At 34.0% G+C, this 144,179-nt stretch overlaps 4 protein-coding genes and 3 long non-coding RNA genes across 16 annotated transcripts; 2 read left to right on the forward strand and 5 right to left on the reverse strand.

Moving 5' to 3' along the window:
- Positions 1–11,726: 11,726 nt before the first annotated feature.
- On the reverse strand, positions 11,727–16,624 carry LOC128224794 (uncharacterized). Its single transcript, XR_008259546.1, has 3 exons — positions 16,487–16,624; positions 13,182–13,284; positions 11,727–12,651 (listed from the first exon to the last, which is right to left on the reverse strand). It is a non-coding gene; the product is annotated as an uncharacterized LOC128224794 (long non-coding RNA).
- Positions 16,625–25,995: 9,371 nt separating this feature from the next.
- LOC128223244 (spectrin alpha chain, non-erythrocytic 1-like) lies at positions 25,996–31,456 on the forward strand. Its single transcript, XM_052932535.1, has 6 exons — positions 25,996–26,096; positions 29,509–29,603; positions 29,827–29,982; positions 30,330–30,476; positions 30,727–30,874; positions 31,331–31,456. Exons 1-6 carry the CDS (start codon positions 26,049–26,051, stop codon positions 31,454–31,456), a joined length of 720 nt encoding a protein of 239 aa, XP_052788495.1. The 5' UTR covers positions 25,996–26,048.
- A 2,412-nt stretch (positions 31,457–33,868) lies between these two features.
- Positions 33,869–93,832, reverse strand: LOC128224789 (uncharacterized). 6 transcript variants are annotated; one of them, XR_008259540.1, is made up of 6 exons: positions 64,080–64,133; positions 63,777–63,838; positions 52,169–52,255; positions 51,153–51,297; positions 50,797–50,906; positions 45,324–46,095 (listed from the first exon to the last, which is right to left on the reverse strand). XR_008259540.1 is itself a non-coding variant. In XM_052934840.1 (4 exons), the coding sequence occupies exons 3-4, from the start codon at positions 43,622–43,624 to the stop codon at positions 35,504–35,506; spliced, it is 795 nt and encodes a 264-aa protein (XP_052790800.1). In that variant the 5' UTR covers positions 43,625–43,664; positions 63,777–63,838; positions 64,080–64,133; the 3' UTR covers positions 33,869–35,503. The 6 variants fall into 6 exon arrangements, 3 of the variants coding, with proteins under 3 accessions (XP_052790800.1, XP_052790801.1, XP_052790799.1); XR_008259541.1 differs by having other exon boundaries at positions 50,700–50,906; XR_008259542.1 differs by lacking the exon at positions 52,169–52,255.
- On the reverse strand, positions 65,474–88,518 carry LOC128223245 (uncharacterized). Its single transcript, XM_052932536.1, has 12 exons — positions 88,169–88,518; positions 87,151–87,968; positions 86,809–86,886; positions 86,497–86,616; positions 74,286–74,360; positions 73,159–73,383; positions 70,068–70,325; positions 68,996–69,059; positions 68,614–68,675; positions 67,437–67,506; positions 66,672–66,727; positions 65,474–65,496 (listed from the first exon to the last, which is right to left on the reverse strand). The coding sequence occupies exons 2-12, from the start codon at positions 87,749–87,751 to the stop codon at positions 65,474–65,476; spliced, it is 1,632 nt and encodes a 543-aa protein (XP_052788496.1). The 5' UTR covers positions 87,752–87,968; positions 88,169–88,518.
- A 13,127-nt stretch (positions 93,833–106,959) lies between the features above and the next one.
- Positions 106,960–124,188, reverse strand: LOC128224792 (uncharacterized). Of its 2 annotated transcripts, none has more exons than XR_008259544.1 (7): positions 124,132–124,188; positions 118,906–118,992; positions 118,027–118,170; positions 114,223–114,333; positions 110,806–110,882; positions 109,686–109,788; positions 106,960–108,795 (listed from the first exon to the last, which is right to left on the reverse strand). It is a non-coding gene; the product is annotated as an uncharacterized LOC128224792 (long non-coding RNA). The 2 variants fall into 2 exon arrangements; XR_008259543.1 differs by lacking the exon at positions 124,132–124,188 and adding an exon at positions 123,897–124,046 and having other exon boundaries at positions 106,961–108,795.
- A 664-nt stretch (positions 124,189–124,852) lies between these two features.
- On the forward strand, positions 124,853–130,778 carry LOC128224790 (uncharacterized). 4 transcript variants are annotated; one of them, XM_052934843.1, is made up of 4 exons: positions 124,853–124,942; positions 125,362–125,471; positions 128,238–128,421; positions 129,008–130,778. In XM_052934843.1, exons 2-4 carry the CDS (start codon positions 125,406–125,408, stop codon positions 129,013–129,015), a joined length of 258 nt encoding a protein of 85 aa, XP_052790803.1. In that variant the 5' UTR covers positions 124,853–124,942; positions 125,362–125,405; the 3' UTR covers positions 129,016–130,778. The 4 variants fall into 4 exon arrangements, with proteins under 4 accessions (XP_052790803.1, XP_052790804.1, XP_052790805.1 ...); XM_052934844.1 differs by having other exon boundaries at positions 124,887–124,987; XM_052934845.1 differs by lacking the exon at positions 124,853–124,942 and adding an exon at positions 125,063–125,155.
- A 3,200-nt stretch (positions 130,779–133,978) lies between these two features.
- Positions 133,979–137,730, reverse strand: LOC128224793 (uncharacterized). Its single transcript, XR_008259545.1, has 3 exons — positions 137,479–137,730; positions 135,303–135,517; positions 133,979–134,707 (listed from the first exon to the last, which is right to left on the reverse strand). It is a non-coding gene; the product is annotated as an uncharacterized LOC128224793 (long non-coding RNA).
- Positions 137,731–144,179: the final 6,449 nt, after the last annotated feature.

The raw sequence follows: 144,179 nt of genomic DNA on the forward strand, positions 1-144,179 counted from the left end.
CAAATAATATGCGTGTTGGGTAAAAACAATAAATTTAAATAAAAGTAGATACTGTCAAATCATAAATATTCGTGGTACATTAATTTTTGTGGTTTGGCTCCTCGAATTCAATATCCCAATAAAAAATTGTAGCGTGTGATTCGCATAAACATGAACGCGGTTTACAACTTGTAAGTTCCTAAATCATTTTACTGTTAAAATGGTTTATATTATATATTAGGGAGTAGAGAGGCTGCATTTAAGACTTTGTAAACGACTACTAAACGTTAAACTTTCCACAAGTAACTGTAGCGTTTACGGAGAACTGGGTCGCTACCCATTGCATATAAATCGATATATACGGCTAATTAAATACTGGCTTAAGGTCGTCAATACAGACAATTGTATTATTAAATCTTTGTACGATCTATCATATATCGACTTTGTTAATGGAATACATAATTGGTGTAGCAATATTAAGAATATTCTCGACAAATTTGGTTTCACTTATGTATGGAATAATCCAGACATTGTTATTACTAAGTAGTTTATACCTATGTTTAAGCAGACAATTATAGACAATTACATGCAAGAATGGCGAGAGAGTCTACAAAATAATGGTGTGTTGACAGTGTACAAACATTTAAAACATAACCTTGAATATGAACACTATCTGGACATTGTTACAAACAAATCACTGCGTAGCTGTTTAACGAGGATGCGTGTATCTGGTCAAAAATTACGTGTGGAAACTGGACGATATGGACCGCAACGTGTCAATAGAGAAGATAGACAATGCGTATTATGTGTTAATGCTTTAAGAGACATTGAAGATGAGTTTAATTTTATTTTGAAATGTGACTGTTACAAAGACATAAGGAAACGTTATATAAGCCAGTATTACATTAGAAACCCGAGTATGTGGAAATTGATTGAGTTGTTTTCATCAAATAAAAGATCGGTGTTAAATCGATTGTTTACATATATAAGCAAAGCTAATGAAATAAGAAATTCGCTTATAAATACTATCCTTTAATTACACTTTGTGTGTATTAATATGTTTTGTTTCTGTATTATTGGTATTTATTTACCATCCTTTTGTGTTATATGTATTTGTATGGATGAGAAACAATATGTTTTAATCCAAATAAATCATCTTTCTGTTTCTGTTTTCTGTATATTATTTTACCTCAATGATAATGAATTAAAGTCAATTATCAGTACTTGTATTCAGTTTTATTGTTTGATATTACTGACTATGTTTTCACAGTTCGCAAAACACTTCCAAAGGCTCCACTATTTTAAATCCTTGATGTGGCTGTGTTGGGTGTGTAAGCTTATTTATACTCGCACTCGGGCCTTGTCCATTCGGCGAGTGCTCCGATAAGATTGTTGGTCATTTTAGGTTTTTGGAGCATAGTGCACAGACAGAATGTAACCCTGGTTAGAGCTATCCTGGTTCTTTAACGTGCACCAGTGTATAGCACTGTCACACGGGACTTCCATTTAACGTCCCTCCCGGAAGACGATTAGGTTTTTTTAGTGAAGCGACGGGGGATCGAACCTGCGACCCCTGGATTGATAGTCAAGTGTGTAACCTCAAGACCACAGATCCGCCACCGATGATGTGGGTGCATCTTTATTTATGACCTTTAAACTAAATGACATGCGTATCTGCGCTAATTGACAGAGTGTCCTATTGTGGGGTCATAAACTGCGTGTCGTAGATGATAAACAGAACGATATCGCCGAATGGTGAATTTGCAGACAATTTAGGACCGCAGTTTTTAATTTTTATTTCAAACATAATGAAAATCTTCGAATTTAAGTACCCACGAAATAGTCATTTTTCGAAAAGCAGCGAAATATAAAGCTCACGAATGTAAGTGATTTTACGGTATGCCTTTATTCGTGATTGTTTCCCTAAATTTGTTAATTTCTAAAAGTAGATTGTATACACTGAAAGACAATTTACTGTGAGTCTCATAATTGTTTGTTTTCAGAAGGTTATAAAAAAAAACATTTAAATTAAATACCAATTAAATTAATAGTGTCTTCTGATCGTGTGCCGTTATTTCGACAAACAAAGAATGCATGACAATCACAATCTAAGACAGATATATTTCAGTATTATAACAAAACATACGATTACGATCAGTGTGGTGTATTTTGAAATTTGTGGTTCGAACATCGATATTTGGAAGTGTTAATTTAAATTTAAGTAGTAGAGCTACTTTTTAAGATTTTATAATGACACCAACGACCACAATTACCAGCTTTCATAACTCCTTAATAGTCAAAGATTTCTATACCGGAAAGGGAACAACATTCATCTATTATACTCAGTTGTTTCTGTAATTTAAGTGCTTAGCAATTGTACTTCAAAACTAAATAAAATTAAACAGAACATGAAATTTGAATCTTTATGTTTCTTAATTCAAAAAGTCGTGGCGGGAAGTTTTATGTTTCAAGTTTATGTATCACATGAGCATCTTTTAACTGCCTTTATGCAGCTTAGATGTGGTATTTAAACATATTCATAATTACCATAGTCTGCATTCATTCAACATTCGTTAGAAATGGATACTTTTAAAAGTAAGGTGCAGAAAAAATTGTAATAATTATAGAACTTTGTTCCATCACATTGATTGATTTGCTTAATTCAAAACGTACCTTTTCATTGATTTACCTTACACAACACTCTTCCCCCTGTTTCCCTATTTACTCAAAACTGACTCTATCACTTTACGAACTAGCATGGTTCAACATTTCAATATTTATACTGAGTCTCTAGATAAACATTGATATACATTGTTGACAAACAAGTTATTTTAGACAAAAAACTGTACTTGAGTACACTAAAAACATATTTTTGGCATATTCACTGGCCTTATTAAAGAGGATAACGTACACAATTCGGATGAGACATACAAAGTAATCAAAATGTAAAAGAACCAAACATAATTTATTTTCATTTATAATATTTGTACACACTTTTAAATAATATATCAGTTGAGTAAAAATTAGAACATGTTTGAAAAATTTGGGCTAGTACTTTCTGTAGCAAATAATTGCTAATGCACACCTGCATTGCATTCATATCAGTACATAATTTGAATGTTATTATGTTTCATAGTAGAATTCAATAAACTACCATACGATGCTTAAAGGGTATTGAACAAGCATTCTTAAGTGAAAAAATGTTTGAAAAGTTGAAGCGGTAAACTATTGGAGTAAACAGTTTAGCCTCTGATTGTAACATACATACTTGTGACATTTAAACAACCTATATGCCGGAAATTACGAAAATAATGTGTCATTTATATATTAAGCTATTCTTATAATACCTCACACTGACAATAGCGAATTCATCCGACAAGTCGCCTTCAAATGTTTTCTGTTTACTTTGTAAAGCTTCCTGTGTTGGCGGCGCCATTTTTGTCAACCTGGTGAATCATACAATTTCGATACAATATCAAAGCAATAAGGAGAAAATGACATTACGCGACTTGTTCTTTCAAATTCATAAGAATACGGTTTTGACTTCGAAATGTAATAACTGTTCTACAAAATATTATTCTGTTTTACAAATTTATTCTTCAAGTATATGTTGTCAAAAATCAACACTTTTGGGAGTCAAGCTAAACAGGAACGTCCTTTAAATAAGTGGAAAATGCATTCTTACGTTAAGACCTTTCGTTCTACAGACAACATTTCATCAACTGATATAACAGCTCTTTTTGGAAAACTGGTACCTGTAAAGAAAAGACGGAAAGCATTAAATTGTCGCATTTTAATTACCAAATAAAGAAACTTACTCATGCTTAATATAATGTTAAGCGCGCGTCGTATAACCCGTTTGTTTTACCCGAAGCAAGTGAGAAAGTCGCTTTATGCACTTTATCTTATAAAACACTATTCAGAGGCCATATTTGATATAAAACATATCGCTATCCTTCGATAAACCTGAGTGATTCAATTAATTTTATTGGTCAATGAAAAACACAGCATGTTCACGTGCCCAATACAGAGACATTCGGTTAGAAAAAAACAACATATATATCAATAAATCATTTTACCCTCTATTGAAACTCCATCTAATCTCCAGTTTGGGAATTTCCAGTACTCGACGAATCTCGTCCACAGTTGTTTGATATAATTCGCTCTTTTCTTTGGACATCAGATCATTCATTACTTGTTCCCTTTCAATGTAACTGGAAGGATAATATATACACCTGACCGCATCAGTACATTCGTCATTTTGTTTCACGGACAGAGTCATTTTCTGACTCAAACTTCTTGAACTCGTAATCTGTGAAACTGCAAAGGGATCGGGAATATTATCATAAATAGATTCATTTAAATTGACAAATGAATACAACTTTGTACAACAAGCGGGAAGATGCAATTTCCCCACATTTAATTTCATTTCCCAAGTGTCTTCTTTCGCAAAAAATATTAAGTCAAATATAGCGGACTAAATAAGAGCTGTTTATCAACAGGATTCTTAACGTTACTGTTTATCGCACAACCTTACATTTATAAGTGAAACATTTTTATAGCTGTTATCATTCTATGAATATTTTCAAATTTGAAAGAATCTCGTCCTGTGCCTTTATGGCAGTAGAATGAACGAAGCTATTAAAGTATACGTCTTGTTTATGAATTTCAATGTGTATAAATAATACTTGAGCATAGCGGGGAATAGTACTTGTTATGTTTAAGCAAATGTATGTACATGGAAAACACGGACAGGCCGCTGGTATGAATGTAAGATACCCAGCTCAAGGAAATCTGGTCACATCTTTGTTTCCTATTTAATGTTGAATTTCGTCAATATAATAATCTTACCAATCTCATTCAGAAAAGTATAGCAAGTTTTCCTTCCCATTGTCACATCAATATCGAATAACTCGTGTCCTTTCAATGCCCTCATCATTTCCTCCAGGGGTGCAAATAATGAATACATCTTTCCAGATATGAAGTCTTCAATAAGAGTAATGGCAGATCCAATATCAGGTACTTGAATTCCAAGAGTGACACAACTTTGCTTATAATAATCCACTCTTCTTTTTTCAAAAGTGATATCATTTTTTAAACATCAGAACTAATTGCAAAGTAAATGAACATGTGCGTAATTCTAATACAAAGTATTTTTAAATATTTAAATATAAAACTGTCATAAAGTATATATGTTTGTGAAGTTTCCTTCAGCAACGTTACTACCCAAAACGTAAATCCTCTGAGAAAATATCCTCGGTCATCTGAATACCTCTGAACAGTTCTTGAACTAAGTGTCTGACAATATCGGCAACATCTCTATCTCTGTCTCTTTGCTCACCTCGCTCTTCGCGGTCTGGATCTGCAACAGCTTTTGACAAGTAACCCACTCAGTTCTATTACTTGCTTTGTAAAACATAACAATAAACTTATCGTGACAAGCGTTCGAAGGATAATGTATTTTATTTCTGGACCGTTTTAGTCAGTAAACGTTTGCAATAATAGAGTTGTGTAAATATATAATTTTAAACATCAGAGATGTCAATGACTTGTAAAATGTGACTCTCTTCGAAGAATTGAAATATGAATTGAAATATAACTCATGTGCAGTCAGTTTAAGTATGGGTGAAAGGCCGAAAACTGTCCATTATATCAGACAAAGAACAGTCCGAAGAACCATTGCCGTTGTTTTTTTTCACTGACATAATGGACAGTTGGAGGCGTTTCACAAACTTAAAACATGTAAGCAACGAGGTCCTAATCATGAAATTCATGGCGCTATTGTCAGCTGATTGGACACTGTCACACCATTTGAAAAGATACTAATCATGCAAATCAATTAGGTAAAGCAAAATACTTTTGCACTCATTTACTTGTAAATATTATTTTGGTTAATATTTAATTATTTTTAAAATACAACCTATATATACAGCCAACGAAATTGCAGATGGACAATCATTTAGTACTAGGTTTATGAGGCTTAATCATTAGGAATTTCAACTTTCACGGGTGTTTAAATATCCGCCCACTGCCACGTATCCGATACACAATCTTTGCATCAGATTTGTCAATGTGTCAGCCATTGTGGTTGCATTGTAAGTCAGATAGATGACGCTACGCTCTCTGCGGCCATTCTTAATAATTAAGATTTTAATTCATGTCAACTATCTTTTACTTTAAATTCAACTTCTAAGGATATTTAATACGTGTAAACTTTGTTTTCATTGTGCCCTTTTTACTAAAAATGGCAGTTTTTTAAGTTTAATATTTTATTTTGTTTTCTACCCTTTAAGGGATATACAACTAATAAACATTTTTTTTTCCTAACGGTTCACAGACATCAGACACATCTTGATTTGGCATTGAGTTGTTAAAATCTAAAAAACCGGATTTTCATTAAAATCAACATTTCATCATAACATGTATTTATTAAACCTAAATAAAAAGGGGGATTATTCCAAAAGGAGCATGTGTTAACTCAATAAATGAAAAACAAGTTTGACAAAAAGGGTCTCTATTCTACTAGAAATCTTTTTTTCTCCTGACTGTCCATTATTAGAACAATGAACGTCCATTATTTAAACAACGACTGTCCATTATGTGTATGTCAATTCTTAAGATATTGGACAGTTAATAGAAATAAGGTACAGAACGCAGTCCAATAACCCATATATAGTACAAAAAGATGACGTCACAAACACATTTTAACTGTATGTAAATACATTGCTGAGTGAATTATTTAAATTATCAATGATCCTATTTATGCTTACGCTAAAATGCGATAATCGATACGTCTTTAATCAGATCATTTCAAGTCATTTCGATCATTCATTAATCTCGATATTGAACAATGTTCTTATCTCTGGTAAGTTTAACTGGTAGGTAAACATAGAGCTGGGTAAATCATTCAAATTATTAAAGCTGCTATTTCTGCTTATGACATAGTTATCGATACGTCTATAACCAGAGAGGTCGTTTTGATCATTCATTGATTGCGTGTTCGAAACAGAAATATGTATATCAAAATAAATCGTGCAATATAATGTTTCGTTTCAACGTTGGTTAATAATCCTTTATAAAAGACGAACATTCTCAATCGCCATAGGAGCCGCCGTTGCTTGCATTGTTACGGTTAAAAAGGGTTAATGTCCTATGAAAGGTTTTTCATTTGAATACTATTGTAAGTTAAGAGTTTATTTCAAATACATCAGACAATATTCACATGAGTACACAAGTCGTCAAACATACACGGGATATTTCATTACAAATTGTCATCCAAATATCAAATTAAATAAGTACATTTTTCAATCATAAGTTACTATACAATGCAGAACGTGAAATAAAACGTCATGAGAGTATAATTAAAGAGTAAAAAAAATCCGTCAAATTTATATTTTCTTAATAAATTTAGGGCATTAAATACATACATTGCATTGGTATTTGAGAGGTGAGTAGTTCTATAAAATGGAAATGAATGTTTTAAATCAGTATATTATCAGCGATAATCGATATATAAAAAAAAAAAAAAAAAAAAAAAAAAAAAAAAAAAAAAAAAAAAAAAAAAAAAACAGAATCCAATTTCGCCGATTTTGGAGGCAAAGGACCAACGTTTTTTACCTGATGCCTCATATAAAATTCACACTAGACGCAAAAACATTTATTGTCTCTTTAACACGAATAACAAACGTTTTCTACATCCCAACATTCCATACCATTAAAATTGCATTTATAAAGTACTTTTTAACAAGTGTTTTTCATATTCCAAGATCAAAACAGTCAGAGAAGAGACGAGAAAAGAGGAATACAAGCTACCGTGTTATATATAATTATAGTTACCTTGCGAAGCTTCTTCTTGCAAAATTCCCTGTTGAATTGCATTTTCAAATAATTGTCTTAAATAATTCGAAACTCTTTCCTCATCCTCACGGTTGTAATGTCTAAATAACAGCAACATCTCAATCGCTGGTAAAGCAAAACATTTATAGTCATGTTTATTTATCTTTTAAAATAAAGTTCATTATATCATTACTTTGCTTTGGAACAAATCTTCCAAACTATTGAGTTATAGATTAAGATAAGTGTTACCGTTGAACGGTTTACCACTTTACGACATCGATAATTTTTATCTTTACGATTATACACGTTCATGGTAAGAGAAAATCAAGAAAAAAGATTTTGAAATAATATATTTAGTTCACCATTTTGCCAAGACTACAATGTCCTCCACATTCCTCTTTTTTGGTTATGTAGGCACACTTAGGTAGACGTTTAATTGAGATGGTTCTGTACATTTTCACATAACGTTTGCATTTTTCCTTTAGAACAAATTTGCGGCTATGCTTTTCAGGAGTAATTTTGTTGCGACTTGTTATCGCAAGCGTCGAAATGATCAAAATACTTTGAAAATATATTATGAAATAATATTTGATTCGGAGCGTGTTTTAAGATTCTCTTGTAAGTCAGGATGATGAGACAATTACGGGCGGCATTGAAGTATCGTGCTCAAATATGTTGTTGAACGCAAGTGTAAATTAGGACAGAGTTTTCGTCTACTTGTTGAATGATACAGTATGGAAGTTTGTAATTTAATTGCCATTATCAAAACTATCATTTATCGCGTTGATTAGCTATGCACCTAAATCGTATCTTGAAGCCAAAACATCATTGTAATAGCAAATAAATTGGCATTCAAAGTACAACCCATACCAAAAGCAACATTATCAGTCAGGTGTCAGTATTATAGAATATCAACACTACAGGGAAACGCCAATGATTCGTAAGCCTTTACTATAATATTCTTTAGTGGTAAAAATGTTGGGGCGGTAAGCTAGAACAGGCATGATATCCTTACCGGTATCCATGTACACAAACTAATACTTATCTTTAAGCGTTAGCTATTATTCCTTATCGTTAATAGTTTTGTTGTACACGACACAATTTACTAAGGTTAGGTAAGGTTTAGTCTCATGATATCCCTGAGTCGTCCTTTGATCCTCGTTGTAGCCGGCTTAGCCACACAAATAAACATTCAAATTTAAAAAGAGGGCAAATCACGTACCAGTCGACTTCTTGATTGTGCCAAAATAAATATTATTCGTTAAACAGGTATCTTTAATGGGATAATATTAATCGAATAAGACAAGTAAAGGAACATAGTATGTATTCCAAAACGATGAACATTACTGCATAACACTATCATAGATTTCACAATTTTTTATTACCTCATATGAAAGGGGCCGTAAAACGGCCCCTTCCCCTCGAAAAATAAGCATAGTTTTTTCCCTAAAAATGAAAAATCCCCTCCGAAAAAATTCAATTTTTTTTTTTTGTAGAATTTTTTTTTACCTGTACAGGTTCATTTTCAAAATCCTAATAAATAAATAATAAATAATGTGAGGTAAAGTTTCTTTGATAATTGAACTCAGAAATCATTGATTTTCATCACATTCAGAGATCAGTATATGAAATATTTTCTGTCATGAATTATTGCAATAGATATTTCCACCCAAAGGATTGATATTTTTTGTGAAAATAAACTCTTCTATTAAATCATTTCCTAATTCGCAGGAGACTAGACAGTCTTTTCTTTTAGCTGTAAAATTTTGGCATTTTCACGACGTAATAGCAAGCCTGATTACGTGTATGTAATCTACCCACCAAATAAAAAAAAACTAAAAGTAGTGCTGAAGCTAATTTAATGGAGGAGTTTAAGAACAGGAAAAAAGAGATCTGTGGACTTGTAATCAAACAAACAAATATTATAAGAGGTATGATAGTAAAATAAAAAAATGAACATGCACATTTTTCCCCTTTTGTACTAAAACGCCGCAAATTTTTCCCCTTCTCAAAGGCCCCAGGCCCCGTCCCCTCTTTTAGAAAAAAACCCCCTGTTTCAAAGAATTGAGAAGTAACCGAACGTGGTTATTATAACATTACCTAATGTAGCATCAATGCATTAGTAGTAATACCAACAATCATACCTGGCATTTGAATTTCAGTATCAGTGATAAGTTGTTCTAATAGTTCCAAAGGTCCTATTACTGCTAGGTCGTCTGGTAAAAAGAAGTAAGAGGAGAACATTTAGTTAATAGTCAAACTAGAATTCAACAAATTGGAGTTTTCGCCTTTCAGGGATGCAAAGGTCAATAAACCTTGACATTAGTTCCCCAAGTAAATATCGGAAATATACTGAAAAAAAACAAAGACCAGTGAGCAGTCCATAATTTGAAGACTCTGCAACATGTTATTCAAAAGTTGTCGCTCTGAAACGCAACGCAACGACACCACCGAGGATTGCACCGCCGTGAAAACAAAATCTGACTCAAAAAATTGACATCACATTTATCGAGCCTTCTTATGATGGCTATAAATGTTTTATCTTTTAAAACAGTTCTGTGTGAGCATGATGCTTTGGAGCTGAAAAATAAATTCAGGTGTGTCAACAGTATATCGTTAAGCGTTTAAAACCCAAATTGGCAACCCAAAATCAATCATGTTTTATAAACCCACTAGGTTTTCTTCGTTGATATTTATTACAAATAGCATTGCCGATTTTAGCAACAATGACGGTCAAACAAAATGCAACCAATCAATGTAGATCGTCACAAGTGTTTGCTTGAGTGTACTATCTTATCAAATTATCGTGTAAATTATTCGTTACTCAAATTATTAATATAGATAGCAATCTCAGTTTTTAGTTTTATACGAAGTGTTTTTAAAAATTAAATGTCAAAGTTAATAAATTATTTCCATTACAGATTGAGTGGAGTTATGGAAATTTCTTGCACACTGGATACGCATTAACAATGATGTTGCCAAATTCCATCTGGCAACCGGTATGCCGTATGTGTCACGCACAAGAACGCGCCACTTTTTTATTGTATGGTTAATGAAATGTACATTATGTCATTTCAATAAAGCGAAATTCTATTAATATACGTATGCAAGACTTTAATTAAAAAGTACACAAATCGCGATTTTAAGAGGATTTTTTTTAAGTTAACAGTGATCTATAATTACTACACCTCAAGACGGCAGTAAATAGCGTTGCATGCGCTTTATGATGAAACGTACACGAAAGACGTTTTCTTCGTCAATTTTCCACAAATTAATAATTTGGTAACGCAAGAAAAATCATCAATCATGTTTTACAAGGCCGGATATAAAAAAATACTCGTCATCGGACTACGCGTGTGCCCTCGAGTCTGATCTCTTCTATCCAGATCGGAAACACGTGATAGCTATTATCAATCTGTCTCGGAGCGGACGGTAATTTTAAATGAGTATGCGTCATAACCTCTTTAATAAATATTCATAAGTATCATTACTCGTTAAGTCTACGTATCAACATTTTTTTAACAATTTTAAACTTTAAAAAGAGCTTTCTCTATCTTAACCAGGGTACATTTTCAAGTTTCATCCAAACATTATTTTCTGAAGGTTTTTACTAAAACTTCTACTTGTATTATAGATGATCTTTACCTTGGCCACACTGGACCCTTATATAACCCAAAAGTACTTATACACATAAACTTGCAATATTCTTAGTCCCACCAACCTCTTTGTCCAAGTTGAACTGTGATTTACAATAGTTAAGACGGATTGAAAACACAAAGAAGACACCCAAACCATTTTAGATAAATATAAAAAAAATTCTTTCAAACTCCATTTAAAATGTCAACAATACATGTATCGGTTTGGGATGCGACCCAAGTTACTGCCCCCTCGCCGCTTACGCCAATCCTGAATCCGTCCGTGCAAGTTTTATTTCTCTAACTTACTGCAACAATGGCCATTTACTTAATGCAAAAAGTAATTTCAAGACTTACTCTCTCGTACAATTATTTAACAGAAACCATCCCAACCATATATGTAAATAGCCATTGAATAATAATGCATTCTGTGAACAGGAAAATGCTCAACGTGTTTGGTTATATTCGTTAATGTCAAACAGCAGGTCATGTCCTATACGCAGTAACAATCACTTTTGAATACCTTAATGACTTAGATGAACACACATTATCCAAACGAATACTTTATTATTCATTGAACTGCATTCATAAGCTTACCATCAGAAACGATGTCGATGTTTTTCAAATGTTCTTTCAACATGCCATTTGGATACGCATGTGTTAAACTCTCATACTTATCTAATGTTTCGTTCACGAATTGTGTTAATGTTCAAAAAAACACATATACGGTTGATTGAACCACGAACACGTCCAAGGTAGCCATTATAAATCCCTGCCGATAATTTGGGATGTATATAGGACATCTTATTACTAAGGTTGCATAAGTTTGTTATATCATGGCGAAGTGTACCACCTACTGTTGAGATACCACATGACTCAAGAAGAACAAGGGCAAAGAGTCGAATATCCCATTTGTCTAAGTCTGTCTTTTGTCCGAAAGGGTACAATATGCTCTTCTTGTGTTTGTCATTTCCAATAGAACGCATAATTATGTTCATATTTTCATTCAAAAACCCATCAACTGTCCAACATCCATTTGGTTGGTTTCGAGGTGAGAGATCACGAACTCTCTGCAAGAACAGCTCCTTAAGCACAGCAATACCACAGTCCGACAGCGCTCTTTGTATTCGTGTGAAGTTTTGTTCTTCTTCTTCTATAGATGGTCCTCCTCCTGTCGCCATTTTGAGTTTCACTTAATCTTCTGAAATGAATACGCAGGTTATAAATAAGCTATTTATGTGTATTCAAAGTCAATGGATGTTTGCTCACCCTTTTTGAGCTACAAAAAGTGAATTACGATTGCATAACGTCAGACATTCTGTCGTAAAGATTGGATAGACAATTTGCATAAAATCACATTCTTTATCTTAGTCTGGTATCAATCACCAGGCTTGACTCAATTTATAACCTGAGCATTTAAATCATATTTTAATAATTTCTTTTTTAGTTATAGTGCTAAAATGGAACGTCTCATATTAGATCATTTTATCAGATTAAACATGGGTTGCAGAATGTATTACTTCTACTAATAATACATTCGACCTTAATCCTGAAATGCTATAAACAGTTTATGACTCTTACTCAAACAATTTAGACCAGAACTTAACTAAGATTCATACTCTATATACTAAAGTCTTAATTCCACGCCCCACAGACAAACAGTGTCATCAATCAAATTCCTGACCTACGAGCGACTGAAGGAAAATTTGCGTGAATATATTATGTGCATACCAAATGAACTATCCAGCACATATGTCTTCAGGTAGCAGAAGCTGAACTATCCAGCACATATGTCTTCTGGTCGTTTAAGATCAAACAGGACCATGTCGGACATCTGCAATATGAGCATAGCTAACATTGAGTAGAAGGCAACATGACTTTGACTTTCAGGCACTTCAAGGTAATTTGTATTGTAAGCGCGTTGATATATTGTACCATTCAGCCTGTTCATATTTGTAAATTATTAATTGTATCTAAAAGTATTGACATCAGTTTGAATGTCAGAAACAAAAATGTGGATCAAAATGTGTAAATATATGGTTTACACTCATGTTTAGAATATTCTAAACATGAACAATTTGAAAATTTGGATATCAAGGACTTCTACAAGGTAGGCTACCTTAGCATGGACATTGCAAGGTTTGAGAAAGCGGTGAGTCAACTATTTCAAAACTTGACGCAAACGGATGCTGTCGTAATTTGAAAGACGTTTCCAAATAGTTTTATCTAATTTTTGCATGGTGGTATACTGCAAATTGTATTTTTTTTTTATAAATAAATATGGCTTGAAGACAAAGAGAACTGTCGCGTCGAAGTAAGTAGTTAAAAAAGCACGTCGAATTTCGTATAGATGTGGAGAGACGGGACGGATAATTCGAATAAGACGAATCAAACATTTAAACCGTCATGGCAGCTTTCATGTTTTAATATAATTGTGTGTGAATTCACTCAATGGTGTCTGCCAAGTTTTCTTCCAAGATTTCAGAAACCGGCAAAAGTCGTCAGTAAAGAAAATAGGTTAACTCTTGGATATGCTGCTGGACATATATAATTAAATCATTTCTGTATATGCAAACACCGGGGTATCTATAGTGTTGGTGACATTGTCGTCGAGTACAAAAACAACTATTCTATTTAACAAGCTTCACTCTCTGTCCACCTGAACCAGCTCTCCCTTGCCCATTTGCAGAGTACCGAACGTAACACCATCACCAAACCGCAGCCAAAGAAAATTTTAACAGTCCGCTGCCGCTTTACTAGAGAAACCCTTTCACCCGCAGCTGCTCTGTTAAAATCATTCTGACCAACTAGCAACCGCTTTTCTAGTGGCACTATTGGCGGCCCGCATCAGATCTTCGACTTCAAACAAGATGTGTGACAAATGATCCCCTGTTATTCAACTGTTATTATTCTGATAGTAGAACTCAAACTGAGTTTATAACATAACCATGCTGAATAAATATCTATAATGAAACCATTGTAGTATTCAGACTAATATTTCAAACCGTATTTTTATTATGATATTTTAATAGCCCATATTGTTCAAAACATCGTTGTACAGCGGAACCATAATATGATTAAGGATAATTGTTTTATAATTAATATGATCATCATGGAATGAAACGTAAAACGTGTGTTTTCCACAGTAACGCTAGCCGGTGCAGTCGATATGGTAGTATGCTTGAAGAAAACATCAACAATGAAAATGCTGAAGATCTGAACAAATGTTTGAATACAAAACATACCCTGATTAGAGTGTGGTAAAATATAGGATAATCTGATAAACATTATTGCAAGTATATTATCAGTGTTCATAAAAATAACTCAGGACATATTGATGGTAATAGTATCATCACTTACAAAATAATGACACATAATCACTGTTTAATTATATAAACCAATCACTCAACAATGTACATACTGACTGTATTAGCATATCTGAGTAAGTTTTCCGTTATTGTGATGCATTATTAGATAATAAACATTGGAATATTTCATGATATGTATATTCACTATATTTAAAGCACTTAACGAAATAATAATTTGAATACACTTCATCTATGTTATATAAACATATAAGGGGTCATCCGACTGTGCTGATGATTAAATTATGAACATCGACAATTTGCGTTCTTTTTTAAAACATATCAAACACAACATTTAACAACAAGAAAATAATACACGGCTTAATAATATTTCAGGATGATCGTATACGATTACAGCATACTTCTTGCATACGAACATGCTACTTCGTTTTCAGAACCTTAAAGTGACACTCTTATTTAAAATCATTACAAACAGTTGTATAAAAACATCATTTTTGACTGATAAACCTTTAACTTCTTACTAAATCATGTATGTATGGAAAATAATGATACTAATTTTAATTATAAAGAGTATTACCATGTATTTAAAAGTAGAAAGCACAAAAATATTAAATGATTGAATGCTTAAAGATTTACTACTGTCTACTTTAGTCTTGTACGGTAGAAATACCATGTTTTATGCGCATTATTTTAAAATTAAACTCGGTTTCCCTCATAAGAACCATTGTTTTCGACATTTATTCATCCTGTTGGGAATATTAAAACAATAGCATTAATTGTGGTAAATCTATTTTGGGAGTAAGAGTGCATGTTTAAAACAAACATGTTATTCACACTGATCGTTTAGAAACGCATTTGTTTGCATTATGCACAGATAGAAAGATTGGATGTTCGAAACATGATATAAGTATAGAGTTTTCTGAGCTTAAAACAACATAGGTACACGTTCTTGTGTTTGTTCCTATTTTGGATTAAACTTTTTTGTTTTTGAAATAATTTTGTCTGAAAGGTATGATAATAGTTTTTGTTTAAATTAAAATGTTTCCAAAACTTTGATTTATTTCATAGTCTACCAAAATCAAGGTTAAAGAACACCTCTAACATTATGCGGGCAATCAAATGAACATTTAATGCTAACTATCAATGTACATTTCGAACTCATTCTTATTACATCGCAAGCGAGCTTACACAGCATGCATCATTTGAGGACCAATATATAAGACTGTAGCCGGAGAAACACTCGATATCACACTAAATGTCTCCGAAAGCGCTCTTGCATATCGAGTGCGATGGACGGGAAAACAAATTGTCTCAGAAAGGAGTAGTCGAAAACTCTTTGAGATTGGCAGTGGAATGCTCCAAGCCAGTTTACGTTGATGCCGTCAGCATAATTTATTGCAAGCGTTGCTATATAAACGCTGACAGAAGTTGTTATCAGTGCTGCTATAAATGCTGAGCCGGTAAGTTGAGATATTCTCAATATTCAATAGCTTCATTTGACTGCGTTTTATATTTATAATTATTCTGCGCGAATAACCATGCAGAACTATGAATGTGTAACGAACGATATTAACTCATGTCAACATTTTGTGGATACGCATAGGAAAGATTTTCCATTAGCAGGGTTTTCATAAAGCACATGTTAACTAAAGAATTAAGCGAGAAGGAGAACATCGTATATTATAGGATTACAATGAAACATAAACATACCGTGGTAGTAATTGCAGGATGACAATATCCACGCTATTTTCATTAAACATCTAGTTTGCTAACACATGTTTTAGGCATTTCTAAAGGTATGTGAACTCATTCTCAAATTTACGTTCTGAAAATTTTACTTGATAAACCTACAATACTTCAAATCCCAGGAGAAAGTTTATGTAGTATTGTGCAATACTTAACCACTCAAAACATTCACTCTGTGAAATATGATAGTATGCTATTCAACTAAGATTAAAACGTTTCTTTCCTCATGTGCAACCATAGCTAGTTTAACTTTATTTCGCAAAGGTTCTTTGGTTTACTTTAAGCATATTTATTATATACATTTTCAAGATATACAAAGTTAAAGATATGATTTACATTCGTAATAAGACAAGTTATGAAAAAGTAAAATGTAATATGCGTTGGACGTAAGGAAGAAAAACAACATGGGTGGAGGGGCAGGAGTGGGCGAGGACAGGCTTAGCCAGTGGTAGAATCATGTTTACTCGAATTTTATTAAACATTATATATGATATGTTTTGTTTGACAAGGGAATCCTGAAAGCTAAATATAGTTGTGATGGTCTGGTACGTGGCTTCTTTTCATCCAAACAGTAGAATGTTTAAGTGACAAAAACCTGATAGCGGATAACTACTGGTCGAATCGGTGATGTTTCTGAGTAAAATATAGAGGACAGGTAAAGTAAAAAATGGCGGGGGGGGGGAGTGTCCTCAATATCTCAACATCTTAAGTTGGGGTAATGGACAATATTTTTAATAAACACATTATCCTTAAGATTACTACAGTGAAACTGCAGTTTTGCGTCTCGACAAAGTCCAGTGATATCTTTCTACTACTATGATTTTATAGTCCGTGATTTTGTCCTGCCATTTCGTGTTAATGCTTGTTCTTCCTGATATAGTGCAGAGTATTATTTAGACCATCGTCATCTAGTGTCTGTCCGGTTTAGGTAGTCCTAGTCCTAGGTAGTAAAACAATAAAACATTTAAAATCTAATTCGGGTATTCAAATGACCGCATTAGTTGTTCATTATCTAGAATTGTCAAATCAATCAATGCAAAAATAAACCTGACACCGATCACCGCTGATATTATAGGTATACCTGAAATTGCACCGAGTTAATACTTACGATTAAAATCTAAGTTATTGAATAGTTTATAATTATCTAGTTAAACCTGTCGGTGTTTAACAATATTACGAAAATGATTTGAGTAAACATTAAAACCACAAAAACGATGACTAAGTCATCCGACTTTTGAAAATGGTTTGAATGGCAAAAGAGCCTAAGCGGCTGTTCAAGAGGCAAACGTACAAACAAAACCTCAGTCTCTCTCTTACATAAAAAAACTACTAGTATTCCTGAAGTCATTTACAGTGACGCAGCAGCCCTTCAAGAGGAAATTTCAACGAAACCACTAAAGTGTCCAGTCCAGTCACGCGCCCACAAATTCTGCCTTTAAGGCGTACTAAATCTACTGCAGCAGCTCTTCCAGAAGCATATGAACTTCTCTATATCTTTAAAAAATATGTTTAAAAACGAAAATGACACTTTTGAGGGAAAAACAGCAAACGTTTCAGACAAGGGTGCGTTTTATATGGTCATCTTGAAATTCGAGTACCATGAACACGCATTTTATAGACGCATGCGGGCAGTGGTACTTCGATCAATGGCCATTGCGAACTCATACCTATTACATCACAAGCGGGATAGTACAGCTTGCAGCATTCAAAGACCCGCATAGAAGACTCCGATGAAGCCAGAGGTGCACAAGACATCACAAAGTATGACACCGAAAACGCTTGGCCATTCCGGATGTGATGCCCGGACACACGAAATTTCTCAGAAAAGAGTAGTCAAAAACCTTTCAAGATTGGACGTAAAGAGCTCTAAATCAGCTAATTTCGGTTACGTGAGGATCACTTTTTGCAAGACTCGCTATATAAGCACAGACGATAGTGATACTAAGAGCAATACATGCCGGGCCGGTATGTTGCGATGCACAGTCAATGTTCGATATTTACATTTGACTATTTTTCTTATATCTATTCTGCGTGAATTATTTTGCTATAACTATAAATGTGAAAAGAGCGATATTAACTTATATTAACATTTCAATGTCTTATTATTGTGAATACCAGAAGTGAAGGCCTTTCTATCAGCTGGGTTTTCATAAAACACAGTGTGACTAATGAACTGAGCGAAAAGAATAACACTGTATATTTAAGGATAACATAGTAATATATACATACCGTAATATTGCTTACAGGGTTAAAATATCCATTTATTAACGGCTACACCATTCTAAATTGTACCTTTTTAAAATTTGATAAACCTTCAAATGACAGGAGGACGTTTATGTTATATTTAACATTACTCAATTAGTCAAGTTATTGGGTCGCCTCGAGAACAAAAGGTCTGTAAAATATGATATCAGGCTATCCAACTGACATTGAATCGTTTCGTGCCTCATATGAAGCCAACCATAGCTTGTGTACTATGTCTCTCGTCTTTCACTCTTGCGAAATGTTTGAAGATTTACGACGGATGTATGAAGTAGTAATATGCGTTGGAAGTACGGAAGAAAAAGAAACATGGGTGGAGGGTGTGGGGAGGAGGGGTCGTGGACAGGCTGAGTCAGTAGAAGAATCATGTTTGCTATAATGTATATGAAATTATATCTGATTTGTTTAGTTTTAAGAAGTAAGTGCTGAATCTTGCTGAATATAGTTCTGGTGGACCGGTACGTCGCTTTTTATAATCCAAACAGAAGTTTGTTGAAGTGACAAAGACTTTATATCAGTAACTACTGGTCTAATCGGTGATGTTTCCAAGTAAAAGCGGACAAGTAAAAAAAATGGATGGGGGCGTCCTCAAAGTCTCAACATTGAAAACCGGCGTAATTGGCAATAGCTGTAATGGACAAATGTTTCTCAGAATTACTAACGTGCAATCGCAGCCTTGCATGAGTTTCAATTAGCTTTCAATTTTGTAGGAAAATTGTTGAACTGATGTTGTACTCTTTACTTGAAGGGAGGAAAGGTTGTTGAAGATTAAACTGTTGTCGGTAGTGCATTCCATCAGAATGTTGTAGATGGATGAAAGGAAATCGACAACTGATAGATTAAGGATGAAAAATTACAAATGATAACAAGATAAACGAGGTCTTAAGTAAAGTAAAATAACATTTTGTAGAAAAGCGTAAGTATATAATTCCGCCTTCCTTTCTTTAGAGATTCGGGTCCTGTTTCGAAATGCAGATTGGAAATGGAATCAAGTCGTGTTGTTCCGGATATAATTCGCATTGCCCAAAATTCTGCTTGCTTAACATTATCATTGATACATTTTGAACATTTTAACCAATGACCGATCTGGAGAAGGAAAATACGTTGCCAGGCCTTGGTTTAGACGGACAGAATTTGTTTATTCATGGGGCGAGCACTAGAAAATGTGCCGCCAAGATGCTTGTGAGTTGTAACTCCCACTTTGTAAACCTTATCCATATGGATAGATGGATATGACTGGCTGTTTGTCGTTTAAGAGATGAAAAGTTATTTGAATTTCGCTTGGTTGATTGATACAAGCCACCTTTCATCACACATTTGGATCTTTTCCATGTCACAATTTAGTTGCTGAGCAGCAATTACAGGGTCATTGGCAATGCTGTTAAGGGTAGTTTCATTTGCAAAAAAAAAAAGGATCAGTGATTTATTTCACAAACAATATCATTGATATTGATATGGAAGAGAATAAGCCCAAAAATTAAACCTTTAGTGTTTCCAGTAGATATTGAAACCGTGTACATAGAGCAATATAAGACGACGCACTGTTTTTTTTCCGAAATATTGTTGAAGTGAGCCTAAGTTTCGAAACACGTAAATTATGATGCTTTTGTTAAGCAGTTGTAACAAGATAGTTGCGTATCTTCCTATAACTTCGCCAATTGTGGACATTTCCATGCGTCTGAACCTTTTGTATGCATTTCTTTTTTGACCGACTGACTTACAAGTTTCATTATTGAACACGTTTTTTTTCTTGGTGGGGGGGGGGGGGGTTGTCCTGAGTGCAAATTGTGACAATCTTAGGTTATATCGAGCTTCGTGGGAAAAACAATCCCAGTCAAAAAGTCAAATAGTTTGGCATAGTGGCCTCATAAAAGTTTCCTAATTTACCGCTTGAATATTGATCTAACCTTCTTGTTGAATGCAATAAGATGAGCAATGATTACGAACGGGCTTGAGACCACAGTTGTTTTTATTATATAATTCATATAAACATTCACCCCGCCTTTTTACTACAAAACAGCCCCAATTGAAAAACAAGCAAACGGCTGCTGAAACAATCCAAGACACAAAATTAATCACAAGAAAACTTTACGTTGACCAATTCAGTGTCTCATAAACATAACCCTAATGTCAAGACGGAATAAAAATACAAACAATTCAATTTCACAATACGGCAGAGTTGAAGAGTTTTTTTCATTTTCTTGTTTTACAATCATTCATATTCAACCTTGAAGACAAATCTTAAAGCTGCACTCTCACAGAATGTTTTGACAACTTTTTATTTTTCTGTCTTGGAAAGAGCAATTCTCTGCGTAAATAACTGCAAACCATTAAAGATTGCTGACAAAAGATCACATAGCAGATTTTCATATTTCCGTTCGAAAATTAATGTTTTATGGCTTAAACCGTTACCAACGGTTTAAGAAGAATGCATAAAACATCAAATTTTGAACTTATAACTTTAAAATATAAAAATCTGCGATCTATTTTTATGTGAGCAGTCTAAAGTAACTGGTGTCCATGCATTTTCGCAAAACGTTCAATCTGTGAGAGTGCAGCTTTAAGCCAAACAGTGTTGTGTAGATAAATAGTACTGGAAACAACATAACCACCTTCATAGGCGTAAAAAGTAGTTTGTGAAGCTGGTAGTCTAGAGATGAAAATTTACACCACTTACTTAACGTCTTGAAGATGAACAAAATGTCAAGAACTAGATTTTTCGTCACCCGTAAACACACATTCACTGAACCTGAGAACTGTCCTGCAGCTTGTGTATTAACATCAGATAAGACATCTTTAAACAATTTATGTAAACAACAAACTCATACAGTAGTATTTAACACAAAATCATATGACATTCTGAAAAGTGTGAAAACCTTAAAACAAATGTACACACTTATTGTATCTCAACATACTATGAGATTGAAAAAAAAACCACAGCAACATTCAAATCCTATTTTCAGTTGCAATTATCCCCATATTGCACAACTAGTTCTCTCTTTACGTAAAACAGTTTCATCACTTTCGAATCTTAGGGAAAAACAACATTGTTTAAACATCTACTCTGTAAGAAGTAATACGTCCTGTATGAAAGATAAAAAAGTGAATTATCAGAGAGAACAAAAGAAACAACGGATTTTAAGATTCAACTAAATTACCAATTCCTCTCCAAAATGAAAATTCAATGTTTTGTAAATGAGGTAAACTGGTGGAACAAATGAATTACCTTCCTTATTCCAATGAACCGATAAAAGCATCAACCACTTCTTTATCCGGTGTTCAAACACGGGAATTTAAACGAGGCAATTTCCTATTTGAATCGTAAGTAGAACGATTGACAACATGAGGTCTATGTAACTCGTTAATGTATTCAAGTGATCAAATAGTCATCATAATCCACTATCTTACTCAATTTGTCAGCAACTATATTATTTGCTTGCTTTACCAAACGCAGCTCTTAAGAAATGCAATGGGAAGCACAAACATCGAATATATCCAATCCCGATTTCAAACTACCTTATTCAATAATTTGAACACAGTTTTTGCTTTCAGACTTATTTTCCCCAAAAACATTATTCTTAATGATTCAAATGTGTGAGCAGTTGCACAATCACAATCAATGCACCGTTTCCCAGACGAACTATATATTTGTAGCTACAGTCAATGGATTGACATTGTGTGGTATAAACGCATAACGACGAAATGGCAGTTTCTACAGAATAATTAATTCTTAGGGCGGAACTATTTTAAGACGGTGGAACGTTAATAAATGGTATTTATTTTAACAAAGCTGTTTTCAATAACGGACATCACATCCTCAATAGCTCGATAGTTTGTTTTCAGAAATAAAAACAAGCATTCGCCAGTTTTGAAAGTCATGCGTCGATAAATATCCATGTTTTTTTATCTTACGCAAAAAATCATACACGTAAATAGTTCTCTGTATGATTCAATTCGGACAGTTTTTGCTATAACCTGCATTTTTTTATTTCGCTGTTCACAATATCAGGTTTTATCACTGTAGCTGCAAGACATACACCTCATTTTACTGATCACGTTGAATGCTTTTAAAATATCCATCAGTTTACTGGCAAAGCTTGTAATGTGTTTTGCTATATGCAGTTATCAAATGCATCCAATATTTCATGAGATTCTACTATTATTCATTAATTTGATACGAAAGTTGCTGAACTTTGTTAATGTCGAAATACATACTTGTATGGTTAAAGGATTGATCTTAACAATTCAAATCTATATTCATCACTAACATGTTTTAAAGCTTTATTAACATTGTTAACAAAAGGTTATTGACCATAGACGTTTGTTTAAAATAGTTGATGATGCTTATCTAATCAGAGCTCAAAATATTGAAATAAACAATATCGCTATAACCCCTTACGTGTTATACAATATGAACATTAAGTTTTGTTACAAATACTAGGCTAATGTTAAGATATAAAGTATGGAACATCTTTAAATATATATCAAATCATACTATTTCAATATGGACATTTAACCTTTAAGCCGTATTATTTCATCATCCTGCAGTAAATTATACAGGCACCAAATATAAAGTATTTTAACCCATTCTAGGACACGTTCGATGCTGACCTTCAAGCCTTAGAGAGGAAGGCATACAGACCATGTTAAATTATAGAAAAAAGTACTCCTTGTTCGAAAACGCTGAGTAGGTCCTGGCCGACCATGTAACATGCAACTTGGTAGAGGAAATCAGGGTAAGTGGAGCTTTGACTTCGTTAAAGAGTGCGGTTTGATGCATTACTGAACAAATTGGAAAGTCCAGTAACACCTTTTTATTGAATATATAATATAATATAGAAATAGTCTTGTTTACTTAATTTTATGAACAATCCTTTTTAAATATTGGGGAAATATCCTGGTTTTTATCTTATGACAAAGAGTTTTTAAACATTTAACACCTGTAGTCAGAAATTAGAGTTTTAAAACCCTTAAACTGATTTTTTTATGTTTATGATATTTGGTATATTATTATATGTAATTAAAGGACATGTAAACACTTATCACAATGAACAATTCAAGGCATTCCTGAAAGCAGCCCAAGACTTCAAACCAGTAAGCTGACATTGACAAAGAGATCAAGAGCTTCAATGTGGGACCCAACACCTACACCTGGTTCACGATGGAGGCCCTGCAGGACACATGAAATTATCTGCAAAAATCATCAAGGTAGGGCCTCACAAAACATTTAGAATTTAAATGAAAAAATAACACTCTGTTCACTTACGTGCAGAAAAGCATTTAGGTTTGGCCTCATAAAAAATAGAGTTTATGAAATATGGAATAGAAAACATGACTATTCATTTACATGACTATTCATTTTTTTATATTTTAAATTTTAAGTATATGTACTTGAAGATTTAAATAAAAAAATGTAAAAATGTACCCCGCAAATTGAAAGCAATTTACAGTTTTATTTTTGATATGTATCAGGAGAGAGACGTTGACCTTGCTAATGAACAACAGCGCCAGGAAGAAAATGACCAGCTCCGCAAGCAGTTTGCTGAGGCTGCCAATGCCTTCCATGCCTGGCTCACAGAAAACAAGGTACAGTTAGTGTAGATGATTTGTTTATCTTTATCGGGCTGAACTATAGGTCCCATTAAAAGGTGATGTTTTCACAAAAATGATGTAAGCAAGAAGTGTGACTTTAAGTTGTCCTTATGCTGAATATAATTACTATTGTGCTCATGTCAGGACATGTTTTGGAAAGTCAACGATACGTACAAGGTTTCTGTTAATATCCAATGAAAAAGTAGGAATTCAGGAATTTCAGATTGAAAGAACTCCTATTTCTTAGCTGTAAACAATAGTGTATCTTACCTAGTTTATTGTTTTCTCCATGGTGATTTCGCAACAGAAAGTCTTTTATAAGGTAGCAGGATTAATAAATAGTTATTCAAATAAATGATGTATACAATTTTTTGCATTCTTTTTTTTTCGATGGAAAACAAAATAACCGTTTCATATGTTGTTTTAGGATGTGGCTTTTGGATGGAGGAGGGTTAATATCCGAGATCTTCTATTTTCAGCATGATTGCATCCAGTTCTTTGAAACATTTGAAATATCTTGTCAGATATGAATTTTCTTAACTTATTTGGCACTTGTATTGTTTCTGGTGTTCTCAAGAATGGTTAAGTTATTCACATAGAACTTGGTACAATTGCTCATGAAAAAAACAACTTGTTCCATCACTCAGGCTATTTAAAATATATTTGAGCTCTGTACTGCGATTGACCGAGGAACTGGGCAGCAGCGACAAAAGCTTGCAGTGTCTTGTTTGACATATTAATTCTATCAGTCCAGAACGTTCTTGAAATCAAATATGAACATTATTCAAATCAAATTCGAATGTTACAAAATGTTGCCAATATTTGTTATTTTTTTTGATATTATGAAATGGATTTGTATTTGACAAGATCTTTCAAGAAGTCATGTGATGTAGATGATAGTTTTACTATTGAAAATGTTAAGTTCCATTAGCCTGTTTTTATCTCCCAAAACTGAATTAGAAAGTGTTAAAAACCTAAACATATTTACTATTGAATTCATCCAGAGATTAAAAACAAGAATATTGAAATACAAATGTTTACTTTGAAAGACAAGCTTTGTATGACTTTTTATGACATAGGTGAAATTGAATTGGATATTGCCTGTCAGCAGTACTATTACAAGATGTTTTCAACATGATGTTTCCCCAGATATCATGTAGTTCAAATTGCATAGCTGTGATTTGATAGCTGCAATTGTTCTTAGAAAATGGCATTGGACATGATAGTTTCCAGCAGATCCAGTATTACATGTGTATAAAGTTGCTCTTGTAGTACAAATTCCACTTTCTTTTTGATGATGGCCGTAACAATGCTATTGGCTTTGTTGAATTGTTGTAATTACTACTAATGACAAATTCATATGACCAAAATGATATTCATCAAAGAAATGCAAAACATTCATAGCACTAATAATTAACCAGTATAGTTAGTAAATTTTGTATGTTAATTGAAATATCTAAAATCTGAAGATTTGTCAATTTCAAATATCTGATCCTTGAAGTTTTTTGAAACTTTGATATCTGATGAATTGAAGAATTCAGTTTATTGAATCTGATGTTTCATGTATTTTTTAACACTGTCATAAGTTTTGTTTAATTTCATTTTTTTTTTCAATTTTGCTATCTGCTATTCACAGTTTACATTATTTAATTAATGTTTTAACAGGCCTGCAATGATGGAAGGTTCGGGAACGCTCGAAGATCAGTTGGAAGCCACAAAGGTATGGAGATGCTTTTCATCATCATTGTAAGTTTTCAAGAGCACCTAGAGGGTTTTAGTTGGAAAAGAGGTTTGGAGATTATTTTTTTATAAAGTAAGAGGTTTTTTTTAAAGACATCAGATAATCATTAGTTGAGTTTAGAAGTACATGAGGGTTAATTATTTATTCTAGAAGATTTAATGATTTATTCTAGAAGAGTTATTGATTTATTCTAGAAGAGTCAATGATTTATTCTAGAAGGGTCAATGATCTATTCTAGAAGTGTTATACCGTTACTAATTTATTCTAGAAGAATTGTTTATTTATTCTAGAAGGGCTAATGATTTATTCTAGAAGGGCTAAAAATTTATTCTAGAAGAGTCAATGACTTTTTCTAGAAGTGTTATACCGTTAATGATTTATTCTAGAAGGGTTAATCATTTATTCTAGAAGAGTCAATGATCTATTCTAGGAGTGTTAATTATTTTGAAATTCATGTTTAGTTGATAAGGTTTATGTTTTGTGTTTATTTTTTATTATTTTTATGCCCCCCTTTGAAGAAGAGGGGTATATTGCTTTGCACATGTCGGTCCGTCGGTCGGTCCGTCGGTCGACCAAAGCTTGTCCGAGTGATAAGTCAACAATTCCTGTACGTATGGTCATCAAACTTGACATGAAGGTTGGGCCTGACCAGTAGATGACCCCTATTGATTTAAAGCTAGTCCTAGCGATAACCCAACAACGCCCAGACTTATGGTCATCAAACTTGATATGGAGGCTGGGTCTGACCAGTAGATGATCCCTGTTGATTTTAGGGGTCACCGGGTTCAAGGTCAAGGTCACAGTGAGCTTTAATTATAAAAGGTTGTCTGAGTGATAACTCAACAATGCCTGAACCCATGGCCCTCAAACTTGACTTCGAGGTTGGGCTTGACCAGTAAATGACCCGTATTGATTTTGGGGGTCAAAGGTCAAGGTCAAATTGCCCTTGAATGATAAAAGGTTGTCCGAGTAAAAACTCGGCAATGACTGTACCAATGGCCCTCAATCTTGACTTGGAGGTTTGGCTTGACCAGTATATGACCCCACTTGAATTTAAGGGTCATCTGGTCAAACGTCAAGGACACTGACCTTTAATGGTTAAAGGATTTTAATGCTTTTAATGAGTGATAACTTAACAATGCCTCGACCTAAGGGTATTTTACTTGACATGGAGGCTGGGCCTGACTAGGAAATGACCCCTATTAATTTTAGGGGTCATCGGGTCAATTTCAGGGTCACAGTGACCTTGAATGATAAAAGGTTGTCCATGTGATAATTTGAAAATGCCCGCACCAATGGCCCTCAAACTTGGCTTAAAGGTTGGGCATGACCAGTAGATGATCCCTATTGATTTAAGGGGTCATCCTGTCAAAGGCAAGGTCACAGTGACCTTGAAGGCAAACTCAACAATTCCTGGACCTATAGTCATCAAACTTGACATTAAGGTTGGGCCTGACCAATAGATGAACTCTATAAATTTTGGGTGTCATCGTGCTAAATGTCAAGTTCACAGTACCTTTAATGCGAAAAAGTTAACAAAGCATTTCCCAGTCATATCTCAACAATGCCTGGACCTATGGTCATATACTTGTCATGGAAGCTGGGCCTGACCAGTAGATGACCCCTTTTGATTTTAGGGGTCAAAGGTCAAGGTCACAGTGACTATGAATGCGAAAATGTTGTTTGAGTGATAACTTGACAATGTCTGCACCCATGGCCCTCAAACTTGACTTGGAGGTTTGGCCTGATTACCCCTTTTGATTTTAGGGGTCAGATGGTCAAAGGTCAAGGTTCCAGTGACCTTGACCCCAAAAAACATGCCTGTGTGATAACTTGACAATGCCTATACCCATGGCCCTCACACTTGACATTTAGGTTTTGGGTAAACAAGTGATGACTCTTACGGATTTTGAGGTCGAAGGTCATGGTCATATCTCAAATTTATCATTAAAATGCTGTCATATTTACCTATTCCCTGCTGTAAAGAGGATACATTTTTATCTGCAAATATCAGTCATCATCTAAACATGATTCAAAACTGTACCTACTATCATCACACTTTAAATGGTGATAATCTTAAAACTGCCTCAAAGGCATCCAATGTCAATGACAAATTAGCTGTCATTTCGGTCCATGCTTATTTCATTTCAATTGTCAAAATAATCCTGACAATTTGGCGCTCAGGGGGGGGGGGGGGGGCATAATGTTTGACAATCATCTCTTGTTCTGTTTTAATTTAGATATAGAAAATAGCTTCTGTTTGAAAATGGTAAGCGGTTAGACGGTTTTTTGTTTCTGGTTTCTGTTTGTATTGCCCAAATGTTCATTCATGCTAACAATTATAAATGACATTCACCAGAGCACGGAGTGCTCAATGTGAGCTTTTGTAATCTTTCTTTGTTCGTCCGTCCAAACGTCAACATTTTCTTAAAAAAACATCTCGTTCGTCCGTCCACACGTCAACATTTGCTTAAAAAAACATCTCATCTCCTCTGAAACTACTTGGCCAAATTCAATGAAACTTTACAGGAAGCTTCCATGATTGATAAACAACAACAAATATTTTGTGTTCTTTTCAAAACCTATCCATTCTGCTTTAGACCGTAGTAATATACCTTTTATTTTTTCTTCATTAATTATATTGAGTTTTTCTTGATTAAGTTTATCCGATATTTTAACGTTGTTCGATTCCATAAGTTCTTGTTCAGTTTCAGTTATGTTTTTCAGAATTTCTTTTTCATGTTCTATTTTTGTTTTCTTTTTATTGCTTGAATACTTTATAGATTCATTACAGATGCAGCCTTAAATAATTCCCCATAGGATATTCGGATTTGATTTTCTATTAAAGTCTACAATCTCTGTAATTCATTGCTTGATTATTTTTTGAAAATTGTTATCTGCAAGGATTGAGCTATTCAATTTAAAAGATTTAAAACCAGGTTTTATTTTGCATGCGATAACTTTATTGAAGAGTTCATTTGATGCCAAAAAGTAATCAAGTCTCCGAAAAATTGTTTGTTTGCTATTAGAGTGCCAGGTGTACCTCTGTTTCTCTTTATTTTTGACAGGCCATAATCACACATATCATATCTTTCTAGTATCATGCTAAGCTGTCTCTTGCAATTTTTATGCATTGTTATGTTACCATTAAGTTTATCTATTTTAGGGTCTAAAACAGTATTGAAATCACCACCTATTAAAAGAGTTTTATCCTTGTAGAGGTCAATATGTTCTTCTAAAGTTTGTATAAATTCTAAATCATCTGAATTCGGACCATAAACATTAATAACTATTATACTCATATCATTTGTTTTGATATTTAGAAGCTGTTATCGGCCTGGTATTATTTCTTTATATTCCTCAACTGTGTAATTGATGTTTTTGATTGCAGAAAAAGGCTGTTGAGGTTTGCTCTCAGAAGGGACAACTGAAGCGTATTGAAGACCTAGGAGCTGCCATGGAAGAGAGACTTATCTTGGACAACAGGTGGGATTAGTTTTAGAAATATGCTTAGTACGTGGATACACAAATTGTCTTATCAGTATGCAGCAGCATGTTTCATCTTCCACTGACATAAGAATAAAGCATAATTAAACTCAACCTGTTATTATTGTTTTGGTGGAGTTTATGATTGTGTTTTGGTACACAAGTAGGTTTAACACCAATTTATATCTGTTAACTGAAATTTTACGACTTCTATATTATCCAGGTACACAGAACACAGTACAGTAGGTCTTGCCCAGCAGTGGGATCAGCTGGACCAACTGGGCATGAGGATGCAGCACAACCTTGACCAGCAGATCCAGGCCAGGAACAGGAGTGGAGTGTCAGAAGACGCACTCCGGGAGTTTAGCATGATGTTCAAGTAAGTTAAGGGTTAGATTAGCTGAGTTAGCCAAGAAAATTGATGATGTATTCTGAAGAATGTTCTAATCGGATGTTTCAAGTTGTTCTTAAGGCTTATGAACATTTTTTGGGATGAAATACTTATTTTTTCTGATAATTTGTGTAACTAAATTGGAAAGTTGTCTTTGGTGTTAATTAACTGCACCTAACATATTTATTTAACCTTGTCAAATGTTTGCATGGACTTAACTTCATCACTATTGAACTGACCGCTTTTACCTGACCTTATCACCATAGACCTGACCTCATTACCATTGACCTGATCATCTGAAGAAATATAATACTTATGTTTATGTGATTTTGCAGGCACTTTGACAAGGACAAGTCTGGCAAGCTGTATCACCAGGAGTTTAAATCTTGCCTCCGAGCTCTTGGTTATGATTTACCTGTTGTGGAAGAAGGACAAGTTGACCCAGAGTTCCAAGCCATCTTGGACATGGTTGATCCAAATAGGTATTTACTAGATTGTTTGTTTATGCATTTGAGTAAATAATGTGTTGGTATTACTATAGGTGTTCAGAAATACGAAAAATAAAAATGACCCACTTCTCAATTTCAATCTCATTTAACTTTGTAAATTACTTACTAAGCTGAATGAAGGTGGAATTGTCAATATTTATGAACCACAGTGTGGTTTATGGTGTGTTTGTATATTATTGGTGCTGATTGTCACTAAAAAACTAAAATATGTTGCCTTTTTCAGGGATGGTCACGTGTCGCTGCAAGAGTACATGGCGTTCATGATCAGTCGAGAGACAGAGAACGTGCAGTCGAGCTCGGAGGTTGAACAAGCTTTCCGGGCTCTAACATCAGGCGATAAACCCTTCATCACATCACAGGAGTTATATGCTGTATGCCAAACTTTTATAAATTTTAAACATTTTCTTTGGGGGAGTGGTGCAAATCTTTCTTTAATCCCTAGACCAAACAAAGTTTGCATAGAATTAAGACTACTTGTTGCTTTTGACAATATAAATGTTTAGAAATGTCCCTTTAAAGCTGCACTCTCACAGCTTGACTGTTTTAACAACTGTTTTGGATGGCGATTCGCCTTCTTTGCGTAAACCAGTGAAATAAGACTTATGACAAAATATCTTAAACATCAATTTATATAAAGTTTTATGAAACCTGGGATCTTATTTCTTATATATACCACTGGTTCTCAGACATTTATGAAGAAATGGGTTCATTTGAAGTCAAACACTTAAAAGTATTTCCAAAGGGTGTTATGAATTATTATATTTTTTAAGGGTGCTATCAATTATTTATTATTTGATAAGGGTGTTATAAATGCTATATCATTTCAGAACCTGACAAGAGAACAAGCGGACTACTGCATTGGAAGAATGAAACCGTTTGTGGACAGAACTGGCCGGGTGATACCTGATGCGTATGACTACGCTGATTTTACATCATCCATGTTTGTCAATTAAGCAAAAGAGACTTACATTCAAGACTTATATTGGACTTGTGTATTGTGCTGTGGTACTTTCATATTCTGGTTGTATGCTTACACTATACATTAGTTTGAATTTTTCTTCATTGCTTTGCTTGTTATGTAGAACTTATTCCAGAACTTTTAATAAAAGGAACGTATTCAATATAAAATAACATGAATTATTTCAATAAGATAAATTTGTATAATAATATTATTATTCTGCAATCGGGAGGGAGTATAAAAATAAGTTTTTATTGCTATTACAAGTAAATTGTTAATTAGAAGTATATGGATGTTTAAGATTTCAACCAACTCGTACAGGGTATCACTCTTTCACATTTATTTATCAACAATATCATCAATAGATTTGGACTAAATGTAGTTCTTAAGAAAAACACCAATTCAGACCTTGACATGCCATCCGTTATAGATGTCAGTTCAAACACCAGATAGGACTTGATTCGGTTACAACACCGTAACATCTTGATGTCTTAACCGTTCAAGTACTTCCGTATTGCCATAGTTACTCTTAATATGTGTAACTAGCATATATCATGTAACCTAATTATAAACAGTTCAATCTTTGCTTTTAAGATTAAATTAATAATGGAAACAAATAGAGACTCCCCAGTTTTTAAATTGAATTGAGAAGAAGAAAAAGTTTTTTTAAGAATCGTGTTAAATATTACTTAGTAATAAAGAACATCTTGAACATAAATTTGCTAGTGAAATCATAATCATGAAATAAAAGTAGCTACCGATGTTTGTTTGTTACATTTTTTCACGCCAAATTAATTCAACAGTTTTTAGCTCTTCTGGCTGTAGGCCAGAAGACCTTGAGCGATGGCGTTCGCCGCCCATCAGCCCTAAAGTCCGCGGGTCAGTAAACAATTGCCTGTGAACGCGATCAAGTATTCATTTATTGTCTGAAAACTTATACAGACTAGATATCCGTAAGATAAACGAGCCAGATCTGTCCATGCATGACGGGATTATGGCCTTTTAAAATTGGCAAAACTGCTATAATTTACCTTTTGCAGAAGATACATTGTAGTATTAATGTATATCCAATGTTTACCAGACTTATACATGAGCTAGATATACATGAGAGCTTCATTTATAATTCGAAGTTTGCTAAACTTGCGCAGTAGCACAATATCCATAAGAGCTGGATTTTATTTGGAAACCAGCCAGATACGTCTATGAATGACTGGATTATGGCCCTTTAAAATTTACAAAATTATCATAATTTTCCTCGTGAACACTGTAAAACTTAATTTGTTATCCGATGAAAGGACGGTTCCTTTCGAAAACCAGCCAGACTCGTCCATTCATGCCAGGATTATGGACCTAGGAATACTAGTAGTAAAAATGCAAAAAATGAGCTTATAAACACGATAAACTCTTCATTTATTATCCGATGTTGACCAAACTTGTACAGTAACTAGATATCCATAAGAGCTCGCTTCCTTTCGAGAACACAATTGCACCTTAGGTTATTATCCAATGTTTACCAAACTTTTACATTGATATCTATGAGATGTCGGTTCCTTTCTTTAATCAGCCATATCTGTCCGTATCTAGAGAACTCCGGTCAGGAATCATAAACCTTTGTGCGTAGGTTGAAATATGTTGATCATGTCTAGTAGATGACCCCTATTGATATTGAGGTCAAGTAGCCTTTTACACAAAATAGTTGATTCATCTGTTATTAACATATTTTGAGTGATAGCTAGTTGATAACACTCCAGAGACCGGGATAAGATTCCGGGATGCGCGAGGCGGACTTTTTATGTTTCACAAAATGATTTTAGTATTTGTATATTTAACTTCATTTGCTTACAAATGTCTTACGATCTTGATACATAAAGTGACCAAATTAGGCAAGCCAGTAGAGCACAGGCCCTCATGGGCCTCTTGTGTAAATTATTTCTTAACTGAAGTCTGTTATATATAGAGAATAATTGTTTGTTTCAGTGTAAGATCGTAGTATATTTCCTGGTTTGCATGGACACTTCCGACTCGCTAGTGCGTGCTTATTCGGTATGCAAGAATAATAACGGCAAATTCCAAATTTCCCTGTACGGTGCTGTAATCAATTCCGTTACGTATTTCGTGTGATTTTGACTAAAATTATGCGTTCAAACGTTCAGTTTTGGCTCGTCAAGGAGATCACACTATTGCAGAGCGAAGCTGACTGTTGACTGACCTGGCTATATAGGGGGGGGGGGTAGTTTTTCTGCACTGACTTAAATAGGAATATTCATTAGCACAAGTAAGTATTTTAATCATCACTGCCTCAACGTTTAATTTCATTGGAAAAAGTGGCGTCCGGACGCTCACATCATTGTTGCTGCAAACTCAAGACTCGATTAAACAACAATTTATGGAGCACACTTCATTCTTTATCATACACACATAGCATACATGCATACTCTTACATATACATATGTACGTAATTATGATACATGATTGTATACTAAATAACATTGTTATACAACATTATACATATCTTTATTATCATACAAAAGTATAAAGATGCACATTATCATACACTATTATACAAATGCACATTATCATACAAATGCACATTATGTGCATTATCATACAACAGTATGCAAATAAACATTATCAAACAACAGTATACATATATACATTATCATAAACAGTATACAGATGTACATTATCATACAACAGTATACAGATGTACATTATCATACAACAGTATACATATGTTTATTATCATACATCATTATAGATAAGTATATTATCGTTCAAATTATACAGATGTGTATTATCATTTATCACAATTTTAGAGCAGTATACAGAAGTATACTATCATTCAAAACTTTACAGAGGAACATATTCATTCCAAATAAACAGAGTACGTTATCATTCAAAATAATATAGAAGAATACAATCATTTAAAAATAATACAAAAGTATACAATCATACATCATTCAAAATATACAGATGTACATATTCATTATCAAAGTTTCATCCAAAAAATTTGAGAACCATTTTATGGCGCATATTATATGTATTATCGATATATAACATATATGTATTCGTTTACATATATACTTTTATACAGACGTGTAGTTAATTATGTTTATAAAATGAGCTGCTATCGAATACCAGCGCTCGTCTGTATATCTCATTTTACCAAGAAGGAAAACTTATAAACTAATGTACCCATGGGCGGTTCCAGGATTCGACGTTAGAGGGGGCGTAACTTAGGGGCGTAACCATTTGACATGCGCCTCTCCCTCAGAACCGAATTTTATTTGGTCTGAAGTGTTGGTAGGGGGGGGGGGTACTCCCCCAAGAAAATTTTAACAATCTCTAGTCCGAAGTGGTGCATTTCGGGCGTATTTCATTACTATTTTTCTCCAGTATTGAAATAAAAAGTACCCCCCGATCCCCGAGTGGTCCCCAGATTGAGCATGTATATATATGTGAATTTATATGAAGAACTAGTAAAAGTAGCTGATACTTAAATGGCTTCTGGGCAATTGTCTAAAAAACATAAGACCACGGTTATTTCGTCGTCCCTACCAAAGCTGTGACGATACTCCGACTTTTTTTACAGTCGAGCGGAACAATATATATGCAAAAAGAGAGCAGAATTTGAAGGATCTCATTTAAATTTGCAAAAAAATATTATTACACGAATAAAGCACTATATTGTAGAAACACACAAACGTTTGGCCCATACCTTGGTATGCAGATGCATAAGTCTTAAAGGAACAACACCGGTGTTCATAATACAAAGATATCAAATACAACATTCGTTTTGAGTTCAAAGACAGACACATACATTGCTATTAACATTTTTATATAAGTTGTATGGTTTATTCACATGGTGCTCCTTTCCCACGTCATTGCACTCGAATGTTTTTTTTTTAAAGTTAAATGATTTTTTACAAGTAAAAGTTTATTTGCATATGATGTAAAGGACAACAATCATTATAACTTGATTTATTCTTTGTATTTTTTTTAAATAGAAACACTTTTTGCAACGTCTAAGTCTCATATTACCTTATATTTTACGCCGTAGTGTGTTGTGCATTTCGAACACTTGAATTACATTGCTGTCCAGTGATGACACGTACAGACACTGTGTTTTATCACAGACCGCCACACATATTGGATGCCTTATACCGTCCGTAATCCCCAGCAGCGGCGTGACGGTGCCTGTCTCAATGGACACCAGAAAAACATTGTCGAAACCACACACGTAAACTCGACCTGCAGAGTCCACAGTTATACCTGATTCGAAAGGTAAAAGTACTTCTATATCTACAACACCGAGAACACAGCCATCCTGGGTGAGGGCAGTTACCGTGTAGTTTACCTTGTCAGTGATGTATATGGTGCTGTGGTCAGAGCTTACTGCCACGGAAGTAGGCCAATCGAACAGACTCTTACCGTCACCGTCCTTCTTAAACTCCTGTAATTATACATCCACACATAATATCATCTTCATTAGTAAATGTTTGTACCAAAGTTTTTGACCTCGTTTCACCGTGCATGCACTTCTTAAAGGGACTCGCTTATTTTATTTTGGCAACGCTCTTACAAATTTGTTTTTAAAATGCGTGTGTTGAAATCACAATCCAGCAACTGTCAGTTACGCATCCGAGCAGAAGTTCAACAATCCAGACCAATTTCTTTTGCAATAGCAAAAATACAATGAGAAAGACATTGACAAGCCCAGTAGGCAAACATTCAAAAATAACCCCAAAGCCCAAATGACACAGAACCAGATGCACAAACGTACAGACACACCATAGACGCATTCAAATGTCAATAAAAAATACTGACGCTTTTTGGCAAAATAATATTTGTTTGTATCATTTTAGAAAATATAACCTAAGGAGCATTTTGATGGCGTTTTATCATTCTAACGTAAAGTTTGCTTTTATTGATGTATTTTTTTACCGACTCTCTTTAGAGCACGCTCGTACACATAAATAAAGTGATATCAACATCATAAATTTACATTAGTGAAATGGTTCTTTAGTACAATACTACTTGACAATTGATCTTTATCAGACTGTTTAATTTAATGCAAATCACATTATTTTGAACACATGAAGGGAACAAAAGACCGTTCAAATAATTATCTTTGTCGATTTAAGTCGTCCATTGAACTTTATCAAGTATAAAAACACACAGTTGCGGAAAAATTTGCATACAAAAAAATGTGTTGCTATTTTTGACGTTTATACAAAAATGCAGAAGCTAGGAAATAAATGTTTGTGCTTATATGTATGTTATGATAAAATATGGGCATTATAAAAAGACAATTATATTCACAATTTGATTAATTTTACTAATCATGCTGCAAATACTTGATACAAAATTTGTTGACAATGTTAAAGCTGCACTCTTACAGATTCAACTTGTAACACAAAGCAAAACACTTCTAAAATTCATTCAAAATAACAAACGCCTTTACTTGGCGCAAAATAATGTAACGTACCCATTTAATCATGCATTATAAGAGATATATATTTTATTTAAAACGATGGCTTTTATTTTCTAAAGAATTTGCGTAAATCTACCCATTTGTAGTCAAAATATAAATTAAAATATTAAAAGATAAACTTTTATAAAGTTATTGACCGTCAGTGGAGGAACTTTTTTTAAAGTAACCGTTTCTGTTTCATATGTAATAATATTAAAATGTATTCTTTCAGCATCGAAAGGTAATATATTTAGTAATGTAAAATGAAACCTATATATCTATATATTTAAAAGTGTTCACCTCCTTACTTCCCCAAAACACGCTACCAAGAATGAATGCTTTACTTCAAAAACAGATCGGTCCTAAAAACTAAATAAAACATGAACTTTTGAACTTTTCTTAATTTTTGACCTTCCCCACCCACTTTTGCACAGAGTATGTATTTATTATATCTGCGGTATAGGATTATAACTCCTCGTGGATCATGTGTGACGGGATAAAATGAACATCGTACCCACAATTTTCAAATCTTCAGTTTAGCATTTGTGAAATTAATAATTATTCGAACGATTCATTTATTCATGTTTAAATGTGACTTGATTTTGTGTCAATTAATGACCATGAGAAGCTCGGGAACTTTTATCTTGTTCATTGGTCCTGTCTTTCCAGTTGAAGTAAAGTCGTGGCAGGATGCCGGAAGAACCACGCGGCAAGGACTCTGGGACACTGTCATATCATACAAAAGAGCCTGAATAAATCTTAAATGGCGATAAAGAGCGAAGAGTGGCACCTGCAGAAACATTCGTCTACACGCCACGTCCGTCCGGTGTTATAAGGTCCATGGTCCAATCGAGGCTCATGGCCACGGTCATGCGGAATCTTTTAGGCCCTACGGTTTCTACAAGTACACGTCTCAGCAGCAACAGTAGCCTAGAACGGCTGGCAAACCCACCTGGTTTTCATATTGAAAGAATGGACACTTCCGGTGCGAGTGTGAGGGGTTATCCAGGTTTTAGCTGTTCAGCAGTCAGTCAATCGAGATGATAAGTTCAGCGCAACAACCTCTGCCACTAAATGATGAGTATATTTTTCCTACTGAGGAATATTGACTTGGGATTGATTTTCAGAATAAATTCCGTGAAATAGTTAAGGTTGGGAGATTTAAAGGATTCATGACTGTTAAGTTTCTTGATGACGAATGAGGCACTAACAAGAGTCGTGATTTAGCTACTACGATGCATTTTTGTTTGATACTCTTAGTAAGGCTGGGCTTATCATAAAGAGGAAAAGACAGTATTGGTATAAATTCAAATCTAATCTTGAATGGAAGAATAATGCTCGTTCTTTCAGTATTCCTGCACGTAGGATATCTCAGTAATTTAAACAGGTCAATTTTATAATTTATAAGAAAATCTACTTTTACTGCTAGTAATCGAATGGAGTGTACTGTGAAAGTAATATTTGATGTCGGTTATTGGCAATAATGGGCGTTTAGTGGCGAGGTTTCTATGAAAAGAAATGTGTTTAAGGAACAGTTGGGAAATAGACTGTCATTGCATTTTTGAGATGAGATTCTGGCTTGATAGTAGAGTATTTAAATTAAATAATTTAAACCATGGGAACCTTGTAGACGATGATATGAGTAAGAACAGGAATGTTGATTAATGGGAGGAAATTGCTCATTTTTTCAACTTTTCAATAAGATAGGGGGACCGTTTACAATTGACTAATGTGCTAACTCTAGTAATAAGAAATGACGAGATCCAATTCAATCTTTTACGATTTTGAAACTAAATCAGTTTATTCATTTACACAAAACTAGGTTAATATTCTGTTTGTTACATCGATTTATTTAGTAAATATAGCTGTGTTCCATCAAAATTATGTTCTGCACATCTTGCTCGGAGGTGTAAGAGTTTGATAAGGGACCATCGATCTCGATAGCAGTGATAGCGTCTTCCATTAGAGACGTCTCTCTAGCAAAATGCTGGATAACCGTTTATAATTGTTATTATTTTAGACGAATATGTACATTTTAGCGTACTTGAACTACAAGATTGCATTTTCATCTAAATATTTAAGAAAAGATTTGTCGAAGGATGAAACGAATTTGAAAATTTAAATACGAATTGAATTTCTTTATAAAATATATATATATAATTTAAATACCAAGTGAATTTCTTTATAAAACATGAATTGGCCTTGATACAAATGACATGAGTTTGGAATGTGAAAAGATATAATACATTTATATATATATATTATATCTTCTCATATTCCAAACTCATGTCATTTGTATCAAAGGCCAATTCATATTTTATATATATATTATATCTTTTCATATTCCAAACTCATCGATCGAGGGGAATATACTGAGTTAATAAGCAAAATAATTTACCTTCCGGTTCGCCTGACTGGATTATACACAAAATTATATATATTTACTTTGCTATACATATATAATCCAGTCAGGCGAACCGGAAGGTAAATTATTTTGCGTATTTACTCAGTCCATTAAGGTATTTTAGCGGAAAGTTTATTGTAGCAGGTAGTGTAAATAGTTCATATAAACAGCCGCTCCAGAGTCTTTAATATTTTTTGTTTTGGCGACTCTAGGACAAAATGAATATCAAAATGTTAAAAAAAGTTCCCTAAACGCGCATTATTGTGGCTAGAAGTGTAATATACATGATTTTGTAGTATTGATATTATTTCAGAGGGGAATATAAAGAAAGATAATTTTGAAAATACGGTAGCATCACTGTATGGGTTGCCTCCCATTTGAAGCACTAAAATATGACGTCTACATTACGATATATGCATTTTCGTTGTGTGAAAATTCTCAAGTTTTTAGGAGTGATAGACAGGATTTTCACATGCTCATTACACTGTGAATCAAATATGTCATGATTCCTGAAACCTTTATACCCTGATAATCTATTCTTATGTGATTAATTATTAAAATAGAATTTAAAGCATGTACTGTTGCTTTAAAATGAAAGGTCATTTTAGAAGAACTGTCATGGCGTATTGTTCAATTATGTTGTTTCAAGTTTGGCAAGATTTTTCTTAGGAATAATTTTACCCTCCTTTTATTGACTTACAGTAAAGTGTAATTTAAAGCTTGTACTTTAGGAATATATACGGTTTTCATAGTCTGTTTTCGCTCGAAATGCTTTTATATGTTGTGTGCAATTATCTTTCGCAAAGAATTTTAGAGAAAATCACAATGGTGGTGTGTAATCTATATATAGCTTTGATTTGAAAACAGACAAAAACCAAACGTGAAATGTCATTTCGTCTATTATATAGTCTGATGTAGCGGAAATTGAAACGCTTTTTGGTCTTTTTTATACTCGGTCTATTGAACCGGAGTGTCCACTTACAAGTACCTAGTACAAATCAAGTCGTGTACTGCACACGAAGAGTACTAAAAGATGAAAAAAAACTTTTTGAATGCCAACTTATTCTAGCGTTATATTATACAAATTATTCGGGTTGGTGTACCGGAATTTAATTTGATTAAGTGTTTTACTCGGTCTGTTTTGATATTATGTTTTAGCCTGTCGCGTAATTTACACGATTTCGTATAAATAAGATTTTATCAGACATGGAATATACAAGAAACATAACTTTGACAATGTAGTACATTACTGTGTATGGGTTACTTAACTTTTGAAGCCCTAAAATGTGAGCTGTGATTGAAAACGTGTTTTTTATTTATTTCGTTTAAACGTTCTTTGTACTTTATACAACTGAAATCGTATATTCGACACGAACAGTATAAAAAAGACGTAATGGATATTAGAAGTTTTACATCTATTATATTGATAATGCCTTAATTTGTTCGAAATATTTCGGTCTGGTATACTGAATATAACTAGATTTTGCTATAAATAGCTGTGCTAGTCGTGTAATATATACGATTTTGTATTACAAAGATTATTCTATAGAAGGAAGAAAGATAACAGTCAAGAAAGGTTGGTGAACTCTTAAGATGGTAAAGAAGTCTTTGTCTGATTGTGCATTGTTTTTTTCATTTCTTTTAGTAAAACAGATCATTACAACGTTAAAGAAAAGATGGCTTTTTCCAGAATAGGTCAACGTTCTTGTTCAGTTTATTTTCTCGCTGATGCTTATTCATGCAATTATATTTTAGTGGAACAAATGTATTCATTTTTGGGCAAACACATTTTATATAATATACCTAATTCTAATCAGCAATCTTAAAGCTTTTGGCAATGATAGTAAACTATTTGGTCTTAATTCATTTTACTGGGACAGCACAGCAGTAGCTGTCATAAAAGACATGCCGTATAGAGATTGGTAAAGAAACACGAATGTTGGCAGACCGATCGTGCTAAGGACAGATATGGTAGAAGTAAAAATGAGTGTATCCAAGAATTAAAGCATATAAATTCTAACGATGTCTCTAAATAATTTATTTGTATTCTTTCATCAGTTTGAACATATGCATAAGAAGTATTGCTTCTCTTTACATTACGACTTTGTATTATATTTGCTTGGTATAGCATAACATAATTATCAAATATGATTGATAAGCGTGCTTCCCAGTTTGTTTGTATTTATGTTGAAACATAAACAGCTGTTTAAAATGTTTATTTAATATCATTCGATTAAAGTATCCCGTCTGTGGCACATCCGTACAAGTGTTCATTGTGTATTATTATCTTTAAGGTTAATCATAAATTATTCATGTTTGGCATGTAATGGAGTGAAATAGAAAACATAAACACTCCCATCATGCCACAATGCATGAGATTGGTTTAGTATTAAGGGTGATAACGTTAAGATATTTGAAATGTCCATGTACTTTACGGACACATGTCGTAAATGGTGAAATATGCATGAGACGTAAACTTGAATTGCAATCGAAGTTGTTGCAGTATTGTATGCTAGGACCTGCGTGTCCTGGATCTATATTTAGACGAGACGTGTTTCGTCAACCATGTGCGTATATTAAGAACATCGGTAAGGCGCACAATTCTGATTAATAGCTACGTGGCCACACATTCCCAAGTTAAAATCTCCAAAATATCGCTAATATTTTTTTTTCTGTACCTTAATCATATGTTGTTGTTGTTTTTGCTTTGAGTCAAATGACTTAACCATAATAATGAAAACAATAAACGTAATATTTTCATCAGCCTATATTGTGCGCCTTTAAATTGAACTGAAATTGATATTTTGGTTGATATTTAAGGTTATATCACTAAATGTTTATATAATTATGTTAAAGGCGCATATTTCTATTATATTTTTTTTCTGATGTCTGTAGCTCTACGAGTCTGGGTTATGTTTGGTTCTGAGAGGGCGTAGTGTTTTGTTTTTTACCGAACTATTTTTGGATTATTTTCTTTACAAAATACTGTACAAGTTTAGATAACATCGGTTATTGATTCATTTGTGAGAAAAGCGTTATAACTTAGATACACACTGGTCAGTGTGTTCAAGGCAGCGCCCAAAACACGACACTAAGAAAACGACAAAACTTAGCGTGATATGACGTGCTGTATATTCACTTTTGGATATGGACATGCATATAATATATACTTTTATTTCGCTGAATAATCTCTGAAAAAAAATCACAGTGAGGCCTTGTGAAAATGTCTGTTGAAATTTACCTGGTAAGAGATTTAGAATTTGAAAAACTTTAAATTTAAAATTTGCCAGTTTTTGTTTACAACAAACGAGTAATTCATTTAAATTAACCTATTGGTATATAAACGTACGCCATTTTTGTCTGTGCTCTTAAATAGATAATGCCATTCAAATCACCTATACGGGATTGTTAATTCCTCTCTTTTTATGCATCGTTTTATTTTAACTGTACAGTGAATGCTTTTCGTACTCGTAATAATTGTCTGTAGTTTTTCACATGAGTATTTATAGTTTAAAAATTAATATGAAAATTCTTTTCACATTCAAAAATAAAAAAATGGTATTTCTTAAAAGGATACTAGAAATGCCTTCCACGTTACCCCATATTCTTTGATCGTTTCACATTAGCAACAACTATTATGCTTCTTGGTACGTACAACCGTAAACATCTATTACATACTGACGCAAATCCATCCGATCAATGAATGTACGTTTATATTTCAGCGTAACCCTTAATGGTCTGGATAGATCAATTATATTGCACATTTGTATAACGTAATTTAATATATTTAATCTTAAAATAACTATCATTTGTGTCAATCAATCATAAAATATCTTGAAATTGAGTGGGTAATCGAAATTTAGAAATTTAACAGTAGAAAAGTCATGTAGAGAATCGTTTACCTTTATCACTTTTCCCTTCATATCCAGCATGTGTACTTCATGGTCGCGACCAACAATCAAGTTGTTACCACTGGATGCTATTCCATAGCAATCTTCTTTAACATTTATTTTATTTTCCAACAGCAAGTCACCATTTTCAGTCACACGTAGAAACCATACTTCCTGAGCTGAAGTCACTGCCACGCGATTACCAGGTATTGTCGTTATATCCCTAGGTAGAAATCCACTATCATGCCACTCTACTTGTTGTTTCCCACTATCCATATCAAAACATCGCATACACTTTTTCTTATAATCTGCGGCCACCAGAAACCTGTCACCTACAACATCCATTCCGGATATGTTACCGTCCTCCCAGTGCCCGTCTGTTCCTAGCAGTTCCATTTCATCTACGTACTTGAGGGTCAGAGCATCAGTGGTCTCGCTAATGATAATAATAATAATAATAATAATAATAATGATAAAATTAAGAGTAGATTTTTATATAAATTGAGTTTATAAGTTGACGTTACTTTCTCTTTTGGAAATTTTATTCAGATTATTTTCGAAATCTTATAACAATATAGATCTAATATTACTCTATCCATCACATGCTAGACCTTCTTGCCTGTATAGTATAATAATCAACTATTTTTCTGTACTGCACATGTGTAATAAAACAACATTACTCCGCATGTTTGTAAACAATTTAATAGGAAACAATACTTGCTTTATTGGTAATATTCTAGCAAGCCATACACTTATTTGTTTAATTATAAAGATTTATTTTGAATAAAGCGTTAACTTTTCATTCAATCATAAGAAGATAACGTAATATTTCTTCTTGATTTCATGAAAAACTGTATTTAATCAGAAAATGACGTCATGAACATATTTCATAATAAATTACGTCATCTTATCTGGTGTTACGTCACCATTTAAAGGAAAGCAAAATTCTCTAAAATAATAGAGTTTATGTTGTGTTTCCTTCTTAATTGTATATCCAATTTATAAACGCAGTTAAAACGATCATATATATAATTGATATATTATGGTTAAAAAGAACTTTCAGTTGAATTACATAGGAACTGTAAATGCTAAATATAAATTATGTGCTTGTAAAAAAATAAAAGTTTCCTCTGCACACGAGTTTGTAAACGCTTGAAACAGTAAGCTCATGATAAAAGAACATTGTTCATAGTGTTACATGTTTTAATTGTGACCCATGGATATAAATGATTTTAAAGTGGGGGTTAAATTTCGGCATTGTGATAAACATTAAATAGAGAAAAAAACTTCCTAAAGTACCATATTGGCATCAAAAACAATAGGGGTCATCTTCTTGTCAATATCAACAAACTAATAAGTTTGAGGACACTATGCCTAACCATTCATTACTTATCGATTGGACATGTTTTTGTATACGGACAGAAATGATTATTTGAAAGTAACAAAGGGCCATAACTCTACTATAAATAATTATATAGATTTTGACGGCATTTGACATGTATGCATCATTCCCATTCCTGTATATTACCTTATGAAAAGTGATATATGACCCACCAGTATTAAGATATGGCTCCTGGTGGAAATTTTCCTTAAAGAAATAGCTATTTTTAAGTTCCAAATGGCCATAATTTTGCTGTACATTAGTAGAATGTAAAATCTCAAAACACATCATATCCCTTATCATATATACATACATTCATGTAAAGTTTCAACAATCAAGTACCAATATATGGCGGACGAACAGGGAGAAGGAGGGGCGGACAGACAACACTGAAAGAATAACCATCTGCCTTTGATGGGGATAAAATAACTTATATAAACTTAATATGTATTGTTAAGATAATAAAGATTCAAACTTTCCAGACAGTAACTTTTTATTCTTATAGTGAAATTGTATTTGTACAGTTCACTCTTGTATTAAGTTCTAATGCTGTTTCCTGTTACATGTCACATTGTATAAAATTATGTTTATAAACATTAAGTAAAACTGAGTGTGATGGAAGATACTGGTGTCTCTGTTCATACTATGCTATCCTTTGCCTGTATATGACAGTCGAAAACCTATTTTGGTGTTAGAAAAGAATAAACACCGGAATATATTTAGAAATATTTACTGAACATCCAAAGAACAAACATTCACAAACTTTGACACAATGATATTATTATGCACTTATGTTACCAAATCTCTTAAAATTAATTATATTGAATAATGTTTGTGTACATATGACAAGGTTTTTGTAACATTATGGCCTTAGGCTCCAAAAATCTAGATTTTAAAGCTACATTAGCTTTTGATGAATACAACAAGAATGACATAATGTTGTGGTTACTGAGCAAATATCCAAAATTTCCTGTTAGTTTTATACTTGCATGTGTATTCACCTACAAAGTGACACAAAAATCCTGGAAAGACTTAAGTTGTGTTATCATTATATGATTATATAGATTCTGAATTAAAAAAAGGTCAAAACTGTCAATTTTTGAGAGTGCAGCTTTAATGGTCACTATTATACCCATGGCTATACATCACAGAGTGTGCACAGTTGTCAGTCGAACAAATGATAGTTCCAAGACAGTATCTTGAAAACTTTAGTCTTAGTAGTTTGGTTTGTGCCACAAACTTTTTGCACAGACCACCTGCAAGCCCGACCAACTTGATGACTTTATTTATGGTAATATATCGTGGTGAAACTCCAACCACTTCAGTTTATCATCATTGCTGCTTTTTTCTTCTGTGCTTTCGAACACAAGTGTTTTGTGTTTATTAAAAAGTTTTGTTCTTGTTTTTCAATACTGCTCTATTCTGCTTAATCCCTGCAGGGAGTGGGTCTTGTCCATATCCAGGAAATCATGGGTCCGTTCTTTACCTTAAAGTACAAAAATGATTTTAAACAAGAAAGGGATCACTATGTCATGATTTCTTGCAATGATTTCGTGCAATGATTTACAGTAACTGTTCTATCATATTAAGATGATATGTGAAGGGCTAATTATCAAGAATCATGTTATCTACTTACAGGATTATCATACTTCTTTTCAACCAAAATCCTAAGGATATTTCATGGATATAAATCGAAATTTAAAACAATAGTGAAATAGGCATAGCGGGAATAGTAGTTGGCATTAATAGTATAGGTGTCATTGCAGAATTTAGAATTGCAAGACATGAACTGGACAGTTATTTGTAATTTCATTCATTGTGACATTTATGGGAAAATAAGTGATATAGTGTCCCGAGGGAATGAAAACAAAAATGAAAAAAACTTTTGAGAAAAACTGCCTGATTTAAAGGGGAAAACTGCCTAATTTTAAAAATATTTTGAAAGAGGGAAGCACCTATTAACAACCCATGCTAAAGAAGGGAAAAAAAACTGTTTTCACATCATTGGGTTGCTAATTGCACTAGCACCGGATTTTCAAACTCAAACATTTCTTTAAAAAATCAAAAAAAATCTTATAATTCCTCACTAAAAATTATATTACCGAATATGTGAACAAATATTGAAAATTATATTTTTTTTAAATATGCACTTTGTACTGTATATTATACTAACATGGCATTGAACGTTTCTCTACCCGGGTCACGTAATCATTTTATTACTCAGTTCAAAAGAACTTCTGAAGATTAATAGTCATCGGAATTTAAGGATATGGTTTCTATCTTCCGAACACTCCACCTTAGCCCGCGAAGAAATTTGCCTATCATACGTTGTTATTTTACTTTATTCCCATTTTTCTGTTTTCCTATTTATTTTATTGATAAAAAAGAGCTGTTCACCAATACGCACACATATTTTGTGTGTATACATGCGTTTGGTTCATTTACACATGTATATTTATTAAGTAACATATTTTATTTTTATTTATAAATTATACTAATTTTCTTTCATGGAAAATTGTGGAATATATTTTTAAATGACATATATTCACTATTTTGACAAAAAAAAAATGATAATAAAAATAAAAAAAAGAAATGTATTACTGTATCCATGCAGGCAATGTGACGAACACTTCTGATTAATTCATTTTTTAGTTTAACTTAATGCTTTGTTTTTTTATGCATGCATACAGAAATGAGTGCCATCTCAATTTCCTTTGCAATTGCCAAAATGCTTTTAAAGGGACTTGGTCATGTTTTGTGGTAAATTCTTTTATTTCCTGAAACTGAAAATGATTAATATTATTATGCTTACATTTACCTGTATCACAATCACATGTATATATATTTCAATGTTTGATATCATAATTGTAGAAAAAATAGAAAATAAGTTACAAAAGAGACTGATCCCAAATTTGATTCGAGTCTTCTTGTGGAAACCAGTAAATTATTAGGAAAATGGATAAACCACTCAACTATACAGGCACATACCCCAGCTTTTGCTGAAAAGTTGAATATCAATAAATATTTTCAAAACATTTATTATAATGCAGATGCTACAAGTCCATGTGCACATTGTGCATTAATTAATAGATTTAAAATGAATGTACAGTTGTAGCTAGGTTAAAATAAACCTTTAAAATCAGTTTTTTTTATATCTTTGCAGGGAAGTGATGGATGGCATCTCCGGTATCCATGACGGTCATATGTATTGAAGTGTAAGCATGTGGGCTGCAGTTCCACAGAGTGAGACATACCGGCACTATCTCCTATCCCACCGCCTAGATCTGGACTCAGTGGAGATGTTATATTGCGCTGTTAACAGTTTTAACATGATATCGCTAAAACCTGGAAACAATGACTCATATAATGACAATCTGCTTTATCTTTGCAAGAGTTGGGATTTTGTCCAGCTTTGTGTACTTTCTCAGTAAAAGATACTTACAGTTGCTGAAATAGTATCTTTAGAAATGCATGAAATGTTATTTAAGAATAATGCTTTGTAGGTATATACATGTATGTATTTCACCTAAGCTCAATATAGGGAGAGTAAATGTTTAGTTTCTCAGACCATTTTGTAACATTTTAGTAGGGAGCACATAATGCTATTGTTTTTACAGGATAATTGCTTTTAATTTGTATTATCAGTTTGGCTTTAGAGCTGCACTCTCACAGTTTGACACTGATAAGAAATGTTTGGGGGTTTTGTCTCAGAATACGCTCATGTTGGCATTAAAGCCTTCAATTCAGTTATCAATATAAAGGTAACTTACAATAGAACAAATCTCAATTGTAAGAAAGAACGCCAAAATCTAAAAAAAAGCGTTAATAATGCTTTTTACTATAAAACATCAATTTTCTAACATAAATATGAAAAACTACATTCAAATATTACCATAAAATATCAATTTTCTGACAAAAACATGAAAAACTACATGCAAATCTTTTGTTAGCAGTCTTATATCACTGTTTACCAGACATTCACTCTGTAAGAGTGCAGCTTTAAATTACTATAGAGCAAAAGCAAAATCATTTGAAGATCCATGCTTTAAAAGAGGCACCCTTTAAAGTAGCAAGTGTTACCTATGCTTTTCAGCAATATAAAGCATTTTTTAAACTTCTTAAATGAATAAACTCCATTATAGAGCTCTATTGGAACTAATAGTGATGTATTGACTTTTAAATTAGCTATATTGGAACTTTAAGTGATTTGTTACCTTTTTAACTAGCTTTTATCAATAAGGAATTTAATTAATTATTTTGCTCTCTTAAATTGTGACCAAGTCAGAAGTCACTATAACCATTTCATGTTTGTTGTTGATGTAGTTGTGTTGTAATATTGCTTAAACTTATATTGCAAGATTTGTCTAATAAAACATATATATATAGAATAATTTGCTTGATTGTGATGAAAGTTGATAACTTAACAGCCAAGTCTGTTTGGTAGGTAGAAACCAGGCGCATAGCTGCCTATAAGCGAAATACACGGCTGAATCCACATGATTCTGACAAAAAATAAAACAGTTAAGCCAAAGCTACAAAATCACTATGTTTGTTTGAGTACATGATGTAACAGACACATGGACATTGTCATTGAGTATGTAATTATACAGTTCAATGTCAGAAAGGACAGACAATTTGACTTCTGTTAGACAATCTGAGTGTTTTTTACATTATCGAACCTTATTTGTTTGATATTTTGTAGAAAAGAACTGCCAAGAAAATAAATTTGTTGATTTATTATCCTTAAACTGTCAATTTACAAGTACTAAAGGACATAAGAACGCCCAGAATACACCAGATTGCTCCGTTTGTTTTCAAAATGTTCGTACCCCCCCCCCCCCCCCAGCGCAATTATGAATCCACATGAACAGAGGACTAGCTACGCCCCTGGAAAGCAGTACTGTGTATGTTCAAGAGGTCATCATAATGTTCCATTTGTCACCAGGTTGAATATAACCAAATAACTCTTGGATTGGAGGCAGACATCTTATTCCACCAAACCAGTCTCTCACCCTTCTTGACTAGTACATTGAAAACGTTATCAGAAGATGAATCTCTAGAATGTTTTTATCCAATTATAGGAATATGTATTTATTTTAATTTTATTTCTTATAGTTTAAAAAAATATATATATATTTTTCTTTTCTTTTTTTTCTTTGGGGGGGGGGGAGGGGGGATGCACCATGTGCGTTAGTGGTTAGTAACTCAAATACCAAGAACAACAAAGTTTCTTCATTATATTTATCGATTTTACTTCGTTTCGAACAGTAAGAATTTAGCAATACAGTGAACTCGTAAATAAGAAATGTATTGTTATGTTGAGTGCAGAGTGACCGTTGTTTTCTGTTATAAATATGCCTTAATCTGTATAACCATTGCATTGAATCATTGCAAATTCATATTTTATGTGGACTTTCATTCATGATTTGCTTGATAACGGAGATGAAGGGCCAAAATGTTAGAGTTTCAATTTGTTAACGATTTGAGATTTTAAATACGCCGCCTTTTCATTCGACCAATCAAATCACATGTTACAAACTGAGCAAAAAACAACAACAAACCGGAAGTCAAGGGTGGTAGAAAATCCAGGAAAACAGAAAAATGGGAATAATGTCAAAAAAATCGTATGACCGGCGAATTTCTTCGCGGGTTAAGGTTGAGTATTTTGAAGATGGATATCATGTCCTTAGATTGCGATGACTGTCAATCTGCAGAAGTTCTTTTGAACTGAGTAATAAGATGATTACGTGACCCAGGTAGAGAAACGTTCAATACCATGTTAGTATAATATACAGTACAAAGTGCATATTTAAAATATATATATTTTTCAATATTTTTTCACATATTCGGTAATATAATTTTAAGTGAGGAATTATAAGATTTTTTTTTTGATTTTTAAAAAAAATGTTTGAGTTTGAAAATCCGGTGCCAGTGGCTAATTGCTGTAAAATCTAACTTTAAATGTGAACATCCAGAATCTTAAGACAATTGATGGAATCATGAGCAAATATAGGTCAGTAAATAATTTAGGTTAGCATTCAGAGTGGAAGAATAAAAGATTAAAGAACCATAGTATTGCTATTTTTTTACCTGTCACAAAACAGTCAGTTAAAGTTGAAAAGGAAAGCTTAAACGCTGAAAGTCTGGTGGAGTATACCAGCCTGGAAATAAATACGCAAAAGCTGACCGTGCTGCTGAGGTGTCTGATATTATTCCTGGCCCCAGTTCAGCTGCAGATGTCAATTCTACACGGCTGAAAACCGGTCCGGTGCACCCGAGCTACGCTCTCGGCAGTATCTGCAAGAGGAAGGTGTAAATCTGGGAAAAGGCATTTGTAATCAATTTGAGAAAATTCTTATCGGTCGTAAGTAGTGAACATGTATGTGGCTTATATAACGTCTGAACTTAAGTTTTATGAAGGAGACAAGGTTCGGTCTGGGATCTAAACCTGGATTTTGATGCTGAATTTGTGAGTGTCGCTCAAATCAAGTATGAACTTAAAGGGAGTTAATAGATATCTTGAAGCCCAGATTGATCGCTTACCTGAGGTTTCGTAGGGCTACAATTGAGAGCTTTGCTGTTAACTGCAAGGACTGTCCCTATGAGCCTTTTGTCTGTTAGGGGAATGTTGGCTTAGGTGACTGGTGGTACCACTCTGCATTTCTTATCCGCACACAACACGGTGTATCTGAAAATGACAGAGAATGGCCATGCACTTATGTAAGCTATGCTGGAAATACGCCTCTCTACACAGGCAGTTTTGAGTGAATCAGATGACATTTCCACGACATTTCCACACGGATATTGTGAGGCCTCCAATACAGCAGTTCTGACAACAATGCCGAAACATGTATATTTGTCATGGAGCGGTGCTGGTTCTGTGGCGTCAAAACCACTGCAACTGGGCAATTCACTAGAAATATCTTTTCAGAAAAAAATAAACAACTATTACTGGGCAGCCATTGTCACCCAGTGGACACCCAGAGCATCTAGTTACTTAACATTAGCCTCATAAAGATAAAAACTAACAAAAAGTGTATCACAAAGCTGTCAAATACTGAACAAAGCGTAAACTTGAGGCGGGCTGCGAGCAAATATTTTCAAGGGAAGAAATCACGCAGAAGTTTGTAAAAGAATATGCCTAGCTCTAGCTTGATGATATAGGCCCAATTTCAAAGTGTTATTCAGTAACACGGCGGCGTAAATTTAATCAAACATAAATAAAGTAACACAGGAAAATTAGAAATGGCTTTAAACTCTCTCACATCCATGGCAGAATGTCTGATGACGGTCCTGTACGCCGTCCAGGACGGAGAATATGTAAATGCATGAACACACTCACACACCTTTGCAGCCCAAAAGTAATTGAGTTATGGTCTCACACTTATTAACTTACACAAACTCACATTTAATCAATCAATCAATCAATCAATCAATCAATCAATCAATCAATCAATCAATCAATCAATCAATCAATCAATCAATCAATCAATCAATCAATCAATCAATCAATCAACCAATCAATCAATCAATCAATCAATCAATCAATGCACACCCACCTGGAAAGCTATGACATCCTTTGGAAGAGATGAATTTTACAGTTCGGTAGACGGTTGCTGACTTAATTTTAATGTTCCAAACAGCAACTGCAATTATAAAAAAAACATGTTGTTTACAATCCAAAATGAAGATGTTCGCATTAAATCAAAGCCTAGTATTGAGTAAAAAAGTTTCAGCTTTCCATGACACTCTTCAATAAACCTAACCATGAATTAAAACGAATAAAAAAAACCTACCAGGCATTAAATGGAAATAATGTATTTTTTTTGCCTCAATTATTGGTAAATACAACTCATATTGCAGTCAAACTGCCTGAATATCGGAAAAATGTGTCCTGTTCCCTAAAGTCAGGTTTTGAAGTTCAGACAACAGTCCAAAGAACAAGAATTTAAGCATTTAGTCAGGGCAGTTATTTAAAAAAAAATGTCGAAATTTTAGAATTTAAATAAAATTCAAATTACACAAACCTTGATAAAATCCTTTTAGAAACCAGATGCATATACACTCAGGAACTGTTGTGTGAAATTTCATAACTGTACACTGCATATAAGCTGAGTTATTCAAAAATCTGGTTTTGACTAGCCACGACCCACAAAGAAATTGTCCTTGTTATATGTGAAATCACGTCAGTTCACCACTTAATTATGATTTTGCAGAATATATTTCAACTTTGACACTATTTTCTGACAAATTATATACACTTTGTCAGTTGATTTAATACCAATATATACATCTGATTAAGGCGACAAAAATTGGTCTCCTTAATATTTTCAGTCCAGATTTTATGTATCAAATGTCAATAAAAACGTCCAATGACTGTAAGTTGATAGTGCTTGAATGTTTATTTACGAAATCATTTCATTGTTTTAAATCTTATTCTCTTTTAATATGAAAAAAAAATATTCTTAAACTTTTCTGTGAGTATATTTGTGTATCCATAAAAATAGCTATTAAGGTGACCAGAAAAAAATCTTAATTTTGGCCGAAAATAGCTATATACTTAGCATGTTTTATTTTAATTAAAGCTTATTGTACACTATCCCGAAGTTTCATTCCATAAAAACCAGAAATAAGAAAGTCGATATATCGTCTGCCATCATCATCCAAGTTTTCCTGTATACAGAAATGTAACTTGCAGGAAGATTACATAAATTTTCGGGTATATCCGTGGAAATGCAATATGGCGCACATCTCCTACGGAAAAAAATGGTAAGTGTTTTAAATACATTTTCAACGTTTTAACGTTTATTATTATGACTTTTGTACAGTAGTATACATCGTCCACTCTTTGGATGAAAAGCAAATGTGTTATCCGGATTTTGTCCATCCAAAAACGTAATCACTAGTTTCAACATCTAGTATAATGTTTGGCTTGTATTTTGGAGAAACTCGATTGATTTCTAGCAAATTTGGTCTTCCATTATATCGTCGCTTCTTACAATTTGGTATGTTTCAATCTAAATAGGCATTTGCTACCTTAACATCTCAGATGTTAATAGATAAAAGACGAAAGGATACAAATGCCTTACATTTGGTTGTCAATGTCATGTCATCTCTTTAGCCATTCTCATCACCGATAAATTGCAGAACAGAACGAATACTATAAGCCATTTGTATTGTGGCACCAGTCAAGTGTAGCGACGCCCCCAAGGTCTGGGGTTTACCGGGGATAGCAGGGGAAATGGGCCGTGTTTTTACCTTCCAGATGAATCGGCAGAGCCAAGTGGATGCGGTGGTATTTGTTTGCGCCGAAAATAGAGGGGAATGGGCCTTACCTAGGATGTCCCCAGGGTGAGGGGTTTTTACCAGCAGTTTGTCTGTGCTGAGCGGGGATTTTACCTAGGATTGGCTTGACCGAAATTCAAAGTCCACGCTATTCACAGGACATGTGAGCCTGTGCTGCAATTGACTTTTGCATTACTTGGATGTTTTTTCACTTTTACGACACGACCCCTCTACAGTAAAATATTGTCAAGTACAGTAATATTTATTTACAGAAATTGGACAACATAACAAGTAAAGTAAACTGTACTGCAGTACTGAGCTTTTGAAATCGACCTACATACTTATAAATAAAAATTGATATTTTAGGGTCTACACTGAATAGACCCAAAATGTTAGTTTTGATTTGATAAATTCGAACCGTATTTAGCCTATCCACACAGAATTTACAGTACCATCAAATAGCAAATTTTCTAAAAATTCTCTATTTGCAAAAATACGGCAGACAAGTAAAAAAGTTGCTGTCTGTGACCAAAAAAATACTGTTCAAAATTCATTTATCGTTTGTTCAGTAAAGAGGATGCAATGGCATAGTGGTTAAATAATCTGACAGCGGTGCTGGACGTCATGAGTTCAATGTACAAAAAGAAAACCTTTGGAATACACAATTATGTATGAAAAATGGTAGAGCAAATTGCTCATATTGAAGTTATAATGCATTAGATCGAGCAGTGGATAACTTCAACAGTGACGAGGAAGCCAATGGCATGTAGTAAACGGTTCTCACCCAGGGAACTTCTCAGATAGAACAGCGCTTATGAACTTGTTCATTACATTTTTCATTTGTATTGAAACTGAGACAATTAAAAGGAAAAAACATCATTGCTTATCTTCTAAAACCAAATCTTATACCATTCAACTATTTAATCTGTTAGTTGAACTAAGATTAATATTGATTAGAGATTGCTTCAGTACGATTTGAACCAACCACCAACGAAAATATATGTGGGGATGCATTTAAATCACACAACGTAAACGACTGCGCCACAGAGCTTATATGTATGTTTTTGGGTTATTTAAAATTTAGCAGTTAAATAAAGATTAGCATATTGGTAGGTATGTTGCTTTAGTTGCTAAGTAAACATAATGTCAGTGATTTCATAACTATTACTATTAAAATCTCAGTTTTCTTATGCAAAGCTTCTCACATTTGCACCATTTTTTTACCATTTATCATAACATTGGGAAACAATTTAAATCAAAACTGAATCACAAATATGATTACAAACAACATTTATGATTAAATATATATATATAAATTTAAAAAAATAAATAATATATTATTATTATATTTTTAAATTCAACTGCATAAATAAAACGTCTTTTTCTTAACTAAGGGAAATCGAAAGTTTGAAGAGTGCAGACAAAGACATGAATAAATTACTTGTACAATATTTACCAATGGCAATATTTTGGAAGTATGTAATTTTTGCTGTCTTGTTGTATTGTGTGTTTTTTGTTTAAAATTTAGGCTACTGGGGACGTATCACTGTCGTTTACATTGTTATATTGCGGTTAAAACAAAACTAACAATTAACTTTGTAACTTTAAACGACATGAAAAACAAGTTAACAGTTACGACTTTTCATTCACATTAAACACCTTTCGTCCATCAACTAAACAGAATTCGTCCATCACCAATTGTAGTTACTGTACAATCTACTCGAGTTATTGAAATTAAACACGAGCGCGTAGCCCGAGTTGTATAAAAGCAATCACGAGACAAGTGATTGTAGTAACTGTTTGTTATTAAATTGTCAGAGACATTGTTCATTAACTCGCATTCCATCAAGGAAAAGCGTTGTAATATATCCGCACGCTACTTGTTACACGGACAAGATTAAGATAATGTATACACGAAACGAACAACCTCCAATATTGTACAGATGTAAATGAAATATAGTTGGAAGTTCAATATGAAAACGTTATATTAAGCTTTTTTGAATATCTCATTTTTAACTTTCTGACAAAAAGCTCATCTTTACTATTGTAAAAGTTAGATACGGGGAATATTCTTAAAAAAATATGCTTTCTCAAAACTGCAAACATACCGATCTGAAGCATTTATGTCATATTGCACATCAAACGTTATGTTTCAACGCGTGCTCAACAAATTCCGTCATTTATCATCACCCATTTAAAGTAACAGAGTTGAATACAGTGAGTGTATTTAGTTTGGCGCACGATGACTTTCAAAACATTCAGTGAATGCTTTTTTAGCGTCATGAGCAAATACATCCAAACTGGGTTTCTTTCATTTCCTACACAGTTGATAAAATTCTACAACTTATGCATCATATAAAATATAATGTCATAGAGCTTACGGCTTTAGAGTTAAACAAATTTTCCGCTTTAAGATATATGCACATTGGCGACCAAATGAAAAATTAGAAACTATGAAAATTTATTATATTGATTATTCGTTTGGTACATTGTATATAAATTCAGAAAACTAATGTTACTGAATCATCTGTTCATAAAATATTTTTGAAAAATTGCAAACTATATACGTATATAATTCTGAACTATATGTAATTATCAGTCATCAATGATTTCAAGACCAGCGCCAAATGTTAATTAATTCTAACCAATAAAAATAGAGAATACCTGCTCATTCATCCAAACGCTCCCAAATATAAATGAACGAGTAGCAAGTTTTCAGCATTTCCATGGTTCATTTTTGTTTTTAATAGGCCTAAATATTCAAGGAACTGAATATGCCTCCTACTTTGGGCGGCACAAACTATTAATTAGGCGTAGTCCTGATGTAACTATAGCTAAGGCTATCAATCTCACACAATGCATGCCTGTAAACATTGCAATTACGTTTGATTAAATACGTGTGTGTGTTTTATTTTGTTTCACTCATGTGAAATAAGGGCCACCCGATAAGGCTAAAAAGACATCTCGATTAATTTGTTTTTACTCCCAATTCCTTCCAAATATGCCTGGTGTCTGGCAGGAAGGCAATCTGTACCCATCCATCCAGCTGCTGGGTCAAAAATCGGTAAATTGGCCTCATGCTTCGAAGGCGGTAAATTTGGTCAAATTTTGTGAAATTAATGACTAACACATCTGAATGAAAAGTCTGACGACATTTCCTATAAAAAAAGAAGTTCCGATTTTATGGATAGTGATCTAACCAGAAAGGGTTAGAGCAGGGTGGGCCCAAAAGGAGCAGGGTGATTTCTTACAAGGGAAAACTGCGCACAATATTTGTTTTTTATTGTTGTAAAACGGCCATTTAGCTTATCAAAGTCTATTTTATGGCATGTTTATGCACACATTGTAGTATTATCCCACCAGGCCTCTCACTTGGCTGAATTTGTTTGGAGAAGTGACTTCTCTCTCTAGGCAAATTAGGAAGAAGTGGGAAGATATTTAGGAGAGGTGATACTTATCGTAAAATCTAATACAAATACTGTGACATACCACAAACATCAAATTAAATTCACATTAATTTTGAATGTTTTTACTAGATGGAATGTTCATAAAAATTGTTATTTTATTGGCCTAGCAAACGTGTACTTGTCTAATCTCTCCTATTTGCAAGATTACATAGATCATCTCCAAAAAGCATCTTAAATGAAAACAAAGACATTTGAAACCTTTGAAACAATCAGAATGGCCTTATAAATGAGATGTTAAAAACATATAAACGCAGGGGGCGAATCTTATTTCGGTACGATTAGAATAGGGTTGTTATTTACTTGTCTTTGTTTAAATGATTTTTAGCATACTTACATATTAAAACCAAATGACATTTAATCTCTGTCCTTCATGAAATACTCACTAATACGTAATTGGACATTTAGGAATAAACTCCAAAAATTGTTCTTACAAAGTGACGGTTTGACCCAACCTTCCATTTTCGGACATCGTACAAAGGAGGATAATACTGTAAGCAAACGCTACATAAACCAAAAAAAATACAAAACAATTTTCTTCATGAACATTTCACAAACATTTTATCAGATATTTGTAAAAACGTCATGTATTTGAATTTCTTAGCGCCACCTTGCTAATGGCAATTGCAGTCTACTTCAAAAGAAATGATGTTTAAAAAGGTGTTCCTTGTTTGTATAATGCAAGTATCATTTTTTTTTAAGTTTACTAATGCTTAACAACATTTTATATCATATCTGTGCTTTTTCAATCGTATATAAACGAGCTTTTATGTCTTATCTATGTACATTCTGATTGGTTCACGTTCAAAAGCACCGCCTACTGGCTATGTTCATAATTGGATGATATACGACCCAATTATCGGATTAGGTGATTACCGATTATAAATGGCTAATTGTGATGTTTTTACTGTTTGAACAGCTTCCAAATAATCGCTGGTTGACAGGTTTATAATTTGCTGAAATTGTCAGCGAAGTCATTGTCTTTTTTCCACTTGATAGAAAAGACCTACGCCACCAAATTATGAAATGCGTATCAATTAATTAGTTTGTAACAAGATCGATATTTAGGGGTACAACTTTCATGCCTCAGACAAGGGGTCCCAGGAAAAATGTGTCATAATGAAAAGCAATAGCACCCTGATAAGCGTGAATCCTCGTTAATCCGACCCGCTGTGATGACGGTCGTGTGCCGTATCACGCGTTGATCTCTGACAGCTTAGAAGATGGCGATATTTAACAACGTAATACTTTTAGGGTGTAACTTTGTGATAAACAACGATCTGAAAGGCCAGAAGGGCACAAGAGGGCGGGAAAAATACGACAGGGCGGTTAAAAAGGGGCAACCGTGCAGGGTAAAAAAGGCAGGGCGACCCGCCCTGCCATTCCGCTTAAGCTCAAATATTACATGCATATAAATATTCTGATATTTGTTATCGAAATGATAAGAAATGCTTAAGAAGACAAAATGAATATTCTGATAATATTTGCTATCGAATTGATAAGAAATATTTAAGCGGACAAAATGAATATTGTTATAGTTTTGTAAAATTCAGGAGCAAGGACTCTGCACTAAGTAATGTGATAATGCTGTTGATCAAAGACAGACTAGAGCCATCGCAGTCGTTATGTGAATCCACAGATTATGCTTGGATACAGAATCAGTTAAATGGTGTCGATCTGTTAAATTAAAGAGTGCAGGTACACAACAGACCATGCTTACCAACAGTCTTATCATGGGCATAGGAGATACAATACATTTCGTGCTTCATGCGGCACCATAATTTTCAGCCTTTTTTATTAACTTAAGGACCATACCTCTTGTTAGAGCAACGTGAGAGAAATGGCGGGTGCACCACAAGCCAACTCCCACCAACATTTCTAGGAAGTTTCATGAGTGTAGGTAATACCATTTATTACTCATTCAAGGGCAATTTCTGCTGTAACACTGGTTTCAATAACAAAATAACTGAATGAGCAGGTGTGAAACCGCCAATGCCGACAAATATTCCTATGAAGTTGCACTTGTTGGTACAATTCGTGTTTCATGCGACACAATACGTTTTTGAATAATTCTCTTTTCTAAATCGATAGCCAATATGTGTTTAGACCAAGGAAAATGTGCGATCAATGGCATGTACACAGCCGCCAATAATCAGACCAATAATCCTATGAAGTATTAGGAATGTAAGGGCAATACGTCTGATGCTGCATGCGACACAAGATAAAGGAACATAACCCAAACTAGACCCAGAGAAATACAATTGAAATGGCCGGTGTTTATGTAATACATACACTTTTTTCAGACCCTTTTTACTAGGTAAAAGCCCTAGTGAAATGTGACATAAATAAAACAAACACAAAGGGCTTACTCACATATTTATGAATGTTCGTGTGTATATTTGCAATACCTAAATACGACACAGAAGTATTCGAGTGCGATGTGCCGGAACGCGACGAACTAAACTCCATTTAATTTCCCAAAACTTAACTTATCTATCTATTTGACGTACTTTTAGTCATGATCCTTTTTACCGTTCTCACCTCATTTACTAAGGATTGGACAAAAATTGGAGCGGACAAATCAAATAAGGTCATTTTCTACCACTCAAGGTCCATAACACCTGGGCAAATTAGGTCATCTATCATATCTGATCGAGATAATACGCCTATAACATACTATCTCATTTTGGTAAAGAGTGTACAAGAAATGTTCAGCGGACAGCGTGAATTTGGTTAACGATTGCCGGACGTCGATTATGTCGTACAACATGATCCCTTAGTGTCTGCAATGCTACTCCGGTGACATAATGTGCCATAAAACTGGACTGCGTTTACCACTCATGAAACGTTGTCCCTTAAACTCTTATCATTCTAATATGTATATCCGATTCCGATTATGTAATTTACTATAGCTTAAATCAAAATGTGTTTTGCTTGTGGTCTACTTGAATTTTGATCGTCCCTCGGAAAGGTAGGAAAACATACTTAACAGAGATGTTTTCATCTAGATTGTCAATAAATATTGGCGGTAAATCACAATTCCATTCATTCATGAGAGAATCATCAGATATGGACCACCTCAGAGAATAGGCGTCTGTTAAATGGAACGAAAACAAATGTCAATTATTAACAAAAATGCGCGTTAAGGATAAAAAAGATATATCAGATGATTTTATGTCTCTGTATTTATGAAAAATATTCACGTCTGCTCTACATCTATGAGAGAGTCATCAGTGGAGCACTATCGTTAATCAACTTTTATGCTGAATGTCAAAAGTTAAAAAAATGCGCATATTGGGTCACTAAAAAGATTTTTCAATATTCATATCAGATAATAATTATGTTTCTGATATTGTCAGAACAACTTCTCTTACGAGACAAATATCAATGATATACACTGCGTTTGCTTGATATACATATATTTATACATATATATCATTGATATACACTGCGTTTGATTGATATACATATCCGGAAAGCAAACGCTCATTTATTCAGCTTTTGTATTTTATTATTTTTTATTTTTTTATTTTTCCACTCGTTCAGAAATATTTTAGCAAAATATTATTGCAAAGAACACAACTATAACATTTCCATTTTCGTTAAGTAGCATAAAAATTCAACGCTAAATTAATGCGAGCATAAGAATAGTATAACTTCATTTACGTGTACGTCATTTTAGAACCTTTTTGGACACACTATCAGCAAAAATAAAGATTTATAAAAGGTATACGAACTTCCTGCTCTGTTAACATTTTGACATCAATCATGCCTTTCACTCTTTATATAGATATAAACCTGGTTCACAAGAAGTCTTATTGCGATCTTATAATTATTTCACATTATACCTTATATATAATACGGTATACAGTGGCAATGTTTTGCAGCATTTTACGCAAATGCATATACGTATATTGAATAAGCGATAAAATCCAAACAATCCCATTTGATACCAAATGCTCAGTATCAAAAAATCGCTTAAAATTTATGTGAATTATCAGATATAGCCATACTAATTAATATACATTGGGGAATAGCTAAACAAATGTGTTAAATAATTTAGAAATGCATAAAAAGCATTTGTATGTTAACTTTTTGATTGTTGTTTCAAATAATTTCACTATTTTTTTTATTTTTTTGGCAAGTAATAATGTATTTTAGGGATATTGCTGAAATGACGTCGACATCTTCCCCAAGGGAAGCTTGATATCTAAGCATGTTAAAACCATAGTTAATATTATTCAATAATTAAACTTTGAAATATATATTCAAGAATAAAGCGAATAACACGATGATAGAAATTTATATGTGTAACAATACAGATACACCTCATGTGATTGTAGTTAACACTTTATTTTGATGAATCTTAATGATTTACACGTGTAATGAGCAACACGTGTAAATCATATCCAGGTAAAATAAAGTCAAATTTGAAGTTATATTCCAAAGAAATGAAAATATTACAGCCATTTGAAAAAAGCCTAACCTTCTGGCAAAATTGAGTCATTGCTGAAGCAATTTAAACTCTAATTTCGACATATTTTCAATTGAAATGACTTTTAATTGTGTTTTGGTAACATTATTTCCTTATTTAATAAACAAAAGTTAAAACAATGTCATTCAAGTACACTATCATACACTATATCAGGCAAGAAAGAAGTTTAGTCCATTGTGACCTCTCTCATGTTCATGTTTAAGAAAAGTTTCAAAAACTACACATTTTCATATTGAGCACTAGAAACTTTTCTAAATATCTCGAATCTATTATTGGAATGCAAGACCCCAAAATAAAGTCCCTATAAATTATACATTGAATTTATTTATTTGCACTAATTTCTCGTTATCAAAGACCCTCAACATCATACTTTGGAAGAATCTTCCACATATGTACTTAACATTTAGTTAAGGTAAAAATAGTTACAATTGTTTTTAAAAAATAATAAATTTGGTCGAATGTAGCGACTTTGTTTTTGATTATCAAATGTGTCCCATATCCGGCTTGTGAATGTTGCCAAAATGTTAAAATAAAAAGAAGATCAAGAATATTCAGTATAAACAAAAATCAATGGTACAATTTAAGTTTTTTGGGGGGACATAATGAACGACAAATATTTCATAATGTTTTCAGGTAGTAATGTTTATTCATGCAAGTCACAAATCATCATTGGGGTTCAAGCAGAGATTTTCTTTGCGTATATATTTCTTTGTGTGATAAAATTACATTTTTGTGAATATACGGCCAGGCGTAACAATGAAAACATCTTTTTTTCTTGTTTTAAAAAGAAGGCTTCGCGGCCAGGCGTAACAATAAAAACATTTTTTTATTATTTTTTTAAAAAGAAGGATACGAATGTCGCGTAAGGCGACGACTAAATGTTGAGTTTAAATGGTTAAAGCAACAGAGTCTCTTTTAAAGTATAAAGACTAATTTATTTCATAGAATTAACAATACATATATGAACAACAAATATTTCATCATGTTTTCCGGTAGTAATGTTATATTCATGCAAATGCATATCTGACAGGCAAACCGAAAAGTATGATATCCACTGGCTATGAGTCCACTTAGCTTTACAGTTCATGAGTGTAAATACGAAGTAAATAAGATATTTCCGTATGTACAAGGAAATTACATGGGCATTTAGTGGACAAGCCTGTCAAGATGTATGCGTAGTGGCCATATCATTACAATATTTTGACCTCCGATATTAGTATATTATGCGAGTGTTTTAACATAAAGTTGGTTAGGTTAAGGGATGAGCTTTGAATGTTACGTTGTATTTCGAACTGTATAATTATATTCAGAAAGAACGTTTTGAAATAAAGAATTAACATTGGAACACTTGTTGTTAAATAACTTAAAGAGTTCTAACAAGTTTAAGTGAACACTTAGAGAGTTCTGTGGCTGTTACGTCACAAAGTTTAAAATCACAAACCATTCAGTTTTAAAATCTATAACGATGAAAAGTAGCCAATGCTCTGACCATGCTTTAAGTCAGTGCCAAGTGATCATAAAAACAACAATATGAAACACTGAGCAGTGAACTTCGAATTGGTGTTATCTGCCCTATTGTGAAATTCCAGGCATATATCAAGTCCAACTATTCGTTTTTTGCTTGCATTTTCTTTTGAAGAATGAATCAATTAGTATCCCAAGATAAACATATGACAAAGCATCCTTTTTATGAGAAAAGTTCGCAAAATCTTTTATCGCCGTTGTATGATTTCAAACATGTTAAAGTTATAATTGGGCAAGAAAAAGCAAAAGACGATACTATATCTACTGGTTGTGAATAGTAAAGGGCTGTGTAGTGTATTCCTAATAATGATACTCTAGAATTCCTTTCTACATGTACATCTATGTAACTGAAACTATTTGATATATATACTTAATATATCATAAACTAAACTAACAAACCTTCTCGTAAGCCCTCGCTCTTCTTTGATGATAGATAAGACAGCGATGAAGATCTTCTAAACCTGAAATACAACCATAGCATTGTAATTAAATTATCCCAAAAGTAAACCCACTTGTACCTACATTATTCTTATACCAATTTCTGATTGTGATATTTTGTAAGCTGTAAACTAGGAAATACGAAAACAACATATGGTAAGTTGCCCGAAGACAACACTCAATAATGAACCAAACCGAAAGCACATCCAGTAAATACCGCTGAATGCTTCACACATCGCATTGAAAACAAAAAGCAACTATTACCGTGGTACAGGTGACCTAAGCACTTCGTTATACGGTTCTGGTAATGGCGGTTCTGCGAAAAAAGAGAGAATTGTATTGAATGTTCGCTGGTATGAGTAAGTTTGATTAAATCGGTCAAAAGAGATACTTAGGGTATAAAGGTATAATTTAATGAATTTTGGTTGAATCATTTACGAAACGAGAGCGCCGCGCAGCGCACTCTGTCTTTCAGCTGTTGTTTTATTTTTATTTTTTTCAGTAAAAACAAAATCAACATATATAAAGGCCAACAAATTGTCAAGTTAACAAAGGTGCTTATTCTTTCTGGGAACGCTTATATCAAGATGCTTATGTATATCTCAAAATATTTTTTTAATAATGCCAGTGAAAAAATGGTGGTGATAGTGTCTACATCACTTATTAAAAGAAACAAACCTCGGTTGAACATTTTTGATTTCGAAAGCAAATCCGATTCAGAAAACCATCGTCTGAAACAAAAAATAACTAGAGCTGTCACAGGAGTAATGAATACCGTCACACATAAATACTTTCTTGATAAGTGGCCCAAACCCCGTCAAACATTGGTAGATGTTCACCAAAGTCGATCTAGACCAGTATTTGAAAGTGTTAAAAAGTTGTTCCCATTTTGTCATTTCCACTGTCTTCGTTCTGACACTACATTTTGGCAAATTCTAAGTTGAAAAGGGGTCTTAACTCCCTCCAAAATTAACAAAGTCAGACTTGACCTGAATTTAATTTTGTTGAAAATTTCAAAGTTTTATTCCGTCGACTCTGTCATAAGATATCGCCCGGACAGCAGTTTTTGCAATTGTAAGTTGAAAAAATGGACTTAACTCAGTACACAAGTAATGCTTTATAACCAAAGCAGAACTTAACCTGTATGTCATAGTGTTAAACATGTGTAGCATTTTTTTTGTGAATATGTCAATCCTTTCAAGAGTTATTTTCCAGACACCTTTGGCAAATTTAAATTTGAAAACTGGCCTTAATTTGTAAAAAGTTGGTAGTGTGTAACCAAAATTGACATGGAAGTGTATTTTACGGTGATTAACATGTTTAAGAAAATTTAATATAATTCCTCTACCTTTTCATTACTTATTGTCCGGAAGCCGTATTTTGGGTTGATTCTAAGATGAAGCCATAACTCCGTCAAAAGTTACTTACAATTAGAAATAATATACACGTTTAGGCCGTCCGATGACCGAAAACTAATAATATTTTTGAACTTTCTTCCTATTTTCCAGTCTACAAATATTTATAACAAAAATAATAATAACAGTCTTAATTATTCTTCTGAGAAACAACTTGAAGCTGAGGTAACTGAGCCAATTTTTCAACGGTGTTAGTACATATTTTCTATAGATAACGTATTCAATATCCAATCAAATAAAATATCAGATGCTTGTCATGGTGTAGTCTATAAAAAAGACAAATTCAAAATTAATTTGATGAATAATATCACATTTTCTCTTTAGGACCCACTAACTTAAATATTTGAATATTTGAAAAGCCGTGTAAACGCCTAAACAATATTCATATATATTATTTAGATAAGTTCTTATATCAGTTCATATTTCTGTAAAATAAAATATAAAAAATCAACGTCATTTAAAATAACCATTGTGCAGATTATTTATATAATTATGCCCAGGACATCTTGATTGATGAATCAATGACTAATATACTTATACAAGTATAATCTGACAGTGCTTACCTAGTGTGATTTCCATGTCTTGTCAGATTAATTTCGTCTGGCAAAGACAAAAAATCTGAAAGAGATAAACATGACCATAACACGTGGAATAATATGAGTGTGCTACCATTATTCAAACCAGACGAAATAGTTGCATCACACAAACCAACGAAAAATGTATTTAAAGCAGATTGCTGGATAAACAAATCTATGAATACTAGACTGGTCAAAATTGGTGCTTGCTTGACATTTTTCAAGTTCGACTCTTTAAGTTTATAGTGATTGGCTTGAACGGCGTATGTATGTACTGATTTATTATTATTATTATTATTATTATTATTATTATTATTATTATTATTATTATTATTATTATTATTATAAAGTAAGTCATTTGGTTTCCCAGTTGCTAAGGTCAGATGTAGAACTAAGTAACGTTTATATAGATGTTCATGATATGTATCACATTTTAATAACTTAATTTTGGTCATAAATGTTTTTTTTCTTGTGCTAGAGGCAAAACGTTGTATTACGTTATCACGTTCGTGGCCTAATTTAGTATTTACAATGAACTTTGTACAGCAGTATTTGACAACTGGTTATATCACAAAAGGACTGACTGATAGTAATGAAAATCGGTCTTGGGATATCAGCTTAATCATTAAGGCGATTAAACTTGACTAACTTTAAACCTAGAATTTTGGAACTGCAAAGTCATTTAAGATTTTCAAAACATTATTTCAAACAGCAAAATGCATTTGAGATATAACATTACATGTGTTTAAAAGCATTTGTTTTCATGAATATGACAAAGCCCAGCGTCGGTACTGAGTAGGTAGAAATTATTATTTTTGCTATTTTCAAAAAAAGAAAGACATTTAATGGCAACAAAACACCTGTACCGTGAGTAACATCAAGCGATTCGAGAAGGTTCGAGCGTATCGCATTTCCCTCTCTCCTAAAACACATTAAATAAAAAAAGAAAGGTGACCACATTTTTTAATTTATTTTCAAATTTACAAAACTGTGTATACATGTATACTCATTTGAAATAGCATTTATGTATAATCAATATGACTAAGTTTTTTTTAAATTATTCATCTGGGTATATTCATGTTCTAGTTTGGGCTAATGAATGCCTGCGTAGCTGATCTTATATAACAAGAAGTGAGCTAAGGGGTGGTTTTCAAAATGGGTCCCAACTTCTATCTAAGAACCATGTAGCTAATGAGAGTACGTGGTATGAATGACGGACCTCAACCGTGAAAAATTCAATAATGTATAACCATCAGACTAACTTCTTCACATATTGAATACCACCCTTAAGGAAGCTCAACTCTATATATCTTAACTGAGCAAATGGACTCTATCTATGAACAGGTTAAAGGAAACTCAGGCTAGAGATTCTGTTCAAAAATGTTTTATGATTGTATATTTGTGATTAGTTTTTCAACAAACGTAAGCTCAGGGGAAATATTTGCAATATTTTCATTTAACAACTCTTTTACAGTTCTTGCAACAAAAACAAGACGCAATTCTCCAAAATGGGAGACAATAATCACTATGTTATAGCAATATTATTAAAACATTCAGTTATATAACTACTAAATTACCTTCAAGTTATGTTGTTAGTTCAACAATTTGAAAAGTTGAGATCAATGACATACCGGTGCGTTTCGAAATCGTCGAGCCATTTCTGAACGCCGTTAGAGCCAATACCTTCGAGGCTGTCCACTTCTGATATGTGAATACATAAAAAACAATGATAAACCTCCATTTGCCATACATTTCATTGCTTTGAATTATGTTTTACCATAACTAATTTGATTAAGTGTATAATGAGGGTTACATTTTGTGTTGTTTTCTCTGTTACACAAGTCACGCTTTATATGTAGTGGTTAAATTTTTTAAATCGAGAGTGTTTTGTATATGAGCAAAAAAGTTTTGGACAAACTATTTGAGAGAAAATTAAATCAGTTAAAAGGTTCATAGTGTACTTGGTACCTTATCTGCAAAAACATAAGATGCTGTTTTACTTTCCATCATATATTGATTGATAAAAATACTGTATTACATTGTTATTTGTTTCATTATATACCAGACATCGTCAAAAATATTAAGTGATTGTATTATTAGGATAACAGTGTTTGCTTGATTTCGGAACCAAAAATGCATAAAATTCAATCTGTTTTATTTGTATATTATTAATTATGACGGTCATTTCAACTATTCTTTTGCATATGCTGAAAAGACTTCAACACCTGCAACGAAGGTTGCATGGTATGTTAAAATTATGAAATCGAAGTTAATGGAATTTATAAATGAAACTTTGAAATATATCCAATAATAAAATGCATAGCATGGACATAAATAGTTATATGCGTGGTATATTTTAGAATCTTTTTATTAATGCTCTCCGCAATTATTACGGACACACCTAGGCCTCGTATTATTTAAGATAACCCATTATTGATTTTTTTTCTGATGAATATTAATAATATACACGTGTAAATCATCACCAAATAAAAAAAAAACTAGATATTAAAACATTTTGATTTTTTTTCGATTCAGAAATGTTTATCGACAATTTCAAAATCCAAATATTTATTTATTTACACTGGTTCAATTCCAAACATTGTTAAATAAAAACTGCGCCAGATAAAGACAATGATAACACACCAAACTACTTGTTGTGAATGGTTGTGAATGGTTAGAAAGGCTGTTGTGAAGGAATCTGAGGTATATTTCATATAATATTAATCAAGAGATTCTGTCTATATCTATTTATCTGAAACTAATTGATCATATACTAAATTACTTACTCATAAAACATAACTAACAAACCTTCTCGTAAGTCTTCGTTCTTGTTTGAAAATATACAAGACACCGATGAAGATCTTCTGACCCTGAAATAAACCCATATCCTCATAGTTAAATACACAAAATGAAACCACTGAACTACACTACGACCAATAATTGATTTTGATTGTTTGTATGCGGAAAACTAGGAAAATTTGCTTATTTGCCCGAAGACATTCATCAAAAATAAATGAGATCACCAACCACAAGCATCTCCAGCGAATAACTCCGGAAACCTAAGTTGCAAATTTGAAATGCGTTTCATATTATTTTAATATGATTCTTGTCTTTCCCGTATAGTGATGACTGAAATGAATCTTTAGTAATTGCGTTAAATACAAAGCACAAATAGTTAGAAAACTATTACCGTGGTATTTTATCGGGTCCAGTTGGGTTTTGCTCATAGTAACACAGTTCTTGAACTGGCGACTCTGCAAATCAAAAATATCGCTGGCATCGCTGAGATGGATTTGAAAGACCACGAGAAATACTTTTAAAGAAGATTTAAAAAAAAAAACATTGGTCTAATCGTATCAGCAAACAAGGTTTCCGTAGAGCACCTTTTAACGCTTGTCTGTTGATGTTGTTATTTAAGGCGGATAAAGGGCACAGCTCGACAATTAATTTCTTAAAGCCATTGCAATATGCCATTGAACACAACTGTATTACATAACATATATTTATAGCAGTGCAGGGTCTCAGTCCAAAATGCAAACCATATATTATTATCAACATATAAATCATTCGAATAATCAGTCGTTAAGTCGTCATACAAAGGATTTAATAGGAACAGTTGTAGGCAACATGTATATATACCAAGGCTTTTGAATTATGCGAAAAAAACGGTTGTGTTTCTCTATATGTTTCATCAGTGCTAGAACATTTCAGCAGCTGTCTTGATAGCAGAAAATTGGTCAAATACGAGATGTGTTTGAGTATGATATAGGAGAGAGGTAAAAATTGTCAGGTAAACTCATATTCATTAAGTTTATTATAGTGCATCCGCAGCCATGCATGTTGAATGTTGATCTGACCGTTTTGTTTTCAACTGGCAAAAATCAAACGAACGATAAGTCGAAAAGATATCTGGATTTAATTGTGTTGACATTAAAATAACAGGATCAGTGAAGTTAATTTATGAACTTCTAAACTCTGGACATTTTTCTTTATTTATTACATGTTTTAAGTTCTAAATAATACTTATTCGAATTTTCTTTTGTAAAACTGTAAACAAATGGTTTGGTTAAAGTTGCGTAGTAAATTATATTTCTCTGATGCATTTAGTGCTCGTTAAATGCACAATTCATTGGTGTACGTACACAAACTTACACAAAAAAAATAATTCTAGTTTTAATTAAACAATGCCAAAAAGGCGCAGATTTTGTAACTCTATTAAAACTCAACAAATTCCTTCTGGCGGTCTGTAAACGAATTATTACCTTTTACATTACTTTTCTCATATTTTCCTTGTATAAAAAGATCCATTTCCAAACCAGACTGATAAATATATTGTTCCAGGTTCTCTGACAATTGCAGTCTTATTTCGTCTGTCTGATTTGATGCAATATAATCCGCTGTGTGTTCCTTTTCTTGGATGTTCTCAAGGAAGTTTAAAATTCTGATAGAAACACCTTCGTTTTGTCTAATACTTTCAATGAGGAAACGGCTATGATGACAAGCCTTCGATACATCGCAAACTATAAAAACAAATTAAAAAAGATAATTCTGTAAACATCATTGATTGAATTAAACAATCTTATTTCAAAACAATTCTGACGAAGACTTCTGCAAAAATAATGGTAGAGCACATGATACGTATAGCAGAACTCTGTATACCAGAAAGGCTATTTGATTTTAAATGAAACCATTATAAATAGAACAATGGTAAAGAATATAAATAGCTTACGTGAAATTATTTCTGAGTTACATACATACTCAGGAATAAGCAAAAATAATTCACATTAGGTAATGATACATGTAAATTGCCTGCATAAAAGTAAACGGAAAATAATAGAGTCAGTGAATTGCTACAGACAACTATCTGACAGTCCGCTTATCGCAAAACCAATTTGATATTTATTCGTCATGAAATGGTTTCTTGTGAGGCAGTGTAGCCTCCAATGATGTTTAAATAAAAATAAGTGATGATTCTTTACTGTAAGATAAGGAAAGGCCTAAAACACACCACAGTAGGACAATCAAAGGCCACTACAGGATAACTGCAAGGTAAGCAAATAACAATAATTCACTACTGAATGGCACTGTATGCCTCTAACAAATACACAAAAGCCACAAGCCAACCACAGTAAGAAAAGCAACGGCCACCACTCTACCACTGTAAGTACCCTTTATGCAACCTAACCACAGCTGTAAGAGGAGCAAGAGACACTTTCAGGCCAGTGTAAGGGCCCTGCATTAAACCTACTGTTAGGGAGGCAAAGACCACTTGCCCACCACCATAATTGAGGTTAAAGCCACTAACCATACACTGTAAGGGCACTGCGTTCCACTAACACATCACGCCATAGTAGGAATAAAAACATCGACTAATGCACAAATGTGAATCAAATGGAACTCACACGTATAACTATTATTATAGGAAACAAAATGAACTAAAACATCACTGTAAGAGAAGAGAAAGCCACTAACACACCACCTTATGACAAACGAAGTCAACTAACGCACAACTGCAAATAAGAAAAGGCCAATTACAATATATTGTAAAGGAAGAGCATGTCACTAGCGCACCAGGGACGCTATAGGGACATTTAAGGCCACTAACCTAACGATGTACGGGAGGTGAAGGGCTACATATAAACAGCTGTATTTGAACTAAAAGCCACTGGTATGCCAGTGGAAATATATCCACGGCCACCAACACACCACTGTTAAGAAAGTGAAGGCCACACACGCTCTACAGTACTGAATGAAAGGATAGAACATGCCGCTTTTGAACAACTGTAACGGAAATGAATGCCGCTGTTGAATAACTACAAAGAGGGCGAAGATCACAAACACAACACAGAACGAGGAGCTAATCGTGATATGTATTGCAATATTACACCGAAAATGTTCAATAATACACACCACTAAGGGTCAAATGCCAGGTTTGTATAGGAACTAATGTATTAACCGAGGTATATTCTCCTTTGGAGGCTGACAGGCCACTCCTAATAATGTCTTGCACGAATACATCGGTAACATGTTTTTATAATACAACGCAGAGATTGTATCACAACCACAAATTTTCATCAAGACGAAATGACAGATATTGTAATGAAGATGTAGAGGTTAGTATGGACGAATGCAATTTCACTACAAGGCTAGTTGAGGAATTAGGTATTTCACGTTGGAAATATGGGCGGGGTATGTAGATTGGTGCCCCACACCACCCGTTAAAAAGAGTCCCATTAAATGAAAATGTATCTATGTTGTGATAAATATCAAATATTTTGGTTAGCTTTGTCCAAGTCAATGTCACAGTCAGTCTGTGTTGAAATTGTTTACGGCAACAGTGAGGTTTTCACTGAAAACGACACTTATTTGATCAGCCTACACACTGTCAAATGAATCGTGCTGAATTATTATTATTTTTATTTTATTATTATATATAATTATTTTTTAACTTAAAGATGCACTTTTTTCATATTTCTGGTAACTGACATACATATTAAATAACGTTCTACTCAAAAATATTGTGGATGACCTGTTTTGTTCAAAGGATGGTTATACTTCCTTGACAATTTGAATTGATATGGTGATTCGAACAAATATTTTGTGACATCGAAAACAGTACACATTTTGACCTAAAAATGTCAACATGTAAATCGAACCGTTCTTTCAACTGTTTTGATTTGATCGCTGTCAAAATAGCGACTCTGTTTATGTTGTTATGATTAAGCAAATCTATATTACTTATCTTTAAATGAATTTAAAATCTAATTTAGCTTCGGATACTGCAATATTAAACATATATGAAATAATTCAGAATAAATTCATACTATTATGAATGTTACTATTTAGCTCACCTATCAATATATTATGGTATTTGAATACTGTTCATACACCTTACACGGATAGCGAAGTTGTCGAATCATCGGGTCTGTTCATATGTTTTTTTCATTTGTTATTTGACTTTTGAATAATCCAGGCTTGCAAAGGCAGTATATGAATAAAGTTCGACAAACCTTTCTGGTTCTCATTACAAATCTCCGCTATTATAACATTTAATAAAAAGGAGTCCCCTTGTATTTTATTGGGAAACACATGAAACGTAAGAGGGCCTAATAAGCTTCTAGCTAGTATTTTAACAACATTCTTCAAAGGAATAAGTTTATAATTGTTGAATACTTCAAATTGGTTGTTTTATATCGCCCGCTTCAGGTTTTAATTAACTTTTTTAGCTCTGATATGTTGGCTAAAATACGTCAAACAGACTTTAAATTGGTGTGGCCAAAGTTGAAAAACTATGCAGTCATAAAGCAAAAAACCGTGGAAACTGTGTGTTCACATGAATAAAAAAATACTTACAAAGTGTGTTGAGGAGACTCCAACAGCTTTGCTTTGTGATGCCAGCATACACATCAAAACTCTCGTTTGATGTTTCAGTTCTCATGACCTCTTCCAGAGAGGAAAATAATTCTGTCAGCCTTCCCGATATGCTGTCTTGTATGAAGGATATTACGTTGTCTAAATCTGGACAATGAATTGTCAGGACCAGACAGCCAGTGCTTACTTTTGCAATGGTTCTCTTCTCTGTCAAAATAAAACATATCACGTTGATTATGAGTATTTCAAAAACCGAATTGCAGCAAAAATGGGAAGCAAACTAAATCCATGCCTTCGAAGATTCTTTCAGTTTAACAAAGCTTTCTTTTCATATATTGAAATAACCTATAAAATATTATGTTCTATAAAACAAGTAGAACCCGAAATTAGTGCAATTATGTTTAGGGCCTAATTGATGAAATTATCTAAGGACGAATACGAATAGAGTTTTATTCAAATTTCTGTGCCACAAGAGACATTTAGACGATCTACTCTCACCAAACCATCGAAACTTGGTCAGTCAATTCCTTCTCAATATTATGGTCAGCAATCAATCGTTCTATGTAATATAAACAAACTGAATAATACTCGAACCTTATTGGTTAGAGGTGTAAACATGACCGTTTGTCAGATATAAATTTGTATCTCAATGCCTGGTATAACTATATACTGTAAACTTTTACTTTAAACGGGATTTTCGCTACATAAATTGACCATCCTGTGTTGTGCCTTAAACATACAAGTGCCAGTTACAACAACATGTTATCACTGTCAAAAGAGGGGCATTCATAACCAAACACCAAGATTGACAACTTGTATATTATCTGAGTTTAGACATAATTTTGCTTTATTCAGAGAAAAAAACGTCACAATAACACATTAGTTAAAAACGTACTGCCATAGTGACAGAATCTTAGATCAATAATTTCCAATAGTACATCATGCCGTCCGTTTAACAACGAATTTGACACTGTGACAGATGCTTGGTGCACAACATTCACAGTGGTTTAATAAGCCAAGGAATAATTGCAAAACTTATCTCATCGTAACTTTGAATAAGAAATAAGTCATTTTGGTTTTAAACAATGTCTTTTGTAACGAAAATTTACCTTGAAATAGTTTTCGAACAAGTGACAACACTTCGTTTCTCAATTTTGCCCGGAAATCCACACATTCATGTTTATCTGCAAAATATAAACTGATTATTTAAATCCCAGCGAAATCAGGTAAATATATGAAATCATATATTTCGGAAGGATATTATATTACGTTTATACGAATACTCTAACATTGGCTTTATTATCCTTGAAATATACCCAGATACATTCAAACGTGATTTTATTTTGTCACCTTTTGGATTTTGCTTCGTAAAATGTTTATTTGAAAACACGTTCCCTATTAAGTCAAATCAGAGAGTCAATATGATACAGAGAACCAGAGTTCTGCTGCAACTAGAATATGGATAATAAAAATACAACCTACATTTCCAGTCAATCATTGCCGTATTTTAGTGTATATTAATGACATTGAGTTTTTTATGTGTGTTGTTATTTTGGCTCTTTTAAAATCAAAACAACAAAAAAGACTGTTGATGCGAAGAATCACAGGGTGCCATGAATTAGTTTGTTATGTCAAGAAATTCGTATGGAAATGAATGACAAACGGAATATAAATGCTGTTGTTGATTTGAATATTCTCTTATCGGTTCAATTAAACACCACATGACTGCTCTTGTCGAGTCAATGTGTAAAATAATAAGGATAATTAAATGCCAAAATACGCATCGCGGTATATATTGCGATACGTTGGACCGGTATCACGATATTTTGCGATATGTTTCGTTGTATTCCGTTTGCAATATTCAAGTTGTTGGAAGTACGCTTGTGAGGCTAATGTGTATTCTATAATATTGGTTTTCATTAATATGCTATAACTGTTCGCAAATTTACATGCAATTAATACATCAACAAAAAATATTAACATACTTTGATGTACGTGGAGTTAGCGGCCTAGCGGCGTGAAGTTGGTGGCCAAGCGGCCTAGCGGCCTAATTCTTTTCTCTATTTCAAAGCAATTGTAAATGCGTTTTTGTTTTGGAAAACAGTGATAATTCAAAGTTTTTTTTATTAAAACATTAACAAAGCGGCCTTAAATAATCACTCTGAAGCGATTATCAACACTTTTTTTTCAAAAATGTCGATCAAGCAGTCAGCTATTTCAAAGTATGTAAGCTTGCCCGTTCTTCTAAAACAATGCTATATCTACTTTTTTATGCACATAATATCACTCTGAAGCGTTTTCAACTATTTTCAAAAAGTCGATAAAGCACTTCAGCTGCCTAGCGGCCTAGCGGCGTGAAGTTAGCGGCCTGGCGGCCTAGTGGCCTAAAATGGTATCCTATTTCAAAGCATGTTAACATGACTTTTCTTATAAAACAATGATATATTAACTAATTTTATGCACGAATTATTATCTGAAGCGATTATCAACATTTCTTTTTCAAAAAGGTCGATCAAGCAGTCAGCTATTTCAAAGCATGGAAATATGCCTGTTCTTCTAAAATTGATATATTTACTTTTTTATGCACAAATTATCACTCTGAAGCATTTTTTAACTTTTTTTCAAAAAAGTCGATCAAGCACTTCAGCGGTCTAGCAGCCTAGCGGCGTGAAGTTAGCGGCCTAGCGGCCTAGTGGCCTTAAATGATTTCCAGGCGGCTGAAGTGTTTGATCGGCTTTTTTGAAAAAGAGTTGAAAAACGCTACAGAGTGATAATAGGCATGTATACATTCTTTGAAATAGGAAACCATTTAAGGCCGCTAGGCCGCCAGGCCGCTAACTTCACGCCGCTAGGCCGCTGAAGTGCTTGATCGACTTTTTTGAAAACAATGTTTATAATCGCTTCAGAGTGATAATTTTTGCATTAAAACAGTTAATTTATCATTGTTTTATAAAAAAAAACGTATAGCTAAATGGTCTGAATAGAAAACAATTTAAGACAAGTATGTTAATGTATGAATAAAAAAACTTTGATTTATCATTGTTTTCCAAAAAAAAACGCATTAACAGTTGCTTTGAAAGAGAAAAAATAAGGCCGCCAACTTCACGCCGCTAGGCCGCCAGGCCGCTAACTTCACGCCGCTAGGCCGCAAACTTCACGCCGCTAGGCCGCTAACTTCACGTACATCATACTTTGAACGAAATGATGCACTGAAAATCTGTTTATGACCGAATCAAGTATAGGCTTATTTTTTTTAGGTTTAATTTGTCATCGCCTGTCGTTTGTAAAAAAAACTTAAGTAGAACAATGGATAACCAAAGGTTAAAAAAATCACAGAGAAGTAACTGCCGTGTAGCCTACCATATCGTTACGTTAACAGGTAACACCAGACAGCCAAAGATGTTGTCCGCTACGATGTTCGTATTATAAATACGCTATGCGCCATGTTTAAAAGGCAATTTTAAAACCACGGGACAATATTTAAAATGTTCATGTGTTTTATTTGTGTGTTATCTTTAAGCGTGATAAGAAACCCAAAAAAACATGTTTACTTTCTTTACAATATTCAATAACAAATGTTCCTTTCAATAAAGGCGCCCGCTTGAAAGGTTTATTGTAATCCAGTCAAATCCAACATTGCATGACAATCAAAATCATGGTAAGCCGAAACCATCCGACGGATCGACGTGTAAGGAAACATTGCTTAAAATTCTAAACTGTTGAAAAAATTAAGCCTTAAATTTTCTTAACGTTCTCTTTAATTAATTTTAAATGAAATGGTTAACTTTTGGAAGCAACTTAGTTAATACGGCCACACCCCCACACTAAATACATGATAAAGAATATGCGCCAAATACGGCGGTGTATCAAAATATTGGCTATATTTTATGTCAGTTAGAAGATATTAGTTAAAATCTTATTATTACAGAAGGGACTCGCAAGCGGCGCTCATCCTCGGCACCCCAGCGTATCATAACCTATATGATACCCTGGGCAAATTGGCTCGAAATACTTCGTCAATCTTGAATATTCATTAGAATTTTCCGACCAGTGAAATAGCCGATAATAAAAAGGAAAGAATCTCCTTTGTGAAGAGCTATCGGCATATTTAACAATTTCCTGCCTAAGGGGATTTGTAAGCCGTGATCTCATTGGATAATTTCGAACCGAGATTACATCCGTAACTTCTCGGCCATTTCCGCACCGCATGAGGTGTTTCTCATGCGACCAATCAAGCGGCATCAGGGTATCATATAGGATATGATACGCTGGGGTGCCGAGGATGGCGGCGCTCGGTTCGCCGCTTCTTAATAAGAACATTTAACTTAATATCTCTAATTATTACTTTGTAAATATCGCAAACAGCTTGGATTAATGCACAGTATGCGTATAATTATCTCAACTATCCATTTTGATGAACATTATTTATATGGATTTTCAATAAACCTAATATGGTAACAACTTCCCCTGACATTTTACTACATATAGCGAAAGTTATGCGAAAAGCAAATGCAAACGCTCGTCTCAGAAAATGGGAACATATTTTAACACGTTTTATAGCCAGAGTTATGGGTCTTGCTTTACATGTGTACAAAATTATCGACGCAAAGGCTATGACTATAAAGCAACATTTCTCTTCAAACATACGACTGATAACATGGCAAGAAGAATAATATGAACTAAGGCGCTGCCTCTATGGGCTTGAAGTGTTATTGCCGGAATCGTAGTTATTTTTATGAAACACGTGTTCTACAATACATTGCCGCCGGCATATTTGGCCTCTCGGGCCATCAAGAACAACTAGCTGTTTTATATAGACAAGTCGAAAAAAACTTTTCAGTACATGTTCTTTAAAGTTAAGCACAGAGCCTTAATTTATGAATATTCATATGGCAAGAACGAAGAGGCTTTTTTGAATGTGCTTTTCAGCTGTATAATTATTTTGATATCGGGTCTGCACTCCAGTTACCAGAAAACCATTTTTTTGAAGAAGTAAAAGATACAGACCATTATTTGTCCATGATTTAATGAATACTAGTATGATAATACAGGCATATCTCTTTTGTTCGCCATCTTCCTTGCCACATACTTTGCATGATCTCTCAGTATTTTGATTAGTAATTAAGACCATAGTGAAAGAAATCGGCTAAGTAGTGTAAAGGAAATCGTTCCTATTACCAGATATAAATCCTTATAAGTATTGTCTTTCACACCTTCCATAAAGCAAGCAGTAAGTATTTCACAGTTTATTTATGAGTCCTTAATTTACATAGATACACTATCTACATACATTTATAAACTAAAGCTATAAAATATGAGATAAATATGCACATGGCCATTGTAAATGAGTAATGTGATATTCATACAGTTATGTTGCAATAGACAAATTATTAATTATTATAAACAAGAACTAAGTAGCATATAATTATAATGAGGATAAAACATGAGCATTCAGCTGATACTGAAGACATTTTTAAAAAAAGTAAAAGATTAGTATATGGTCACATTAGTGCAAGAACTCAATATCTGCTTCTATATCTATATGCAGTTATTGAGTTTTTGCACTAAGGTGATTTATTATATTCTTGTAACAATAACATTCAATACTCATAATTATTTGAAGATTTAACTTCAACACTATTCATTTCATAAAATATGTTGATTTAGCTGCAACATCAGTAAAACATTCCTTTGACCAAATGCATGAGTATCATCCATGATAAACAGTAAATAAAACAATTCTTTTTAATATATGCCAAAAGCATTATCACATTTGAAAAAAGCTATATTGTTTACACAGAAAAAAAATTAAAATAAAATAATAGTTAAGGAAAAATATGAATGCAATAAATTGCCCATTGACTCAGAGGTCAAACAAAAGAACATTACTCAACTTTTATTAAAACTTCAAACCAAAAGATTTAAGGGGTTTACTTCCATTTTCAAAAACCAGTAACTAGTATATTTTTTAAAGCACATTTCAATATCTGCAATACATTTCCATCACATAAGTGTTTGGTTTATAGTAAGTATAATTGTAGAATAAGTCTGTAATTAGAAAATAAATATATAAAAAAAGTAACAGAAAAAATGCATGGTTTTTAAAAGAAAATGAAAACAAAAGTGAGCCTTACAATTTTCAACAAAAATGATTTATCATTTGAATGTGGAGGGCAACATAAGTGAATGAATAAGTTAATGCCAAAATATATTTAAGGCTTATACTAAGAATAACTGATAATCTATTGAAAAATAATGGATTGAAAGTAACTACATGGTCTTAATTAAGCAGTGTAATGTACATGTTTGTCAAGTTTAGAAGTTGTTAATAACTTTCCTGTTTGTACATGAACTAAAGCAAGTACTTTTTGCTTTAAAGCATTGATATATAATAAAGAAAAATTCACTAATTTGAGGTTGTCATTTCTGCACACACTTGATTATGGAGGAAAATATCAAAATGCCATAAAAGTTTTGCTGTTACTTAAAGCTGCACTCTCACAGATTTACTGTTTTGACAACTTTTTATTCTTTGTCTTGGAATTAGATTTTTTTTCTTTTTGTAATTATCTGCTTACCAGTGATGAAAGACTGCTGACAAAAGATCAGATCGCAGATTTTCATATTTCCATTCCAAATTTAATGTTTTATGACTTAAACCGTTACTAACGGTTTAATAAAAATCCATAAAACATCGTTTTTGGGATGGAAATATGAAAAGCTGCGATCTGATCTTTTGTCAGAAGTCTTTTATCATTGGTTTGCAGATATTTATGCAAAAACTTGTTCATTCAAAGACAAAAAATAAAAAAAAGTTGTCAAAAACGTTAATCTGTGAGAGTGCAGCTTTAACATCCGATATCACAATAAATGAAAAAAAAACAGGTATCACACATGTCAGAAAATAAATTACATAAAAAGCTGTTTAATTTCTGATAAAAATAGGATAGAAACTCTATCGCTAAACTATGACAAAAACAGTGTTATTTCTTTGATATAAAGTCTTCTTGATGTTTTTGTTCTGAGTAATATCCCAAAATATGACATTATATAAATATTGCATGGCTTCAAGTGTGACAGTACAGTATTTACTCGAATGTTGACAATATGTACTGTCACACTGGAAGCCATGCAATATTTATTTTATTACACAGATACATTTATATACATATATAAGATTTTTACCATAACACAACTTTCAAGTTTAATCAATTCATTCTGTAATTATTGTTTGTTTACATTAGCTGTCATTGTTTTGGAAATGTCGTTTAGAAATAAGGCAAACACCGGTTGTAACCAGATTCACAATACATTTTAATACATGTAAGCAATTTTCATAGTTCCACAGGCAATGATTTTTCCAATTTTTACACTGAAAACTATCAGTTTTTGCAATACAGTGTCAAATTATGTTAAGCTCTATGCCACCGTTTCTTCTCTTTCATTCAACTTTAATAAAATATGTATACTTGAACACAAGCAATCTTTTTTCTGTATTCACATCCGGATCTTGGGGGGCAGATAACTGTGGTCTTGAGCCTATTGAAGCAACAGTTTTTCAGAAACATACTTCAAAACTCCTATAGTTCAACTTCAGGCTATATGCAGGCTATATGCAACACATACTGAAAGTTAAACAACGATATATTAAACACTAAATGAATGAGACAAGTATTAGCAACTGTGGTATTTTCATAAAAAAGCAGAAACAGCCATTTCCCTCAAATGGTAAGCCACAAACCTTTGAAGAGCCATTATTTCCTTATGCATTGGAATAATTTGACCAAGTAAAGTTTTCCTTGTAGCTTTCAATAGTGTCTATAGAACAGACCACAAAAAATGGCCTGCCTACTCTTTCCAGATTTTTATCTCAGCAAAATAAAGTTTTTCCACTTTATCGGCTTAGTGTTTTATATAAAAAAAAGACAAAGAGCCAAACTGAAATGCTTTAACTTGTCAAAATTTTGCTTTTCTGGTCCACTTATATACAAAGGTAACAAAACTGTTCAGTTTAACAAAAGAATTTTAGTGATTATGTGTTTACAGACAGTCTAAACACCACAATATGCAAAATTGTATGCTTCTGGGACAAATGGCGCAACAAAGGAAATGGCAAAAAAAACACCAAAACTGAAAGATTCATGACAACTGCTAGTGTTTTCATGTATGAGGTGGCTACATGATGTAGAAAATGCAGAGATAGCATTATTATGCCCATTTAAAAAAATACTTTAAGTTTCTGTTTTGAAGGCTAGATTTGGCATTATTAATTCAGAGTACAGCACTTCACCATTGTCTATAAGTTGCTTATTTACACCTGATTTGCTATAAATCTCACTCTTTGGAATCATTTACACATAAACAAGTACTACAGAAATGACTAACATCTTCATGCTTCTGAAATATTGGATTCAGAGCTGCATCTCCTGGATTCAGATTGCAGGACTACCGCCGGGGGGGGGGGGGGAAGCCGCAGCTAACTGGAGCTTATTGGCACATCATGATCTGCAAGCAAGACACAAAAGCAATGTTTTACACTAATAAAACTATCTGCCACTACTGTTAAAGTTTGAAAAAGGCCTGTAAACACCCATTTGAGGCATACACAATCTTTTATGAATCACAAATGTGATAAATATGTAGAAAAGTTAATGAATTCAAGGATTTTCAGGACAATTTTATAAAATATATAGTCTTTTGGACATTTTGCAATCAGTTATTAACAACTCAAAGGTTAATCTCATCTTATTGAGTACCCAGATGCATTTTGAAAGCATTAAAACCAGACATGCTTAGAATTTCTTCTTACTTGGAGACGGTATTCCTTTCTCGGAAATCCTTGCCGAGAACCGGTATGGAAAACCACACGAGACCACATTTTGACCAGCACTGTTTCTTGTCCTTGAAAATTCCTCTGTGGCTACAGCAACCAGGCTGGCTATTGAAATAAGCAATAAATTAGGGTTTTAAAGACATTTATAATGTATTAAGGTTGTTTTTTTAAATGCATGAAGGGAAAAGGCTCTAATCTGTATGAAAGCGGCTCACTTTTTTATTTCGTTTGCCTTGAGAAATGGCAAGTTTTTAAATGTATAAACTTAATAAATGAATGAATATATATGAATTAATTAATGAATTAATGAAAGGTGGCATTATTTCTTTAAAATAGGGATCTCATTGTGTTGCTGTGATTGTTAAAGTAGATGTTTTCTTGTCCATAAGCTGAAAATCATATGCATACTAATGCACCAGTCAATTGTAATCGCGGCCCCCTCAGGTCTGGGGGTATACCGGGGAAAAGGGCCGTGTTTTTACTTTTCAGGTGGTCCTGCAGGGCCGGGTGACCGCGGAGATTGGGCCTTATATAGAATCTCTGGGGTGCGGGGGCATTTGGCGGGGGTTTAACCATCAGTTTGTCCCCGCAGGCCGGGATTTTACCCGGGGTTGGCTGGACCAAAAGTCAAAGTCCCGGCTATTCCCCGGACCTGGGGGGGGGGGGCGTGGTAACAATTGACTGGTGCATGAAGAAAACATCATGCTGCATCAAATGTGTAGTAAGTTTTGATTAATGGCTTATAGAATTTGCAATTAATGTAATGTTTGCTTAAAAGAGCAAACAAAATGTGCGAATAGATGCACAATACAGACCAAAGACTAATACAAGTCAGCAGTTTCATTAGAAAATAATATTATTTATAATTATCAAAGCCGCACCAGAAATGATTGACAAACAACATGAAAGAAATTTATTAGGAATGGAACAAACTGAAACAGTATCAATGGTCTTATATGACCAAACTTACTCACTTTATACTTCAGTTTGGATACAATTTTCCATTATAAGATCTTGAAGCGCTAACAAATTTTAGCATGTCGGCATGTTGGCATACACCAAGTACAGCTCGGCCGGGTGGCGGGCGGGCTGTCTGGCTGGTTCATCATCGTTTCCTCCCGGGTCTGTTTAAAATAATAAGAAATGAAAATAAATAACCGCACAACACCTACTCAAACATACAATAATTGACACCCTTATAGCCTATACAACATACTCAATCAACACATTTCTGGCATACCAGTTTAAATTGATGGGATATTTGAGAGCTGGCTTTAATTTCAAACAGTAAAAAATATATCAATATGTTTGAAACAGTGAAAGATTGTTTTTATTGTTTATAAATGTCTATAAATCACCACAAAGCATATATAATAAAAATGTATTGAATTTTGCTATTTCTATGCTTTACTATATTAGAGCTGGCTTTGTAAATGTCTTGTTAATTTTACATGAACAATATTTTTTTTAGTAATTCATATATATAGACTGTGTTTTAAGAACAAATAAGGAAGAAAATATTTCTCTACCATATTCTATCTCAAAGCAAAACAGCTGTTAGGAAGAGTAAATTGCACACCTACAAGCATGTGAAAAATATTGCAAAAACCGCCACTGACTGTTTTTGTGCTGAACTGATGACCCCGCATTTTCTGATTATATGCAGGAGAAAAAAGGTTTTATTAACATATTGCTTGTCGGGAGGGGTTTAAATTCTTTGCGGAAATATGTGCCAGTTAAAGCACGACATGTCAATACATTTCATCTCACCTAAAGGTATCCTTCTGAAAACCTTTGTAAAAAAAATCACCAGTAAGACACTGTTGCTCTAGTGTTATCATGTGTTATCGTGTAATTCTGCCAAAAAGAAACACTGCCTTTTATGCTGAAACCTCCCCTGGGTTCATAATCTATAATACTCACATTATAATGCTTGTTGAAACCAGGTCAAACATGCCAAATTTGATGGTTGTCGGGAGAGGAAACCCCTCCCGAACCCTCCCCTCTAAAACAAATTATGAATTACTAAACATTTGATTTCATTATTTGTGCTCAAGTGTTTTTTCTGTAATTTCATTCATACATCTTTATCGCTTAAAGTATTCGCGAGTCATCTACCCCACTCTGCCATGACAAAATTTTTTATTCAATAAACATTTTTAATTTTTAAAGTGTGTTTGGGTTAGGACCAGCCGCCGAGTTAGCTCTGAGTAGCTATATAGAGTTCCGGCTGTGGTGTTGTGTTTAATCACCTCATTGGGCATAATTACACTCAGGTTACCCACAATCGTGGCAGCAGTAAAAGAGCAGAAGTGCCTACATGTCGGCCTAAATGGTTAAAGGGACTGTGTCACAGATCTATAAGCACCAAAAAAAGTTTTTTTCTGTAACGAATCTCAGGACACCGACTAGCTAATCACGCATGAGGGATGAATTCTACCTGGTAATCTTTTTTAATTGAAAAATATGAAATATCTCGTGAACTTGAATAAATTGTAAACTATGTGATACTTCAGTAAGTAAGTTTCAATGCATTGTACACATTGATGCCAAATTTATGATATATTTCGACAATTTTCATTTTTTTTCGCTATTTTATCATCTGTGAGACAGCCCCTTTAATGGGCGGACGAGTCTAGTCTGTGTGAGTTGAAACCAGCTGCCCATTAAACTCAGTTGGCAAAAGCGCCGTGCTAGTGTTCCTGCGGTCGTGAGTCTGAGCCCAAAACCAGACTCACTTTTCTTCTCAGGTTTACCATTTAAGCATGCACAATGATTTTTAATGAAAAAGGAATGTTTTTTTTAGGTTTAGTTTTCACTACTATAAGTTTTAACATTTTTATTCAATACTTTAATTTTACAATACAATAAACGAAGTACACAATCGCACAGTTAACAGTTAGTTTAGCATGTATAGTGATGAGTCATAAATTATGACCTGAAGGTCATACTGGATACCGATTGCATCAACTTAGCTTGTTCATTATCCGTAAAACTCAACGTTATGTCATTATGGTGTCCAAACATCAACGTATGAACGATTGGATTTACAATAACAAGTATAATTCTTAGTACAACTCACCGTGAAAGCAACATTAAATCCGTGTTATTGCACCATGATGAAAGTTTCAATATAAACATTGAAGGAAGACGTCACGCGCACTAGTCCAAATAATTGTACGTTGACGGATTTTTTAGATTTTTGATATGGCAAATCCTTCAAGTACAAATTGTTTAGTATCAAAAGTGGGTAGTTGTTCCGATCAGGTTTCCGGGTTAAAGCATATAGCGTCTATATAATATCATAAAAACAAGAAATATTACCAGATAATGTTATTCTATATTAGTTCCGTACACAAAAAATAAATATCCAACTTATAATTATGAGTTTGACGGCTTTTCTTCATTTCATTCTGTCAAAACATAACGATATATACATGACGGGCACCTGCAAGGCTTCAGGGCACAGTTTTAAATCGCTCGGAACATTTCGGCCATGGCCGAGTTGTTACGATTGTGTAACGAGGTCTATCTCGAAGCTTTGTCGGAGGAGGCCGAGTTATTACGATTGTATCGAGTTGTTCCCCTTCGCATAATTGTTTTCTGTGTCAGTCAACTTTCGTTTTATTGGAAAGGTAAACAACTTGTTTTAATGCATTAAATGCTTGTTTAGTGCAAAATTACATTTCACTTACATGGTAAAATATGAATATAACTCTTTATGATCAATTTCAATCATAAAATACTTCACTTAAAACAATTTCAATATTTTTAAAACACCCCCGTTTTTTGCACATTCCCGTTTAGACTAATCATTGTTTACACCAGCTGTCGTAAAATGCGCATAAATACATTTAACTTAATTATTTAGATATCCAGTTTAAACAGTATTTTTTTAAGATGTGGGGTAAAAAAACACAATTGTTATGACAACCCCTGTTCGTTTTGTATTATTATTGCAGAGTTATGAAATATAATTTCCGGTCAAAAGTGTACTCTTTAGACGTGTATTCATAATTGTGTTCTCCACTCCTTTTATGGAAGTGCCGATTGTACATGTACCTCTGGTATTTCCGTATTGATTTTCATTGGTTGACGGAGCTCAAACCCCGCCCTAAACATGTACAATTTGCTTGCTGGCATGCACGCGCTTTATATGAACAATGTATGACGAGCTTTTCTGGTTCTCATTTTCACGGTTCAGTGGTGCCCAATTTTTTTTAATGCCTATCACTCTGGCAAAAAAGAAGTAGTCCCTTGCATACACGTACAAACCGTAAGAGGGCGTGTACAGACAAACGCTTTGCGTTTGTCTTCAAGCCCGTATTAAGTTGAAACTGATATAGTTAATGACTTTATTTCGTAATTCAGTTCTTACACCCAGCGATGTCACAAAAGGTTAATTCGCAATGCATATTTTCCATCGCCTGGCTCTGGATAAACCTTAAAATAATGTTCACTTTCGATAAAATTCTCAATATACATACCGTCTGTTTCAAAGATGTTCTCTTTCTCTAATGCCTCTGAAAATAGCTGATGCAGCCTTTCTGATACAGCCTGTTCATCATCCTTGTTGTAGTTTCGAAACATCAGCATAACATCCAAAACTAAAAATGTAAATTATTTAACAGAAAAAGTACAATCTGCAAATTAGTTATATTGATGACTGATTACATACACTTAACATATAAAGACAAAACATGTAGCTACAAATGCAGAGAAAACGGCTATACACTATAATATTTCATCTTTCAAAGGAATATTGATCTTAGGAAAATAACTGAATAACTGATTTTTACCTGGTATGTTCACTGTAAGACTCTTTTGTTGAATGATGGACTTTATTTGCTGCAACCCACTTTCAACTGTACCATCGCCTTAAAAAGTGGAATTCCATACTGCATTTGTTTTTCAACCTGTTTAGTTCATATATGCGTTACATCAAAGACAGTTTGAACTTGAATGGTTGTACACATAGTCATAATTTCATGATGTAGCACCACAAATTTAGTCTAAACATAGACGTACAAGTGGATTTCTCAACATAAATCCTCCATTGGCACCTAGTTAATCTGCATTATATAATAATCAAAATAAATAACAACGAAAAAAGGTGAACAATCCCTTTAAACAGTTAGTACCTTCGTTTATGACTTCTTCGGTTTTATTATTATCATCTGTAATCAGCCCATTTGCGTAAACATGACCAAGGTATTCATATTTATTGAGTTTCTTTTCAAAGGAGTCTTGTAAATCCGGTTCTTGTATAAATTCACATATGCGAAGGATGGAACCTTGTAAACGCCCATAGTAAGACTGATAAATTGTTTCTGTCAATTTATGGGTTTGCTTGTGAGCAATTTTATTCCTCAGATTTCGAAGATTACAAATGTCATTTTTCAGTTGTCTATGTAGTTGATCATTTGCATCAAGGTCGCATGCAGTAAGGATTACGTGAACAAACAAAGAGATGTCCCATTTTTCCAAATCAGTGTCCCTTCTAAAAGGATACAGAGTATCTTCCTTGCTTTTTTCTTTGCCAATAGCTGACAAAATGTCTTTCTTTTTGTAGTGCAAGAACTCGTCTAATGACCATGGTATTGATGGATGATCCAATGGCGTAAGGTCTTTTACTTTCTTCAGTAACAATTTACACAAGACTTCTGTTCCGCATTCCGTCAAGGCAAGATGAACTCGGGTGAAATATTCTTTTTCATTTTCAAGGTTTTCTGCTTCCGCCATTTTTTCATTTTTCAGTAAACCAGTACAAACTTTATATAGTGAAAACTTTTTTTATCCATTGTCCATATCAAACAATGCAGAAGGAGAATAAATTTCTACTACTTTCAAATATCTTCAGAAATATAAGATTTTATCATTTTAATAAGTTTGCTAATTAAAATGCTTACATCTTATTACACATTTTCTACATAACTATTTATTTCTACGAAAAATCAACCTGAAACACAAAATTACAAAGTTATAAATATATATATATATCTATCAAATAAACACAAGAGTATTTGTCTCAACAAACGCCTAACGATATATTCATCATTTCTATGTAACAATCACGATCGAAAATTGCTTCCGTTCTCAAAAAAAAATTGCACCTTACTGAAAATATATTGTGTTGAACGTCGAAATGTTAGTATTTACATTTTTCACTGGGCTGTATTCCTTTGTGAATATACTTCAGCTACAATTGCCTAAAAATCAAATTATTCTATAAAACATTTACTCGATTGGAAATACTATTTTCATATTAAAGCATTTTATAACATAATTCTTGAATTGTTCTATTTAGAAATAAGTTTTTGTTCGAAATAAGGTACACAACTGGATTTCCAAAAGATGTTTTGATGTCACTAGTTTCGTGGCATAGACTCATATTTCAGGCATTTTTCATCAGGAATGAATGTCCTTCTGTCATTTTACTGGTATATTACCTATTTACAGGGGGACACAATATCGAAGAGAAATAATCATCCATGATTTATAACATAATGATGTAAGAATACCTCTAACTTCATGAAGCGTCCGGAGCACCGGCGATACATGGCTTCACAAATTATCTACCTTGCAAAAACAACAACATATGCTGTGGTCATAAACACATGCTATAAAATAAATGAAATACATGCATGCAGCGGCTGTTCTACATGCAAAGAAAGCGGATAATCAGACACGATGTTTTATATAGTTCAGACGAAACTGTCCCGTCCTGGGTACCTCTGATGATAACAGCTGCTTCATATGCGCATAGTTCGTCGCCTTAGTGCAAAACTCAATATCTGCTTCAATATTTATGTGCAGTTATTCAGTTATTGCACAAGGGTGACGAGTTCTTCTTTACTGTAAATTTTCCATTAGGGGTTTTAGATCCACTTCAAGGATAATATCAAAGAGATATAGTATAAAAAGCGCGCGTTTTAACATTAAAAAATATCGCGCGTGAGAGCAGATTGGAAGAAGTTTAGAAAACACATTATATTACACCCAATAAGAGTTGAGTTACATCCCTTCTGTTTGGGTATGATTTAAATGGGGAGTAATAATTTTAGTTGGAAATGGATTTCAGTGGATAACGTTTTAAAACCAATATATTTTAGTATATTCTTAATTGAAAATGATCGTGTAAGGCCGGTTACTATTTGTACAGCTTCATATTGGATTTTCCAGTTTTTTATACTGGGCACAATAAACCCAATTGATCCGTATTTTGGATGCGGACATAGGTATGACAGCTATATATTATTCAGTTTTTTTCATTTGCATGGTACCGATACTTTTTTAAGTTGTTGTGATCATATAAAAATGTTTTAAAGCCTCGACCAGTCTTAACTTAGTGTTAAACCTAGATGCTTATGGTGATCTTCAAATAGTAATTATCAAATATAATTCTTGGACAATTTCTTCTTAAGTAGAGCAACTACATTGACTCTGTTTTTATGGGATTAATGTTCACCAGCCGCACAAGTCATCACACTTTATGACACCGAAAACGCTTGGCCATACCGGATGAGATGTAAGGGCACACGAATTTTGTCAGAAAAAAAGCAGTCGAAAGATTGAACTTGAGGAGCCTCAAGCCATTTTACGTCGGTTACGTGAGCATTACTTATTGCAAGCGTTGCTATTTAAACGCATACGGGAGTTGTTATCAGTAATCTTATACATGCTGAGCCGGTAATTTTAGATGTACTCAATGTTCGATAGTTACATTGGACTACTTTTATTCTGCGTGAATTACTATAGTTTAACTATGAATGTGTAACGAACGATATTAATTCATGTCAACATAGATTTGTTATAAAAGTATTTTATCTGAAAGGTATGATAACATATTTTTGTTTGAATGAAATGCTTCCCTAACTTTGATTTATTTCATAGAGTACTGACATTGAGGTAAACCACCACTTATATTATGTGGACAATCGAATGCATATTTAAGGCTACCATAGTGTGTTGATAACGGTTTTGAAATCAATACAAAATAAAACCTAACACCTATCATCATTTAAAGCATTGATGAACATGAATGCGAAGCGAGTTTAAACTACCAAAAACCAGTAATATATTTGTTAAACCACTACAAATTTGAAACCATTGAATTCAACACTGTTTAATATTTGATTCTAAAATTTACGTTAATTTTCATTTGACTTGATAAACCTTCATTACTTCAAATCACATGCGGAAGTTTAGGTTATATAAGAATGTATGAGGGTCATAAAGTCGATCCGTCTTTTTATTATAAGTTTCGATAGCAAATTTCTGTTTTGGACGATTTTAGAATAAGCCATTATTGAGCAGCGCTGTTCTACAGGACAAAAACATTAGTTGATAAAGTACTGAAATCTCAAGTTATCCCTGATAGTCTTCATCTTATAATCCGTGTCTCTTTGAAGCCTATTTGATTGATCGTTTACAAAGACATTTCGTTAATGCCATTTTTACACGTTTATTATAACAGTTTGTTATTTTTTTCATAGCATTGTAAAACACAATTGGATGTAAAATTTCGAAAAGGGACAGATAAAATGAATTATTAACTGATATTCCTATCATTTAGTACCGGTCTTTTACGATAACGAGTTAAAATGTCATTAATGTTGAGACAACGTATAAACATAAACTACAAACGAATGCATGAAGGAGAGTCTATTCCATATTCAACATTTTAATCAATGACTTCCATATCTTCCGGATTATCATTTTCTTTGCACATTTTATTATTCAAAACGAATCGATATAGTTCTGTTCTACGGAATAAATAATTCATAGAAAAGGTTTGCACGTGCACCTATGGCTTCATTGACTTATATCTTGTGTAATGTCAATTAGACCCTGTTTATTTCATAGCACGTTAATTTAATGACATTTTGACAAGTTATGAGCACCTAGTGCACTCGTTACCCAAAACATAATTCCAAACTTCATGTAACACTTTTTTGCACGTTTTTTTTTATTTACGATAGATAATATAAACAGGTTGGGTTGAGTTAAAGGTAGACCAACATGTATACATGTATACAATTAAGAAGATTTTGACACCATGTAGATTGTAATGCAACTTATTCTTGTTCAATAAACGTTTTTATTGTCTTGCATAGCCCATTTTTGTTTCCAATACTGCCAATTATACTTGAAACATTGACATGTTATGAGAAAAGGTGTACTTTTTAACTGTTTCACGAGTATCTTAAAAGAAAAAAAATGCAGTCAAGCATACATCAAGAATTATTTTCAAATCGAACGAAGGAGCGAAATAGTTATAACTGTGTTAATATAAATTACAAACTTTGCTGCACATGCCATGATCTTGACATCCTGCTGTGTTAATGCCGCAATGGGGGCAATAAAACTGTTATCGTACAGTTGAATACACACTTTTGGGGAATCGATTTTCTACTTATTTTACATTTTCAAAAAAGCAACATATATTTTTAAATTCATTATTTCGAAAAGTGCATTTGAACGAGAAAAACAAATCTTAATAGTAATCTGCTGGAAGCTAAGCGATCGGACGTCTTTAAATAACTTTGAATAGTAAAACAAATTTTAGTTTCTACTTAATTCAGTGTCACTTTGAGTGGCCAAGAACCCCCCCCCCCCCCCCCGCAAAAAAAAAAAAAAAAAAAAATCAAAGCTCATACAATTAGAACAAAAACATCATCATCAAGGGCAATAATTATTCTAACATATATGTACGAAGTTAGTTGATCTGTTGAAAGACTAATTCGGGGGAACTGTTTAACCATATATTTCCTATATAGACTCTTTTGCTTCATTGGATTTATCCAAATTTGGCATGGGGTTTTACTTTATTCGAAACAAATTATTATCAACATTATATTTTAACGAATCACTGATCCACAGAAGCACTTGTGTATATAAATTCACTAATGAAAATAGTAATTCAAACAACAGATTAATGAAAATCATCGCCTAGACATGCAGATCGTTGTATATGTATGATCGCTTCGAGTGCAATTTCAACAGTTGTGTTACATTTTACGCGGATAACATTATTTCAAGTGTGAAGTTTCTAAACGTTTAGTGTAACCATTTAAAGTATCATATTTTAACTTTTGGAGCATTTTTGTCACTGTTTCATTTACACATTTAATTAAAAAAACGACTAAGCTATTCCTGTAACCCAGCTGTAATTACAAAGTTCTCTCTTATGCAAAGATGAATCGGACTTATCTACTTGAAATTAGTTAAAAACGACTCTGATTCATTGCACTCGCAGAATATTGGCATTTCAAGAAGTGCAAGTAGTGCGAGTGAATTATTATTTAATAGCAATCAATCTCCAGAATGTTTGATATTGATTTTCCTTCAAAGGAGTTTTAATTTATTTAACAAATAACTGTTACACGTATGTGTGTTCTGCAGTCAGCACTTTATTTTGTAATAATCAAACTAAATTTGAATGGTGAACTACATTTGTTAAAATAATCCATAGTTCCCCCTATGATATTTGTAGCATTGAATTTGTCAATATGTGTTTAGAATGTTCTAGAAACGTGTCCTTATTCCTTGAATAAACAATATTCTTATAGAATTTGAGGGAGTTCCTGAATATTTTAGGTATATTCTTGAACATTCTCTTTCGGGATATGGGGGCAAACTCCTCTAATCATCGGTCTTTGGTAAAATTTAAATGTCCTTAAAGAGTTAACAAATTATTAGAAAAGTTTTCCTTACACTAGAACATTCCTTAAGGCTTGAACCGAATTAAATTATTATGTTTTAACCTTTTGAATGAATAAATCTTAAATATTTAAATAAGGCTCATAAAGTGTGTTAAATATTGTGAATTTAATTATGTTAATATTCAAAAATGCCAGGGTAAGTGAATATATATTTGGAACGTTTTATCATGATTTCTTATTCAAAATTTCAAATTTCTAATTGGAAACTTCTTTAATAATACTGTTATTAAAACAGTTAAACGTGTGTTGCTGGTTTCTCTTTATCTGTTTTGTTTGATGGTCGTACAAACACCTTATTGTCAGGTCTATGTAAAACATATGTTGGGTGTATAAGCGCATGTGGGTGATCTAGCCCATAACACTTGAATATTCTGATATAAACCCTTTCAGACGAGGCAAATTCTTTATTAATTCGTTTCAAATCGGTGGTTTAATGTTCTGATTTTCAGATACTAGTTAATATATTTATAGTGCAGTTACTGTATTGATAATGTCCTTCTAAACATGCAAAGATAAGTATAAATGAACACACTTTTTTCCATTGCCAATTTAAGAATTGTCATAAAATCTCAAAAATATAATGAAAACTAATGTTCACTTTTGTGAGTGCCGTATTTGATTTTATCTATCAGTATATCACTGATTTGTTTCAAGTCAACTCAGCTATATAGGTTTATATGTTTGCACATTAACAAACTAAATCGGAAACTGTAATTGTAATGTATTGTAGTTGTGTTAATAGAATGATGCAACAATATACTATTAAAATGTTCCTAAACTTGAAGCGAGCGAGTTCTGTTTCAGTTCAACTCAACTTTAAAGGTGTTATGTATACATGGTAGCGATATAAATTAGCATAACTTGGGTGATGTCTTACAAATGATTAAATAGAACGAGGTAACAATATAGTTATAAACTGTATTTCGTACCTGTTGAATATCCGCCTAAACTTTTGTAGGATTAATAACACTGGAATAAGTCCACATTACAAGCCATGTTTTCTAGTCTCGTGTCACCCAGTAGCCTAATGTGCATGATCAAATTTACTTCCGCAATACAACGCGAAATAAATAGGACGCTTTTTGTCGAATTTAAATGCCATTGTAAAGTAAACTGTTATTATTTTAATCATTAAGCTATTCCTTAAATACTTTAAAGGTATGAAATAAAAGGAATACGATGTTAGGCGGTTGATCTATGGGATTGTATTACTTCTTGCCGCTTGCGTAATGATACATCGCATACATTCGGTCTCTTCACCATGTACCTAAAGTGATGCAAACCATGTATATCAAATGTCAAACATAAACTTCCCTAAACAAATATAATTATACACACTTGAGAAGTGAGCGAGTATCCTGTTACTTCCTTGTCACAAAGGATTTGCGCAGGGTTTGGAAAGTACAAAAGTGACTAAGCTAAATTAGCATTTCATTTATATACCTCACCTGAACATCACGTTAATAAATTCCCATTAAAGCTATTTGAATATTATGTTTGACTAAGTTAACTTCAGGTATCAAATAAATGATTTTTTGAGAACACATTTAGCTTTAGAGTAAATGTACTTTAATGAAAGCAAAACAGCCTTTTGAACCACATGAGGTCCCTCACACCCGTGGTTTAAAGTCGGAACAGATCTATTATTAGTTCAAGGAAAAGATAATTTCATTGTAGTAGACTAGTATTGCCTTATTTGTAGTAAAACAATTGCAAATGGCAAACAATCAACATATTATTGATAGGATGAAAGTCATATTTGGTAGAGTCGGCGTACTATATCAAGGTATTTCTAATAATGGCCCATGCCAGTTATAAATTCAAAATATTTGAAAATGGAATTTTGATCATGTTATGACTGATCATAGCCAATCGAACGTGTTAGTATAGAAATATGCAGTTTTTGTACACGGATTCCATCGAATTATTTGTCTGATGATCAAGATCCTCTACTTTCTACTTAAAAACATAGCTACGCCACTGGAATGGGGTTGCTGACAAGCAAAGCTGTTTATGGACAGTAAGCTTAGATAAAAAACGAAAATACCTTACCATGATTATGACTAAGACGTGCTATCTGAACGGAAACAGAAATAATCAAAGCGCTAAAAGCAGTGAAAGACGGTGATGTAACCGAAGCAAGCAAACACTACCGCCAAGTTCTTTCAAATGAAACATGATCAATTGATTTCATACATATGATAAACACTCTTTAAGGTAGAGGAAGAAGGATAAATGTGATTATAATAAGCACTAATATATCGGCCCTACTTAATCATGAATACAATGGCCTATACGATTTTTAATTCAAGTTGCCTAAGTTTGAACCGCTTAAATTCAGTTAAATGCATATTCATAATCTTAGAAATGCTTCAATATATGTTATTAGACGTAGCAGGTAACAGTTCCAGTAAGCAATTACATGCCTTGATTTAATTAGGCTCTGTTGAAGCCAATGTCTTTAAATTGCAAATACAATACAAATTATACCCAACATTCAAGGGAAAGCAAAACAGCCTTTTAAACCACATGAGGTCCCTCGAAACCCGTGGTTCAAAGTCGGAACAGATCTGTAATTAGTTCAAGGAAAAGATAATCTTATTGTAGTTGACTATTGTTGTCATGGCTCAGGCTAGTTATAAATTTAAAATCTTTGACAATGGAATTTTGATCGTGTTATGACTGATCATAGCCAATCGAACGTGTTAGTATTGAAATATGCAGTTTTTGTGCACGGATTCCAGTTTATTATCTCTCTGATGATTAAGAACCTCTTCTTTCTACTTAAAAGCATAGCTGCGCCACTGGAATGAGCTTGCTCTCCAGCAAAGTTGTTTATGGGCAGTAAGTTTAGATAAAAAAAACGAAAATGCCTTACCATGATTATGACTTACACGTGCTATCTGAACGGAAACAGAATGAAAATATAACTTTAATATGATGCTCTTTCAAGCCTGTAAATGCCTCCTAGAACTTATATCAACAGATTTCAGATATCTACAAAATTTGTGCTCTAGTTACTCTTTCTTTGATATAAAATAGAAAACAAATCTGCATGGTGCTGTGGCATCATACCAAGAAAAAAACTGATATCTTCAAAATGTGTTTTATAGTTTGTCTTTATTATAAAAGTGAAAATAAATCTGCATGGTGCAAGACAACTTATGTCCTAAACCTCAAAACTGCAGCATTAATACGCGCCATGTTGTCAAGAATAGTTGCACAATTGAATGAAATATGCATTGACCGAAATGACAGCTGGTTTTTCATTGACTTTTGAGGCAGTTTCAAGACCATTCAAAGTATGAGGGTAGTTGGTTCAGTTTAAATCATATTCAGATGATGGCTGGTATATACTGATAAACATGTATCCTATGAGCATCAGTGAATAAGTAAATGACATACTAGTAGTTTTAATGAACAATATTCAAGTTCTGACCTTGACCTCCAAATCCAAAGGGGTCATCTACTGGTCACCCCAAACCTAAATGTCAAGTTTGAAAGCCATGGGTGCAGGCTTTGTCGAGTTGTCACACAGGCAAGCTTTTCGCATTCAATGTCTCTGTAACGAATCAATAGGGCCCATCTACTGGTCAGGTCCAGCCTCAAAGTCAAGTTGTTTATGGGCCATGAGTGCAGGCTTTGTCCAGTCGTTATTCGGACAACATTTAAACATTCAGTCACTGTGACATTGACTTTTGACCCAATGACCCCTTACATCAATAAGGGTCATCTACTGGTTAGGCTTAGCCTCCATGTTTAGGCCATAGTTCCAGGCAGTGTCAAGTTATCACTCAGACATGCTTTGACGCCTACACGTTCAAGTACACTGTGACTTTTGTCCCGATGACCCCTAAAATCAAACGGGGTCATCTACTGGTTAAGCCCAACTTTTATGTCAAGTTTGAGAATAGGTCTAGGAATTGTGGAGTTATTGCCCGGACAAGCTTTGATCTACTGGCGGACAGACGGACGGACCGACCAACATGTGCAAAGCAATATACTCGTCTTCTTCAAAGGGGCCAGAATAAATTTAAATTAATTAAATATGTTTGTTTATTATGTTAATTAACTTACACTTCATACAACAAGTACCATTTTGATATTTTCAAATGTTCATTTGGGCATGTACATGGGTTTTGATCTGACGATGAAAATGAAACCACACAGTGATGTTCCCTCCTACCAATTTTAAATTAAAGTAACCATGAGAAAGTAAGCATTTTTTCATGGCACCATGAATTGATATGTCAAACACAATAAATGTAAAGTTATCAAGATGAATTTCACACTTTTCTTTTGATGATTAATGTGCATTTCTGACTGCAGGTTTTCCCATTTGCCACACAGTTATTTCATATTGGCCTAACAAAGTCAGATCTGGAGTTGGGTCTTCATCGCTGCGCACCATCTCTTTTCATATTTCACTTCTAAAACTAATGTTTTATGGCTTAAAGCGTTACCAACGGTTTAAGAAAAATGCATAAACCATCAAATGTTAAACTTAAATATAAAAATTTGTGACTAATTTTTCTTTTACTTTTTGGGCTTGGAAAAAGCTAACTAAGCATTACTAATGCTTTACTAATAATAAGATGTTTGGCATAGTACATCATCTTTTGACCATTTAAACATTTAAAGTGATATGCATTACCTATTCACATTCTGTCTACACAGCCAGGACAATCATCAGCTTTACTGATTCAAACCAGGCACATTTATATTGGTAAACTAGCATTTTACCAACTGTGCTGGCCAGTGAAGTTCTCAATTGAATTAGAATTCAAAATGTATATGCCTTTGTTCATTTTATTCTGCCAACTCTGTTTTAACTCATCTTCCTAAATGAATGAGAAATAAAAATAAAAATTACAATATCACAGCAAATACCTGCATTTATGTGTTTCTTGTGCAATCTGTCGGCTTTGGTAGGCTCAGGTTGCATTTTGTCCATCTCAATACAATATCTTCTAGTCTGATGTATTGTCATCCGATTTTTAAGTCAGGTCAGGCATCCATTTAAGCTTGGTTCCAGTTGATTGTATCAGGTTATGTTAACAATACTAGCCTTGTAATCTTCTCAATCTGAAAGTTTACAAAAGAACATGGCCTTTAATTTTTAATAAAAAAATGATAATTGTCACCCCCTGGATGATGGGTTCTAAAGTAAACCTGTGAGAAAAGGTGCTATTGGTATGGTGCTTGAATCCACGACCATGCAAACACATGGAGATCTATCCAACTAAGCTTACTGGGTAACTTACTGATTTTACGCAGTTCCCAGCTTGGCCAATAAAAATACCTTATGTAAGCTCTTCTACAATTGACTGGTACATTATGCATTATAAAGACAATAAATAAAACACTTTAAGCACTAGTCCAAATAATAGTAATTTGACTGATCTTTTACAATTTTTGCAATGGCATATCCTTCACATACACATTTTTTTGTACCAAAGGTGGGTAGTTATTCCGATCAGGATTCCGGGTTATACCTTCTTGCGACTACAAAATGTCATTTAAACAAGAAATATTATCTGATAATGTTATAAAATATAAGTTATGTACACAAAAAACAAAATCTGACGAATTATTATGAACTTGTGTTTTCCTTCTTTTCATACTGTCAAAACATAATGATATATACTGTTATACATGAAGAGCACCTGCAAGGCTGCGGTTCACAGATTTACAACAATCGGAGCCCTTTGGCCATGGGAGAGTTGTTACGATTATATAAACAAGGTATATCTCGAAGTTTACCTGAGATGATCTTGTGGTTACGCTAAGTAAAATTGTTGTGTTAAATGCAATAAATGCTTGTTTTGTGCAGAAAGTCTATGAACTTACATGGTGAAATACGGATATAAACCTTTAATATCTATTTCAAACATAAAATACTTATCTCAATACAATTTCAGTACATTTTAACCCCCACCTAGCTACAATAATGAGCGTTCAGGGATACTTTTATTATTTTGACATGTCTTAATGCGAAAGCATAAATTGTAATGTTGTGCATCGATGTTGAATGATAATGACAAAGTTGTTCAATATATACCCGACAGTGATCCAAACAGGATTTAATTTGTTATTAGAGTCGTTATTTTCATATAAATATATTCTGGGTCATGAATACCGTTATACATGTACACAACCTGTCAGATTTGTCCAAGATTTACAGGTATCAGAGTAGTTGATAAACAATCGACACATGTAAGTGTTTTATGATATCTGAACATGTGTTTTTGGCATAATGACATAAAGAAATATGTGTTTGATAGTAGGAAAAAATATTTTTGTAGAATTTTCGTGTAAATTTATCAATGAGATAATTTCAAAATTGAGGCCGCGTGGATTCTCTGCGCAAGAACCGTACGCTACTTTTTGTTGGGAGACTCAAAAGTCTCTTTGACGACTATTTAGGTAGGCCAAACCGTATTGCACAAAGCCGATTAGATGTAGGTGAATGGAAGAATGTCATATAACTCTTCTATCTGTTCAGACAATTGAAGCACACAATGTTCTTGTTGATGGCTGAGATGCTTCAGGTTAAACAACAATTACAAATGCAAAATAGTTTTAGTGAATAATCAACTCTGACTTGAAAGTAACATGACGATGTTGTAGTGAAGGATTTGCCATATCAAAAATCGTACAAAATCCGTCATCATACATATATTTGGACTAGGAAATGTAAATTAGTCGGATGTACCTTCGTGTCCGAAATCGATCGCTTACTGGCAGCTCATTTCTGGTTTGTCTCCATCGAAATTTAACATCTTTAGACGCATACATTGATGCCATTTTTGATTCGACTGATGTTGAAGCAATAACACTAAATACGGGTCGGTAATTTTGTAGAGGAACGTGTTCGAAGTAACATTCAATTTCATTTCCGCATAATCGCCGCCATATTGTATGACTTTGAAAACTACACCCTATAGTACAGAATAACAATAGGTATAACGTTGACACACTGTACAAATACAATAGTTCGATTGATACTGAAAAAAATCATTTGAAACATAAAAGCTATTTAATAAAATGTTACATGGCATGAACTCTTTAACCGCGTATGATTAATTTCTATAAAACGTTCATTTAAAAAATGTGTTCTTTACCGGGTCAGTCTTGAATGTCGGGATATGTGTGACGTCGCACGGTGTGCAAACATGTGGCGTAGCTTACTATTGGTTGTAGGGTAAAATGTATTTTTATGTAAATGCTATATTTTCATTATTTTTTAGAATAACGCTCATTAAATTTCAAGTAAAACTATACTTAGAGTAACACGCAATATTTTGTCATGAAACAATGCAATCACGCATTAAATACACATAAGGATGTACTTGCCGCCCCACATTCACGTTAGTAGTTCTGTTGCTACGCAGGTGGTGTTAATTAATATATTCATGTTCAATATGTCGTGTCAGGCGACTAGTCGCGTTTCTGAAATACCGCTCTCTAAAGACTGTCGGCTTGCAGCCGACAGTCTAAAAACAAATGTTTCATGATAAAGACCACCTAGCCTGTAGAGCCGTGGTAGCCGGCTACTTGTATTGAAAGGTCATTCACATTTACCACATGTCTTCCTGATGGTTATGCATATATTCCGATGCCACCATGTGTTACTCTGTACATGGCTTCATTTGTTTTCTTTTTTGCTGTAATATCACACTTTTTAAGTTTTGTCTCTGTTATTCAAAGTACATACCTAAACATGACTTCACGCACACCCACAAGGTTACCCCCGTGTTCTTGGATGGGCGGCTGTCTGTCATCTGTCCGCTTGCTTTTCGTTTCTCGAATATGGGGTCCCGCAAACTATCTAGTTGTTTGCTAGAGCTTGTGCCTCTATGTGTTTGAGGTTTTCTGTGATGCCAGAGTATTCTTGTTTTGTATTAACAATCGACATAGAAAAGGCGCTATGTTCTAGAGTTGAAACATTTTCTTTCGTTCTAATGACTCGCTTTGCTTTGTCTCACTACAACTCTGAAGTTGACTAAGGTTTCTAGGCGTTCATGTTAACTTAGCGTTTATCTTCCTAAAACATTATTTAGGGTACGGCATGATTCATTCGTTGCTTAGACTTTTTCCTTTGTTCGGGATTGAGCCAATCATATTTGGTAATGACACCTTGAAGCCTCAACAGTTTTGTATTTGACCGAGCAGTGGTAGAGTTTGCACATACTATTCTATCATTGGGTATATGTAAACCATGACACTGTATTGTGGTGGACATCCATTATAAATTATTTTAAGTGTTCCGTATGATCTATTCGGCACTTGTTGCGCAATTTCTGCTGTGATTTGTTTGTCCATGTTATTGCAAGTAGAAGTCCCTTCAACTGATGGCTAGGATATTGTATCGCTTAAGTTTGGGAATTGTACACTGACTGCAGTATCCTGTGGTTTGTATCTGTTAAATCAAATCAAATGTCAACTACGGTGGTGTATATTGCTACTGGTCTCACCGAGCACTTTTGTGTTTTGAAAAATTGGTAGAGTACTTCATATGTCCCCAAGCCTAGAAGCACATGTTGAAGGCAGATGCACAACCATTGTTGCCAACCAATGAGTGTATTAAGTTCGAAAAGGAAGTTTTTCTCAAAATTTGGAGCAAGGTTACACTAGGTGAGCTAACACACTATGTATTGGACTAAGAACAGAAATAGCAACTATGAACATTTTCAATGATTTGTTTTGCAAACACAAATATTGTATATATTTAATAATCAAACGAAGCGCATGCCAAATGTTTTGTTTCAGCAAAAATGAAAATAGCCATCAATGTATACATGTTAAAATGTACTTATCTTCATATATTTGTATATATTTAAAATATACCTTATTACTTCAAGTTCCTAGAAAGGAAAATGTAATAATTTATAAGTGTAATACGTTAGTAAGTGTTGTTTAGGTATGGGCCATACCTCATCTAACTGAAACTGCAAGCAAAAATTCATAAAGGCGTTCAAACCAGTATTGTATGTGTATAGCGTGTTTGGTGCAGTCGCGTTCCGCAGAAGTGCGCGGGTTCCGTATGAAAGACACTCCAGAGAGTACCGAAAATGGTTGCGGTTCCGGTTTGCTTCCCAAACCAGTCGCCTGAATTTTTCAATCTGAAAACGGGACAAAGCGTCAGATATTTCGGTGCTTGCGCCTGGGACTTGGTGCGCTTATTAACGTGAAAGTTCTGACGATTGCCATAACCCACTGCTCCATGTTATCGCGGTTGTATTTAATACGTTTCCTCCCTAAATGATGATTGCAAACAAAATTGAGAATATCTCTTGGACTGTAATGTCTTTAGTAAAGCCCTCTTTGTGCCATTCGACCGGCCATGCCGCCGCCAGCAGCTGGCCCTGAAGGTATCTTCCGGAACCCTGTCCTTGCCCAAGCGCTATCCGAATAAAATTGTGCATCATCGTTAGACGACCATAAGCGTTCGTGAAAAACAGACACCCCTTTATGCTTTACAAAAAACGAAATCAATATGGCCAATATATCTAACCCGTTTTCCTTTATAAGGCCAACCTTGGAGTATGAAGATGTTATATGGGATAATTGTCCACCAATATGAAAAAGAAGAAATGGATAAAATACAAATAAATGTGCACGTATAGTTACTGGTTATACTCCAATGGTTTCTCTGCGCTTCAAATGAATCTGGTTAGAAAACCTTACATTCAAGACGCGAAAAACACAAACTTTTTCTCGGTTCCCCAGATAGTAGGACAAGCGTCAATAGGATCACTTAGAAATTCATCCAATATATCAAGCTTCCGAACCAACACATCTTATTTATCAATTCATTAATTCCTTCTACAATATTTGCATGGAATTGTTTCCCAGATGAGGCAAAGACTGTAAACAATATTGCTGGTTTTAAATCTAACCTCTATTCTGATAAGTAAAAAAAAACAATAGAATATTTCCTTATGGGAAACGTCGGCTAAAGGCCCTGCACACTCGCCTACGATTATATTTCCCCGAATCATCATCTCTATGTAAAAATATATTGTTCCCTTACCCTTTTGTAGGTGTCGAAGACTGGAGACTTACAAACCACTTTTCATGCATTTGTCCTCTCTTTACTGAACAAGACAACATATGATCACTACCGTTCAATCTCTCCCTGAGGGTACACTCCGTTCTTTTCTATATGGTGATGACACCCTGGCCAAAGAGCAAAATACTACTCTGTTTGTAGTTCATCGTTTGTTTATATGTCAATGCATATAAATATATATATATATCTACTTAGGGCATTAAGGAGACCGTATATATTTTACGGCATTAAGGAGACAATTTGTATATTTTTTGTTTTATGCTTTATTTTGCTTTTTTGTTGATAATTTAGTATTGAAATGATCATTTATTATGTGTACAAGATTTGGGCTTCTTAAATTTATTAACAAAAAATATACGTAATTTGCGGTCTCCTTAATAATTTGTAAGTATGTTGCAGGTTTTAAGGGGACAGGTATATATGTCGAAGGGTTTATGGAGACCAGTGTATATATTATATTATTTTTGAGGCATTAAGGGGACCATCCATATTTTATGGCATTAGGGGGACAAATTATATATATCTTACTTTTGACAGTGAAGGCTCCCGTAACCTTAAGAGACAACTTTGCAATAGTATTTTTATATAATTGTGTGTAATAAATCCACAAACAATGACCGGTCGAAACGGGAGGACTGCAAATTTCATAGGATATTCATCAGAAATCTTTTACAGATCATCTCATTCATTAAATGAAATTCAGCTTCAGTCACTTGGTATGTGTACCGTTTGATAAACAAAAAATATAATGGCTAGGGGCGGAACTAGCCTACGATTATATTTACCCGAATCATCATCTCTATGTAAAAATATATTGTTCCCTTACCCTTTTGTAGGTGTCGAAGACTGGAGACTTACAAACCACTTTTCATGCATTTGTCCTCTCTTTACTGAACAAGACAACATATGATCACTACCGTTCAATCTCTCCCTGAGGGTACACTCCGTTCTTTTCTATATGGTGATGACACCCTGGCCAAAGAGCAAAATACTACTCTGTTTGTAGTTCATCGTTTGTTTATATGTCAATGCATATAAATATATATATATATCTACTTAGGGCATTAAGGAGACCGTATATATTTTACGGCATTAAGGAGACAATTTGTATATTTTTTGTTTTATGCTTTATTTTGCTTTTTTGTTGATAATTTAGTATTGAAATGATCATTTATTATGTGTACAAGATTTGGGCTTCTTAAATTTATTAACAAAAAATATACGTAATTTGCGGTCTCCTTAATAATTTGTAAGTATGTTGCAGGTTTTAAGGGGACAGGTATATATGTCGAAGGGTTTATGGAGACCAGTGTATATATTATATTATTTTTGAGGCATTAAGGGGACCATCCATATTTTATGGCATTAGGGGGACAAATTATATATATCTTACTTTTGACAGTGAAGGCTCCCGTAACCTTAAGAGACAACTTTGCAATAGTATTTTTATATAATTGTGTGTAATAAATCCACAAACAATGACCGGTCGAAACGGGAGGACTGCAAATTTCATAGGATATTCATCAGAAATCTTTTACAGATCATCTCATTCATTAAATGAAATTCAGCTTCAGTCACTTGGTATGTGTACCGTTTGATAAACAAAAAATATAATGGCCAGGGGCGGATCCAGGAATTGTCGTTAGAAGGGGGCGTTTCTAAGGGGCGTTTGCAGGAGGATTGAGGGTTACTCAATCAAGAAAATTTTAACAATTTGTAGTCGGAAATGATGCATTATGTGCGTATTTATTTTCTTCTCATATATTGACACAAAAAGTAAACTTGGACGATTTTAAAGGCAGCGCACGCCGATTGCGCCCCATGCTCAATCCGCTAGTGAATGGTGACTTAATATTTGATATATTATGGTTAAATAGAACTTTCAGTTGAATTATATAGAAACTGTAAATGCTAAATACAAGTTCTGTGCTTGTAAAAACAATAAAAGTTTCGTCTGCACAGGAATGTGTCTGTTAACGCTTGAACAGTTAGCTCATGATTAAAGAACATTGTTCATTGGGTTCATTGTGACCCATGGAAGTTTTTTTTATTAAATTCCAACTTCCCCTTAAATTTTACTTGCCTAAAACTTTAACCTAAGTCAATCAGGGGCCATAACTTGTATTATGGAGTTATGTAACCTCATTGGCTGATGGTCCTGAACAATTGTGTGAAGTATTAAGTCAGTTGAATGATGGGTATAGAACGCCTTAACCAATAGGCTACGGAGACGGTTTTTATGCATGTACTCAATTGCAGATTCAGGGGGGGGGGGGCGGGGGGTCGGTCCCAGCGCGCGCGCCGTCCCCCACCCCTTTGAATCGTCCGTTTATAATACGTTCTCAGTCAATATCGGGAAAAAATACAATATTAAGATAAAAATGCACTATTTCGGACTATAAATTAGGGGAGTCTAACCCCCACCCCGGTCCAACATTTTAAGCCATTCAATTTCTGTTCTGAGGGAGGGGCGGATGTGGAAAGATTAAGCCCATGAGTTTCACGTACCCCTTCTTAAGTCAATTCCTGGATCTGCCACTGATATCTGTAATCAGATTTGTTGTTTCATAATGTTATAGTTCCTTTAAACAGTTTAAACCTTTTATGACATCAACATAAACAGACGCATGTTCAGTAAAAAAATACTCTGTATACAACGTTCTCGTACTCCAGAGAGATGATGCTATGCATTATATTTATCATCATCTGACTGACTGAGTAACTGCCAAAACTTTTCCGTTTAAAGAGACTCTCTCATGTTTTGGCACCAAACATATTTTTCTCATTCCTCGTAATGCATCTGAAAACACTTACATGTATATTTATTTTACTCCTTGGTACTGAAATTGCAGAAATAATAGTAACCAGGTTGATTTTCTTTTATACTTCAATTGCATTTTTAAAAAACCGATTCAAGTATTAAAAATAATCTTGTTCAAGTTGGGAGCAAGCACATGGGTGTGCAGATAACACATAGAATAAAAAACGGATCGCTTATCCACTCGCCCACAGGGACTCATACTAAGGTGTTGAATATTTTAACCTTAATGGAAGTTATTGGTTTATCACGTGATTATGTCAATCAACTGATTGTGCAACAGCCTTTTGTTGAATCGGGTTAGTAACGCATTTCAAAATTTTGGACTTCAAAGACTATATTTTAGCACATATCAATATTTATTGAAGGGTTTCAGCCATCAATAGCTTGGCTTTAACACTTCGTTTGATTCGCCATACTTTATTTCGTAATAACAATCTATAAAATCCAAGTAAAAGATGCATTTTCCAAACACTTAACGCTTCGCTTATATTCACTCAAAAACTCATGTTCGAAAGATTTAAAAAAAGTATGTCATAATCATATCCTCTTTAGCGGCTGAGTTTCTTAATATATAAATCTCTTATAAATTTGCCAAATAAAATTCAACATGGGTAAACAATTATAACAAATAACGTATTTTATGTATTGCAACATATTTATAAAAAGATAAAGTCAATTGAATCAAATGAACATTTTCAATGTACTTTTTTTCTCGCGGAAAGTGGATATTTCATCTTACGCCAACAAGTGTGGGGTATGGTTGATTCTCTTCGTGACTGAAATCAACTTTTTTAAACACTTGGTGCATTTCAAATCTAGTCCATATAAACAGCCCCTTCAGATTCTTTGACGATTGCATTTCCATGGGAGATCACTGCGTATGATAAATATACAGGCGTTGTTTAGCCACACTGTGGTTTCAATTATGTCAGGGGCGTAGCTACCCCTCTATTCATGTGAATTCATAAATGTGCTGGGGGGTTCAGGGGTCGTGCCCCCTCAGAAAATTTTGAAAACCATGGTGCAATCTAGTGCATTCTGGGCGTTCCGATGTGCATTATTTAGTACTGGAAAATAACCAGTTTTAGATTCATGTAGTCAAGTTCGCATACTGCAACTTTGGTTGATTTTTTTGTCAGAATCATGTGGATTCAGCCGCGTATTCACGTATAGGCGGCTACACGCCTGTATGATGTGCATATGAATATATAATTTTGTTTAAATGATGCATCCTTAATGTAACACCTCCTTGCTGCTACACCAATAGAAACTTCATGGGATGTTATTAGTAAAAGAACTAGCACTGACGTTCCCATTTTTGTCTGAGTCATTTAAATAATAGATAACAAATTACAAGATAAACAAATTTGTTTTGACTTCTTTAATGAATTATATAAAAACATTGTACAAAGATATCATGACACTTTTAAACAATAAGTATGGTTGTCAATTAAACAGTATGCTAGTTTTAAAGATTTAGGCAAACCATTGGAATTTTACAGCGGTCTTAAAAGGTGTATTTAAAGCTGCAATCTCACCGATTGATCGTTTTGACTACCGGTACTCTTTTATTGTTAGTCAATAAATGGAGTATTTTTTGCAGAAATGTCTAGACCCAATTTTAAGTGATATAAGACTGCTGAAAAAAGATCAGATTGCAGTTCATCATATTTATGTTAAAAAAATGATGTTTTATGACTAAAAGCATTACGAACAATGACTAAAAGCATTACGAACAATTTAATGTAAATGAACTTTTCGGCAGTTTTACCAAACATTTTTGATTGGTTCTATTGTGAATTATCTAATATCACTGAATTACAGGAATGATAACCAAATCAGCTGATTTTGAGACAATTTTGTGTCTAAACTGACAATCTGTAATATTGATATGACCATTTTCCAGTTTTGTTTATTTGTAAGTTGTGCCCTGAAGAATAAAGTATGAATCAAAAACAAGCAATAAAAACACTAAAAATATACCCCAATCCCTGTAATTTCTAATACAGTAGTAAAATCAAGCAATTAAACATTTAGAGCTGCACTCTCACAGATATACCGTTTCCACAACTTTTTTTGTCTTCGAATGAGCAAGTTTTTGCGTAATTATCTGCAAACCAATGATAATAGATTGCTGACAAAAGATCAGATCGCAGATTTCATATTTCCGTTCGAAAATTAATGTTACTAACGGTTTAAGAAAAGTGCATAAAAAACATCAATGTCAGAAAAATCTGGGATTTAATTTTTCGCAAAAATTGGATGGTTCCAATCCAAGACATAAAATGAAAAAGGTTGTCAAAACATCCAAAGTGTGAGAGTGCAGCTTTAACGTTTGAAAGTAACTCTGTTTGCCTCGTGCCCCTAAACAGGGTTTAATTATATTATATGCCCAGTGGGCTTGTCCCTGTATATTTGATTGTATGATTGCAGTAATGGATACTGGTCTAATTATCTTCTGACAATTTTTCACCAATTTTAAAGAATGAGAAAACACATATTAAGCTCATATAACGCTGTACAATTTAATCTTATTCATTAGGTTGAGAAAAATTCCCTAAAAATATTAATTGTGGAGACATATCTTATTTAAATACATACAGGAAATGGCGACATCATTTACCCTTTAGCATGAAAAAGGCAGTTTCCTGATATTTGAATAGCGGTTTTTTATTTAAGCATCTCAATTCATAGTATGTATCAAGTTTCAAAGGAAACCAAATCATTGTAACGATTGTTTTCAAAATAGATTCACTCTCTTGATAAACTTCTTTTCCTAGTTTCAACTTTTGAGACTTTTTGATGAGCCTGCACCTTCCCCCTCTTATGCAGTGGCTTCAAGCAATAAAGCTACCAGCTCAAGTTGCACAGCTGGTGAACAAGACTGCTGATAGTCGGCAAACTGCACACTTGATGCCATGATAAATCATGTCCATCGACTTCCAGAATGAAGAAATGACAGCAGCACAGAATTGATTTCAATTGGACCTCTCTGTACTTTCATCACCTTGTTGTAGTCAAAGACTATGTCTTAGTGTGCAGTGCGGGATCTTGAGAAGCTTTCTGCTCATCTGATGAAGTAAGTTTGGCAGAGTGTGACACTCCTATCTACTCATATGGCTAGACACCTGTGATCTATGTCTTCTTGTGTGTGCCCAACCATCACCTGAAGAGAATTTAGAGGAAGTTAGTGCTTGATTACAAGTCAATGTGACAAAACAAGGTCTTTCATTTATGCCACCAAGAACTAGTATTCCAAGTTTCATAACTCGTATGTTAACTCAAAGCAATTGAGCAGAAACTGTTTGGTAATTAATTTTAAGTCACTGCTTCCGCTTATACTGCAAGTAATATTGAACGTGAACCGACTGACCCAAATGCAATTCTAAATAATTTTTATGTGCAGAAACTTTAATCCTATTGACACAAAAGTAATCCAATTGTATGTCTTCACAAAACATTCTACAACAATATTTGTCAATTTAACTCAAAGATTGATTATTGTTTTTTAGTCAGACAAACACAGAGGTGGCCCTATATCGCTCACTTGATTTGAGAAAGGATTCTAACTTAGTTATTGTTTGGACACTTACTGAACACTTTTGGTCTGACTTTATAATGCGCTGGTGAAAATATTAAAAGTCCCTTTATAATGGGCTTACAAAAACATGAAAAAAATGTATTTGTTTAAAAATTACAAAGGGCCATAACTCTTACAATATTTAAGTTTGTATTGAGCAGAATAAAAGGCTTTGCCTAAAATACAACCTTAAAACTATATTTACAAGTAAAACAAAAAAATCTACGAATATGTTTTTAGTATCTGGTTTTTGAGAGTGAATGATCAGAAGAAAACATCACACATTCACAATCATATTAAACAATAATTTAGTTTTTTTTAAATTATATTATATTTCAAAAACACTGCAAAAGACAAGACACTTACGTTTCAATTTCTTGATTTAATACAGTGATGATTATCAATTCTTATGAAGGGAGATGGGTCTTACACTCTAACCAGTGCAACTTGCATGTTCTTAGTTGCTCAGTTATTACCTTTCTTAAAATTCTCCTCTTGATCTGAGCCACGCCAAAATGATGGGAGATGCTTTTGTTTTTCCATCAGAATGTATAGCACCTCTGTGTTTCTGTTTGTCTCCTGAAATAGTAAAAGTTTATTAATAATAATAACAATAATAATAAACAGTGACTTTTATTGTAATAATCAGTGACTTTTATTGAAATTATTTTCACCGATTGTGCCTTGCACATTGGGGAACAAAGTTGACTTCTGAGGAGATTTTTCCATATAGACATATAGCAAAAAATAGCTCCACACCCTGGAGCAATGTTTTTTATGAATCAATATCCAGTGAAGAAAATTCATACAGGGTATTGAAACATATTTTGCTTCAAATGAAGACTTTTAACAAAGATAACTTAACTAGCTCTTCATCATATTAAATATAAATTAACACAGTCTATGCCGCACACGAAGCCCCGCATTTGATCTTTTACCAAAGTTTGATTGAGAGTTTAGTTTCACATCGACAAGTCTTTAAAGGTCTATTAAAGCTTCACTCTCACAGATTGAACATTTTGAAAAAGGTTATATTTTTTTTCTTGGAATGAACCAATGTATGCGAAAATGATGACAAAAAAATGTCTTTGAATTCCCGTCAAACATGTCTGAACCAAATTCAAACTATGGATAATCACTTTCATTCACGATGAAATTCAGCACTTCTTGCCCAGTATATATACCCTTACTTTAAGCAGAAGGCAAATTAAAACAAACACATTTGTCCGAATTTAATCAAACTTTAAATGGTAGCAGGATTGTCATTTGTTCACGTAATTTTCAAAAATCAGGAAGTGGGGAACATTATAAAGCCATTTAACGATACAAACAAGACGATTTTCTATTGAATGTACAATAATAGTACTGGGGTAATATGCAAATAGTTATTATCTCAAGAAAAGGACATCAAGACCAGTTCATTTACCAGTAGCATCTGACAGTCAATAAAGGTTCTGAGTTTAAAGAGCATAATTTCCATTTTATTGTTAGTTTAATCATTATATATTTAACACCAGTTGTGAAGAAGGAGTTATCATTATATAAGATTATATTATCTGGCAGTGGTTGAAAATGTAAAGTGAGACCAGTTTTTACCTGTTATTGAACAAACTGTTATGTTGGCAGGACTGTCCTCCTCAGCAATGCAAGAACAGCAATGACTGGCTGGCACTCTGTAAAATGGCGATTAAAACATTTTGTCCAATTAAAACTGTTCCTTTCTAAACAATCCATCAGCATTATATATAAATGAGCTGCGCCATGTGGAAATGTATATTGGGAAGTTTCCATTCCATGTAATGATGTCATAAAGATGAGCAGAAGACATTACTTACTATGCAGTAAAAGTTCTTACTTTAACAGTAAAGATATCTTTTTTTGAGAAAATTTATCAAAGTGAGCTCTTTTATGTCATGTTTCTAAGTCTTGTACACATCTATGTTACATATATAAATAATAAACAGGAATAAAATGAGGAGTTGTGTACACACTTATTCCTCCTTATGTACTGTGTAACTCAAGAAAAACAATCCATAATTCTAGTTAATCTCTAGAATTCCCTTACTTTTCTCGCTGTACAAAAATGAATGAGGAGTTGCAAACAAGCAGGGCCATAAAACTTTTGCTATTTAAACTGTACCGCAACAGCAATTTAAAGACAGTGATACTCATTGATGGAATAGGCACTTAGGCCTAAAAAAAAAATATGTCTGTTTCCTGTAACATGCTGAAAAAAAGATGGGTCGGTAGGTAGGGATTTTTTTTTTTTTTTTTTTTTTTTTTAAATGTCAGAATGATCCAATATTCAAGTTTATTTCAGGTGAATTATTTTAATAAGAATTCAGTGTGATATATAGATTCAATCTTTCTGCCACTTATAAGCTAAAACTGCTAGCTTGACAGCCATCAAAACATAAAATACATCATCATTGTAATAAATCAAGACTAAGTGATTTTTTCACATCTATATATAGGTGAAGCTTGACAAAGAAACAGCATTTTTTATCAGTTATTTCCAGCCATGGTACATGTATTTCAGTTGTAGAATGCATCCTGTTGAAGGGCAAGCCATGGGTTCGACTCCCAGCGGTGGCAACATTATGTGCAATTTTGAGCATTGTCAGTATGTTCACCAGGGAAGCAGTTCATCTTTACACTTTGCAAATATAACCCAGTGAAAGAGTGAATCAAAGAACATTTAGACAATTTATTTTTGGCAAATGTTTTAAACAAAACTTTCAAAATGCATACATTTTCTAATAATAAAACATGATATTATTACACAGTCTATCTTAAAATAGTCTGTGCAATAATATCAAGTTGTATTACAATTAAATGTACATGACAACTATTATAAAATAAAATGCTGTTACAACAAGAACAGGCAAGAATCTCCACAAAACATATATAAATCAATACATGTACTTCGATTGATAAATGACTAGAATCAATGACTAAACTCTTAGAGGCTGTCAGAATTGTACAGATCTTTGGGACCAGTGTAGACGCATGGTCTACGCTGTTCACTGCTTGGACACTTAAACCTTACCTGCTGACTCGACATCGAACAGTGTAAAATAACAGATTGGACTGGAATATGTTTAAATAGACTAGAATCAGTATCAAAAAAGCTTAGACTGACTAATAAAAAAGTAATATCATTTTCTTTTTTAAACAGTAAAACAGCAAAACTAGTACACGTACAGTACCTTAAATAGTTTCCACAACTTATTTTTTTAACAATTTTCAGTGTTTTAAAAAGATCTGCTGTATTAGATCCACTGTTCATTCTGTAAAAATCTCAAGCACGATGAAAAATAATCAATATAACTTTCAATAGAATACCTTGTTGTTTTTTCCTTTTCTGGACTTGACTGGACTACGGTGGTTAAAACATTCCCAGAGTCAAAACTTGGAAAAATATGTTCGGACTCTGACGAACATATTATTTAGTTAATGCATCTTCGTTATGTAATCCAGTGCATCCTTGTCAAATTCCAATATGCCCCAGCGATTGTTTAGTTGCAACGACATCTTACTTTAACTTTCACTTTCAGGTTTATCTTTTTTTCCGGAAGTAAACAAAAACATTTAACGTTCCTATTGCCAGTATTGCAACATCGTATTTTTCATAAATGGCAAAACCATAACAGTTTTGTTATAGAACCACGGACCTATAAACCAGGTCTGTGATAGAACTAAACTATAACACTGACAACGATCGTATTTCTCCTTTCACTTTCATTAAAATTGACAGGAAGTTAGCGTGCACCTGTTTTCCGCGCTTTTTAGACCATGTGGTACGAAAACTGTTTATTTTTCTGTTAACTCATTAAAAACTTATAAGAATATTTTTTAATTAACTGGAGATATAATAAAAAAAAAACTTAAAATAAATGAACAAAATATATCCTAGCATTGTTGTTTTTCAAAACAATTGCACTTAGCGAAAAAGCGGAAGGTATCCGTTAATTTGCATAATGAGCGGAGTTAATATTACGTCATTGAGTTTGAGTGCTGCTAATTGACAAGGTTACCGATAAGATTCCAGATCGATAATCACTTGTCACTTCGGGTGTAAATTGCTCTTGCGGGTTAAACAAACATTCAGATCATGCATTGAGGCTCCTTTCAGATGATACCGACTCTCACACCGAAATATCCCGTGTCAAAACTGATGCATATTACAAATGGATGATGCGTTGATTTCGGGTCATTTACGATTCCTGTGCGTCAAAACCCGGGAGCTCAGGTCAATTGAAAGCCCTGCAGTTTAATGTCACAGCCATTAAGGTTTTTGCCATTGTTTCAACTTGTCAAACCGGAAACGTTTGTAACTATGCAACGATTCGGACACTACCAAAATATTTAAATTATCGTTGTCATCATAGGCCAGAGATCGCTAAAAATCTGACTTTTCCAATTTTGGGGCATAAAAAAATTGCGGTCGGCGGTAAAAAATTACGGTCGGTCGGGTTACAGGAAACAGACATATTTTTTTTTTAGGCCTTAGACAGCTACATTTTCTGAGAAATGGAGATCAGACTAAATTCTCCAGAGATAATTTATAGATTTATTTGAAATAAAGAACATGTTACAGTGTTTGTGTTAAACTTGTTACTTATCCCTGATTTAACAAAATCATTACCTTCAAAATGGTGATAAAATAAAAACAAATATACCTTATTAAACACTGTTTACTATCACATCTGTACCCCCCACCCCTTCTTACATACTTAAGCAGCTGTTACCAAAGTAAAGAATGAAAGGTCCACAAGGCCAATTATAAACCATGAACCATGAGAATCCTGTTTACTAATTTGATTTTAAATCACCCAAAAGGCTTTCTACACATAATGGTTCCTTAATTTAAATCTAGTCTCCAAAGGTGTCACAGTTGTGATTTCATTGAAAGACTTGAGATACATTATTTAAAAAAATGACGACAGGAAAGCTTAAACGCAGAAGTCTGGCCGGGTATATGAGCCTGGAAATAAATACGCAAAAGCTCACCATGCTGCTAAGGAGTCTTATATAATTCCCGGCCCCAGTTCAGCTGGAGATGTTGATTCCACACGGCTGGAAAACCGGCCCGGTGCACCCAAGCTTCACCATCAGCAGTATCTGCAAGAGGAGGGTGTAAATCTGGGAAAACGCATTCATAATCAATTTGCAAAAGTTCATATCCGTCATAAGTAGTGAACATGTATGTGGCTTATAGTACATCTGAAATTAAGTTTAATGAAGGAGACAAAGTTCGGTTTGGGATCTAAACCTGGATTTTGATGCTGAAATTGTAAGGGCCGAATTCAGAACATCCACTCTCACTCACACTCCAACCACATTCCTGTAAGGGACACTCAAATGATCACTTGAGTGGAATATGGGGAGTGACACTCAAGTGATCTGTTCGTATTCACACGCCTCCCTAACACTCCACTTCATCAAGCGAGCAATACAGTATATAATTATACACATATGTTAACATGATCATATCGGATTATCTGTTTGACTATGGTGATGTTTACATTATACATTGTAAACATATGTTTATTTGAGATTTGAGTACCTTATTGTTAGTTATGGCAACAAACAAATGATAATAAGTGTTATTCTGAAACTGAAATTTACATTTTAAAACAATTTGTTAATAAAAATAAACTTTGTTGTAAATAACTGTTGCAAAATACGTTTAAATGCATGTTTTTTGTTGTCGTTGTTGTTGCTGTTTTAAATATATAGCCGTTTTCCATTGTATCACGTAATTTAAATATGTATTCATATATAATCTTGCTTATGTATTCTTCAAAAAGCGGTCTTGGGCGTTTGAAAATAATATATGGAAGTTGAAAAAATAGCAGATGGATAGAATTAGCGAATGAATCTACTTCTTGTGGGGAAATAACACCTCGGAGTGAAAACAACTCAAGAAATGTAGGGGAAAATGGATGAAGATGACGATAATAATAATAATAATAATAATAATAATAATGATGATGTTGATGATGATATGGTGGTGTTGGTGTTGGTGGTGCTGCTGCTGGTGCTGCTGCTGATGATGATGAAAATGATAATAATAATAATAATAATAATAATAGTAATAATAATCCAGCTGAATGTAGGCTGAAAAATACATATCAATTCCCTTACCACGCTATAAAATGGCCTAGCGGCGTCAAGTTAGCGGCCTGGCGGCCTAGCCGACTCATGTGACTAGCGGCCTAAAATTGTTTCCTATTCCAAAGCATTTTATATGCGTTCTTTTCTAAAACAATGATAAATTAAATGTCCTTTTCATAAATTAACATCCTTTAGCGAATATCAGCATTACCACCTTTTCATGGGCTGCTGGATTGAGTTTTGGGGATTTTTAGGCCGCTAGGCCACCAGGCCGCCAAGTTCACGCCGCAAGACCGCTCAAGCGTGATGTATTTTGCATAGGAGAACAATTATTTTAGCATTGTTTTAGAAGAAAACTCATATAAAAATGCTCTGAAGTAGAAAACAATTTAAGCCCGCTAATGTACGACTAAAAACATTGATTTATCTTATTTTCCATTTAAACCATTGAACCTTGAAATAGATAACAAATTTAGGCCGCCAGTCCGCCATACTCACGCCGCTAGGCCGCTAACTTCATGCCGCTAGGATGCTAACTTCACGTACCTTTAGCTGCCTGTCTTTGCAGCCATTGATGAATTGCAAACATCAACATTGCTGGGGGTTCAAGATCATTGCGAAACAAAACAAATATATGATAGGCGCATCCTTTTGAATTTGTTTTGTTTATAGATGGCCACGTTATTGAATGAACATGTACTTCAGTGGATTATCCCGGTCTCTTAAATATTGTCTGGGAACGAGCATGTCCCTTATTTGTTCCAAATATTTGATATATTTCATCTTTTCTACTTGCCATGTACTTTTTTCACGCATAGAAAAAATGTCAAAATCGTCCGGCATTTTCAGCCACCATGTTTGTTGACAGTGACAAAAAAAATTTTTTTTCGTTAAAATGGCGATGGTTATCTTTAAAACCATACAACCATACTGTCGAGAATGAAAAGTTATCATTCGGAACTCCTCGGCCATTTTTTCAAAAACAACCTCGGATGTATGCCGGTACATCTGTTGAAGTAGTCCGTATTTTTTTGAATAAAAGCATTAATTAAATGTAGTGTTTAAGAGTTGTATTCATTGCTCTCAGTTTAAATTGATTGCCAGTGAAGTGTATTATTGCAAACATAATTACGATTCCCAAGAGTTAAGTCATAAATTTTAACTACTAAATAAGATTACTACGCGATCTATTTGCAGCGGACTTAAACGTACCACTTTTTAAGTATGTAAACCGTCCATATACATCCGAGGTTGTTTTTGAAAAAAATGGCCGAGGAGCTCCGAATGGAAAAGTTATGTTACGCAAAAAATATTTTGACAGTGCCCAACTTTGCTTTTTTATATGTAAGTTTGATTATTGTTTAATTCAATTTATTTTTCAAAATAATATTGAATACCGTAATTCACAAGAGTTCGGACACTATAAATTAATTATTTTTTTCGCTCTCCGAATACATAGAAAATTATCATTTTTACATTTTATTTACATGTTTGTTTAACCTGCCTTTTTTCTTCATGTTTGCTTTTTACCACTTATTAATTTATCCGTAGTAATCAATGGTCATAAACTTATTTATTACGCCTATAAGTGTAAATCCTTCTTGAAGTTAATTAAAACACCATTTTATACATGCACTGAACTGAATAAACACATTCTATCGGCTTCAGATCAATGTGTCACACTGTGTGACGTCACATAACTTACAGTTATACCCACGAGGATCTCGTGGAGAGCATGGACATTGCTATGCAGGATTAATGTATAACTGTACGATTATTGCTTCACATAGTCTATTTAAGTGTGGTACAAGTTTGAAAGCTTATTGGCAGATCGTTTTACAAACATGCCATGTCGATGTTTTCTTAATCCCTTGATTGCCCTTGTTGTTTGTTTAATCCTCAAATAAATATATCACACTTCCTTTTCAACAGGCAATAAATCGTTTAGGATGGGTAGTAACTAATTAAATTGTCACAGTGGTGTATACGGTTAGGTAATCTAGCCAGGCATTGTAAAGATAAAAATCAATAATCTTCGTCTGTGAAACTTGGTAACTATGAAAGTTATGATTGATGTATTTGGGAAATAATTATGGGTGTCCAAATATTTAGAGTGTACGAACTCTTAGGTGAATTATCGTAACTTTAATCGAAAAATATTTTTGTTGAAATTATAAACGTCTTACGATATACCGTATCCCGATCTTCAACTGCCGTTTTAACCCGTATATACTCGATCAATATGACGCGAGTAACACCCCTATCTACATAAATCTAAACAAACTCTCGGCTTGAAATTGACCTCAGAAAAAAAGATCAAAAAATTGTTACTGGGTATTATACGCAGACATTTTTTTGCATCAAAATCTGAGGGAAAAAAGTGCGTCTAATACCCAGTCATTTACGGTACACTCATTCAATTCCTATTCACAACCAATCCTCGAGGGCGGTTCAAGTGGCCTAGCCGAGCACTCACAAATGTCCCACTCACGCAAAACACTTGAGTCTCACTCACACCTGTGAATACGGATATACCTTTCACTCGAAAATATCTCGACCGTAATGTGATTACAGAGGATTAACTCATTGAGTGTGAGTGAGAGTGATTGTTCTGAATTCGGCCCTATGTTTTGTTCAAATAAAGTATAAACTTACATTGAGTACAGAGATATCTTGAAGTCCAGATTTATCGCTTACCTGAAGTTCGTAGGGCTACAATTGAGAGCTTTTCTGTATTTTGCAGGAACTGTCCCAATGAGCCTATTGTCTGTTAGGGGAATGGTGGCTTAGGTGATTGGTGGTACCACTCTGCATTTCTTATCCACACAAAACACAGTGTATCTGAAAATGACAGAGAATGGCCATGCACTTATGAAAGCTATGCTAGAAATATGCCGTTATGAGTGTATCAGATGACATTTCCACACAGAAATTGTGAGGCCTCCAATACAGCAGTACTGACATCAATGACGAAAACATATATATCTGTCATGGAGCTATGATGGTTCTGTGGCGTCAAAACCACTGCAACTGGGCAATTCACTAGAAACATCTTTTCAGAAAAAAGAAACAACCAATACTGGGTAGCTTTTGTCGCCCAGTGAACACCCAGAGCATCTAGTTACTTTGAGCATCTATTTACTTAGAAGTAGCCACATTAAGATCTCAAATTAACAAAAAAGTGTATCCGTTAGCTTTCAAATACTGAACGAAGTGCAACTTTAAGGGGGGCTGCGAGCAAATATTGTCAAGGGCAGAAATCTCGCAGAAGTTTGAAAAAGATTATGCAAAGCTCTAGCTTGATGATTTTGGCCCAATTTCAAATTGTTACTCAGTAACACGGCGGTGTAAATTTAATCTAACATCAATATAGTTACACAGGAAAATAAGAAATAGCTTTAAACTTTTTAACATTCATGGCAGAGTGTCTGATGACGGTCCAGTATGCCAAAAGGACGGAGAATATGTGAAGCATGCACATACACACCTTTACAGCCCAACATTTGGTTATGGTTTCACAGTTATTCATTTACACAAACTCACAATCAATCAATCAATCAATCAATGCACACCCACCTGGAAAGGTACGACATCCTTTGGAAGAGATGAATCTTGCAGTCTGGTAGACGGTTGCTGACTTAACTTTATTGTCCCAAGCAGCAACTGCAATTAGATAAACATGTTGATGTTCGCACTTAAACAAAGCTTAGTATTGAGTAAAATTAAACATGCAGCCTGTTGGCTGGGGTAACATATCTAAATCCCCAAATGGATGATCTGATCCCAGCCAACAGATCAGCGAAACACGAATTGTATTGCGTGTCCAGGGGGGGGGGTCCCAAGGATATCCTGATGCAACTTACCATAGCCGCCTTGCGTTTTTGTTCACAAAGCCGGCACACACAGTTCATTCTCAGTTTGCATGTTGTGTACTGAAAAGTTCCAGCTTTCCATGACACTCACAATAAACCTATCCATGAATTAAAACAAATTAACAAAAACTACCAGGTAATTATGGAAATATAAATGTCATTTTTAACTTGATTGATAAATACAACTTATATTGCAGTCAAACTGGATAAAATATAAGAAAAATGTGTCCTGTTCCAAAAAGTGTGTTTTGAAGTTGCCGACAATAGTCCAAAGACCAAGAATTTAAGTGTTTAGACAGGGGCAGGCAAATCTTTAAAAAAAATGTCAAAATTTTAAAATTTAAATAAAACTAAAATTGTACAAACCTTATATAAATCATGTGTACACTTGAAAATACATACAAGGATCCAATGTACACATAATCAAACGCTACCTGAGAGAATCATTTTTTTCAAGAACTACTTGAAGGGGTACTGTGATCCGCTAGCATTATTTTCGTTGTGGGCGGACACCTTTAAACCTCTTTCCCGCACATTAATTAAACACATCTTATGTTTTGTCAGTGCCGGTTTTGATGACCAGTATAAATCTAAAAGCAGTTTTTCTGCCAATATTTACCCAAAAGATTTGGATGAATGCTTAACAAGAAAGTGCAGTGTACACAATCAAATAAAGTATTTAGTGTTCCAGAAATAATGAGCAATCTGAAATCTGACCCCTTACATTCCTTAAATATTCACAAAGAGTTAAGTTCAAATTTAAGCAACAAAAATCACATTCAAGCAGAATAATTTCAAGCAAAAATGAGCATGAAAATAAAACCAACTGAATTGTATTTTCAAATGTTCCATTTGTTGTTTGTTATCTTTTTATGATTCAAATGGTAAAAAATGGTGCAAATGTGAGAAGCTCTGAAGAAAAAAACTGATATTTTAATAGAAATAGTGATGAAATCACTGACATTATGTTTACTTAGCATCTAAAGCAACAGACCAACCAGACCTACCAGTATGCTAATCTATATTTAACTGCTAAATTTTAAAAACCCTAAACATACAGATAAGATCTGTGGCGCAGTTGTTTACATTGTGTGATTAAAATGCATATATTTTTGTTGGTGATTAGTTTAAATCCAAGATTTGTTTTTAGAAGATCAGCAATAATGTTTTTTCTTTGTCTCAATGAAAAATGTTATGTTCAAGTTCATAAGCGCTGTTTTATCTGAGAATTTCCCTTAGTGTGAACCGCTTACTGTGTCCAAGTTATCCAAGGCCTAAAAAAAAAAATTGTTTGGTTAGGGTTACATCATTCTCAAAAATAGGTACTAAGGGTAGGTAGGCTTTTTTTTTTTTTTTTTTTATTAGGCTTTATATAAGAATGTCATTTTCATCATTGGAGAATGGTGTTAAAGTTATCTTCTATATAAGCAATTTATTTATTTAAACTACATATTGAAAAGCAAAAAAAAAATAAAAAAAATATTTTTTTTTTTTTTAGTTTTTCATATTTTTTTTTCAAACTGACTATATAAACAGTAGGGTCGGCGCCTATTCCGTAGGTAGGGTCGGGTAACCCGAACCAAATGTATTTTTTTTAGGCCCAAGCTGGATCTAAGACATTACTACAATATGGGCAATTTGCTCTGCCATTTTTATAGATAATTGTGTATTCCAAAGGTATTCTTTTGGTACATTGAACTCACAACAATATTTGAACTCCTGACGTCCAGCACCGCTGTCAGATTATCTAATCCAACAACTATGCCATTGCATGCTCTTTACTGAACGAAAGATAAATGAATACTCACAATTTTGAACAGTATTTTTTTGGTCACAGATAGCAACCTTTTAACCCCACTTTAACCTGTCTTCCCTATTTGGCAAACAGAGAATTTTTAGAAAATTTGTTATCTGATGATCTTGTAAATTTTGTGTGGATAGACTAAATACTGTTCGAATTTAGCAAATCAAAACTAACATTTTGGCTTTATTCAGTGTAGACCCTAAAATATCAATTTTGATATATAAGTATGTAGGTTTGTTCAAAAGCTCAGTACAGTTTACTTTACTTGTTAAGTTATCCAATTTCTGTAAATAAATGTTACTAAACTTGACTATAAAATACTGTAGGGGGGCGTGTCGTAAAGTTAAGAAAAAATCCAAATAATGCAACAGTCAATTGCAGCATGGGCCCCCAAGGTCCTGCTAATAGCGGGGACTTTGACTTTCGGTCCAGCCAATCCCAGGTAAAATTCCCGCTCTGCACAGACAAACAGCTGGTAAAAGCCCTGTCAATTGAATTATGGTCATTTGGTAACCGCTCATTGTTGGTCATTTTGTAACCATTGTGTTAGTCAATTCGTAACCGTTAAGAAATCGAATGGTCATATCTTAACCGTTGACTCCTATAATTATGAGGAATTAATTTAATACCATTTGAATTTACAAAAAAAGTTTACTGTAAGTATAAAACATAAAAATAACAACATAAAAAAAGTTAAATCTAGTAGTTGTATTCCTTCTTTATTCCTAACAGTGTAGTGCGATTTGCCAATAAACTCTGAAACTATGACAAATAGAAACATTCACACTAGCTATTTTTTTATGTTGCGAAAGAAATATAGATGTTCTACCATTGAGAGGAATTGTGACCTTAAGCCAATATTTTTTAAATATATAGACCATATAACTTTAGAATTTCATTTTTTTTAAATTGCATAGAAGTATTGTAAAATGTAGTGAGTTTGCCGAATGAGAGTATGCGCTTTTTATATGCTTATTGTATTAAAAATGTGCCCATATGTTTAACTTTGTATCTTGTTATTGGAAATTAATACATTGGAAACTCACTAAACCGGACAAGGTCCGGACTGGGCAAAATTTCCGGTTTAGTGAGGATTCCGGTTTAGTGGGGATTCGATGTACGGAGTAAGTTTACTCAATATATTAACTGAGTTAACCTTTAAAGGCTTTTGTCCTCTAGGGACAGTTCAATTCTCAGATGTTTAGACGGAGGTTGAGACATGATTAAAGCACTTGCAAAAGTGATAAGCATAATTAAACATTTCTGCGTTTTTATAACCATCTTTTTTCCAAGTCTTGAAATAAAACAACTCTCGTAATTTAATGCTTGTTAAGTATGTTTGATAGTTTAATTAAAGCACCGCTCTAATTTGATTCAATCATAGAAGTCTTTAGATAAAACAACCCTTCAAAATGATCACTAAAAAAACGTTTCTAGTTCTTTATTTTCTGCAACAAACAAATAAATGTTTTAATCAATTTTCTTTTCACAAGTTTGATTATCGTTTGATTATCGCGTGACAGTCAATCCACAGTGCAATCATCATTATCGATTATCATGTTAACATAACATCACAGGTGTAATATTTAAAGACGTACCGGCTGTCAAAACAAAGTGACACGTGATTCGCGAATTCCTAATACACAGAATTATTTTGACATGTTTGAACAAAACGTCCGGTTTTGTAAGGTAAAATTACGTTGACAACTAACAAATTTTCTCGATTTTTTGTCCGGTATCCGGAATTCCGGGGTTCCGGTTTTGTAGGGATTTTTTTACATTGAAAATAGAAGGGGAAAACCGGGACTCTGATAAAATTCCAGTATCCCGAGGATTCCAGTTTTGTGGAGATCCGGTTTAGTGAGTTTCCACTGTACCATAACTAATAATTTTAGGCTGTTTTTTGTCGGTTTCGGATATAAAGTATGCAGAATATGGATCAATTGAGAAAAGAACAGAACAAAATTTTGTTCGTTTTAAACAATTCAAACAAATATAGTCAATGAAATAGGTCAAGAATGATCATTTATGTAAACGTGATTTTACTCAAAAATACATCGCGATCAGTCTTAAATTATTGTTTATAAGTAAGCAAAATGTAAGAAAATAATTAACATATTTTGGTAGTATAACAAATCATTTCTAATTTAGCATGATATATATATATCTAATGACTATTGAGTAACATAAATTATTGGCTTGTTACTAGTGAGAATTTGAGTAATGTCTTCCAATTGGTGTCTTGGTTGCTGTGCCATATACATCCAGGTTGAACAATACACTTAACGAGGTGCTAAGTGTACTATTTATCACCTTGTTAAATGGTGGTTACCATATGAGCAATTGATTTCTCGACGATTACGAATTGACTAACAAAATGGTTACGAAATAACCAAGATTCAGCAGTTACGAAATGGTAAGGTTACGAAATGACCAGATCCCCGTCAAATGCCCCTGGGGACATCCTAGGTTAGGCCCATTCCCTGTTTTCAGCGCAAAAACAATAACACCGCATTCACTCAGCACTGCCGGTCCACCTGGAACGTAAAAACATGGCCCATTTCCCCTGCTATCCCTGGTATAAACAAGACCTGCCTGGGGGCCATGGTTACAATTGACTGGTGCATAACTTAGGCAGAATAAGGGAAATATTTTATTGTTGCATTTATTATCAAATATGAGAATTTAAGACGCATGCAAAAAGCCACAATACGAATTGGTGATAGTGTTCGTTCTGTTCTGCTATAATAGGTAATAGTATTCAAAGGTGATGAGAATGACTAATGACATGACATTGACAAACAAAATGTAAGGCATTTGTATCATTTCGTCTTTTATTTATTAAATGTGAGATGTTAAGGGAGCAAATCCCTTTTTAGATTGGAACATACCAAATAATAATAAGCGACGATGTAGTGGTAAACCAAGTTTGCTAGAAATCTATCGAGTTTCTCCAAAATACAAGCAAAAATTACACCGGATGTTGATACTAGTGATTTAGTTTCGGATGAACAAAATCCGGATAAATCATTTGCTTTTCATCCAAAGGGTAGACGATTTATACTACTGTACAAAAGTCATAAAAATAAACGAAAAAAACGTTGAATATGTATTTTAAACACTTACCAAGTTACCATTCTCTTTCCGTAAGAGATCAACGCCATACTGCATAATTGCACGGAGATGGTACCACGGAGATACCCGGAAAATTTCCGTTATATTCCGGAAAGTTAAATTTCTGTATACTTGAAAATTTGGATGCTGGTGGTACACGAAATATCGAATTTCCTTATTTCTGTTTTTTATGGAATGAAACGTCGGGATAATATACAATAGGCTTTAAATAAAGTAAAACAAATAAAAAATGCTTAGTATATAGCTATTTTTGACCAAAATTATGATTTTTTCCCTGGTCGCCTTAATAGCTATTTTTATGGATACACAAATATACACACACAAAAGTTTAAGAATATTTTTTTTAATATTAAAAGATAATAAGATTTAAAACAATGAAATGATCTCGTAAATAAACATTCAAGCTTATCAACTTACTGTCAATGGACATTTTTATTGACATTTGATACAACAAATCTGGACTGAAAATATTAAAGTTATACGTTCAGCGGTAATTAGAAAAATACGTGAGCATAAATAAAATTAAAATTTTATGATATACTAGTTCATATCATATTCATTTGATGTTACATTTCATTTTTTTATAAAGAAAACTCGCATTTGTTGATATTTTGGAGATCAAAGATATCAACTTTCGAATTACCCGCCACAGTTCGTAGCCGTTCGTAGCCAGCTTCGGAATCGATCATTTGCATAATACATGAATGAAGCGCCCGTATGTAAACAACCGCTACTGGCGATAGCGACTTTCATTCAGCTACCAACATGATCAAAAGAAATGTTTCTACCAGTTACTCTTGAGGTTAGAGCGTTATTTTATTTTACTTCTAACCGACTTTTTAATGAGGTAATGAACGAACTTACATTTTATTGTTTATATTTTCTAAATTCTACCATAAATCAAAAGGCATGTCTACAGTAACTGAAGTGGGTGGGGTAAAATTAAGTTAATATTCAATCGCGCCTAATTTATCATAGATATCGTACAGTATTATGTTTGGAGCAACGCATACTTGTAAGTAAACGTGCATTTGATTTCTGGACCATTAATTCATGATTGATTGACTTATTTCTATTGTAAAAAAGATGAAACTAAAAGTAAATCACGTAGTGATCTGCATGGGTGTCAGGTAGATAATTTACTGTACAGTATAGATAAAATTCTTATTTTTGTATTTTCAGTCACCTCCAAGCATTCCCTTATTATTTTTGTATTTTCAGTCACCTCCAAGCATTCCCTTATCCCAAATTGATATTAAAAGAGAATGTTGATGAGCCTGATCCGTCGATTCAAATACCATAACACAGCCAACCCCCCAAAAAACAACAGCGTAAGTTTATAACACGTACATCATCTTAGAAATCCATTTTAAATGTGTATTTGAATGTACTTGAATGATGCAGAGAATTAAGAATCCAAAACTAGATCACTCTATAATTTGACACTTCACATAAGTGAAACCACAAGCTGATCAAGTAATAATTAATATGTTGGGGGGGGGGGGACACAATTATGTTTGGTGGGTACTCCTTTCCATATTGTTATTTATATTGTATATTTTAAAGCTGAATTCTCACTAATTGACCGTTTTGACTTCTTATAATATAAAATCAATGTTACATGGCTTAAACCGTTCTTAACGGGTTACGAAAATTGCATAAAATATCAATCTTTGAACTTCAATATATTTTAGTAATGAGTATAATTAGTTATTTCTAAAACTTAATAATTTTCAGGACAAAACAAAAACCGCTACCTGCTAGCGTACTTCTGCTGGAGGACCATGATCGGCCTTAACGAGGAGATACGCTATTTGATGCAGGTAGCAGGTCATGCCAGGTGCATAATAGACGCTGGGTTCGGGCGAATCAAGGCGCTTTACAGGCGAACGGACTGTGAAACCTTGAGCGACCTAGGTTAGTTGAATAGAAGTATTCTCATTCAACAAAAACAACAGACTGATTTAAGTTTATTTAAATCAAATGATTGAACAAAAACATCGAAATTATATCGTGAATGTGGTGAGAAATTTTTATTAATCATTTTCAGAAAACGTTGTTGCATCTTCTTCAACTACAAATGAGGCTGTCCTTTACAAGAAACCTGACGGGACCTCGAGGTTTGAATGGCGAGAATGGAAGACATTTCTTGGGGAACAGTTTCGTGCACTAAAAGGAATAAGGTCATATCAGCAGTTTCGATTCACCTCTGAGTCGCCTGGCATCATTTTAGAAAGGAGAAGACAACGAGGAGACGAGCTACTGTGTGTTCCGTGGTGGAAATGTACTGCGAAGTAGACCGCAGGAAGAACAAGCTGCTGGTTTAAGCCGCGAGCGCCAGGCATACTTGGCAACTCACGTGCAAAAAAACTTGCGGGCGAAGAACAAGGACACAACATGTCCGCTTTCTGAGGAATAGTGCCAAGTGTCTGACATCACTGAATAAGTGGACATATTTCGCGTGTTGTTGGTGAATTGTTATTGTGCTGTTGTTTGTTGTTAAAATACAGATTGTAACGGTATATCTGTTATATCGTTTATGTACACATAGATATTGAACATTGATACTTTAATGTTTTTTTGTTTTTTAAATGTTAAAGACGATGGCTTGAAAACACACTTCAAGATACTCCGCGAAACATATAGGGACTGTTTTTATATCATATGGGTATACAGCATTTATTAAGGTAATATCACTACGGGAGATTCTTCAATACGTTTTATCAAATATCAGAATATATTAATTAATAGAAAATTTACTAAAAATTTGTTGAAAAATAAGCCAGCGATATATTCATTCTAAATTGCAGTACTCGTTGCCATGGTTACATCAACATTTATACAGTATTTGTGCAGTTACCGAAATACTTTTCTATTGTTACCATTCCGTTAAATTTTCAATTTATTACCAATAATTGCATGACAGTAAACTTGCAAATGATTATATGTCTTCGTTTTTGTTTTGTTCAACGTTCCAAGAACGGCATGGTTATGGTCTTTGATATTGAAATTTAGCATTAAAAAAAGTATGCATTTAATTTTAGTTGGTATTTTTAGAACACACAGAAATTGTACTTTGTATTTTTGCAAAAAAACTAATTTTGATAAAATATGCGATAAGGGTCGTTTTTACAGGCCGGCGGTCATATATCATTTGTCTTTAATTGCCATTATACTTCCCAAATGTTCTTCAAGTTTCCAAAACATGTCAGTATTTGCAATTGAAATGTGAACATGTAAGAATTATGCAACAGTCAATTGTAACTACGCCCCCCAATCCCCCCAGGTCCGGCGAAATGGGCCGTGTTTTACCTCCAATGTGAACCTGGGTGAATGCGGTGGTTTTGTCTAGTGCTTAAATAGCGGGGAATGAGCCTTACCTTTGATCCCCGTGGGTGCAGTTGCATTTGGTGGGGATTTTACCAGCAGTTCAGGGATATTTTCTGGACCTAAAGTCAAAGTCCCTGCTTCCCGCACCGGTGGGGGGGGCATGGTTACAACTAACTGGTTTGTTATTTTGGAATAAATGTAAACAAGTTGATCAATGATGAGAGTCAGCTTCAGGGCTTTTTCTATAGTACCCACAGCTCAGACTATCAGACCCATTCCCAAAGCAAAATATACAATATTTTTCCCAATCTTCAGAAAAAAATCCTAGTCAAACAAAGGCAAAAAAAACCAAACGTTTTTATGGAAGTCTTTTTACCTGTACTGGCTCATTCAGCATCCTAATTAACCATGTGTTATGTAATCTAAAGTTTTGGAAATATATGAAATCAGAAATTATTGATTTTCATCACATTCAGAGATCGATCAGTATGAAATATTTTGTGTCATGATTTATTGCTAAAGATATTTATACCCCAAGTATTGATATTTCAGGCATTTAAGGTCTTTTGAACGGGAAAATAAACTTATTTATAAAAAATTCTCTATTCGCAGGAGACTGAAAGTCTTGTTTTTTTAACTGTAAAATTTCCCTATTTAGGAATATTCGCGACTCAAAATTCCCAAAATGTCTAGTGCCTTTTGCCAAACAAAGCGCTGCGCTATTTTAAAGGTACAATTTTACTTGTAATATTATTTATTATCTTTAGAAACAAGTGAGCAAGCTGACAAAGCTGCAACTTCAGGGAGCAATTATAAGGGTCATCAAGATGGAGCCAGGATTCATGATGCTCGTATTAGAGGTGCTGGACCAGAGTCTGAGGAAGGGAGTAAAACTCCAAGCTGGTTGGAGTGTGCTTCAACTGCCGGGACATTTCAATGCAGAGTTAAAAAGTATGTTGTCGCCGGGAGGCCAGTCTTTCTCAAACTGCTGTAAGAACCTTATAGAAACTAAAATTCAGTATAGATCTAAGACATGAGTGTACCTAAATGTTAAATGAAGTTGATATTTATGAACAATATTATAACATTTCATGTGAATTTAAAAGCTGATTTTACATTATTTAATACTGCTAATGAGTTCTTGAAAATTTGTACTGAAAAATGGATACTTGACAACTCATTTGCATGTTTGTACTTCATAGGAAGTCTAGTGTTGTATTTTTCTAAAAAATATGGTTTTAAACATCTTAACATGCATGTAGTCACACACAGGCAGACCAAGTTGAATTGTTGGCATGTATGAAATATGGGCAGTGTTATTTTATAAACGTTTAAAAGCTATTTTATATGCTGGCAAAGTTTGTATCTACTAAGTTATTAAAAGCACTCCTGTTTAGGTGAGTGCTGAGAACTTTCTTGAACATTCGTACTGAAGTAAGTATGACTTAATAGTAGCACATCACTGGATATTTCTTATTTTTAATCTTAGTATCTGTGAATTATGCTACTGACTTTTGATAAACCTTCCCTCTTTCAGGACTCTGACCTCCTTGTTTTGAATGAAGAAGTTCTAACCCTTGCCCATTTGATGAGGCAGGATTTCTTGTGTTCATTGATGAGGAGGACCAGGCGCAACCCAACCGCTACTAGGCGACTTATATTGTGTTCTGACACAGAGTTATTTTTGGGCTGGTGACAAGAGGGCTATTCCCTTATGTTGTGTGGAGAGTCCAGGAAACTTTCCCGATTCCCTAAGAACAATACACTGGCCTTGTGCAAAGGAGGGTTCAGTAGATGAACACAATTTTTGCAGACGGATCGTATCTGTTCTCTTGATTTTCTTAAATATTAAAATATGATATAAACAATATCAGGTCATTTTTGTATACTTTTGTGAATGACTTGTTATTTTATAAATACTGATTTGTACTGTCTTTGGTTGCTAAACTGTCATTAAGTAATTATCTCGTTTCAATTTGAAAGCCAGAGAACCTGCATGTTATGTATACTCATGTTATTGTTTATATTTATGCCCCCTCCGAGGAAGAGGGGTATATTGCATTGCACATGTTGGTCGGACGATTCGCAGCTTTGTTGGTAGACCAAAGCTTGTCTAAGTGATAACTCAACAACTGAAGGACAGATGGTTATCAAACTTGACATGAATGTTGGGCCTGACCAGTAGATAACCCTATTGATTTAAGGGGTCATCAGGTCCAAGTTCAAGATCACAGTGACCTTTAATGGTATAAAGTTGTTAAAGCTTGTCCGAGAAATAACTCAAAAATACCTGAATGTACGGTATGGTTATCAAATTTGACATGGAGGCTGGGCCTGATTAGTAGATGACCCCTATTGATTTTAGGAGTCATTGGGCCAATGGTAACAGTCACAGTGACCTTTAAGTTGAAAAGGTTAACAAAGATTCTCTGAGTGATATCACAACAATGTCTGGCCCTATGATCATCAAACTTGACATTGAGGCTGGGTATGACCATAACTGATTTAAGGAGTCATTGGCCCTAAGTGACGAAAGTGCGTTAAGAATGAACGAGTGATAAATCAACAATGCCTGCACCCATGGCTCTCAAACATGATAAGGGAATTTGGCTTTACCAGAAGATGGTTCATTTTGATTTCAGGGGTAATCAGGTCAAAGGTGAAGGTTACAGTGACCTTGAAAGCATATTCGTGTGATTACTTGACAATGCCTGCACCCATGGTTCTCAAACTTGCCATCTAGGTTGGGGGTGACCAGTTGATGATCTTATAGATCTTGAAGTCAGAGGTCAACCTATATGCATGATTAAGTATTTTGTCATATTTACTTATTTCCTGCTGCTGAAAGGATATATTTTTATCTGCAAATATCAGTCATCATCTGAACATGATTTAGAACTTTACTTACTATCCTCACACTTTGAACGGTCATAATCTTAAAACTGCCGCAAAGGCATCTAATGTCAATGACAAGTCAGCTGTCATTTCAGTCGTTGCATATTTAATTCAATTTGCGGAATAAGCCTGACAACTTGGCGCTCCTCAAGGGGAGGGGGTTCATATGTTTGACAAACATCTCTTGTTTTTCTGTTTAAAAACGCTTTCAAATGACACTCAAGCAATCCAAATTTCACATTTTATCTTTAAAATGTGTCATACCTTTCTCAACCTTGTTTAGAAATAATAAAATGGACCTAAAGCAGGCTCAATTTTGATACAGCCCATTTCTTAAGTAGAACAAAGATTAATGCAAAAAAACACTTTCCCACAAAGAAGTAAATAACTGAAATAAAACCATGAAGATCCCACAGTTTGTTGACTTCTTCTTGATTTAAAAACTCAAATCTTATAATAAATTATATCCGATAACTTGTGTAAGCAAAATAGTAAACAAGAGGGCCAAATGGCACTGAATCGCTCACCTGTCATATATTGCACATTCTTCCATTACATACAAATATTAAAAACCTAAGCCTATGAACACGGGGCGTGGCCAATTTTGACCCCAGGGCTAAAGTTTGAACAATCTTAATAGTGGTCCGATAAACAATGCTTCATACCAAATATCTAAGGCCTTCGCCTTTTGGTTTCGGAGAAGAAGATTTTTTAAGTTTTCATCATATACATATATATAAGGAAACCCATGACCGCCCGGGTGGGGCCATTTTTTGACCCCAGGGCCAAAGATTGAACAATATTGGTACAAGTCAACTAGATGATATATCATGCCAAATATCTAAGCTCTTGTCACTACTTGATTTTACATGCGTATCTATATATGTATATTTGTTATTAATTGTTGTATGTGGCCCATATTGAAAATTGGTATGTGCACTAAATATGTTATCCAGTTTAAATTAAGACGTTACTTGTCTTTGTGAGTTCGGAGAAGATTTTTTAAGTTTTCACTATAACACATATAGAGAAAACCCATCAGCCCCGGGGTGTGGCCAATTTTGACCCCAGGGCCATAATTTGAACAAACTTTGTAGAGTTCCACTAGACGATGAATCATGCCAAATATCTAAGCTCTAAGCAACGTAAGTTCAGAGGAGATGATTTTTGAAGTTTTCACTATAAACATATAGAGAAAACCCATGACCCCCCAAGGGGGCAGGGCCAATTTTGACCCCAAGGCCATAATTTGAACAATCTTTGTAGAGGTCCACTAGACGATGAATCATGCCAAATATCTAAGCTCTGTCCAAGTAAGTTCAGACGAGAAGATTTTTAAAGTTTTAACTATAAACATATAGAGAATACCCTAACCCCCCGGGGCGGGGCCAATTTTGACCCCAGGGCCATAATTTGAACAAACTTTGTAGAGGTCCACTAGACGATGAATCATGACAAATATCTAAGCTCTAGGCCAAGTAAGTTCAGAGGAGAAGATTTTTGAAGTTTTAACTATAAACATATAGAGAATACCCATGACCCCCCGGGGCGGGGCCAATTTTGACCCCAAGGCCATAATTTGAACAATCTTTGTAGAGGTCCACTAGACGATGAATCATGCCAAATATCTAAGCTCTAAGCCACATAAGTTCAGAGGAGATTTTTGATTTTTTTTACTATAAACATATAGAGAAAACCCATGACCACCCAGGGGCGGGGCCAATTTTGACCCCAGGGCCATAATTTGAACAATCTTTATAGAGGTCCACTAGACAATGAATCATGCCAAATATCTAAGCTCTAGTCCAAGTAAGTTCAGAGGAGAAGATTTTTGAAGTTTTAACTATAAACATATAGAGAATACCCATGACCCCCCGGGGCGGGGCCAATTTTGACCCAAGGGCCATAATTTGAACAAACTTTGTAGAGGTCCACTAGACGATGAATCATGCCAAATATCTAAGCTCTAGTCCAATTAAGTTCAGAGGAGAAGATTTTTGAACTTTTAACTATAAACATATCAAGTATACCCATGACCCCCCGGTGTGGGGCCAATTTTGACCCAAGGGCCATAATTTGAACAATCTTTGTAGAGTTCCACTAGACGATGAATCATGCCAAATATCTAAGCTCTAGCCCAAGTAAGTTCAAAGGAGAAGATTTTTGAAGTTTTCACTATAAACATATAGAGAATACCCATGACCCCCCGGGGCAGGGCCAATTTTGACCCTAAGGCCATAATTTGAACAACCTCTGTAAAGGTCCACTAGACGATGAATCATGCCAAATATCTAAGCTCTAGTCCAAGTAAGTTCAGAGGAGAAGATTTTTGAAGTTTTAACTATGAACATATAGAGAATACCCATGACCCCCCGGGGCGGGGCCAATTTTGACCCCAGGGCCATAATTTGAACAAACTTTGTAGAGGTCCACTAGACGATGAATCATGACAAATATCTAAGCTCTAGGCCAAGTAAGTTCAGAGGAGAAGATTTTTGAAGTTTTAACTATAAACATATAGAGAATACCCATGACCCCCCGGGGCGGAGCCAATTTTGACCCCAGGGCCATAATTTGAACAAACTTTGTAGAGGTCCACTAGACGATGAATCATGCCAAATATCTAAGCTCTAGGCCAATTAAGTTCAGAGGAGAAGATTTTTCAAGTTTTCACTATAAACATATAGAGAAAACCCATGACCCCCCGGGGCGGGGCCAATTTTGACCCAAGGGCCATAATTTGAACAATCTTGGTAGAGGACCATTTGGTGATCCTACCTACCATATATCAACGGCCTAAGCCTTGTGTATTGGGAGAAGAAGATTTTTAAAGTTTTTCCTTTTGGTTGCCATGGCAACCAGAGTTCTGCATGGAATTGAATTCTTTGAACAACTTTGATAGAAGACCACCCAAGGAACATCCCTATGAAGTTTTATTAATATTGGCCCAGCGGTTAAGGAGGAGATGTCTTTTAAGTAAATTGTTGACGGACGCCGGACAAAAGGCAATCACAAAAGCTCACCTTGTCACAAAGTGACAGGTGAGCTAAAAAAGAGCTGCCTCTGTATGCACCCGAAGAGTTGTTCGGAATGGTCAGTATGTATGATTTGCTGGTATGTGACAATTGCTCCTTAAGTGCTTATTATATTTTGAAAGTTAATATAAACAGATGAATTCTTGAAAATGCTAGTCAATTTACAAAATACCCAACCACAACACTGTTCTGAAATGGTCTTAAAAACGTTTGTTTAGGTTAACATCCCCAAAATTATAAGGCAGGTAAGGTAGAGATGTTATTCAAAAAAAATGCTCTATCTTGTGATTGTTGTCATTTCTCGCAAACATCACTATTTCTAGCCAGTGTCACTTATATAAAACTGTTGTTGCGGAGCTATATAATGTCAAAAGTTGATGAGAGTTAATGTTTAAAAGAAATACTAATGTTGGCCCAGTTATCTAAAAGCTAACTTGTCTACATGTTGTGTTTGTTTTTCTTTTACAGAAAGATTCCATGAAAAACAAAAAATTAATTTGACATTTTGTTTATTTTTGAGAACTTCACCAAAATAATCATCACATATAAATCAATATACATGTATGAAGTTAAACTTTCAAAGTATCCTATGTGCTTTTGATATACCCTATTTTCAAAGGGGTTTTGGTCAAGTTCCATCCACTTTAATATAAAATCAAACTTTTTTTAAATACTTAAAATGCGTTAGCATGTCGCAGGTAACACGACTTATAAAGCTGAAGAGAACAAATATACACACAAATTTACATGATTGCGAGTACATATTTTGCTTCTAGTACCCAAGTATTTCTTAAGAAGTGACCATATTTTTTACCGTATGTGACAAACTTGATCTCCCTTGACATTTCATCAAGGTGAACAATCTCACTAAGTTTGAACACATGTAATCTTACAAAGCAATATCAAGGTTTGATTCTATAATGTTTTAAAAATAAAATCAAGTGACTTCCATTCAGTCCACATGTGACCTAGTTTCAAACAAGACAACAATGAGACCATTGTCATTAAGTTTCATGAATATTGGAGCACATAGTAAACCTCTAGAAATGTCTCTTATTAAACCTAGTTTCTTGCTCGCTGTACAATTCCCTTCTTGGTTAAGGAGATAACTGTTCAAGGTGGCTAGAGATTTGTCGAGGATAGTGCTTCTCCATAACAGCCTTTCTACCCATATCGAAAAATTGTTGGTCAAGTGACACATGAAGATCAGTTTCTTCAGCGACTCTGTATGGATAGGTCTTTTTTCTTTCACTGCGTTTACTGAGGAATATTGCCATCCTCTTCTATTGTTCCATGCACGGTTTAGTCTGCATACAAAACAAGAAATGTTTCATTTACAGAACAAGATTTGACCACATCACACACACACACACGCACAATTATCTAGAAGTAAGATAGTTATCGAAATAAATATTTCCACTTATAACCAGACTTAAAGCTGCACTCTCACAGATATACAAATTTTACATTTTTATTTTTTTTGTCTTGCAAAGAGCACATTTTTGCGAGAATATCTGGAAACCAATAATATAAGATTGCTGACAAAAAAATCAGATGGCAGTTTTTCATATTTCCGTTCGAAAAATAATGTTTAATGCATGAACATCACTTTCTTTAACTTAAATATAAAAATCTGCTCGTTCCAAGACAAAAAAAATAAAAGTTGTCAAAACGTTCAATCTGTGGGAGTGCAGCTTTTAAGCCTGAAAATGTGATCAGATCATTTTAATTTCATGAATTATGATGCAGTTATTTTATGAAATGCTTATTCTTGTTTCCTGTATAAATAGCCTGAATTCCCTGATTTTTAATATAATAATATATAAAAGGGTATAACTTCAAACTTCTACTAATATAAGATGTGAAAAGAGTCAAAGCTTGCTGTACATTAAATTTATTTACCTGTATACTAGATAGTATGCATCTTTGATGGAAGGTGGTTGTCAAGGACAATCACTCTGAGGGCTTTAAGGGTACTAAAGTGTTTTTTTATTGTTAAGCCATGGTGAATTCCTCTCCTCTTGGCTCAATGGCCCATGACTTTACTCATAATATTGAATCGGGGGAGGCCACTCATGCTCATCCGTCAAATGATGGAGAAGAACAGCTGAGATGCCCTTAAAATAAATAGCATTTCATTTTATTTTCATTTATCTACTTATATCATCAATAAATGTTATATGTTAATTATCAATATTATAAATACTTAAATCACCAGCCTCCTGACATCGGAGTCTTGAAGCGTCATGTCAAAAGGTACTGAAACCCAAAATACTGTAAATTTTTATTAACTATTAGTATATTATGTTTATATAGAAATTTCAGCAAATCATTTATCTTATAATAATTAAACCCTTGGTACATGTATTTTGTAGAGTTCATATACAAAACAGAAATATAAAAAGAAAACAAATATAATTTTTTGCATTATTTTTTTGCATAAAAGATGGATGGACTACCTTTAACATGTTAACTAGTATCACATATGTACCAATTTCTATTTAAAGCCAGGTTCTTATATTATTGATATAAATATGATAAAATATTTTTTTCAAATGCCATTTCAATCATGAGCAGGATCAAAACAATCATTGAAATTAGACTTTTTGATGAAGAAGCCCTGATTCGTATACTTTAGCTTTGAATCAAATTTCAAACAAGCCCTACTATAAAAAATCAGAATTTGGGTAAGACCCGAGGCATTTTACCAGTGCATGGCTTACTGGCTTGTGTTAATTTCGACCATTTGTCAAAAGGAATGGATTTTCTTAACAAACGAATGCTTTATCACAGCTTATTGAAGGGCTGTATTTACACATTTGGGGGTTGGGCTCAGGTCCTTCAGTTAGTCAAAAAAGACATCAAATGCAATTTTTTGGTAATGAAAATATTTCAAAACAAATTACATATATTGAAATGCCAATAAATGTGCTGTATACAATTGTTCTTTTCAATTGAATTGCAGTTGCTATTGGATTTAGCTTGACTTTTTCAAGTTTTTTGACGATATCTCTAACTTGCATATGATGCCAACTATTTTGCCCTTTTAACATTTGACTTAGAAATTCTGGATTTTGCATGTAATCTTATTTTACAGTGATCCAGGCATGTTTTGCCAAAGCCTGCCAAAGGCGGATCCAGTAATTGACACAAGATTGGAGTCACTCAGGGGTTGTAACCTTTCAACGTGTGTCCCCCCCCCAGAACTGAATAATTCTGGTCAGCAATGATGGCAAACGGCCAGGTTTACCCCCTAGGAAATGTACATAATATCTAGTCCGAAATGGTACATTTTGGGCAATTTATTTCTTTTTAATCCTAGATATAAAAATATGCCAGCTTTCAACGAGTCTTTTGACCATTTTTATTACTTAAGCGTACAGGGAGAAGATAAGAAATGTCAAAACAATAAAAAAGTATGCCTGATTGCTTATTAGTGTACCAGTACCATTGAAATAGGCAGTAAACAAGGAAGTTATGGGGTTAGGTGTGGGGTGTGCCCCCCATATTGATATTGCAAGTGCTGAAATCCTTAATGCTTATGTACCAGTCATTTGTAACCACAGCCCCGTAGGTCCGGGGAATAGCAGGGACTTTGACTTTCGTTCCAGCCTACCCCGGGTAAAATCCCGGCCCTGCCGGGACGACCAGTTGGTAAAATCCCCGCACCCCAGGGACCCTAGGTAAGGTCCATTCCCCACAAATTTTTGCGAACATAAAACCACCCCATTTACGCGGTACTGTGGGGCCACCTGGAAGGTAAAACCACGCCCCATTTCCCCAGTATACCCCCGGACCTGGGGGGGGGGGGCGTGGTTACAACTGACTGGTGCATTATAGCAATGAAAAAAGTCGATCATGCTGCCTCTGACAGCTCTTGTTTGTTTTCGAAATTATTTTGGATTTTGAATAGGAACTTTCACTAACATTTTGCCGAATAAGTACATCCGTTCTCCAAGGAAATGGGGTATGTGCACCCGCCCGAAAGTGTGTCGAAAGATAGCCCTACTGACTGTTAATAAATAAACTATCAATGTTTTTCAAACATCAGGTAAAATGTTAAAGATAAAACACAAACCTATCGTGATGTTTCGTTTCCACGCCCTCCATTTCCCACTCCATTTGAAGCTTTGCATGCTATCCTTTTCTTTCAATGAATGCCTAAATAAACCATCGACGTCAATATCTTTCCTACATTTTTCATTTACCGTCGCTTTCTGATCGATTTTGGCAATCTCTGTCTGCCTCTGTTTCTCTTTTCATTTTCATCTGTCCATCTTTGTTTTGATTTGCTGACCTCATTGATTATTCATAACTGTCACGTGCTTGTGCTCCGTTTACTTTCGTGGGCTTTCGGAACTGCTTGGAATAACTCCGAGTAGGCCATAGCGGATTTTTTGGTAACCACCAAAAAATAAATATGGTCTGAAAATCGTGTTAATATCAGGCCATCGGAGTGGAATCTAGAGACGAAATTTCGCACAACGCTAAAATAAGGATGCCTTTTCACGACGGTTGTGTTATTTTTGTGTTTTATAACCAAAATTCTCGCTGAACGTACAACTTTAGTATTTACAATGAACTTTGTACAGCAATATTAGACAACTGTTTTGATGTGGTTCATATCTCAACAGAATTGGCTGATAGTAATGAAAATCGCTTTGGGATATCAGCTTATTCATTCTTAAGGCGATTAAACTTGAATAACTTTAAAACTAGAATTTTGCAACTGCGAAGTCATTTACTGGGCAGTTGCCTAATTCCGGATTTGCCTAAATATTCGGAAATCGTTTAAAAAGCGTTTCGGCGACCGTGATCAATATAGAATGATCGGTCGGTGGAATTACCGAAAACCCGAAAATCCCCGTAAATACCGAAAATCCCTTCCATTCTCTGAGGTATATAGCGTTTTCTTTAATACGCCCGGATTTACTACTATATTGTGTTCGAATGTTGTATGCCGTAATTGTTGGAGGTTGGAGAGGGGTGGGGAAGCCTGGGGAGGGTGGGGATGGGGGTCGTGGTGACTAAAACCCGGGACCCCCTTTCATCTTCAAAAGAAGAGTATGCGAGGAGGTTCTTACGCCGTTCCTTCAAAACTGCATTGTGTTTTAGTGGGTTGTATGCTGTATATCTTGGTGGTTGGAGAGGGGTGGGGGAGTCGGAGTAGTTGGGGTGGGGCAGGGAGTGATTAAACCCCGGGAACCCCATTCATATTTCTAAGTACATACACAAGAGTATGCAGTATGGTTTAAAACTGTATTGTGTTTAAGTGGGTTGTATGTCGTGGTTGAGGTTGGTTGGAGAGTGGTGGGGGAGTCGGAGGAGGGGGTGGTGGCAACGAAGAAGTCTCAAATACTACTTTCACACATCTCATTTCAAATTGTAGAGGTAAGGGAGAGTAGGGTCGTACCTTACCGTATACAAAAAAGTATGCGAGGGTGTGTACGCCGATATTTAATACTTCATTTTGGTCGTCCTGTATGCCAAAGTTGTTGGTGGGTGGAGGGGGGTGTGGAAGTCGGACGAGGGGGATGGCTAAATCCCGGGAAGTCCTTTTAAGTTCATATATGTTAATGTTTTAACGACTAGTTCAATATCACATTTCATTGTGTTTGGTTGCCATTCGTATTTTAAGTATATCGTATATTGAATGTTTTAAAGGTGTATTATTTGTTATTGATATTTCCTGTAATAAGTTATCCGTTTTTTTCGTTGTAAAGCGCCTTTGAACGTGTGGTTAAAAATGGTGCTGTATAAGTTAATCGATAAATAATAATTGTGTATTGTGAACAAGTTGTGTGTCGAGAAAGGTGAATAATTGGTATCAAGCGGGAGTTGATTATATTCAAAGTCAAAGTCAAACACGGTTTATTCTCTCATACCATAAACATGGCAAATGAGGTCCTATACAAAACATATATACATGGCGGCAGATATAATGTAAATTTCTAACTTCAATTCATATGATACCCAAAACGAGTATCGGACGGTCATTCACATGAAGCCAGAAAACATTATAGTCAAATCACAATGAATAAGGTTGTATCAATAGTAGAAATATTACCTTTGAATCACTTGTACATAAGAAAAAGAATATCTAACAATTGTGTGCCTAATTTATACAATTGTTCTTATGTGTATCATAACGATTTGTATGTGTCTCAACTGTTATGTGGAATCGCTTGGTATGTTTCATTGCACAATCTCGCGAAGAAAGAAATGCAAATTGCACAATTTCACATAAATACCATCACTGTACCTAAATAAGAATCATCAACATAGTTTAACATTTGTCATGACAATGATAGGAAAGTGTATTTAATGAATAAAGGCTTAATATAAGATTTAATATCATAAAGCATACTATTTAAATTCATACATGAAATATTCGTCTCAATATCGATATGGACATGTCATTGTGAGATATTGGTCCATGTCTGATACCTATCAGTAATGACACCCCGCTGTGACAGATTCTTATTGTGCGGTCAGTACCTGGAACCATGCTGTCACTGATGACTATAATACGATGTGTATTGAACCCCAATGGCGGTCAGGTTCAAAACGGGATGCTCCTGTGAACCAGAAATTAAATCTTGTATTTACACAAAGGAGTATTTGAAGATAAACTTTAAATATTCACTTATAATTATTATAGTTTTGTTCATCCTCACCTGATGTGAATATTTTTTTGAATGTATTTATGATTCTATTTCATATTATGTATAACCTATGTCATACCATGTGTTTGTTTATTTATTATTCATTTGTGGTTAAGAAGATGATGTACGTTGTACAAGTCTTAATAAAATATCTGTTCTGTTCTATTTACACGAAGGTAACAAGTAAGAGTACGCGGTGTATGAGAGAAACATCTGAAGTCGGAATATTTATTTCTTAATGCAATGCAGTTCAAGAGTACATTGCACGTCAGTGTTTCTATTTATATATAAATGTATGTTTTATCAATTATATTCGTATTGTTCTTGGTATAATAAGTACAATATAGATTTAGTTAATACATTTTAGGAAAAGCGTTGTAAGCATTTGCTTTTAAAAAGAAAGGCGAGGAATATTTGGGGAATAGTTGAAAGCGAATATGGATTTTAAAATTGGCTAATTAAAGTCGGAACACCTTGAGAACGTGATATGTTAAATTTCACGTGTTTGGTAAAAGGGTGTGAATTTGCAGTACCTAATGAAAGCGCTTGTTGATATATCAAAGTTAGAACCGTGTAATGAGTGTTTGTAGCAGAATTAACACCTTGGCATGGCTTGAGCACAATCGTCAGATTGTCAGTATATATAAAGGTGTGTTCAAATATATTGCATGTATGTTGTGTTCACTCTTGTTATTAAAAATGAAGAAAGTTGCAATTTTCGGGGACAGTCACGTCTGGCGACTAGGCGCATTCTGCAATGAGGACCTCAAGGTGCGTTGTTTTTTCATGTTCACTCACTATGTACAGTAAAACCTAACTTCCTATTGAGTTAGCTTACATCGGCGATTTATACGTGTTTGTTTCTAGTTGTCATATAACGACATGCCAATATACTCGTACTAAAAAGTTTTAGGATGGTCAATCTGTGAGAGTGCAGCTTGTAGACTTTTTGTAAACACCTACTGTCACGATTTAATGACTCAACCTAATTAAGCGTACTAAATATTAGGTCTGAATGTACAATGATATATTATGTATTCATATGTGATGTTTAAGCACTTTGCACACTGTGAAATGTTACAGTCATAAGTTGTGTAGTAATTCTATAATTGAAAGGCCGCATATATATTCTGTTTTGTATATATTATGTTTTACTTCAATTGAATATATACGGATGACAATTATTAAAACAATGTTGCAATGAGGTGATAATTGAACAGAATATTACAAAGGCAACGACTGTGAAGCCATTTACAATATTAAATGTATTCTTTTAGGTGCCTATGGAGGTGCGTTTCTTTGGTGCGGGCGGGACTTTTGAAACAGGTGAAGATGTACGAGGCGGACTTGGTGGTAGTGAGTTTGGGCGGCAATGATATCACAACTACATCCGTACCGAAGGACATAGTGGCGGCCGTACTTGACATTGCCCAGGACTTCCTTGACAGTGGTGTATCTACCATCCTGGTGTTGGAGATTGGGGAGCGTGGAGCATTCCGGGACGGGTTGGGGTACAGGTCTTTTGCAAGCCAGCGCGCACGAATTAACCAGTTGCTGGGGAAGAGAGAGAGCTCGTTGAAGTTTTGCGGCTTCCCCACATACGTTTTCCAGCCGAGTTCATGCGAGACAAAGTACATTTAAATGAGAAGGGACTGAAAAAGTTGTTTTTATAGAATTAGGTCGGCAGTGTGCCGGTACATGTAATTGTGCTCGTTTCATTCGTCAATAATGTTAATTTGTATCTGTTCATGTGTTCAGCATAATAAACATTGCAGGATGAAGTTTGTCTTCATTTATTGTACTTTTGCCATTGACTACAGTCAAAGCAGTTGTGCGTGCGTGCGTGCGTGCGTGCTTGCGTGCGTGCGAATCCAATTTGCCGTACAGAAAGCGAAACCCTCAGCTTGTGATTAATAACGCGATTTATTCTAGCCAAGCGTAATCACAAAGAAGAATGGTAGTAGCAGTTCACTGCCACTAAACCGATACACATTCCCTGCAATTTGTTGTTTTCTAAGACAGTTATATGAGCTGAAATTAAATCATGATGATTAAGAATGGGCGAATTGAGTGTATAATCCAGCTATTACTCAAAACAAGATGACGTGTCACCAGTGTACAAAAAATATGAAAGAACATTGGGGAATATAGAAATGTATTTGTACAGTTCCTGAAGTATGCGACCATTAAGGTAGCACACCCCTAATAAAACCTCCACTCGATACTCAATGCTTTAGCCTGTAGTGTTAAGCACAGGGACTAAGAATATTTTGAGGGTTTCATGATAGTGGTTCGAATCCAGCCAGAAGCACATTGCAATATTTTTTTTATTTTTTTTTTTGGTTTCATTACCTAACATTTCTATACAAAAGTTCAAATTGTATTTTAATTAAAAGTAATGAGATAGATGTTTACACATATTAATATATTAGCTTCTGTGACGTTTTTTAACTCGCAATTACGGCTGAAATAGATGTTTGGGATTCACCAACTTAATTTGTTAAGAATGAGACGGTTTAACATTTCGATATTTTGGCATAATGTTCTCAGAAGACAATTCTTAATACTAAACTGCATGAGTATTTCAAGATAGTGTTGTTTTTGTATATATGTTAATATTATATGTAATGTGTGTCACCTTTTGTTCTCTAACTTGTGCAGATTTTCTATTGTGGTTAGCCGACTGTTTGATAAAGTAAAGCATCGCTACTTGCTAATTAAGACAAGATTTCACAGATTGTAACAACTGTAAAAAATTACGAAAAGATGTATATGGTATTTAGGACTTTTAATGCTCACTGCAAATTCACATTCAGTTACCAATCAGTTCACATTAAAGTCGGTGACAGTAGCACATGATTTTGTAATGTTTTATTTGTATTGTATCAGATATTGTGTGCAATGAGTTGATGTTGATTATTCTATGCAATATTTTTTTCGTGGTCACTTTGTTATATTTATAATCTATGCAATCTATTTATGCATGTACGCCGATGTTTTCATTCGGAGCACCTTGGCCATTTCCTACGAAAACAACCTCAAATGTCTATGAATGGTTTACAAAGTAAGAAATCGGTACACTTTAACTACGCCGCACGCAAGTAGATCGCGTTGTACATTGAATTAAGCAGCTGTACTTATGTTTGCAATTTTATAAAATTAACGGGCAACTATTTTCAACTTAAATCTACACATTTTTTTCATTATATAATGTATAATTTACGGACCTTCTTAACTGAGGTTGTTCTCGAAAAAATGGAGCTCAACATGAATACTTCTATGCAACCATTATTTATGTCCATGTCATGCTTGTGTTGTTGTGATATTTGCCACATTTTACCAAACTTCATCTATTGGTGTATAATTTCGCGTTTCTTTTGCCCAGTTTATTTCCATCTTTTCAACTGTCACTTGGTCCCCGTTTTTTTACTGTTTGTAGAAATTGTGTAACCTCCACTTGTGTTCACAGTCAGTTAAGGGCGCTGTATGAAATGCAGATAACTTTTCAAAATCCTTCTTTAAAATGAAAATAATACAACAAAATAATTCACACAGCTACCACCGATTAAAACAAATATATATGAAAGCAAAATGGCAAAGAAATTAAAAAACATACATTTAAATTCAGTCAGCGGACATTTAAATATATTAAAGACCTATGTCATGTATCAGTTTGTCTAGCTGTGCTTCGAAAACGCCTTAATTGTGCTTCTCAGTTGTGTTGTAATTATGTGTGTTAATTGTTTCGATATATATATAAGATCACCGGATATGGCGCTCGGTAAGACCAGAACATTCGTTATGTACAGGAACATCTAGATTAATTGAAACTACGTAAATGCTGATGTCGTTGCCTTCATCATGTCCAGCTACTTACGGACTAACCCCAAATTTTACTGTTTTTTACCATATCTGATAGGGCGCCTCATATGGGAGATCATGTGACGCCGACGTACCCGAAAAAAGCGTGTTGAAAATTACCAAACGAAAATTTCCCATTATATGGAGTAACATCAAATTCATGCATAGGCGTATTCAATTGTTTGTTGTGGATTTACTGTGCGCCATTGTCCGGTACAAAAAAAGTCATTTTAGATGTTATGTGTTTTATTGT

Source organism: Mya arenaria, chromosome 17, assembly GCF_026914265.1.
Source record: "Mya arenaria isolate MELC-2E11 chromosome 17, ASM2691426v1".
Lineage (NCBI taxonomy): Eukaryota > Metazoa > Mollusca > Bivalvia > Myida > Myidae > Mya > Mya arenaria.

Excerpts from the sequence above, each read along its gene's own strand:
- LOC128224790 (XM_052934842.1), top strand. The coding sequence starts at position 125,925 with ATGATCGGCCTTAACGAGGAGATACGCTATTTGATGCAGGTAGCAGGT. Across the intron at positions 126,058-126,190 it reads TGAAACCTTGAGCGACCTAG|AAAACGTTGTTGCATCTTCT; the intron begins GTTAGTTGAATA and ends AATCATTTTCAG.
- LOC128223244 (XM_052932535.1), top strand. The coding sequence starts at position 26,049 with ATGATGGAAGGTTCGGGAACGCTCGAAGATCAGTTGGAAGCCACAAAG. Across the intron at positions 26,097-29,508 it reads ATCAGTTGGAAGCCACAAAG|AAAAAGGCTGTTGAGGTTTG; the intron begins GTATGGAGATGC and ends TTTTGATTGCAG. Across the intron at positions 29,983-30,329 it reads GAGTTTAGCATGATGTTCAA|GCACTTTGACAAGGACAAGT; the intron begins GTAAGTTAAGGG and ends GTGATTTTGCAG.
- LOC128223245 (XM_052932536.1), bottom strand. The coding sequence starts at position 87,751 with ATGGCGGAAGCAGAAAACCTTGAAAATGAAAAAGAATATTTCACCCGA. Across the intron at positions 86,887-87,150 it reads CGAAGAAGTCATAAACGAAG|GCGATGGTACAGTTGAAAGT; the intron begins GTACTAACTGTT and ends CCACTTTTTAAG. Across the intron at positions 73,384-74,285 it reads TGTTCGAAAACTATTTCAAG|AGAAGAGAACCATTGCAAAA; the intron begins GTAAATTTTCGT and ends TTATTTTGACAG.
- LOC128224789 (XM_052934839.1), bottom strand. The coding sequence starts at position 60,411 with ATGAATGAATGGAATTGTGATTTACCGCCAATATTTATTGACAATCTA. Across the intron at positions 43,665-60,343 it reads GATGAAAACATCTCTGTTAA|CGAGACCACTGATGCTCTGA; the intron begins GTATGTTTTCCT and ends TATTATCATTAG. Across the intron at positions 35,915-43,240 it reads TGAAGGGAAAAGTGATAAAG|GAGTTTAAGAAGGACGGTGA; the intron begins GTAAACGATTCT and ends GTATAATTACAG.